The sequence below is a fragment of the Pongo pygmaeus genome, chromosome 2, assembly GCF_028885625.2.
Source record: "Pongo pygmaeus isolate AG05252 chromosome 2, NHGRI_mPonPyg2-v2.0_pri, whole genome shotgun sequence".
NCBI lineage: Eukaryota > Metazoa > Chordata > Mammalia > Primates > Hominidae > Pongo > Pongo pygmaeus.
The window spans coordinates 3,495,837-3,640,015 of record NC_085930.1 but is presented as its reverse complement, the minus strand read 5'-3'; positions in this window follow the sequence as shown (position 1 = coordinate 3,640,015).

Sequence of the window (144,179 nt, the reverse complement as noted above, 5' to 3'; positions counted from 1 at the left end):
TATTTAGGAGATACTACTGATTAGTTCAGGTGGAAAGGATGATTATCTGCTATCTGTTTAAATGCATCTGATATTCCAGGAACAGACATTAAGTCACACTGAACATATACACCAAATAGTACTTTAAATATAACAACCTATATATCCATGTTGGATCAGTTGCTTTTTTTATACCTACTCTTTCTAAATGAACATTGTTTGGTACCCTGCTTTACATATTTACAGAGTGCTTTTGAAATGAGTTGTCACCTATTCTCTTACATTCAGATTTCTTCTTTCACAATATTGTAAATAACTTTTAATTATAAAATGTTTGTTGATGAATACATAGCATGAATCAGTCTAAAAGAATGGTCTTTGTTATTAAGATTTCTCTAAATTGGTATTCAACCATCACAATTTTACTGAGATTAAGAAAGTTAACATTTTTTTATAATCTGTAAAATATGTAAATGACTCTATCTCTGTTTCAGAGTTGGCATAAGGATTAAATGAGTTTCTATTATTTCCAGAACCTTTATTAGTTTGATCACAATCTTCTAGTAACACAAAACTTACAATTGATCAAAATACCTGCAATGTGGGTGATTAATGAAAATCATTAATGTGTATTTGCTTTTGATGTACGTTTCTATTAATGAATTTTAAGATATGTTAGATGTTTAAACAACTCCATACTACTGGCTTGTTCAGCTTAAATTAAATATCAAATCTGAGTGAAATGCACGCTTCAAATGCTGCAGTCACATATATATTTTACTTCCCAACAAACCGGTTATTTGTTAGAATTGCAGTTATACAAATTGCTATGGGGAAAAATTTTGTGCTCTAAATTTAATCAGGTAAAGCTGTAAACATATCAAAGTGCACAAACTGCTGTCATTTTAATGTGATTTGTTTACTACAATTTTTCATGTACATGTAAGTGAAATTGGAGTTATATCTATATTCCCTCTGAAAGTTAATCTGTTATCGAAATAAAATTATATAAAATTGTATGTGTGTATATGTATGTATGTGTGTGTTTATACAGAGTTTTTTACTTGACCAACAGTATTTAAAATCTTATACTACATATAGATGTGGGGTTCATCTATAAAAAAAATCACTGAAACCTTTCAAACATAGTTGTGAATTTCTTAGCTTAAGACCAAAATAGAATGAAAATAAAATGACAGAAATTATAGCAAAGACAAAATATATAAAATTGCATTTTTAATCTTTTAAATTTTTTCATACAATTAAAGATAAAAATATAAAACAACAAGGTAATGTGACCAAGAAAAGATTTTATTCAGATTATTGTAGATGGAATTTTTCCAGGACAGCCTACATATTTTTCTTGTTCACCAGTGTATGCCTGGAGCTCAGCAGACTTTGGTGCTTAATATACTTGGGAAATATTTAAAGAGAAAATAAGTGAACTAAAAGATGAATGATGAATTAATAAATAAACAAAAGTCTACCTATTTTGTTAAAAAACATATTTTAATAAGTATTATTTATTAATAAGGAATTTTATTCTTAAAATAAATATAGCAAATATTTATTGTGTACTTGATAAATGTAACATGTCATGTCAAATGTTAAAGAAATGACTAGACATTGGAGCTGTCTTTATACACTTTATTACCTTAAAAAGAGCACATGGCTACTATTAAAAATAAATCAAAGTCAAATGTAAACACAATAAAGAAAGGCTGGAGAAAATGGGATCAGCTTTACTTTACAATAAAAAATTTTAACATTGAAATATAATTTACATGTGCTAAAATCTGAAGATGTTAAATGCTTATTTGTATGAATTCTGACAATTGTATAACCTGCATATTCACCATACAAAACAAGATATATAATATATCTTTCACCTAAGATTGTTTTTTCTTGACCTTTACATGCCTCACCGACAACCACCCTTATTTCTACCATCATTGTTTACTTTTGGCAGTTCTTGGACTTCATAGAAATAAAACTATGTAGTGAGTACTCCTGAATTCTTTTGCACAACATAATGTTTTTGTGATAAAACAATGTTTAATATCATAAAAATATATATGCTTAAAAATCTGAAATATTGTATAGATAAAACAAAATAGGATGTGTGTGCTTCCCTCTCCTAACATCTTAAGAGACCCTCCCATCTCTTTGCTTATTGGCCTATCTGATGCTTGTTGGAAGAATCTACAGGCAGAAATTCTGGAGATCCTGAAATACTTGTGGTGAGAAACCTGCTTTTCATGATATTAGACTCATGTAAACAAAGTCTGTCTCTGGTTTTTGATACCATTGAGATTTTAGAGTTGTTTGTTACTGCTATTAGCATACCCTGACTAATAAATAAGTAGATGTTTTGCTTATTGCCATTTTGAGAACTAATACAAATTAAAAATTAAAAATAAGACACTTAATTACCTTTGTTGAAGATAAGGGAAGAGATCACCTCCTGCCCCACACTCTTGTCCTTGTCTTTTCTTAGAACATTTACTCCTAGAAAACTTGTAATGGTAAATTATCTGTCTCCTTAAAATATATGCTAATCCTTTTTAAAGCTAAATAAGCCTCTTGCCACGTTTCTGACCCAGGAACATCTTTTTCAAGGACTTGGAAGCATCTCTTTGAAATGTAATTATCAAGGAAGACAGAGTCCCTATCTGCCGGTTTCTGTGGAAGGCCAGGAGCTGAGAGGGTTGGAGCTTAACTTTTGTGGGCACTTAACTCCAAGTTTCAAAACCACCTCTTCCCATAAAAATATGAGAAGTTTATTGTTTCCTTGAGTAAAGCCAGTTAGCAAAGATGACCACCTCAGTTATGAGGTGAATTTTGAATGAACCATGTATGATTAATGGTGATATCGATTTCTCTCTCTTGTGGAGTGGTTACTGTTTATTTTGAGAACTTGTGTGCAGTGGGTTGTACCTGCTTTGTTATATCAAAGGGCGAGCTTTTATTCTGTTTTTGCAATTTCATTAGTGGATTGCCTGTGATGCATATAATATTCTGCTTTAGTGCTTATTCAACAACAAAATTGTCTTTCTTTCTCTTCTACCTTTGGGCAGAGTCTTTATGGGATGAGAGAAGATTTTGTTTTTAATTACGTTTCGCCAACAATTCTGTCATGATATCAGGTAGTCCCTGAATTGAGGAGACTAGCTGAAGGTCTGTCTCTAGCCACACAAGTCAGGTAAGAGACTCTGAATTACCAACAGTTTCTCTTCTCTCTTCTCTGTTGGAATGCTGCCTGAATGACCTACTCTCTGCGAGTTCAAGATTTTACTGAATAAGCATGGGCAATATGGGTTCTACAATCCCAATAGGATCATTATATGGTTAGAAAATAAATAAAATATCTAGAAGTAAACCTAATCAGAAAAGTGAAATGCCTCTAAAATGAAAATTATAAAAAATTTATCAACAAATTGAAGAGGACACAAAAAATGGAAAGATATTCCAGGTTCATGAATTAGAGAAATCAATATGGTTAAAACATCCATACCACCCAAAACAATCTACAAATTAAATGCAATTCAAATAAAAATACCAATGACATTCTTCACAGTAATTTAAAAAAATCCTAAAATTTATATAGAACCACAAAAGACCCAGAATAGCCAAAGCCATCCTTAGCAAAAAGAACAATACTGGAGGAATCACATTACCTAACTTTAAATTATACCGCACCTAACTTTAAATTATAGTAACCAAAACAGAATGGTTCTGGCATAAAAACTGGCCTGTAGACCAATGGAACAGAATAAAGAACCCAAAAACAAATCCATACATCTACAGCAAACTCATTTTCAACAAACGTGCCAAGAACGTATATTGGGGAAAGGACAGTCTCTTCAATAAGTTGTGCTGAGAAAACTAGACATCCATATGCAGAAGAATGAAACCATACCCCTATCTCTTCCCATATACAAAAATCAAGTCAAAATGGATTAAAGACTTAAATCTAAGACTGAAACTATTAACTATTAAAAAAAATAAAAAATGTAGAAGCTACAGCACGTTGAAAATCTAGCTAGGATCATTGATAAAGGTGGCTACACTAAACAGCAGATTTTCAATATAGACAAAACAGTCTTATATTGGAAAAAGTTGCCACGTAGGTTCCTCATAGCTAAAAATGCTTGCTTTCACAGTTGCCAAAGATAGGCTTACTCTCCTGTTAGGAGTGAATGCAACTGGTGACTTTAAGTGGAAGCCAATGTTCATTTATCATTTAACAAATGATTTACGGCCCTTTTAGAATTATGCTAAGTCTACTTAATCTGTGCTCTATAAAGTTAACAACAAAACCTGGATGATAGTAAATCTGTTCGAATATTTTAAGTCTGTTGAGACCTACTGCTCAGAAATACAAAAAAATAATTCCTTTCAAAATATTACTGTTCATTGACAATGCACTTGGTCATCAAAGAACTGTAATGCAGACGTGTAAGGCGATTAATGTTGCTTTCATGCATGCTAACACAACATCTATTCTGCAGTTTATGGATGAAAGAGTAATTTTGCCTTTCAAGTCTTATTATTTAAGAAATGAATTTTGTAAGGCTATAGCTGCCATACAGAGTGATGTTTCTGATGGATCTTGGCAAAGTAAAGGTGACAATCTTTTGGAAAAGATTCACCATTCTAGACATCATTAAGAACATTCATGACACATGGGAGGAGGTCAATATATCAACATTAACAGGAGTTTGGAAGAAGTTGATTCTAGTCTTCACAGATGATTTTGAGGGGTTCAAGGCTACAGTCGCATAAGTGATAGATGAGGTACTGGAAATAGCAAGAGAACCAGAATTAGAAATGGAGCCTAAAGATGGAACTGAATTGTTTCAATCTTCTGATAACCCTTGAATGGATGAGAAGTTGCTTCTTATGAATGAGGAAGTAAAGTGGTTTCTTAGAATGGAATCTGCTCCTGGTGATAATGCTATGAACCTTGCTGAAAGGAGAACAAAGGATTTAGAGTATTACATCAACTTATTAGATAAAGCAGAAGCAAACTTTGGGAAGACTAAACCAAATTTTGAAAAAAAAAGTCATGTCTATCGTAGGTAAAATGTTGTGAGACAGCATTGCATGCTATCTTGTGAAAGGAAGAGTGAACCTATGTGGCTAATTTCACTGTTGCTTATTTTAAGAAATTGCTATAGCAACCCCAACCTTCAGCAAGTGACAACTCTATCAGTAGGCAGCCATCAACATTAGAACAAGACCCTCCACCAGCAAAAAAAATTACAACTTACTAAAGGCTAAAATGATCATTAGTACTTTTTAGCAATAAAGTATCTTAAAATTAAAGCATGCACACTTTTTAGGAATAATGCTATTGCATACTTAATAGGACTACAGTATAGTGTAAATATAACTTTTATATGTACTGGGAAAACAAAAACAAATGTGAGAATTGCTTCATTGCAATATTCACTTCATTGTAGTTGTGTGGAACTGAATTCACATATCTCTGAAGTATGCCTGTATATTTAGATATTCAGGATTTTGTTGTAGTTATTAATAAGGTAGGTTAGAAAAATTGGTCTTAGAATGTTGAACCATCTTTGCATACCTGAGAAAACCCTCTTTGATCTTTATTATCTGTTTATATGGTGTTGGATTTTGTTTTAGTTTTCTATCGTCATGTAAAGAATCACAAATTTAGCAACTTAAAACAACATGGATTCATTTACTGTTTCTTTGGGTCATGGTCTAGATGCAGTCTTAACTATGTTTCTTGATAAAGTGTCTCACAAATTTGGAATCTAGCTGTCAGTCAGACTACATCCCCTTCTATAGCTTAGGCCTCTCTTTCATGTTCATTTTGCTGTTGGCAGAATTCAATTCCTTATGGTTAGGCATATAAGGTTTTCACATTCTTGCTATTTGTCAAAAAGGAGACCCTCAGTTCCTGGCCGTCTCCATAGTTCTTGCAACATGGGTCTCTCATAGGTCTTCTCAGAATACAACAGTTTCAGCAGTTTATTTCTTTTACTAAGCATTTTTACTTGTATACATCCAGTATAGTTTTTTTTTTTTTTTTAACTCAAAGTCAACTGCTTTCAAACCATCACATCTGCAAAATCTCTATGTCATGCAAATTGTTATTCTGTAGTTTACTTCTATTATAATGTCTTTGGTTTTGGTAGCAGTGTAATATTGGCCGTACATAATGAATTATGATTCAATACCCACTGTTCAGTGTTTGGTATATTTTGTAGTGTTTATATTATTTTTTAAATTAAGCATTTGGTAGAAATCACCACTGAAGCCATCAGAGGCGGGACTTTTGGTGCAAGATTTAAGTACAGTTTCAATTAATGTAATTGCTCTAAAGCAGTTAAAGTCTATCAGTGTGCTTTTGAGTAATCTGTCATCATTTTGGCTTTTCAATGAAGTTTTTTCATTTTTCCTAAATTATTTAATTTATTAGCATAAAGTTATTACTATTTCTATAATTTTAATATGTATAGAGTCTAGGAATGGGATATCTTTCATTTCTGATCTTGATAATTTGTTTTCTCTATATTTTTTCTTACTTTGTTTCATTTTAGGTACACTGATTTTACTATTTTGTTTTTTCAACAAACTGGCTTAAGTTTCACTGATTTTCTCTGTTGTGTTGTTTTTCTGTTTTCCATTTCATGCATTTCTACTTTGATTTTTTTCACTTTATTTTTTGTACCCTCATTTTGTATCTAATATGCTCATCTTTCTCTTCTTTCTTACATTACAACTTGAGGTTCCCGATTTGAGAGTTTTTTTTCAAATATCGGGGTTCAGTGTTACAAATTTCCCCACTAAATATTGCTTTAGAGGCATGCCACAGTTTGCTGGCTGTTTTCATTTTAATTCAATTCAAATTACTTTCTATTGTCCCTTGTGATTTTCCTTTGACTCATAAATTCTTTAGAAATATGGTAGTTAATTTTCAAATATTTGGAGATTTGATTTCCAAATATTATTTTCTGTTAATGATTTATGATCTAATTCCTTTGTACTCAGAGAACAGACCTTTTATGACTTGAACATTTAAAATATATTGAGGCTTGCTAATGGCTAGAGTATGGGATATATTACTAAGTATTCCATGCCTACTTTAATAAAATATGTTTTCTCTTGTGGTTTGGTAGAATGTTCTATAAATAGCAATTAGGTCATGATGGTTGATAGACTTGTTTAAATCTTCTCTATTCTTCCTAATTTTCATTCTAATTGTTTTGTCAGCTGTTAAGGAAAGAATTATCTGACAATAGCTGTAGAATTTTTAGTGTCGCTTTCAGTTTTTCTTCATGTATTTTCAATATCTCTAATTGGGTATACAAACATTTAAGATTATGTTGTATTCTTAATGAACTAAACTCTGTCATTATGACATTAATTTCTTTATCTTGCTAATATTCTTTTTTTCTGAAATTGACTTTGTCCGATATTAATAGAGCCACACCATTTTATTCACTTGATTAGTGTTCTATATACTTTAAAAAATTATGTATGCTTTTCCATTATTTTTATTTTTATTTCTTTTCATTTATTTTTCATTGATTATATTTGTATCATTTTTCTTGCTGGCAACATCCAGTTAGTTGGCTGCTGTTTTATATCCAATCATATAACTTCTACTTTTTAACTGTGGTATTTATACCATTTTTCATATGATTACTGTTTGATTAGGTTTAAATTTTTCATCATACTGTTTGTTGCTATGTCTCATATGATCTTGCTTGTTCATGTCCTCTTTATATTCCATCATTTGGATAATTTGATAATTTTTTATCACTTGTTATTACAATATTTCCTTATGTATTAGCTATAACTCTTTGCTATTTTAGTAGTTATATTATTTATAGCATGCATCTTTAATTTATCACAGTCTATTATCGGGCAAAATTCACCCCCGATATTTCAGCCAGTCCCTCTGTTCAGGGTCCCTGACCCCTCAACAGTCTATCTTAAAGTGATATTGAATTTTGGATGTAGATTAAGTTTACATGGATTATTTTTGTGTCCTCTGTGTTTTTTGTGTCATTGTCACGTTTATACGTTTTTGCTAACTATACACTACGTTATTATTATTTTTCTTTAAACAATACATTATATTTTGACAAAATGAACAAATTGAATAAAATATCTATTTGCCTGCCTAGTTTCCATTTCACATTGTTCTGATTCTTTCACAAAAATCTACGTTTTCATCTGTTGTTTTTAATTTTCCTTGTATCTGAAAGATATCTGAGTAACTGCTTTTATAGTGTGCTCTGTTAGTGATGAATCCTAAAAAATATATTTATTTTGCCTAATACTTGAAAGATATCTTCTCTCCATAAAAAATAGATAGATGATAGTTGTATTATATTTTTTCAGTTCATTGAAGGTATTTCAACATGCTCTCTCATGCATTACCTCGAATTAGAAATTTACTGTTATTTATATTTTTATGTCTCTATATGTAACATTTCTTTTTTCTCTGGCTGTATTAAGACATTCTATTTATCACTAATTTTAATGAACTTTATTATTATATACCTTGGTATGGTTTTCTTCACATCTTGTGCCTGTTTGTATTTGATCTTCCTGGAGTGAATTGTAATTTTTATTCTTTTTATAAGATGTGTCCATAGTTATTTCTTTTTTTTTCTGTTTCCCCTTCTCTCTTCTCCTTTTTTACAACATTAACTACACATATATTAAGACACTTGGTGTGGTCCTGCAACTCACTGATGCTGTGTTCAATTTTATTAATTCTTTTTTTCTTTTTCTGTTAATTATGAAAACTTTCTATTACACTGCATTATGTCTTAAAGTCCACTAATCTTGCTTTCTGCAAAGTCTAAAGTGTTCTATTTTCATCGAGTGTTTTTTTTTTTTTTTTACATGCACATCATAGTTTTATATCTCAACAGTCCATTTGGAAATTTTTGTATCTTTTATGTCTTTTTTTAACTGGACATTTGTTTTTCTTCTTGAGATATATACTTCATGTGCAATAAATACACACATCATAAGTGGACAGTTTGGTAGAGAATGAATAGGTAATATCATTTTTTGGAATATCATGTTTTATCCCTTCGTTTTCAGTCTATATGTGTCTTAAATCTAAAGTGAGTCTCTTGTAGACAGTAGAGTTCTGAATCATATTTTTTTAAAAATTCATTCTACCACTCTATCACTTTTCATTGGGGAATTTAAGGTAATTAATGACAGGTGAGGACTTTCTATAGCAATTTTGTTGTTTTCTGTGTGTTTTGCCGTTGTTTTGCTTTTATTCGTTTCTTTTTCATCTTGTATCAGTTATAGGATTTTATTTTTATCTTATTTTATTTCTTGAGCCAGGGTCTTTCTCTCACAGTGGCATGATCTTGATTCACTGCAACTTCTACCTCCTGGCCCTAGCGATCTACCCAGTCTCCCAAGTACCTGGGGCTACAAGTGCATGCCCCAATACCTGGCTAATTTTTGTATTTTTTGTAGAGATGAGGTTTCACTATGTTGCCCAGGCTGGTCTTGAACTCCTGAGTTCAAGTGATCTGCCTGCCTTGGCCTCCCAAAGTGATGATATTACAGACATGAGCCACCATGCCCAGTCTGTTATAGATTTTTCATGCGTGGTTAGCTTGAGGTTTGCATAAGATATACTGTTGTTATAACCATCTACTTTTAGTTGGTAATAACTTTCCTTCAATCAGACACAAATTCTGCATTTTTATTCCCCTCAATTTTGCATTCTTAAATTCAGAGAGTTTACTTCTTTTTATATCATATATGCAGAGTAAGCTTTTGTCTTTTAACTTTTATATTAGAGATAAAGTTATTTATGTACCACCATTGCAGTGCTATATTATTCTGTATGTGTATATATTATTCCTTTTACCAGAGAGATTTATACTTTATGTGGTTTTGTGGTACTGTTTAGCATGTTTTCTTTTCAAGTTGAAATACTTTCTTAAACATTTCTTTTAAGGCAGGTATAGTGGTGATGAAATTTCTTAGTTTTTGTTTGCCTGGGAAATATTTTATTTTCTCATGTTTAAATGATAGTTTTGACAAGTATATTATTTGTTGTTGGTAGGTCTTTCTTTAACTACTTCAAATACATGATTCCACTCTATTGTGGCCTGAAAGGTTTCTGCTGAGAAGTCTACTGATGGTCTTATGAGGGCTTCTTTACATGTGATGAGTGACTTTTTTGTCTTGCTGTATACAAAACTCTTTGGCTTTGAGTTTTGGCAATGTAATTATAATGTGTCTCAGTGTAGACCTCTTTATCATCAAACTGTGTAGGGCTTTGGGCTGCTTGAATCAGGATGTCTATTTTCTTTTATAGAGTTTTAAAGTTTTCATTTTTTTAAATAACCTTTATCTCTCTTTCTTTTTCTCTTCTCCTTCTAGGAGTTCCATAATAGGTATATTGCTTCACTTGATGGAATCTCATAGATCCCAAAGGCTTTCTTCACCTTTTTCTTTTAATTTCTTCTCCACTGTCTGGATAATTTCAAATAGCCTGTTTTTAAGTTTGCTGGTTGAAGCTCTGTATTTTATTTTTTTATTTTATTCATTATATTTTTCAGCTTCAGAATTTCTTATTAGTTCTTATGATTTTTATCTCTTTGTTAAACTTCTTATCTTCTTTATGTATTGTTTTCCCTAATTTCACTGAGGTGTTTGTACACTCTAATAATTTGCCAAGCTTCTTTAAAATAATTTTTTGAGTATAATTCATAGATTTCTATTTCTCTGTGGTTGGTTACTGGAAATTTACTGTGCTCTTTTTGTGGTGTCTTGTTTCCCTGTTTTTCCTTATTGCAGTCATCCATTTGTGCCTTTGCATTTGAAGAAAAAAGTTCCTTCCTCCAGACTTTACAGGCTGGCTTTGGTGGGGAAAAACCTTCACAAATAGTTGGACATGAGAGGACCAGGTTGGTAGGGCTTATGGCAGTGATGGGTCCAATGGGTGCATGGTGGCTCGCGGTCTGAGTGCTGTGTGGCTGCACCAGGGCCGGGAAGTGCAGTGGCTTCAGTTCCTGGGGAGTGCAGTTAGATGATCTCTGTGCAGATCTGCTAGCTAGGGTTTGCAGTGGCCAAAATTATGGGACGCTCTGCTGCAGTAGCTGTGTGGGACTACAGTGGTTGCAAGAGCTGCTGAGGGTTTTCTGCTCTCGTTTTCTCCCAAGGAGGAAGTCATGACTGAGGGGATTCTCTTTGGCATTGAGCTGTGTCAGTCTGGCAGATGGGGTAATATGGGTAAAATCTTTTCTAGACTTTTCTAAGTGGCTGTTCTCAGTTCCTTATTTTCCTGGGTTGCTGCAGCTTTTTAATTGCACTCTGGAGCACTCCCAGAGCTACTTTTGTGCACAAATAGTTGTTAACTCATTGTTTTTATTGGGGATGTGGGGGTGGTTGAGGCCTAGAACCTTGCAGTCTGCCACCTTGCTTATATCACGCTGCTGGTTTCTATTTACTGTGATGAAAGCGCGGGGACTGCAACTGCAGGCTGCCGTGAGCACAGTGCTGGGAAGTTAATGGCTGGTGAGGGGCAGCCCTGGGGCAGATGAAAGCTGCATGATAAGGCACCCTCCTGTGCCCCAGGTCTAGACTCCTGCTTCGGCACTTTTGCTCAATACAGAGGGAAACATTGGAGCCATTGCCATCTCTGCTCCTCTCTTTCTCTTCCATGTCATGTTTTAATTGAACGTATGAAAATCAGTTTTAATAACTCTTTTTTGTATCCTCGTCTGGTAAATCTAACATTTATGCCAAGTCTATGTCAGTTTCAATTGATTAGTTTATTGCCATATTATAAAAGTCACAGTTTTTTGCTTTTTAAAACTTTTGATGGGATGGTAGATATCAGGAATTTTGCTTTGTTGCCTGGTAGACATTTTTTATTTCTCTATTCTTGAGCTTTCAACTGTGATGTAGTAAGGTTACCTCGAGCAAAATTGAAAGCCGAGTCTTGCTTTTAAGGTTTTATGGATACTAATGGAATAGTCCTGACTCTAGGGCTTATTCTTTCTCACCGCTGAGAAAACACCCTATGAATGTAGAGCTTTTCCAGTCTGACTCTTCTTATAGAAAAGGCACTATTTCCAACTCTACATCAGCAATGAACACAGCTACTACTAATCCTTTTGGGTAGTTTAATACCAAATCAGGAGTGGTTTTCCCTCAGGTATGTGCAGATATGCACTCATTTAATGTTCCAAGGACAACATCTGCACGTCTCCAAATGTTTCTCATTGTGCTTCAATGACTTGATCACTCTGGACTTTCAATTTTATTTCCTCAAATCAGGGGAACTGTCAGTCTCCTCTTGGAATTTTCCTTCCTGTGCTGTTTCCTGAAAACAACAACAACAACAGCAACAAAAAAACATTTAAAGGCAGTAAGCCAAGGTAATTGCTGGACTGAATTCAATTGTTTCCCTTCTCTCAGGAATTGCTTTTTTTCACTGTATGATGAAGTTTTTGTAAGTTATTGTTTCATACACTTTGTCCTTTTTGTTTGTTTTATCAAGTCATTTTAATAGTTTACTTGTCTCCACAAATAAACATGTACAGCACCATAATAGAATAAATCAACTAGTTTTCCAATTATAAGTTACAAATATAAATTCATTAGTTTCTTTAAGAAATTAATCTTAAATATTTAATTTTTTGTTAAAATATTGTTTTAAAATGTCTCATTTTATATACCTATTTGTAATGTCACAGAAAATTTCTAATCACAAAAGAAATATCAAATCATGATTACTTTCCTAGAAATATTAGAATATTATTATTAATTCGCTGTTACGTCTATTTTCCAATTACACTCAAAATGGAGTAAAAGAATCTCAATACTTAATTAAGCCTACTCAAGTTCACAAATGTAAATTTCCATTTTTTTCCATAGTTTTGAGTAGGAATACTCAAAAACTATACAATGCAACTAGATGTTCTTTGTACTTTATATGTAATGAGGATTTTGTTTAGTATTTTCTAAACTTAATAGTTTTAAGAAAATATTATTTCATCATTTTGATTGCTTTCAGAAATCATACTAGTAATCTCAATATATCTTCTTTAGAAATAATTTTGAAATTATACATATGAACCCTAAATAATTAAGGATAGAAATCAACACTGAGGAAGTTCTACATTTTTTATTTTGACATTAAAATAATATCTGGGCCACTGGGTATTTTAGTGTGTTCTCAGTAGCAAAATCGTCCCGTGTACTGTATAAATCACTTTTAAGAGAAGCAAATTCAAAAGTTTGATCACACATATCACATTTGACTGAGCAGTGAATATTCCTTTTGTCCACACTAAAAGGTTAATGACTTGAGGAAAATGCTTGCAGTAGTACTGTATAGCTATATACTGTTTCTCCACATCTCCATTCTTGACAAGCTATTGAGATTCGTAATGATACACAAGCCAGCCAGCATCTCAGTACTCAGATGATTTCACCTTTCTTTCATTGCACAAATTTCGTAATGTATTTATCACCTTGATTTATCACAAGCAATCTTACACTGAAACATTCTTTTGTTCTTTTCTGATGTTGCTTTCTCCTGAGCTACAGTGAGGATTTGGTGTCAGCCAAATATTTAAAGGGAGTTTATAGATATATTTTAGGGCTTCCCTCACCATATGACTTTCTCCTTTCTGGGATCTCTCTCTTCAATTTCCAGCTACGCTGACAGCCTTGATTGACATCTTATGATATATCTAGTCAATAAAATAGTAGCTTTCTGCTTGAGTTTAATGGCCTCAGGGAAAAAAACCATATAAATGTAAATCTCACTCAATGAGTCGAGGTTTCTTTTTTCAAAGGTTAAGTCATCTACAAGTTTTAGTCCTCTACCATGATACTAAATTTTTTTTGTATAAATATACAGTATTTTGAGCTTGTCATTGCTGCTGCAGTGTTCGTCCATTATAACTCACTCCACTATCACCTAATCTGGAACTCTTAGAATTATTTATATTTAATTCTTTTACATGGGATATTTTATTTCTTTAGGCCTGAAATAACATATTGTAAGGAATTTTTATGACGTTATTTGTTTGCAGCCTAAAGATGTTTCAACAGTGTCTGAATTGTCTATACAATTTAGAGCTGTTATATAGACTATTTTTTATGCAAAATTGGATGAGCATATAGAATTTTAATGAGCTTCAATCATTTTCAAAATTATCTATTTCTTAAGCAATAAAGTGGTTTAAAACGTTGTGATTGGAGAAGATGAATTCTAAGGGAAAATATAAGGGATTATGATATGTGAAAGCTGCCTGAAAACAAGAATTAATTATCTGCTGAATAAAAAGGCATATGTCCTCCAAAACCCTTTATTTGATTTATGCAAATTAGTTCTATATCACATCTGAGTGAAGGTTTGTAATGATTTACCTTAACAATGAACGGTCCTAATGCTAAAGGTGGACAGCTAAGCAGGAGAAACACCATTATTAATATGTACAATAAAGGCTACGTTGTCAACAGAAGTTGTGAACTAGAAATGAGCCCAGTACCAAACTCCTACCCTGACTACAGAAAAACTCTTGTTGTGGAGAAGTGGGGAAAGAAATTTTTTTCCGAAGGTTTGTGCTATAAGATTCCCCTAAGAATATGCAGAAACATTTGCATCACTGATATGACCAAAAAATCCAAAATGATATCTTTAACTCCAAGTGTATCATATGTGGTCCCCCAAAAGTGAAACAGTTATAATTATCAAAATCAACTTCCAGAATGCAAATATGTCACAAACTGGCCCTGAGCCATATTCTATTTAAAAATGGCATTTATCTGTATCCTCAACTCTATAACCTGAACTCCCAGATGGGTTTGGCAAGCAGTTTCAAGAGTTACATACTAATTCAGTACTAGCAAAGGGAATATAATGAGCTGTGATGAGGAACCATTGATACATTTCTATCATTCTCATTTGTTTATTTAAAGCATGAATCAGTTCAAAAAGCAATTTCACACAAATGAAACTGAACTTCAGTAGAGGTTAATATTTTATTGCCAGTCCATCACTGACATAGGTTAGCAAAGGCAATGTTTGCATGGTTTTTCTTTAGAGCTTGTGGATATAGTTCATACACAAATTCTATTCAATGGGTTACAATACCACAAGTAGTAATAACTAAAAGGGGTTCTATTCTCCCATAAATATTTTATAATTTATGAAGAATAACAAAATAGTCATTTGTTCAGCTTACCTTTTGTGTTTATTCTGTTTATCAATGCTATTTAGGTAATGCAATAACATAAGGCAAGAAAAATAAAACAAAAGGCCTTAAGAAAAGCATTTCAATTTCTTTTAGATGATATGATACGATCTTTTATGTAAGAATTAGTATAAGATCTCCAAAATGCTGCTAGAACCAATAAGTGAATTTAGCAATGTGCAGGATATAAGATCAATACACAAGATCAATTTTATATCCATATATTCACAAAAAAAAATTGCAAAATGATTTTAGTAAACTAATATAACTTATAATAGCATATACATATCTTAAAATGGATCTATAAAAATTGTGCAAATATTTTACACAGTACACTACAATGTAGAGCTAAGGAAACATTAAAAAGATTTAAATAAAAGTAGATATGTAATACATTCAGGAATTATGACTGTATTTTATGATATTCATTCTGCATAAATTAATACATAGTTTCAACACAACTGCATTCAGAATGCATGCAAGTTTTTGAAAAACTGGAAAGGCAGCCCCTAGGCTTTCATGGGAATGCAAAAAATCTGGAAATGCCAAGATTTTTAAGAAAAGATTAACAAAGTGAAATGACCTAAAATTACTGTTGCCTAGTTTTGCTTTAAGGGTTACACAGTCAAGATAGTGTTGCATTCACATAAAAATAACAAATAGATCAGTAGAACATAATAAATAATGCAGAATTAGACCTATATATATGTATTCAGTTGAGTTTTTACGTGTATGTTTTTATTTTGATTGATACCTTTTACCCACTTTTCATGTCAAATAAATGGTAAAAAGAAAATATTTTGAACCATTGGCACTGATGACAGCAAATATTTTCATAGAAAAGTGAGACATGCCATTCACCTCATTCTGTACATTAAAAAATAATTCAAGACAATTATAGAATACAGAAACACAAATATTTTAGCATAAAAAACATAAAAATATCTTAATGACTTTGGGTTAAAGTTTTTTTAGATGGTATATAGTAAGCAGTAATCATTTTTTTAAAAGACAAATTTATCATAATATAAAATGTATTTACTATTAAAAATACATCATTAAGAAATTGATTATGCAAGTCACAGACTTTATGAAAATATTTGCCATAACATATATCTGTTAAAGAACTAACACTCGGATTTTAAGATATTCATACACATCTGCAACAGAAAGAAAAACTAACAAAAATTGGCAAAAATATGAACACACAATTTGCAAAAAAAAATGTAAGAATGTCCAATAAACACAGGAAAATATGTTAAATATTATTACTCATTTTGAAAATGCAAATGAAACCCACATTAAGAGGTTATTTCATACATTCTAAAATAGCTACAACCAAAAGTACTTATGTTTCCACATGTTGGCAAATATTGACATAATTAGAACCCTTAAACATTGCCGGTGGGAGAATAGTTATATAACCACCTTTTAGAAAACTGTTTTAATTAATGCTAAATATACATCTAGCTTATAACATTGCAAATTAATATGCAGGTACTTAACCACATAAATTACCAAAAGGTCACAAAAATATTTGTACATATATATTCATGAGAATCTATAGTTGGACAAAACTCAAATGTTCACAACAAAAAGCATAATCACTTTAAAATTTATTCATGGTATTGAGTAATATTTTGCTATGAAAAAACAAATTATTGATAAAACATCATAGATGAATCTAAAAGACAGTATTTTAAACCAAAGGAACCACAAACACTGATAGTTTATTCACATTAGCAGGCAAATCTAATCAATAATGATAACAACCAGAACGCAGCTGACTCAGAGACAAAAATGAGTGATGAGGAACTTGTGTGAATTTTCTGGAGTGATGGAAATGTTCTATATGTAGTTTTTGGCTGTATACACACGGGTGCATACAATTGTCTAACTTATCACATGAAACATTTCTGTATGGTTTGTTGTATACATTAGTTTCATTTAAAAACGATCAAAGAATTGTTTTAGAAACCTAAGTTTACACCACAATTATTGGAGCATGCAAAAAAAGTGTGCTGAAGTTCTTATTCTTACATAAGTAGATGGTTTAAGTTTGTTGTTATTCATATTCAGTAGAATGTTTGGGGCAGTAAATGAGACCTGGTTGAGACTTATTTTTCTGAAGAAAAATAACAAGCATATGCTAGTACTTCAAAAGTCTGAATATCTGAAACTCTGTGCAGTGTTTTTGTTATCATTCAGGTTTAGATTTTTTCTTCCCCCTAACAAAGGAAAGCTTGAGGTAAAAAAAAAAAAGTTCCTGATACTCAGTGGAGAAGTGGTGTTTCTATTCTCTGTTCAGTTTGCAAAGTCACATATCCATACTTCTTGTTGAATTTCTTTTATTTTTCCATAACTGCTGATCTTTTCTGGAAAAAAAACAGCTGATAGCTTTGAATGAAAGATATATAGACTGGCATTTACATCATGTCCATCATTCGTTAAATGAATTTTTATTCTGGACACTACATTAGGCTCTAAAATAAAAAAGCAATCAGGATAGTTTTTATTATATCACATAGGTAAAAACTAACTAGCCATAATATTTTGCCCCAGCTTTCTATTCTTTTAGCTAAGATGTTCTTTTCTGGCTCATTTACTAACTATATTTTTATTATTTCAAGAGGTTCAAATACAGTCTCTTCTCATTTTAAAACCTGACTATATTGTCTCATCTCCACTTTAAATTCCCATCAAATAATTAAACATAATAGCCTGTGTACCTTCTTGATGGTTTACCTCATTTTTGTTCTCTGGGCATCTTTCCACTATCTTTCTATTTCATTCTCTGTACCTGGGGCATTTCTTTCTCTATCCATCTGTTTAGCTCTCTAAGTCTTCCCTCCAGGATTGATCCTACCACAAAATTAAACTGTACCACCATCTGTTTCTCACAGGTAAACAATAGAATATATAACATTGGATATACCACTAAATGTCTATTAGTTATTCTAATTTTATAAGACTACATAGAGAAAACTCCCTCACAAAAGAAAACTATTAATTCTCATATCATTAATTGCACAAGACTAAATTATCTCTTACAGTTTTAAATATGCACAGTTTTCCCAATCATAGTTTTATTACCAATGTGTTTTGCTCAGGTTATAGAAGGTCTGACTTCATGGTATAAAGGTGTAATCATTTTCTAAGAAATGTCATGATTATCAGTAAAACTGCTTTAAAATTAAATTTTGAGTCATTTAATAAAACACTATTTTGAGTTAGTGTTCTTATTTCCAAGAAGACTATACATGCACACAATTTGTCCTCCTAATTGCCAAAACTGCATCTCATCTAGTAAGGCTTATATTTTATTAAAGTTCACAATATAAGATGAATAAAATTAAATCATTTTAGAATTAGTCATAGAAATATGTAGCTAAATAAGTGTGCAGGACATATAATATCATATATCCCCCAAATAAAAAATAAGCTAATATAAGAAAACTAGACTCAAAATTAGAAGTAAAATTCATTTTGTTTGCTATTTTTCAACGGGTTAATCATTTCCAAATTAAAAAAAAAGTATGACAGCTCTGAGCAATCTTTTAAATCCTCTTTATCAGATGCATAAAAATGTATGTACCACCACCAAGTATCTATGCATATCTACAACAATCAATGTTACAGTTATATACAATCTAAATGTGGAAAGAAAATTACAAATTGTTATGATTCATACTAAATAAGCTGTTTCTTCTTAATGTGATTTTCCCTTTTTTCTGAAATAAGCGCAGTTTTTAAATCTTGTTTCCAATTGACAGATTCGTGTGATTTTGATGATGAAAGAAACTGATTTACTCTTCCAATAATACATTCAATTGATCTCTACTGATATATTTTGGCCACATAATAAGACGTTTGGTATGCAATATTCGACATGTTCCCTGCCCCTTCTGGATCTTACAGTACAGCACTCATTCACCATTGTGAGCACTTATGTTAAGCAAGAAATGTTTTATGCACTAGGGGCATAGTCATAAACAATCAATTTTGTCTTTGTCTTTAGATATTAGAAAAAGTACAACGTGTACTATAAAAGTGAAAGTATTGAAGGTTAGATAAATATATAGCATATCATTGTAGGGATTCGGAAATGCCACATAAAAGAAAATTTAATACTGAGGGATGAATAATGACGATCTTAAAATATTTTAAAAATAGGTGAAGGAGCTAAGTAGAACAAAAACATAGAGAAAGAGAAAAGAAAGAGCCTGGAATATCACAGAATTTAGACTTAATTTCATATGATGTTGATAGTTATTAACTGCTGATTTTTGAACCGACTCTGCTCTGGTATTTTCTTCATAGGTTACATTCTGGTGCTGCAAGCATGGATTATGCAGACTCGAGAGAAAACCAGCCTCTCGTTTATCCTGGTCCTTTTCATTGTTTTCCAATTACAACAATCATGCTCAGCTTGTCATTCGATAGTATAAGAATAATTATTATTAAGCAATATGTAGAAAGAAATATATTACCTTGTATACTGATACAATTCAATTAATATGATTTGCATTAAATTGTTAAAATTTAACAAATAAACCCCAAATATTTTAGGAGATATAAACTTGAACTTTTAAAGTTTTAATATGCAAGCCAAAAAAATCACAACAGTAAAGACAGGCAACATAAAATGAAAATTCTAAAGGAGAACCTGAAATACACTCTGTGAGAAAATTAGTGACAAAGTGAAAATTAGACTATTTAGAAAATATTCATACATAGTTTAATTTCTACCATTCCCCTTTCATAGCAGTTTTTTAACATTATTAAGTGTTGGTGAAAATAATATGTGCTTTTTAATGTGATTTTATTGACTGTTTCTATTACTGTAAAATAGGATGTGAGCTAAAGTTGTAAACAGCCTTTGCATGATTTGCTGTAAAACAGTTTTCCCACTGCTGCATGCACTGTAGTGTAAGCCTTTTTACTGGGGCATTGGCTAAGAAAGCTGAAAACTCACATGAAATACATATTTCAGAATATTGATGGAGACCGAAACAAGTTGTTTTAAAAACTTTTCTTTTAAATTAATGACTGAATGAATTTGAAATGTGTGTTGATCTCCTTAAATGTGATTATTCTTGACAGGTAATGTCATATCAGCAAGAACAGTTCAATGTTATTCAATAGCATACACTTATGGAGTATTTACTCTGTCAGAATATGCAGATATAGCATAGGCTACAGGGAGAAACTGACTTCAAAACCGATAACTTACTGTATCTCATGTGAATATTCTGATCCAAGTTCTGTGAAGTGAGGAATGGGAGTGTTTAATTTAGATCTTTGTATCCAGAAAAAAATAGCACAGAAGGACAGGCAGATGGGCATGCTAAACATAAACATGTTTTCAAGATGCGAAAACACCTGCATAAAACGGAAAATTTGTTTACAAAGCAAGTGAATACCTACATATAACTGAAGGTTTAATTTTTGAAAAGTATTTTATTAATATCTATCATTAGTTCTTAAAAATTATATTTTAAATCCTCTTTTTGAATCTGATCAAAGCTATAGACCTCGCTGAGCTAAACCTGAACTTCTTCATCCTTTCCACATAAAATAATACCTGTTTGGTTCAAACCATGGTGAAAGATGAAAATCAACAGTTCACAGCCTTTTCCTATTCTTGTTCAAATAAGAACCTCAAGAACCCCACCAACGTGACTTACTTGTTCAGAGTATTTGTCAGTAGCTTTTGTCTGTATTATTTGTATAAATATTAATTTTTCATCATAAATGATTTAGTTCGATAATTCATATATTTTTTTCTTTAATATATTATGTAACTTTATTTTCTTTATAAATTCATTTCTGTAGGCCATTGTTCAAGATATTGTAGTTTAATCCCTAAATTATTGTTTAGTTCCTTATGTATGTACCTACCTGTTGGGAGCTCAGCTCAGCTGGAGAGAGAGCTGAGCTGACAGGTGTCAGAGTAGTCACTTACAGCAACAACAAGCCAAAATGATGGTTAACTATTAAGACTTTGATCACTTACCTTGATAGTAAAAGCAAGAAGCTAAAATAAGAGAAAGGGCCTTTTCCATTTTGCCCCATGGTACAGGTGCACTGGTTCAAGGATCAGGAGGGTTGGCGCAGATGTGGTGGTCCTCATTGTTGAGGTAGCCCAGACAAGGGGAGGCTGTAGCTTTATGGACCCTGTGGCCCAGGGAAAGGCAAAAAGAGGGGCAGAAAAATAATGAGTACTGAGATAGTAGGGAAGAGTCTTCAAGGTTTCCTCTTCCTCCTTCCCATAAGGAACCTCAGAAAAGGAGAACTATGAACGAAGGTACCAGAGCTAAGAATGGAAATATGTGTAAGAGCTTATTGGCCCGAGGGAACAGAATCCTTCACTGCAGCTTCCTTCAGAGGATGCACTGCACTGGCTGTGCACCACATCTGGTGTGGAGAGGGCAGTTTTCACTTGTGAGGAACTTCCAGGTAAAGACTTTATAATCCCCTAATGTTAGACCTGAAAATTCAAACATAGATGTGACCAGGAGCCACACTTTTGTGACCAGGAGCCACACTTTTGTAAACAGAAGCCACACTTTTCACCTCCACTCCTTGATTTTTTGGGACTTGAGCAAGAAAATAGGCTAGTTTACCATGGAACCAAATGGGTCATACTTTGGAGGCCTGCAAGTAATTTGTCTGATGCAAGAGAAGATCATGGTTATGATTTAAATTATTTCTAGTAGAATGATCAGGCCCTTCTTGACTATAACCATGAGGCCCAACCATTGCCAAAACAGAAAAAAACAAAATATTCCATAGCCCCTCTGGATCTACTTTAGAGAACCAGGAAGTTTAAAAAAAATCATAAATATTTTTTATCTTTTTTTTTTAATCTGGCCTAAGGCATAAATTTACTACATACAGCACAATTCTGGCCAGTAAGTTGAGGCTAACCTAAGTATCTTTCAGAGCTAAGGCAATTTCCTGAGAGAGTATAATACACAAGAAGTACAATCCCATCAGAGATGTTTGGTGCCCTGGAAACAGAGTTTTTCAATGTAAGGACACTGCAAACATGATATTCACTAATCAGGTAATTAGGGTAACTGATTGTGGCCTTCCAGCATGGGGCCTCCTGCCCTGGGGTCTCCTATCCAGATTGAACAATTCAGTTCAGTCCTTGTTTTCTGAGGCAGTTCAATTTAAATAGTTTTGTGTCCATGACATCAGTTAATATGTCTCACTACTGTGGACAACATCTGGAGGTGTTTTGCCAGGAAAGTGCAGGAGCTGAAACCATTGTCTGCTGTCTTAGTTAGCAGTCAGGTGTGACAATAAATTCAGTATTTAGCCTGAATTAAATGTACTCACAGCAGCTTGGAAAGGCAGCCTGGGGAGTTGTTTTTCAGAAGGAGTAGCAAGTTTTCAGGAGCAGGTCAGAAATAAAAAGATCATTAATATCCAGCCTGCTACCCCTGCTCAGGTGCTGGGTTTTTAGTTTATTTGGTTGTTATTGCTGTCTCATTTAGTCATCACAACTTTACATGTAAAACAATTGCTGCCTACTTTTATCCAGACCTTTTGTCTGAAAGGGTTGTATGCAAGAGTGATGTGTGTAGCATATGACTAAGTCCTAGCCAGCAAAATATAGATTGAAATATTGCACATCACTGTCAGGCCTTGTTCATTAAAAGAAGGAAAGGTGAGGAAGGGAGAGCAGGCGAAAGGCGGAAAGAAAAAGGGGGGGAGAGCATATGTAATGTACTTTCCCCAACTGCTAGTTTAGTGTTAAGGACTCTGACAAAGTCAAATCCTAGAAGAGATAAGCAGAAAAGCACTAAGGTCCTTGAGTCATTGCTACTACGAGAACATTCCAGAAGAGTGCCTACCAAAGAACACCCATGTTGGACTTTTAATAATTACTAAAATTTAGGGGTGATGATGCAACTGTTTGCCTACCTTGAATAATATATCCTTTAGCCCCAGTGATTTATAAATTAGATAGGAATATAGACAAACTAATAACAACTTTCATAGCATGAAAATGTTTATGGTAAAAGTATATAGATATTTTAAAAAGAACAATGTGTACTATAAAAGTGAAAATATTAAAGGTTAGATAAATATATAGCATATCATTGTAGGGATTAGAAAAAGCCACATAAAAGAATATTTATTATTGAGGGATGAATAATGATGGTCTTAAAATATTTTAAAAATAGGCGAAGGAGTGCCCTATAGAAAAACAATGAAAATTTTGCTAAAATATTGAGAAATAACAAAATTCTAGGTGGGTCACAATTGATATAGGTGTAGAAAATCTGAAACAATAATTAATGTTCATTAGACACTTCCCAGGTGCCAGACACTCTAAAAACTTTGTCTTAGATTGGGCTGCTAAAATAAGGTATAATAGATGGGTGGCTTATAAACAAACAAAAATTTATTTCTCATAGTTCCAAAGGATGAAAGTCCAAGATAGGGTCCCAGCATGGTTGCTTCTGTTGAGGGCCCTCTTCTGAGATGCAGGTTGTCTACTTCTCATAGTATGCTCACATGGCAGAAGGAAAGTAGGCTGGCTCGGTGGCCTTTTCTTATAAGGGCACTAATCCCATTCTGTGGGCTTCACCGTCATGACCTGATTACCTCCCAAAAGCCCACCTCAAGATACTATCACATTGGGTTTAGGATTTTAATGTGAATTTTGGGAGGATGCAAGCATTCAGTTTATTATAGACTTCAACATTATTAACTCTTGTTGCACTATTTCACTGAGGGGAAAATTTGAGTGTAGAGAGTCACAGCTAGTAAGTAGCTGGTCTAACTCCAAAGATTAGGTTCCTACTCACCAAATTTTAATCAGACTGATATAGACCAAAAGAAAGAGAAGAGCATGCTAGTTAGAGGAAATTATGTATGCAAATTCTCATAGGTATGCAATAGTTGAGATATTTGAGTACAAGAAATTAGCAATAGTGCTGAAGAGAATAATGAAGGAAATAATGTAACAGCATTACTACTGATGAGATTATAGGGATAGGCAAGTTATAAACGCTTAGTTAACAACTTTGAACTTTATTAAGAAACCATATTTAGCAATCAAAATTTAACTAGTTTAATAATTTAGGCAGTCTTCTGATAAGCAGTTTGGGAATTGGATTCTAAGTTGCAAGATCAAATGAAGAGAGAGCAGTTAGTAAATTTTTGTAATAATCTAAATAAGAAATGATGAAATCTTGACCAAGCCATTATGACTATTAAGCAAAAAGTGAGAGCAGATTCAGGAAACATTAATTAACTAGAATTTATGGAGCTTGATTTCTAACTGGACATAAATATTCTATGGGAGCAAAGAGTTTCAGGGATTCCCAGGTATTTAACTTAAGTAACTGGGTGGATGTTGATGCTAGTCTCATACCTGGAAACAAAAAATCACTTAAACTGGTTTATTTTTTACAGAGAAATTGGATGTTATTGTTAGAGATAGAGTGAAACACTGCAGGGCAAATTCTCTTAATTTTCTTCTTTTTAGTATAATAGTAGTAGTAGTATTACTGCAGAGGACCAAGAACTTATCTCTGATTCTTTCCCTTGGAACTATATTTGGTAATATTTTCAACAATAAACCTCTACAATCAATGAATCTTCTGCTTTAATATTACTTCAAAAATCATTGCTTAGTAATCTGCTCCTATAAATGCAGTTTGACCCTGTGCAACTGCCAATAATTGATACATATTCATATCCTCACTTTGCCTACGATTAATGTTCTTTTCAAGTTTTATTTTTCAAGGTTTTTTTGTTCTTGGACTGTTTGCCAGGTTGTCTCTTACATAATGTATTCTCTTTGCATAACCACATTACCATTAATTACAGTAACAAGCTCTGGCCTGTTTCATTCACTCATTAAGTCATTAATTTAGTCCCTAGGTAATTAATGAACCCTACTATTGTTTGGTACTATGCTAAAGATTGGGCATACAAAAGTGAAAATGAGGTATGTGGCCACTGACATAAAACACGTTCTTCTTAGAGGTAAGTGAAAACAAAACATTTAGTGATAATATGATAATAGACACAAAAAATTGCCTGATTGTGATACTTATTATGGCAAAAATAAGCAAGGGGTTAAGACAGAAAAAAGTAGAATCTGGAAAGCCCGAGACTGTGAAATGTTCTTCATCTAAATAGATTGTTTAGAAAATTCGGTATATTATGCATGGCAACTCAGAGAGATTCAGCCTTCTTAAACCTGCCAGTGATAGCAATACAATGAAAAGGAATGCATTCATTCTAAATTCGAATAGGCACATGAGTGTCCTGATTCTTTACTTTTTTTTTTTTTTTTTTTTTTTTTGAGGCAGAGTCTCACTCTGTCACCCAGGCTGGAGTTTAGTGGTGTGATCTCTGCTCACTGCAACCTCCGCCTCCTGGGTTCAAGCGATTCTCCTGCCTCAGCCTCCCAAGTAGCTGGATCTATAGGCAAGTGCCACCACACCCGGCTAATTTTTCATTTTTAGTAGAGATGGGGTTTCACCATGTTGGCCAGGCTGGTCTTGAACTCCTGATCTCAGGTGATCCACTGGCCTCAGCCTCCCAAAGTGCTGGGATTACAGGCATGAGCCACCGCACCCGGCCAAGTGTCCTGATTCATACATTGAAGTTTTGTTATAGCACAGCTTCCATTACTTTCCAGTTGTTTCTTGGAACATGGAAGGATAATGAAGCAAATCCAAATAACTTTATTTTCCAAAATTTTACTAAAAGTTTTAATAAGTATTATAAAAAGCACCTGAAATTTAGAAGAGGAATTTACATTTTACAAAGCTTTAAGCTATTTTCTAATCCAGTCATTTGGCAAAATGATATAGGCAGCTATATGCTAAGCACATTCACACAACATTGAACATCATGGTATCTTTAATAACAGCTTCTTTTCCCTCTTCTTTCTCAACTTAATTCAATGTCCTGAAATTGAATTACTGAATTTGTGTTAATATATGACCTTCCTGCTAATAAGCATTTAAATCCTTCAAGGCCTGCAACCAACCTGACAGTTGTCTGAGTGTTACACACTCTAAGACTTCATTATCTGATACCATAATTTTCCAATACTTAAATGCTATTATTGGCAATATTTCTGCCAAGGCATCATTCATTGGTAGTCTGAATTTGCAAGATTGCTTCCTTAGGGACAATTCCTCAATTTATAGTTGGCCATATTAATATACAAAATTAATCACCCAAGATAATTTTAAAATCACAATATAATACTGCGCATGTCAGCTTGTCTGAATACAAGAGAAAATTAAAGGGGTTTCTGTATCAAGTTGAGTGGATTTTGGTAAATTGCCATGACTTTGTTAATATCTCAACTTGAGAATCTATTTTATTATTTATTTTTTATTATTAATTTATTTTATTAAATTGTAAATATTTAACGTGTGCAGCAATAGAGGCTAACATAAGAGAAATTTATATACCTGCAACTATGATTAAACTGAGAATAGCACTTTGCCATATTTTATATAGTTCTATTTAAAGTATATACATATTTTAAACAACTAACATCTTGTCTAACAACCCAATACTCTTATCTCCTGAAATGTAAACACTATCCCAGATATTGAAAATCTTATGTCTAGGCATGTTTTGATTAGAAAACAAATTACTAATAATGTCTAAGACCTCATTTTGATTACTGTTTTAATTTACTAGCTCTCTGCAATTGAATATGTGTATGTCTGTGTGAGAGAGAGATGTGTGTTCACACATCTCTGTGTTTGAACTTTGACCCTCAACTGCATTGTATTATAACAGATTAATCACAAACTGTATTAGATAAGATACAAAGAAAGAGTATTATACAATACTTACAATAAAATACAATAGATCTTCTCTTTAGGTTTTTTAACCTGTGCCCAGAAATCAAAATCTCAAAACCCTTGCTTCACTAATATAGGCATGATTTCTAAATGAAAATATCTGTAACTCCAGCTTTGCTCTTCTCTCCTGTTAATACTGTCCCCATCGTTGTACTCACCTTCTCAACACACATACACACACACACACACACACACCACTGAAGGAATATATTTACGGAAACAATCCTCTTCACTATATTTAGAGCTTCACACAGCCGCAAATTGTGCTGGGTCCTTGTCCTTGCTAAGTTGTACAATCTGATAGGGATTCGTAGAAGAGACATAGCAAGTCATAATGGGTTTCTTTCTTGTCCACATTCCTGGAAGTTTGCTCTCAAATTCAAAGTATAAAAGATATCTTGAAGAAATACATAAAAATGCAAAATTTGGAGTCTCATCTTCAGCTTTCCTGTCACAGAGATTTGATTTAGTCTATTTGAAATACAGCTAAAAGAAATACATTGCTTTAAAGAATTTTCTCCACATAAATGTGAATGAGAAAAATATTGACCCTAAGTTGGGGAGGTGTAGATGGCACAAGAAGAGTTGTAGATGACACTGTGTCTGCTTTATGAACTATATCCGTAGAAGATGGCAGAAAATGAAGAGAGCACAATTTTTAAAAAGTAATTTTTAAAGATGAGAAATGAAGAATTTTCCTGAAACCAGTTTTATAAACTACCTCATAGGTAGTTTCTAACATCTTCTGCACACTCAGGATCCCATCACTGATAATATGATGTATCGCAATTTTTAGAATTTATTTTGTTTTATTTCGTTAATGAACGTGGAGCAAGTTTTGAGGGTGGAAGGGGAGGGTTGGAGGAAGACAGGATAGATCTGAGCTTTATTTAAAGATAATTTATGTCGATATTAGCTAGTTCTGCAAAAATGAAATCCAAATGATTTCACATTGCAGAGATTTACATAGAAATATGTTTATATGGAAATTTGGAGTGTTACTCGTCCCAATTTTTTTAATTCCGCAATAATATTTGATAATTTTATATGAATGCTTTCCCATGTAATATGACAAAATTATTCGTTGTATTAATATGTTAGAGTTCTGTTGTTCATATAAATACATCAAAACTTCAAAAGGTAATATGTTTAAATGATACCAAATACTAAGCACTTAAAGAACATTTTCTAAATTCTTAGGTTATCAAACTCATGTATTTATGTTTTGCAATTTATCTTTCTATTAATATATTTTATTTATATAATAACATGATTTTCATGAAAATTTATGTGCACTGTAAAATGTAACTCAAACTATGACATAAGTCAAATTTTGTTAATATTCAGTAGGAATTTAGGTACACTATTTTTGTTAAAGAGATATTTTAATCTTCACCTCTAATTATGCCCATACATGAATTTGAGTATATTCTCTTTTTTGCTTTATAAAATATATCATAACAGAGTATTTCTTCTAAGATCATTCTTCATGAGACCTTGAAAATCTTAAATAATAATAACTTTAAAAATACATTTGCCATGTGTTCCTGAGATGAAAACTACACACATGTGTACAGCCTCACACCAACACACACATAAAATTGAAGGTAATAGCACAATGAATTTGCTTTTTAGAAATCCTGAGAAATATTTATAAACGAGCTGGGAGACCTCATGTGGATCACATATAAACAAAACAAGCCTTGCTAACATTAAGAAACATAGTATCAATGGCAGTTTAGTATTTATTGACCATTAACCTACTTATCTGTTTTTGGTTTAGGTATATTCCATTTTATATTTAAATTCTTGTAACAATATTATGATAACATTATTATTCTCATTTTACAATAAATAAATAAGACTCATAAAGGATATTTATACAACCTTTATGAGATAATATGCATAGATGGGATATATCTGAAAAAACTAAATTTTACTGCTGTGTCTTGTTTGTTTTCCCCTAGGAATGAGTTCCTGTAGTAAATTAATTTTCCCATAGTCATTTAGATATTCTCTAAAATATGATAAATTATTTAAATTACATATTTTTATTGCATTCTTTCCAATAATTCTCCACAACTAATTTCCCCTAAATAAACATTAACATTTATTTCAAAAAAGGAAAGTGGTAATTTATGAAATACATCCTTTCTTCATTCAGACAAGCTTATAGAGATGAAAGATGACATCTGTCTCAGGCAAAAATAAATGTTTTACTTCTTCATTATGTAACTAGTTAATTTACTAAAAAAGAACTCTAAATAAAATATTCCAATCACTTGGGTATAGATATTCTTGTGCTTTTATTTCTTTGGAAGATTATACATATTTTAAACTGATTAAAATGTACTTCGTAGCATATGTACATGAAAAATAAACAATAGCCTGCACTTTATAATTTCCCTAGATTTCAAAAATAAGCCAAGGGACTCAATATAATTTTCCAGCTAAAGAAATACGCAAAATTTAATTATAATTCTTTGTCTCTTATATTCTGTTTTCTGGTTGCTTTGGTTTTGTTCCCAACTTTTATTTAGAATTTCTTAAGAAATACAGAGAAGGTGAAAACATAAAATAAGCTGCCACAAGTACAGTCTCATCCTTGATACATCAGTTTTCAGCGTTGACCACAATAATATAGCTCTCTGTCTTTCTAATATAGTTCTGGATATAGTATAAATGCAGATTTGTTTTGGATGAATCATTTGAAAATTTCAAAAATCATTTGAAATTAAATGGCAAACATCCTGACACGTCACTCGTACTCGCTATAACATGTATCGCTAAAGAAAATGGGTATTCTTCTACTTAAGTAAAATACCATTATCACACTTAATAATTTTAATTCAAATAATAAAACTTACTAATAAACAACTATACATTTTTTTTCCAATTGGCTCAATAATGTCCTTTATACCTGGTTAATATTTGTTTATTTTTAAACCCAGGATCCAACCAAGAACTGTGCATTGTGTTTAGTAGGCATTTTTAAAATTTTCCTCTAAAATAGAAGAGTGCCTTTGCCTTTGTATGTCTTTTCTGTCATGGATATTTTTTAAAATTCAGGTTTTTGTGAGTACAGGTTGTAGATCTCCCAAATTAAATTTGTCTTATTATTTTCTGCCTATTCAGAATAAACGACTTTGTCAAGAATGCTATGCAACTAATATTGTGTCATTTATTGTTCGAGTGAGGCTGTAAAGTCAGTTTGTAATATTATTGTTGATGTTGTTTGGTCATATGAATTATGCAGTGTCCTCCAGATTTCTGCATGTAAAAATTGTAGATTTTTTTTGTAGTTAATTAGTAATCAATGAATATAATGTTTTGATACATCATGGGGTGTTTTTTGTTCCATAGAATACATTTTTCTCCTCAGAGCTTGTGTATTGTGTGCATCAAATGGACTTATTACTTATTTTTTATCCATTATATTTACTACCATAATTATTATTTTTCCCCCCTAATTGTCCCTAATTTGGATAGTAGAATTCCTTCAAGATGGCTTCTATTCCAGTTAGGGTGATCTTCTAAGTTTTCAACAATACTAATAACAAAAACCTCATCATTTAGAATGTTACAGTGTTTAGGAATGAAATTCTGGGCAACTAGATCTACTCAATATATTGTGGTATCATTGTTTTTAGGCTTTTTCAGTGGATAGGATTAATGGAGATTTAAAGTGAAGGAATGAAAAATATATTCCATGCAAATAGTAACCAAAAGAGAGCAAGGGTGGCTGTACTTACATCAAACTAACACTAATATTAGACAAAATATTCCAATGAACTTTAAATTAAAACAGGTTAAAAGATATAAAACTGTGATAGATGCAGGAGACAGATAAGGGGGAGGATCCCCAGAGAATCTCCAACATACCTGTGCACTGGAAGAATGGGGTGGAGCCACGGGAAGTTTGTGCCTTGAACAGGGAGTGAGAAGCCTGGCCTCAGCAGCTCCTGTGTGGTGAAGCTGTAATTCATTCTATGAGATGGAAGCCTGCGGTCAGTATCCCCTCTCACTTTGCTGAGGGTTTTTTTTTTCTTTTTTCCTTTTTTCTTTTCACCCAATATATTCCACTCTTGACTGTATCTGACCCGTACAACTGGCTTGCTTCTGCTATCAGTCTTGTGAGTGTTGGAGAATAAATTGAGCATCAGAGGGTGTCTAAAACAACTTAGATGCAAATCAGACTGAACAGGAGAAGTGGCCCTTGGGGAAGCTGAATGAAGGAGCAAAGTTCTGCATCATTTTGGTGCCCAAACATGGGGCATGAGAAAAGGTGAGTGATATGTGGACCAAAAGATCTTTTTCCCTTTTGCTTCTAAGGCTTTTTTTCCTTGGACTTCTTATGAGAGTAGAGGAAACCACGCATCACCACACTCCAACAGCTGCAGGTGAGCACAGGATGAATGGGCAAATAGTGGCTATGGCCCAAAGGCCCCAGGTGGCAGCCTGGCCTGCATTCCCCACCGTAAATCTCTCCCTCTTGGAGGAATCCATTTGCATAAGAATGCGAGGTTCTTCCCCAGGTGCCTTTTTCTTCTCTCCAACCTGTTGGCACAGCTCTGCATTTAAGCTGTTTTTTTTTTTTTCTTTTTCTCCACCAGGTCAGGAGTTAACTTTTTTAAAAGAAGCTTTTTTTTTTTTCTTTTTAAAAGATGTTATACTATGCCAGGAATGATAAGGATCACTGCTTATATTATCTGTAAAGTTTGAATTATGAAAAAGGATTTGTGAGGTTAGCCTTAAGCTGTAGCCAATCTCGTGTGCTTTGCATGTGTTTCTGTTTGGTCAGTAGCAAACTTTGCTGCAGGCCTCCATCTTGTGTTACGTCCTTGGAAGTGTGACCTGTAACTACGTGGAAATGCTTTGTTGTAGCCTCTGCCATTTCACAATGGCAGCCCTGGTTAAATCCTGACTTAGGGAATGAGTCCTTTCTGGTTTGATATCTGCATGACCTTTTGACATTTGTTGATTCTTTTCCTCTCCACAAGCCACCTTGGATTCTCCCTTCTCTGAGCCTTTAGTAAAGTTTGAAAGCCAGAAATATTGGCCACTTTACTTGACTAAAGCCAGATAACAAGGGATTTAAAAGGATTTTCTTAAAGAGTGCTCTGCTTAATTAAAAGTGGATATCCAAGTTATAGGTATATTTAAAAGGCCTTTATGTTTTTCTCTTCCTAGATTGTATTTTGCTAAGAAAGTTTTTTTTCTCAGTCAACTACGTTCTTTTTCTGCATGTTGTATTGCCACTCTTCATGCATGCATGAGAGGCCCTAAGATAACTCCTGGGGGCATGGGACTCCTTGGGAAAAACAGAGAAGGCACCCTTGACCCTGTTTTGTGGAGAAACCTGTTTTACTCATGGAACCCCAGGAATGAAAAGCAGATAGATCCCTCTCAAAATCTGTTCTTGCCTCCCAGCTATGCCTGTTTTTAGGCCTTAGGAAGTGCATGTTTTCCTAGCCCTGTCTCTTAAAGAGCTCCATCCAGAGGCCTTAAAGGTAAAATGCAGATGTCAAACTGCAAATGTTTGACTAGGTTTAAAGAATTGTTTTGAATTGCATAAAATAAAGCTAAAAGTTCAAACAAGTTGTGAAAGGGTTGTAAAACTTAATCTTGCAAAGGAAATTCTGTGTGAACATGTTGACTAACTTCAAAAAGCTATTATATGGTTTTTCTGTAAATTGAGCATTGAAATACAACCACAACAAGGTACTCTTAAGGCACTAATCTGTTCTTTAGCAAAATTTGTAAAGGGTTCTAAAACGTTTTTGCTTTTTTTAAATTTCTGAGTCCTCACTTCAGCAAAATAAATGACTTATGGTAGTCTGAAATTCTATTTCATAATATTACATGTTTTAAATCTCTAACATTTAATAGGTTTCCCAAAATCAAACGTTGGTTTCAAAATTGTCTTTCCTGACGCCTGGATTTGGATGTTACAGAGGCCCCCTGGAGTATCCAGAAGAGAGGTAAACAAGACTACCTTACAAGTTTTAGGTATATGGGATTGCCAAAATTCTATTCAATCTTGTTTAGGTTATATTTTAGCGAATAATGTTAATACATATTCCAAAATTATATGGGATTTCTAAAATTCTAATGTCTAAGTATATGCTATTAATCACAGTCAAGGTTGTTATGTTAAATTGTTGTAAATCATGGGTATAACCAAATTTCTTTGACAATAATTTTTCTGACTGTACTATCCTGGACATTTTGTTACTCACTGACAACTGTTGTCTTGTTTTTATCCTCTTCAAATGATGGTTTATAATCACCGATAGAACTTTGACAGGTGCTTTAAAACACAGGTTTCTGATAACTTTGGAGATTGTGACATTGGATTAAAAGAAAAATGTACAGGACTCATAAAGAGCTCAAATGTTCATGAGTATGAAGCAAAACAAGAATAAACTGAATGGACTGAACTAATTGGACAACTAAAGTAAACTTTTGAAGCATTGTTGATTCTTGTTTTGTTTATCAGAGTCAAGGAACTTATTTTGAGCTATTTACAGCCTCTAATAATTGAGTAAGGTATACTCTTGTGAACAAAATTTGGAGCATATTTATCTCTCTCTTTCTGCCTAGCTTCTCCAGAATTTGGAAACTAGTTATGAGTATTTTCAACTTACGGCAATATAGTTGTTTGCATCAGTGCAATAAGAATCCATTTTCTTTTGCAAAAGGATGCAATGGAGAAAATGGCTGTTTTACAAAGGCTTTGACTGGAAGGCTATGCTACCCTTTAAGGAGTCAAGCTTGACTTGCAGAGCTGATAAAAGTTCTTTGGGAAAACTGTCCTCATACCTTGTCTACAGAATCCCCGTACGGGGTTCCTGACCTGTGGTAAGTAAAGAATGTCACTTTCTGACAGGCCCAAGGGCTCCAAGTTTATCTTGTGACCTTAAGAGGAAAGGATACCCAACTCACAGGTGTTTGAGGATACAAACCCATGGCTAAGCTCAGCCTTAGAAAGTCCTATCTGAGATTCATTGTGGAACAGAGTTCCATGAAAGCCCATCTAAAGGGCCTATGTAAAGATAATTATTCTTGCTGCACGTCATGCAAATAATCGGGCCAAGTATAAGACGAAAGTCTATTTTGCAAACAACTCAGTCCTATTATTATTAGTTTTTAACAAAAATGAGGATGGGAGAGAGAAAAATTATGTTTGAAAACCTATCGTACATTCATCATTAAATTCTAGACTCAGTTGTTTTAGGTTCTTGCCTACATTTTAGACTAACCCTGCTTGTGCCTGTGAACCATCCAGTAATTTTTAAGGGCATTCAGAAGGAACAGAAGGGGATGGGTAATGTAAAAATCTAGATCAAAATTCTAGTTTTGAGCCATTGTCCTGCAAATGCTGTCAGGTAATGAGAATAAATAGGGTGCCCATCACCTGGAGGTTTTCTTTTTGGGAAAGTAAAACCAAGGGAGCTAACCAAAACCAAGCTCCATGCATCCAGATATTAGCAGGCATAACTATAGCCACCAGTTACCTGGGCATGTCACAGGACATACTTTTCTCTCACTTGTTGGAGGAGAACTCAATTTGACAGGTTCAACTTAGCATTTGGCTTATAATAATGAGTCCATGCAACCTTCCCAAGACATATTTTTGTCCCAGTCTCAATTCCAAGCTTCAGGTTGAAGCCCTAGGACAGAAAACTGGATCTGAAGGGTCCAGAGGCTGATGATAAAGGAATTTAAAAGGCACAGTACAGGTGAGCATGATTAAGCTCCTACCAATTAAGCCAAACTTCCCATTTCATGAATAAAGGTCATGCTAGTATCCATGGCATAAATGAGGTCTAGGGAATTCAAAGGCCACTGACAGCAGGGGAAATAGCCATACATGGGTAAGAGAAGATATCCCACCTTCTAGGCCCCCCTGTTAACATGGGTGAAGGCTGCTTTGACACCCATGGGTAGCACCCTGTTGTAGTCTCTGGGACTCATAGAAACAAGGATGGAAGAAAGAAAGAGTAACACCTCACTTTCTCTCCCTCACGTACGTTGGGTATTTGCTAAGAAGAGAAGGGAATTGGGACACCTTACTCCCCTCTTTCTAGATGAGTAGCCATTCATTTTCAGTCTTGAACCCCTGGGACTCCTTTGAAAAAATGCCTTCTTTTTTCCTTCTTCCTCCTCTGTCCTCTCTTCACTGATAGGTAATTGTGTCTCATACTTTGGGACACTCCCCTCAGATGCATCCTCCAAACTGGGAAAGGTTAATTCCCCAAACCTTAAACTGGTTGGTTTAGGATTGGACTCAAGGGAAAGAAACCCAGAAGCCTGACATGCTGGCAAAAGTGTAGACTTTGTGTGTGTGTGTGTGTGTTTTCTTTTCTCTTTTTTTTTTCTCACTAGTTGGGCTTTTAACCTCCCTCTCACTGTGAAAACTGGTAAAAGGCCTTGAATTTTTGAGCTCTCTTTCCCCTCTTGTTTTGTTTTGATACATGTTTTCTGATAACCTGGTTTGCCTCTTCTCACCTTCAGGCCCTCAAACTCTAAATGGTCATCCAACTGGAGCCTCAGATGATGGCCCTTTTTGCCAGGGATGTTTAACTAGGCCTCCGAGGTACATTGGACTGCTGTTTTCCCTAAACAGCATTGCTTGCCATCAGGAAGCAGTTAAGATCAGTCCTCATACCTATCCTTACTCTTCTTCTACTGGCAGTTAGATGCACTTCTTAGGGTGGGGCCATGATAGATGCAGGAGGTAGACAAGGAGGAGGGTCCCCAGATAATCTCCAACCCACCAGCACACTGGCAGAAGGGGGTGGAGTCATGGGAAGTTTGCGCCTTGTGGAGTGGGGAGAAGCCTGGCTCTTCAGCTTATGTGTGATGGTCTGGAATTCATTCTGTGAGATGGAAGCACACTGTCAGGATCCTCTCTTGCTTTTCTGAAAGGTTGTTTTTTTTTTTTTTTTTTTTTTTTTTTTTTTGCCATTTTGCCCAATAAATTATCCTCTACTTACCCTTCAATATGTCCACATGCCTAATGTTTCCTGGTCATGTGACAAGAACCCAGTTTTAGCTGAACTAAGGAGCAAAGTTCTTCATCAACTGGATATTACTACTAATAAAAGTTTCAATGTAACTGGAAAATACAATAATTATAAACATTCAGACAGCTAAGAATAGATCATTAATGAAGAAAAAGGTAACCAAATTAGAGAGAAATAGACAGTTGTACATTAAGAGTTGAAGACTTCAATACCTCACTCTTAATAACAGATAGAATAAAATAGACGAAAATAAGTGAGGAAACAGAGAGCTTTAACAACATCATGAACCACCTAGATATAACAGACATATACAGAACACTATCCAATAACAACAACATACACATTTTTCTCAAATGCACAAGGAACATTTTCCAAAACAGACTATATGTTTAGGTCACAAATTAAGTCCCAATATATTTAAAATATAGATTTTATACAAAGTTTTTTTTATCACAATGGGATAAACTTATAAATCAATAACAAAAATAAAACTGGAAAATTCACAATTTTTTAGAAGTTAATGTACTCAAACAATAGATCAAAAAATTGCAAACTATATTAGAAAATACTTAGAGAACAATGAATAAAAACAGAACATGGCAAAACATGGGATACAGCAAAAGCAGTGCTAAGGAAGAATTAGTAGCTATAAATATTTACATGACAAAGAACGATTTCAAATAAACAACCTAGATTTACAACTAAAACTTATTTTAAAAAAGAACAAACCAAACACAAAGCTAGCAGAAAATAGGAAGTAATAAAAATTAGAGCAGAGATAAATGACATAGAGAATAGCCAACAATAGAGAAAAATTGATTCAAGCAAAAGTTGCTTCTCTAAAAAATCAACAAATTTAACAAAACTTTAGCTAGCTGGATTAATAAAATAAAGGTAGAAGACTAAATTGCTAAAACCAGAACTGAAAATGGATACATTACTACTGATTCTACAGAAAATTAAAACTATTTTAACAGAGGTCTAAGAATAAATACACACCAACAGATTAGATAACCTAGAAGAAATGGACAGATTTCTACAAAAAAAAAATAAAACAAAAACCTACCAAAAGAGACTTGCTAAGAAATAAAAGAAATCTGAGTAGAACAGTAGTAGAGTGATTGAATCAGTAATTTAAAATCTTCTGGCAAAGAAAAGACCAGGAACTGGTGACTTCACTGGTAAATTTTTCTAAACATTAAAAAAGAAATAAAATTAATTTCTCTCAAACTTTTACCAAAAATTTTCAGATGATGGAAAATTTTGTAATATATTCTGTGAGGCCAAAATTAACCTGATACCAAAGACAGACAAGAACAGTACAGAAAAGAAAAAGAGAAAGAAAAGGAAAGAAAGAAAGAAAGAAAGAAAGAAAGAAAGAAAGAAAGAAAGAAAGAAAGAAAGAAAGAAAGAAAAGAAGAAAGAAAGAAATAAAGAAAGAAAAAGAAAAGAGAGAGAAAGATAGAGAGAGAAGAAAGAAAAAGAAAGAAAAGAAAGGAAGGAAAGAAGAAAGAAAGAAGAAAGAAAGAAAGAAAGAAAGAAAGCAAGAAAGAAAGAAAGAAAGAAAGAAAGAAGGAAAGAAAGGGAGAGGCCGAGTGTTGTGGCTCATGCCTGTAATCCTAGGACTTCAGGAGGCCAAGGCAGGCAGATCACTTGGGGTCAGGAGTTTGAGACCAGTCTGGCCTAAATGGTGAAACCCCATCTCTAAAAGAAAAAAACAAAACAAAACAAAACAAAAAACACAGCCAGGCATCATGGCACATGCCTGTAATCTCAGCTACTTGGGAGGCTGAGGCAAGAGAATTGCTAGAACCCAGGAAGTGGAGGTTGCAGTGAGCCAAGATCTTGACACTGCACTCCAGCCTGAATGAGACTCCTGAGTGAGACAGAGTGAGACTCCGTCTCGAAAGAAAGAAGAGAGAAAGGAAGAAGAAATAGAGAAAGAGAGAAAAAGAGAAAGAAGAAATAAAGAAGGAAGGAAGGAAGGAAGCAAGGAAGAAAGGAAGGAAGGAAAGAAGGAGAAAGAAAGGAAAGAAGAAAGAAAGAGAGAAAGAAAGAAAGAAGGAAAAGGGAAGGTAATTGAATGGAAAGGAAGAGAGGAAAGTATGGAGGGAGGGAAAGAAAGGAAGAGAGAAAAGAAGAAAAAAAAAGAAAAAAGAAGGAGGAAAGAAAACAGAAGGAAGGAGGGAGGGAGGGAAGGAAGGAAGGAGAGAGAAAGAAGAAAGAAAGAAAAGAAAGAAAGGAAGGAAGGAAGGACATGACAATATCTCTTATGAAATATAAACAGAAATCTCAACAATATGCTAGCAAACATAATTTAGAAACATATTAAAATAATTTCACACAATGACCAAGTGGCTTTTATTCTTATAATGCAAATATAATTCAACATATAAAAATGTAAGGCACCACATTAATCAAATAAAGGAAAAACGGCTGGGCACTGTGACTCACTCCTGTATTCCCAGCCCTTTGGGAGGCCGAGGCAGGTGGATCACGAGGTCAGGAGATTGAGACCATCCTGGCTAACACGGTGAAACCCTATCTCTACTAAAAATACAAAAAAAAAAAAAAAAAAAAAAAAATTAGCCAGGTGTGGTGGCGGGTGCCTGTAGTCCCAGCTACTCAGGAGGCTGAGGCAGGAGAATGGTGTGAACCTGGGAGGTTCACCTGGGAGTTGCAGTGAGCTGAGATCATGCCACTGCACTCCAGCCTGGGTGACAGAGCAAGACTCCCTCTCAAAAAATAAATAAATAAATAAATAAATAAAGGAAAATCAACAAAATGATCTCAATGGATGCTGATAAAGAGTTTGACAAAATCAACACACTTTTATGATAAAAATATTCAAAAAATTAGCATTATAAGGAAACTACTACAACATAATAAAAGCTATGTATTAAAAAACTCACAGCAAACATACACAATGATGAAAGACTGAAGGCTTTTTCTCTGAAATGACAAAGCCAAGGATGCCTGCTTTTGTCACATCTGTAAAATTAATACATGAAATGCGAGCTAGAGCAATTACACAAGAGAAAGAAATAAAAGGCATTCAAACTGGAAAGAAGAAAGTAATCTGTGTTTGCAAATGATGTGATCCTGTATATTAAAAACCTTGGGGATTTCACACAAAAAAATCACACAGTAAAAACTGTTAGAACTAACAACATGAGTTTAGCAAAGCAGCAGGGTAGGAACTCAAAACAGAAAACTCAATTCCATCTCTATACACTAATCATGAACAATCTCAAAAGGAAATTGTGCAAACAATTTTATGTAAAATCGTTTCAAAAAGTAGAAAACACTTAGAAATTAATCAAAGAGGTAAAAATTTTACATTGAAAACCACAAAATATTGTTAAAAGAAATTAAAAGCAATGTAAATAACTAGACACATACTTCATGTTGGTGGATTGGTATAATTAATATTGTTAAGTTGTACAAACTTCCTAAAGTGACCTACAGATTCAATGTAATACCTATTAAAATCCCAAAAATATTTTTTGCAGTAATCAAAAACCTGTCTTAAAATTCTTATAGGACGTCAGGAATACCAGTAGTCAAAAGCTTCTTAAGAAAGGAAAACAAAGCTAGAGGACTTTTCAAAAGTCACTACAAAGCTACAGTAATCAAAATAGTGTGGTACTGACAAAAAGACAGGCATATAGACCAGTGGAATAAAATAGTGAAGACATGAACTCTGCCATATAAGGTCAAATGTATTTTAACAAGGATATCAAGTGGGAAAAGGATGATCTCTTAAACAAAGAGTGTTGTGAAAAAAGAATATCCACCTGCAAAAAAAAATAAAAAAAAAATAAAAAATTTGATCCTTACATAACACCATATACAAAAGCCAATTCAAAACGGATCAGCTACCTAAATGTAAGACCCTAACGTTATAAAACTCTTAGAAAGAAACTAGGAACATAAAAAAAATGCTGTACAACATTGTATTTGGCAAAGATTTCTAGAATATGACACCAAAGGCACAGGCAATGAATGAAAAAAATAGACAAATTGAACTTCATAAAAAATTTTTTTAAATTTGTGCAATGAAAAATACTATCAACAGAGTAAAAAGCAACCCACAGAATGGTAGATACTATTTGAAAATTATATATCTAGTAAATAATTAATATGCAGAATATATAAATAAAACTCTTAAAACTCAACAACAGCATCACCACAAACAATCCAATTAAAAAATACACAAAGGACTTGAATAGACATTCCTCCAAAGAAGATTTAAAAATGGCCAGTAGGCACACAAAAAGATTCTCAATGGTCACTAAGTGCTATGGTTTGAATGTGTCTTCAAAGTCCATTTATTCCAAACTTAATCCGCAATGCCAGTGTTGAGAAATGGGATCTTTAATAGGCAAAGACTTCATGAATGGATTAATGCTGTTAATACCATGAGAATTGGTAGGTTATCATGGGAATGAGTTCCTGATGAAAGGATAAATGTTGCCTCCTTACTCACAAACTTATGCCTCTGCCATGTGATGTTGCAGCAGGAGGTAGCTAAGCAGTTGCAACCCCTCAATTCTAGATGGCTCAGCCTCCAAAACTGTGAAACAAATAAACTTCTATTATTTACATATTACCTGGTCTCAGATATTCTGTGACAGCAGCAGAAAATGGACTGGTACATTAATCATTGTGGAAATGCAAATCAAAACTAAAATGAAATAATCTCTCACACCCATTTGGATGGCTACTATCAAGAAACAGAAAATAGTAAGTGTTGACAAAGATGTGAAGAAATTAGAACGCTTGTGCTCTGTTAGTGGAAATATAAAATGGTATAGTTGCTGTGGAAAAGTGTAGAGGATTTTCTCAATTTTCTCAAAAAAAAAAAAAAAGAATTGCCATAGGATCCAGCAATTCTACATCTGATTACATAACAAAAATATTTATAATCAGGGTGTTGAAGAGATATTTGTACATCATGTTCATATCAGCTCTATTCACAATAGCTGAAATATGGAAGCAACTCAAGTGTCCATCTAAGCACAAATAAGAAAATGAATGAATAGAGAAGCAGAATGTGGTATACACATACAACAAAATATTATTCAGCCTTAAAAAAGAACACTCTGCAATATGTGACATTGTGGATGAACCTGAAAGAAATCATGCTAAGTGGAATAAGCCAGTCACAAAAAGACAAATACTACATGATTCCACTTATATGGGGCACTTACACTGGTGCTGGTCAGGGAATTGGCAGATTGGGAATAGAGTCATTGTTTCACAAATACAGAATTTCAGTGTTACAAGGTGAAAATATTTATGGATATGAGCCCTTCAGGGTTTAAGATAGTAGTTTGGTTTAGTCCATTGGCTTTATTTCTATATGCATTCAGGGGGAAAGGCTCAGGTCAGCACTCCTGGGCTGTGTACTCTCTCCCTGGATGGCTGGGATCAGGCTCATGGCTTTGTTCTTTGGCTCTCCATGGTTAAGCACCTGCTGTCCTGGAGGGACTGAGGTGTTCCCAGCCCACTATCAGCAACACTCCAATGGGGGCAGCCAGCAAAGGCATTCCAGTGGAGCTGCAGTGGGTGGGGCCCCACACACATGCACCAGGGGGTAGCAGCAGGTCTCCACGCATGTGTGCACTGGTCGGGCAGCAGGGAAATCTGGATGAGTCTGCGCGGCAGAAGACCATCTACAAACATGCTTCAATAGGAAGGTGCAGTGGGCCAGCGGAAGGGCTATTGTGGTGGGCACTGGCAAGTTGAAGCTGGACTGCGAGTGGGTGTGGGTAGGGAGGGAACCCGGGAGAGGGTGGCAGGCACTAGGGCACTTAGATCTGACTGGCCCCATCCCACAGGCAAGACAGCCCTGATCTGTGTAGTTTAGCGGGAAACAAAGGCTAAAGCTGCCTAGGGGAGTATGGCCAGCCTTAGATGTTCCTGGTTCACGGTTAGCTCTACTGCAGCTGTTCCCAGGCCAAACTCTGGACTCTGTACAGGCTGGAGTTCCGTCTCACCCACTGTCCATGCAATTTTCCTGCCATCTCAGATGCCTGTGGGGTTGTAGAGTCCCCTACAGCTAGGATCCTGAGGGTCTGTGGTGATAGCAGGCCACTACATGCCCATTTCAGTTGCTCTTCCAGGAGCCAGTCAGGGCCAGGAATGATTTGTGGTGCTGGGTGCTCAGCAACCTTGTGTAGGGTCCCCAGCTTCCTCTTCTTTCAGCCCAGGGTCTGTGTCCTCTCTCTGTTAACTCCCATTTCCTTCCTTCTGAAAGTCTGTTCAGAGTGTGCTGGTCTACTTGTTGGTCTAGTTTCTCTCAGTGTGAGAAGCTCTTCCTGGCTGCTTCTAGTCGGCCACCTTGGCTCTTTCCTCTCATAGAATTTCACAAATGGTAAGTTTATAGAACTTTGCTATTTGATAAGTCAGTATCCCCAAACTCAATAATATTTGTATGGACATTTTTATATGTATACATTTTCAGATGATCTTCAGAACTAAATTTTCAAATCCCTAAAAGTACCTTATATTTAATTGAATTATATGTATAATATTGTGAAGAGCATTTTAAATTATATTTTGCCATTATAAAAATTCATGATAAAGTTAACTATTCTTTTTTATGTTACCCATATATTTGGAACATAAGTCTCTAAATATACCTAAAATATTTTATTGTATTCACTGCTGTGTTTTTCTGCCTCCCCTTATTGAACTGTATGTGAACTTATCATGAAGGCTTTATTATGTTTATTTATGTTAGTAATTTCAGAATTAGCTTAGTGCTTGGAATGTCAGTAGGTATTTGAAAACTGTTTGTTACATAAGTGAATGAGAGACTGAGTAAAATATTTTTTATATACTACAATTTCTCAGAGTATAATAAGATCATACCAAACATAATAGTATAAATTTATAAATAATTTTTTTTTGAGACGGAGTTTCGCTCACCACAACCTCCACCTCCTGGGTTAAGGTGATTCTCCTGCCTCAGCCTCCAGAATAACTGGGATTACAGGCATGCGCCACCACGCCCAGCTAATTTTGTTATTTTAGTAGAGATGGGGTTTCTCCATGTTGGTCAGGCTAATCTCCTGACCTCAGGTGATCTGCTTGCCTCGGCCTCCAAAAGAGCTGGGATTACAGGCGTGAGCCAGTACACCTGGCCTATTTATGAATAATTTAATATAGCATGTGGTGAATAGTTTTCTTATCATTTAGCTACATATTTGAAGTTACATGGTTTAATATCAGTAGCATTAAGAAATTTAATTTGGGAGCACATTTCAAGCAGACACATGCTGTCATTAGTTTTAGATATTGTTTGCTGTTTTGCAATTACAACTCACTTTTCACAAGAAGAGATAATTTTTCATATCACAAAATAAAAATTGAGGTTTTTTTGATGTATATATCATAGGAGATTTCTTGATTCTCTGAAGAAAAAGTATTCTTAAATGAAACAAATAATCAAGTCTTTAATTTTATTATGAGTATCAATAAAATAAAAATGAACAAACAGTAATTGAAAATAACAGATGCAATTAATATTTCATAGAAAAAGTGTCATCAAAAATGATAACAAAGTTCTTAGACACATATCAAAATGAATTAAATTATATGGGTTTAGCTTGAACAATTTCCACATAAAAGTAAAAGCTATAATTTTTCTAATATTTTAAAGCTTAATATTAGTTTGGCATATCAAAGGGATCTTTGTATGTTGTGATTATATCCTTCTGTCATTGAAAAACATGAATTCTTGTTGAATTATACAATTTTAGAATTATAAAGATGTTTTGGATACTGTACATCTGTCTCCTTTCATTTTAAAGATAAACTGAGAAGTAAATAACCTATGAAGGTTACACAGCACAATGTGGTGGGGCTCTGACTGGAGTACAGATTTTGTAACAAATCCTTTTCAATTAGCCCAGCTGCCACTATCAATTCAAACATGGGAAGTGTTTGAATTATTCTTATATTCTATATGACTTGAGGCTGTTGAAGTGTCTGGTATTTTGGGTCAGATATAAAATATTTTTAAAGATTTTGTATTACTGCCATGTAAATATCAATGTGTTTCTCCTTCACTTTGAATACTTAAAATTAGTCTAAAAAAGGAAAACATAAATTTATATTTCCCTTTTTGTTTATTTTTGTCCATGTTTTCCTTTGTACTTATGCTTGTAAATATTTAGACTTTGGTAACTTATGCAGTGTATTTACAAGTTAAAAAATGTGGGGTGAGACTGATTTTATCTCTCTGATTATGAGTATATACAAATAATTGTTGCATATAGTTATCAGTATTTTAAATGAAACTGGATTTTGAAGTCCTTGAGGATTATGATGTCTTTCAGTTCAGTGAATTACATTATTCTTATATTTAATATTAATTTAAATTTAACTGTACACTTTTTATCATCATCCAAGATGATGAGAAACTTGTTTGCAAATATGTGCATAAAAGTGATTCACATGCTAAATATGAAAAAATTGGAATTTACTTATAAAATCATCATATATGGCAATTAAATTTCTTTTCAACTGTAGTTGCTTTCAAAGGATCTTTTCTTCCTAGGAATGAAAAAGATATCATAAACTTCCACTGATAAACATATTGAAAGATAGGTTTCTCCCCAGATTATCTCTCCCTTTGTTCTTAGATATTACTGAATATGTATTATCTGAGTAAAAATAAGTTAGACAGAAGGATGATTTTTAAAAAGTCCTTGTAACTCTGCATCATGCTCTAGGCTAATACAATTCTTGAAAATTTTCAAAAGAATCTAAGTTTCTTGAAATATCTTCACAGCAAAAACATTATGCACACACTTATGCACAAGACGAAAGAAAATATTTTTAAATAAACTCATTTTACTTCAAGATTATAACAATAATTAAGAAAATGTCTTTATTCTAACTTTTCACCTGTAAATTTCCAGAGAATACATTACTACACTCCACACTGAATCTTAAAATTTCAATGTTTTTACAGTTTTAATTTAATATTTAATCTGTAGAATAAATAATGAATGTACCCTAACAAAATAAGTTAAAAAGTAATATTCTGGAATTAACCACACAAATATATGTAGGTTTATTCTTATGCTTATACTTATTTTTGCCAATTATGCTCTCAAATTTCTTACTTGTTAAATTTTATATGAAAAATTATAACTGCATAGCTATTATTGACTAAATTTAAAAAATGAAAAGCTGTCCAATTTATCTCATAAAATGATATTTTCACATTTTATAATATATGTAAATATGTTTTTAATTCACTGAAACTTTAGTTTAAATAATATTTAAAATTTTTATTTTTGGAAAAATATGGCTTTTGCCAAAAATGTTTATGTTGGAACATGAATTATAGAATAAGATTGTTAATTTAATTTGATTCACACAGACAATGCGACATTAGTATTAGTATTAGGAGGACTTATAATTTATAAACTAATGTTATGTGTATTACAGTAGCCCCTTTATTTCTACTAAATACTGTGTTGACACTAAATTCTGAATACTGAAGATATCTTCAGACACTATCATGTTTGTTATATCCTACATTATATTGGTGTATTATTTATTTATTTTGATCTGTTTTCTGATATTATTTAAATTATGCTGTATTATTTAACTCTAACATGAATATTACCATTATTTAAGAATATAAGTAAATATACTAACATTAGTGTTCTTTACCCAGACTTTTAAAAAAATAGACATTACTACTGATTACTGCATCCCAGCAAATTAAAATTTTACTATATGACAGTATAAAATATTAGATATTCTTAGACCTAGGCAAAAACAGAATTGAACTTTAAGGTGTTTGAAGAATTTGGAACCTGATTACTTTTATTTTTCAAGAATTTTCTCTACAATTACACTTACTATTTTCAAAGTCAGCAAAAACTTACAATCCAAGAAAATTGTTTCAGTTTTGCATGTGAGAAACTAGAATTTCCTACAAATGATTACTAGTAGCTTACATGAAAACATCTCTTGCAAACATACAGCCAAAAAATATGGTAGCAAATGCACTATATTCTATATACTAATTTGTGCTTGATAAATATTTTGTTAATATCATTAAGTCTTCATTCTCATATAACATAATTGTATCTGTTTATTAATCATTAAAAATACAATGACTTTGCCCTTAGTTTATTTAGAATAAAGAAAACATAATTTAGCTGAAAGATTATCAAACAGAATCACTGAAGTGGTATGCTGAGTATTTTCCATGTATCCTTTGGTACTAGTTTGTTCTCACACTACTATAAAGAAATACCTGAGACTGGGTAATTTAAAAAGAAAAGAGGTTTAATTGGCTCACAGTTTCACAGGCTGTACAGAAAGCATAGCTGTAGAGGCCTCTGGGAGTTTTTACTCATAATGGAAGGCAAAGGCAAAGCAGGCATCTTACATGGCAGGAGCAAGACCAAGAAGAGAGAGAAAGGGGAGGTGCCACATACTTTTAAACAACCAGATCTCATGAGAACTCCTCAATATGCAGTACTAAGGAGGGAATGGTGCCAAATCACTCATGAAGCATCCACTCCCATGATCCAATCACCTCCCAACAGGCCCCACCTCTGACACTGGGGATTACAATTGAACATGAGAGTTGGGTAGAGATACAAATCCAAACTGTATCGCCTTTCAAATCCATGTACCGTTGTTTTCTACAATGTTCTGTACCCTGAGATGCAGACTTTTAGGGACTGGTTTCTTCACCCTGTGGATTCAGATTAGGTTCAGACAATAAGGAACAGAGCAGATTTGAGGGTGAGAGGACAGTGAGGTTGAGGTTTCATTTGCCAGCTCTCTTGTCGGCAGTAGCTATTTTTTTTCTATCATAGTTTGTGTATCCATCACACTGCCCTCTCCTATGCATGTAGCTCTCATTTGGAGATTCCAGTTATTTCTATCACCCCTTGCCTCTTTATGCATAGGCATGGGCATGGTAATGAACTTCCTTCATTGTGAGTTATTTAGCTTTTCTCATACAATTATAAATCTTTTTTTTTTTTGAGACAGAGTTTTGCTTTTGTTGACCAGGCTGGAGTGCAGTGGCGTGATCTTGGCTCACTGCAACCTCCGCCTTATGGTTTCAAGTGATTCTCTTTCCTCAGCCTCCTGAGTAGCTGGGATTATAGGCACTCAACACCGTGTCCTGCCAATTTCTGTATTTTTAGTAGAGACAGGGTTTTAGGGGAGGCTGGTCTCGAACTCCTGACCTGGTGATCCACCTGTCTCATCCTCCCAAAGTGCTGGGATTACAGGTGTGAGTCACTACATCCGGTCTATAAATCATTTTTTTACTAATATCGTCTCATAATCTCCAGGGTTCTGTTTCTGTATCACTTAAAATTTATTACTCTTCTTTGCAAATTGCCAGAATCAGATTAGGATTTTGTTCCAGGACCAATTTAGGAATATTGAACAAATCTCTTTGTTACGTTATTTTTGCCAGAGTTCAGTGCATTAGTCCATTTTGAAAGAAAATTTTGAGGAAGCAAATATTTAGATTTGTTCTGTGCAATAAATTCTGTGTTATTTATGGTGGTGAAACTCTTGATGTAAGCTTTCTCCCAAAGAGGCTTTTTATTAAATAATAATTGATTCTCTTAATATTACGTATTTACTGTAATATTATCCAAATAATGCCTAGACCTATGGGAAAGTGTTCATTGTAGTAATTCTTTATTTTTTAAAATTGGATTCAAATCAGTATGTGATGAATTAGATATCAACATTTCAGCTATTGCTATCCTATCTGTTCTTGGGCAGGTCCTCTCACTGTATCAAAGCCATATTTTCTAGCAGTAAACAGCGACTGTGAACCATATCTAGGTTGTAGTCCTTACGGAGAAAGAAGCCTGAGAGTTGAGCTCCATATTTCCAATAGCATCATTCCCCATGGTCCTCTTCGTGTGTGTACTTTCTAAGCTGGGCCACAGAAAAGTTAACCACCATCAGCAAGTAGTTTTTTCACTGACTGGAGGAACCAAAGATTAGGATTCCAATTTGCAAGTCAAATGAGATTGTGAGGTGGATTACATACAGGAGAGAACCACAGAGGAAGCATCCCCAAATATGTACAAACTTCTCCTTGGCCTTAGATGACTCTAAAGTGTAGACAAAGGGTGAGAATCCAGAAAGTCTAGCTTAGAACATTGATTTTGGACACGTGTTTAAAAAAAGATATACCACACCTTGACACAGAATTTCACTCCTGAGACTGTGTGTATCCTCAGAGTGCAATCGATTACCAAGAGATATTTAGAAGAGTGCTCATAAGTGTTTTATTCATAATAGTGGTAATTGGAAATAAGCCACATGTCTACCTTAGTAGAATGATAAATAAATACTATTATATTAATATAATTGAACATTACAGACTAATACAGCATTAATCTTACAAATGTAGTGATCAGAGAATAAAATGAATAAAAAGTATCAACTGTATTATATCATTTAACTGACGTGCAAGATATCATTTAACTGGTGATAGATATCAGAATACTGTTTACTGTTGGTAAATACCGCCCAGAAAAGAAAAAGAAAAACCTCCAGGGATCAAAAAATATTCATTCTCTTAATTTAGGTGCTGGTTACAGGAATGTATATAATTAAATGTTGTGTGTTTGATTTTATGTGAGTTAAATCTCAATAACATTTAGCAACAAAATATACATTTGTTATTTTAGTTATATACATACAAACACATATATACACATATATATGATTAGGGATATATACATGCAGATGTACATACATGTATGTAAATCCAATATATAGTATCAGATTACTATAAAACTTAGATAATTTATATTTCATTATATATTATAACTTATATGTAAGCTATCATATAAAATCTTATAAATAATTACTCAAATTACTGAAAAACTATCATGAGAATGATTAAGTTCTTATACCTAAATAGTGAAATTCAAAATCTATTTCCATTTCCTAATTTCCTGTATCTATTTTCTCATAATACATTTTAATTCTTGTGTTATCTAAGAAGAAATATACTAGATTTTTCTTAATGTCACTTCATTGTGAATTACATATGATGAAATATGCTTAGATCTCCCTTTCTTTCTGATTCCCGCTTCTACTCCTCTGGTCTCTTTCATGGGGCTATTTTGAACCTTGTTGTGAGTTATCTCCCTGTCTCCATTATTTTCCCTTCCTAACCTTTTCTACATAGAACCATAAAGTTATATATTAATATTCTATTGGTAAGAACACTTCAATAACTCTTATCTCTTTTGACCATGTTCAAATACTGCTGAGTAAATTTTAAACTTCAAATAAACTTGCAATGTGTCACCTTTCTAACTATATAACCTGTTACTTTATAACAGGAATCTGTTCCAGCCAGAGGCTATGACTTTCTTCATGTCAAGTCATCCAGTCTTTAAGTAATCCAGACAAACCTAACCAACTAAAATTGATGTTTTTTCTTCTAATACCCTTCAACCTTTCTTCTCTGTGAAACCTAAATCTGAAACTATCATATTATTACTTAACTGGTTGTATATTTATCTCATCTTCTTAGTAAATTTGTAAAATCTTATGCTCAAAGGAAATGTAACATATTTACTTCCTGCTATTGTAGAAAGTTTGGCATTTAGCTATCTCTTTAATACTTAGAGATACTAGAATTTAGTATTCCATAATACTATTTTTCAAAATGTAGATTGAGAAAAGATTCCAAGCTTATACATGTGTCCCTTAACTTTGTATCTCAAATGCAAAATAGAACCAATGGTTGGAAAGATGATCAGGGATCATGACAATTTATTCAACAGAGCTAGGCTGATATTCTCTTCTTTGAAGATGCAGTGGCAAAGGTTTTTGTAAGACAGAATGAACAGCATGAGAAAGATATTTGCTTAAAATAGAATATGTTTTATGACATTCTAAGACTCTGAAACATTCATTGCTTGAAATACATTTTTAGAGGACATGGTCTCGGAGAATATTTTCTATATCCCTAAGGTAGTTTCATACTTGCAAGACATGTCTTCTCTTCTATTAAAAATACACTGAAATATTCTTTAGATAAGTTGGTATGCTTCTTCATTTTTTAAAATTTTTCTTCTTGTTGCTATTTCAATTCTTTCTCCAAAACAATGATTTTATTTTAAATTTTTCTTCTCATTTATGATATAGTCTTGATAAAGGCATTCCTCATTTAAAGAGATGCGAGAAAACTGAAATCTTCCTGGGATTCTATGTCAAAGATTGCACAATTTAGTAACGTGTGGTATATAACTCAAGTAGTCCATCATTACAACTATAAATTATTTTTGTGACAATTAGAGAAAATGTGTTGCAACGTGTTTTCTGTTTTTAAAATATGGAGAAAAATGTGCTAAAATTTGGCTTCTGCTCTCATAGAAAAACAAGCATTCATAGGCAGCTCTTTCCTTTCTTTATGATTGCTTTTCATATTAGCCACACTCTTGAACATGCACATCAACATCCATATGCCAGTTTTTTAATAATTGATTTAATTTTTATCATCAGTTAATAAATTAAGAGATTACACATTGGTAATGCTACTAATTGTTTCCTTTTCTCATTAATTCTATTTCATAGTCAAAATTTTAAGCTTTGACAACTTTGCATAAGAACAAAAGGATTATCCTATAGAATGTTTTAAGTTTAAAAATGCTTACAAGACCACAAAATTATGTCTTTAAAATAATGAATATGTTATTTCATCCTTTAGAAAAATAATAATAATTTTATATAAAAGTGCTCTAAGAACTAACATATGAAGGGTAACAAATCATCTATCTATCTATTTATCTGTCAATAATCTATCTATCTATCTATCTATCTATCTATCTATCTATCTATATAATTTAGCAAGTGATATGGTTTGGCTTTGTGTCCCCACCCAAATCTCACCATGAACTGTAATGATCCCCTCATGTCAAGGGCAAGACCAGGTAAAAATAATTGAATCATGGAGGCAGTTTGCCCCACACTGTTCTTATGATAGCTAGTGAGTTCTTGTGAGATCTAATGATTTTCTAAGGGGCTACCCCCTTTGCTTGGTTCTCATTCTTCTGCTTCCTGCCACCCTGTGAAGAAAAGATGTGTTTGCGGCTGGGCACAGTGTCTCACACCTGTAATTCCAGCACTTTGGGAGGCCAAGGGGGACAGATCATGAAGTCAGGAGATCGAGACTATCCTGGCTAACACGGTGAAACCCCATCTCTACTAAAAATACAAAAACAAAATTAGCTGGGCGTCGTGGCGGGTGCCTGTAGTTTCAGCTACTCGGGAGGTTGAGGCAGGAGAATGGGGAGAACCCGGGAGGCAGAGCTTGCAGTGAGCCGAGATGGCACCACTGCACTCCAGCCTGGGCAACAGAGCGAGACTCCATCTCAAAAAAAAAAAAAAAAACAACAAAACAAGACGTGTTTACTTCTGCCATCATTGTAAGTTTCCTGAGGCCTCCGCAGCCATGCTGAACTGTGAGTCAAGCCTCTTTCCTTTATAAATTACCCCTTCTCCAGTATGTCCTTATAGTAGCATGACAGGAGAATTGGATAGAATTCCAAAGACAAGTATAAACAGTTCCAACTTATCCAATCCCTGACTTAACTTCTGGTACACTGATCTCAGTCATACATATCACTACGATAGCTTTTCTAAAGTATTTATTGTTATTATTAGTACCTATCAATATTAATATAGATGCAATTTAATATAGTTTAAAAAATAATTATTCAGGATTTAGAACAATCCTGGCAATACATTAACATTGTTTTAACTTGTTTAAATTAGCAGATTAATCTAATCTGACAGAAAGTGATAGAAAGTGGTTGTGTGGGGATTGGGCAAAGGGCAGAGAGGAACAAGAGGGAAAGTTTACAAACGGGCAAGGGAAAACTTTTTTGGAGTGATGGATATGTTCATTATCTTGATTTTGGTGACCATTTCTACAGGTTTATACACATGTCAAACTTATACTATTGCATACTTTAAATATGGAACAACTTTAATAACACTTGAACATTTTAATTAGTCTTTCAATTATTCAAAAGATTCTGGCAATTATATGGCCATAATAGTTAGGAAAGCATGGGGAATACCATGCAATTTAGTATATCAGAAACATTATGTAATCTTTAAACAAATTTTTGGGTTAAAGTAATAGTATAATAGTTTTATTTGAATAACTTTGTGAGATTATTAAATAATCAGCTGAGATATGTTTTCTAAATTACTTCCAAGATAAAAATTAAACCCTATCACATCAACTATCTAATATTTTTTTGGATTATTAAGGTAGTATGATTACTTTTAAATTGACAAATCCATAGCAAAAATAACCCAATGGTTTACTGGTTATATTTTAAATCTTTTTTTTTTTTTAATATTAACGTATCTATTTTATGGTAGACGAGTCAATTAAAAAGGTTGTTGACACTAGGTCAAGATATAGATATCATAGTATTTTACATTTTAACATACTTAGATCAAAGTCTGTTTGATTTAGGTGTAGATAACTTCTTTCAATTTCATTTGAAAAAAATCTAACTTATTTGTGACCCAAAGCATTTTGAGGAGTAGAAACATGACAGACCTAACTGTAGAGAGCTGCATTGTACTCAGTTAAGCTGCGTCCCTCCAAAGATCTTGCTACTGTGGGCAGTTCTGCACTTCCTGGCAGTTAATATTTCATACCTACTACAACACAGCCTGGAAACCTCAGGATGATCTGGGCAATTACATTAAAAGGACAAATAGCTTACCACACTCATTAAATTTCTGTGTCTTTAATACATTGAATTCTCCCAAAGAGCTGGCTGTGACAAGAATTCAATCCTAAGCTGCTATGTTAAGAAGTCTGTTTTGACACTATTATAACCACCCTCCTGACTAAAATTAACATGGCTTTCTAACACAGATTTCTTAGAAATGTGAAAAAACAGCAATCAATGACCAGTGATATATTTATTCTGTTTTACTAAATTGATTTACTTTGCCCTACCAAGGGCATACATTTTAGATATAGTCAGAAACATCAGGAATAGCAATTTAAATATGTGTAAACTACTCCACATTTAAACTATATCATTTGTATAATTAGCCTAAAATTTAGGGATGATTATTTTCAGGAGTAATGTAAAATTTTCAGGTCTAGTCATTCATAAATAAGAATGAAAATTTCTATGGAAGAAAATAAAGTTTTTTATTCCCCCATCCAAAAAAAGTGAAACACTGAAGCACTGCAGAGCTATGAGGTTCTTATCCTTACTGTATGGCCACAGGATGATGGGTTGGAACGTTTAATGGCTGCCAACTAGCAATATCTAGTGCAGATTTCAACATTTTTATTTCCTCACAAGTGATATGGGTTTTTGTGCCTAGACTTCTTCATAGTGGAGTCCCCATGCTCAGCTAATGGTAATTCCTAGAATTCCACCTAACGTTATTTCATCAAGAAAAAGACCTATTATGATTTTTTTTTTTTTTTTTTTTTGGAGATGGAGTCTTGCTGTGTTGCCTAGGCTGAAGTACAGTGGCACAATCTCGGCTCACTCTAACCTCTGCTTCCCGGGCTTGAGCAATACTCCTGCCTCAGCCTCCAGAGTAGCTGGGATTACAGGTGCCCTCCACCACACCTGGCTAATTTTTTGTGTTTTTAGTAGAGACGGGGTTTCGCCATGTTGGCCAGGCTGGTCTTGAACTCCTGACCTCAGGTGATCTGCCCACCTTGGTCTCACCAAGTGCTGGGATTACAGGTATGAGCCACCATCCCCGACCAATTTTTTTTTTCTTTTTTTTTTGAGATGGTGTCTTGCTCTATTGCCAGGCTGGAGTGTAGTGGCGTGATCTTGGCTCACTGCAACTTCTGCCTCCTGGGTTCAAGAGGTTTTTCCTGCCTCAGCCTCCCGAGTAGCTGGGATTACAGGCACCCACCACTACACCCAGCTAATTTTTGTATTTTTAGTAAAGAAAGGGTTTCACCATGTTGGCCAGGCTGGTGTCAAACACCTGACCTCTGGTGATCAGCCCACCTCAGCCTCCTAAAGTGCTGGGATTACAGGCATAAGCCACTGTTCCTGGTGATGAAATAATAAAAAAAAAGTTTTTATGTGCCCATTGATATGACTAAAGATTTATGTTTTTCAACTCAATTTGAATAGGTTCCATAACTCTATACCCTTTAGAGTTGTTTATTGCCCTACTGAAGACCACCATCTTCATATCCAGGCAGATGGATGAGCCTCCTATGGATGAAAAAGAGAACACCATGCACGTGTTGTCATTATCACATTCCATCAGTTCTAATTCTAAAGTTATCCATAATAATACTATGTATAATTGTCAGCTCAGTTACATTGCAGCAAACAATGAGGCATTTCATTTTTTATTCTAGCTAGTCCCATTACCTGTATACTGGATTCTTTCCCTCTTGCCTTTCTTAAATCTGTTTTTGAAATCATTTTCAATTTTACATCTTTTTCCTTTGACTTATCTTAAGATTGCAACATTTTACAGTCTCTTCTAACTAGTAAATAAATAAGTAAACAAATAAATAAGTAGAATCCCACTGCTTCGCCAATCACTCAAGTACATGTTGCTGTATCTTCCTTTTTTCCCTTCCACTGCTACATTTTCTGAAATAATAATGTTCTTTAATTTCCATTCTTCAGTGTGATTCAATCTTATTTCTTCTTTCAAAACCCCATGTTACGTATTCAATGTTGGATTCATTAGACCAAATTATAATTTTCTACCATAATAAGTAAATATTGTTTACTACTTCAATTTTGTCTTCTATTAATTTTTCAGAATCTTGTCTTTTCTATTCTCCATCTTCTGCCATGTCTTTGATTATTCCATGTCATCCTGTACCAGCCTTTAATGTTGACATGTACTCTTTTAGTACAAGACCTTCTTCTAGTAATCCCTGTATAGATGTAGTCAAGACATTTCACTGTAAAGTTTAAGATAGAAAACATTGTCAGTTTTTCTGGTTGTAAGTGAATGAGCATGACTGTTTTAAGTGAATGAGCATGTGAATAAAACTTTATTCACAATTTGGCAGTAGGCCAAATTTGGACCAGGTGTCAGTTTGCTGACTCCTGCTCTATCACATCATCAGATGGTTTCTTTATCCATGCCTGTGGTAGTCACTGCCTATTATAAAATGATGACATCCATATATTTCTTCTATCTAACGTTTTCTGTCAGCTTCACACATATTTTTAGCAACAAATTGAACAATTCCAGATGTTATATTTCATAAACACAAATTTTTTTTAACATGTCACAAAATCAAAAATTCTTTATATGCAACTCATGTTGTCCTTGCTGTCCAGTAAACTCTTAATTACTATTCAGAAGCAACCTAAATTATATCTACTATATACAGCTATTCCTTACCTCTGTTGTTAAAAGTAATTATTTTTGTGTGTTTTCCTTTAATATTATGTTAATGCTAGTATTATAAAACTTTAAATAATGCATTACAACTTAGAGGGCTGTATTTCCCACTGAGGTGCTTTTTCATTAAAGACAAAAAGAAAGCTTTATTTTCTTTTATTTATTAGCAGTTAATATAGTTTCATTATTCCATAGTTAACTCAAAAATATTATGAAATCTATTAATATAAATGTGAAATACAAGTATATTTTTCTAAGAGTATGAATCTGTTTCAACACTAGTATAATCTGAGAATGTCAAGAATGTTGGTATGGTTCACTGACAGTGGATTAACTGCTGTAATAATTTAAAAATTCCACTTCTTTACCACCGGAAAGCTTAGATTTTTCCAATACAACCATCTAATATGCATAGGACAGCTCTACTCCTTCCAGTTATTCAAGAACTCAGGCTCCTGTATCTCATGACTCTGCTCTTGTCTTGGTCCTAGAGATCTCTGCATTCAGCCAGCAGATGGAGAAGCAATATGAGGATCACACTTAGGAGATATATATACGTCAGGCTGAAAGAGGGTACCTGTCATTTCTGCACACTTTCCAATGGACCGTCCTCACTGACATACCCACAATTAAACACAAGGGATTACACAGCAAACAAACAAAAGCCAGCTGTTAACCAGGAGAACAAGTATAACACAAATATTAAAGAGAAATAGTAATTCCTGTCATGGCTGTATTTTTCTTCAGGTTTTCTTTCTTTTTTATTTTCTTTTACTTAGCTTGTTTTCTTCATTTTTTTTTTTCTGTTTTTTTTCTTCACTAAAAACATTTTATGTGAGTTGCGAGGCTACAGGTTTTCTCCAGGACAGGGCGGAAACGATTTTTTTTAAGTGCCTCTAACTTCCACCATGACTTTTATTAACTACCATCATCTCTTATACCGTCCTCTGTGATGTAAAAAAGATGCTAAGAGATTGACAAAGTGTACACACCAAGAATTTTAAAATATAGTTTGCTGGATTCTAGGAATGTTTTTTTACCATTGTATATATCTTGCTTCTTATAGTAAGACTATCAATATTTTCCATATTGAACACTTTTGTGTAGATGATCAGTTCTGTGGATTGTGCATAGCAATGTTTAAAAATTGTATTTGGGGTCTTCAGAGATTACACAGAATGTAATATTTTCACCACGTACTTTCTGTCTTAATCTGTTTGTGCCGCTATAACAAAATACCAGAGACTGTGATTTATAAACAAGAAAAATATTGTTTCCTGCAGTTCTGGAGGCTGGGACTCCTAGGAAAGTGTCAACAGGTTCAGTATGGTTCTGTTTCCAAGATCATGCTTCGTTGCTGCATCCTCCAGAGAAAATGAGTGCTGTGACTTCACATGATGGAAAGGCAAAAGAGTGTTCCCTTCAACCTCTAGCTTTTGTATTAGGGTGCTAATCCCATTCAAGAGGGCTCTACTCTTATGACCTAATCAGCTTCCAAAGGCCACACCTCTTAATATGTTTGCATAGAGAACTAAGTTTCAACATGAATGTGGGAGCAGACACCATCATTCAAATCGTAGCACTCCCTGAATTCACTGCTGGATGCTCAAAGAATGCAATGTTATTTTAGTAATAGCTGAATATTCATGTTTCTGAAGATAAATATGCTAGAACGTATTTTTCTTAGAAAATATAAGGGCCAAATTTCCAAATACAAATCAAAATTATATCACTCCATGGTTCCCATTATAATAGATGGCTGTGAATTGGCACTAGCAGACTTTTAAATTTCATAATTTCAGATTCTACATTTGTTTTACTCTTCATTTATTACTAGGGCCTAATCTAGTGCCTATCATTGAATAAAAATGTTTAATCTATTGAAAGTTAAAGTGAAAGATATGAAATAGAATCAGGTAAGAAGTAAAAGGATATTATTAAAAATATATGTACTGAGGTATAAGGATGACTTTAACATTTCCTTTTAGTTTTTGTGTGATTAAAAATATAAGTAATTTGAGTGGGTGATACATGAATATCTATATCTATATAAACAGATATAAATATGCATACAACTAATACGAATGTTTACATGTAGCACGGAACAAGGCTATTAAAACATAGATAAGCCTACAAATTTATTGTTTATTTTTAATTTGGATCATTTGCAAATATAATAAGCAAAACATTTGATAATATTAAAATCTGGACAATAATTTGCTGTTAGAAAGTTATTAGAAGAATTCCTTTTGAAATACATAGAAACCTAGACTAAGAAGTAAATGATTTAATTTTATTTGTGGACATAACAAGAGTAATCATGAAATGCTGACTGATTTTGGTTAAAAAGAAAATTTAAGCCATTTTAAGCTTATGTGACATAAAGTGAATTTAGTAAATTCAATAAAGTTTATGTCACTTTTTCCATGTATTCTCACTCTAAATGTAAATATCTGCTAGCCTATGTGTTTACAGGAGGGTAGAGCAAACAAGGAACCATATTCAGATCTATCTTTTTAAAAGGACATACCACATTAAAAATATTGTGGACTTAATTTTGCCTGAATTATATAAAGCATAAAAGGGGAAAGCTTATAGAATATGAACACTCAAGAAGCATGTAAATATGATGAAAAAGTTTAGTAAATCAGTTGGTTGATAATTAACTGTTTAAATACATAATTATTGTTTACTGTCTCTAACAAAAATAAGATATAATAATCACAGTAAAATGTGCTGTGGTAGGCAATTTTATTTCTTAACTTGACCTGTAAATAAGTAGCTTTCAACTTTGGCTTTATGTTGAAATCACCCAAAGAGTTTTTTAAAGTACTCATCTTGGTTCCTATTGGATATAATTTGGTCCAGGATATAAGAACTAGATTATAGAACTTTTGATGTAATTGGTCTATAATTGATATAATAAGAACTAGGATATATAAGATACATAGAACTTTTGATATAATTGGTCGAGGGTATGGCGTGGCCATTGGATTTTCAGTTAGCTATATTATTCCAAACTTAATCTAGGGTTAAGGTCATTACTTTAAACAAACATGAAATTTATCTTAATCAACCACTGTTTACAATGAAGACATGTATTTATTTGGCCAAAACATCAGGTTGCTTAGTCAGATTTTTTTCTTATAGCTTCCTTAAAATTAGAGTTCTTCTGAAAATTCTGATTGACACATTACTTGTGTCTTTTTCTCTTTCACATAACTAAAACAGAATGTAAGAAGGTATGTTATCATAATAATATCTCCGAGTTTATTTGATTTTCTGTTTTCATTGACATTTTAAGATATTCTCTTTGTTTGAAATGAGGAATTTACTTATTTTTTATTTTTGCACACCTTTTTAAAGTTTTATTTTATTTTTATTTGATAAATAATGATTGTATGTATTTATGAGATACAATGTGATCCTTTATTTTCCTTAATCTTAATTATTTTAATTTTAATTTTTTATTTTATGTTCGGGGGTACACATGCAGGTTTGTTACCTGGGTAATTTGCATGTTAATGAGGCTTGGTGTATGGGTAATCCCATCACCAAGGTAATAAGAATAGTACCCAGTAGGTAGCCTTCCAACCCACACTCTCCTCCCCACATTCCCCCCTCAAGCTGTCCCCAGAGCCTATTGTTCTCTTCTTTGCATTCATTTGTATTCAGTGTTTAACTCTTACTTATAAATGAGAACACATAATATTTAGTTTTTTGTTCCTATGTCAGTTCAACTTCAATAAGGTTCTTTGCCAAGGCTGATGTCCACAGTGGTATTCCCTAGAGTTTATTCTAGGGTCTTATAGTTTGAGGTCTTGCATTGAAATGTTTTATCCATCTTGGGTTAATTATCACATATGGCAAAAGGAAGGGGCTCAGTGTCAATCTTCTGCATATGGCTATCCAGTTATCCCAGTACCATTTATTGAATAAAAAGTCCTTTTCCCATTGTTTGTTACTGTTGACTTTGTCAAAGATCAGGTAGTTGTCAGTGTGTGGCTTTATTTCTGAGTTTTCTAACCTGTTTCATTGGAATATGTTTCTGCTTTTTTACCAGTACCTTGCTGTTTTGGTTACTGTAGCTCTGTAGTATATAATTTGAAGTCAAGTAGTGTGATGCCTCCAGTCTTACTCTTTTTGCTTAGGATTGCTTTGGTGATTTTGGCTCTTTTTTGCTTTCATATGAATTTTAAAATAGCTTTTCATAATTCTGTGAAAAATGACATGTGAGGTTTGACAGGAATAGCACTGAATCTGTAAATTGCTTTGAGAAGTATGACCATTTTAACAATAGTGAGTCTTTGTATCCATGAGCATGGAATATTTTTTTCATGTGTGTATGTCATCTCTGATGTCTTTCAGCAGTGTTTTGTAATTATATTGTAGACGTCATTCATATTCCTAAGTATTTTATTCTTTTTGCGGCTATTGTGAATAAAATTGCATTACTGATTCATATCTCAGCTTTGATGTTATTGATGTATAAAAATGGTACTGATTTTTGTACATTGATATTGTATCCTGAAACTTTACTAAAGTTGCTTATCAGTTCTAGATGCTTTCTGGTGGAGTCTATAGAGTTTTCTAGCTATAGAATCATATCATCTGTGAAGAGAGATAGGTTGACTCCTTCTCTTCCTATTTGGATACATTTTATTTCTTTCTCCTACCTGATTACTCCAGCTATGACTTCCAGTACTTTGTTGAATAGGACTGGTTGCAGTGGGCATCCTTGTCTTGTTTCACTTCTCAAGGGCAATGCTTCCAGCTTTTGCCTGTTCAGTATGATGTTGGCTGTTGGTTTGCCATAGATAGCTCTTATTATTGTCAGGTATGTTCCTTTGATGCCTTATTTGTTGAAGGTTTTTAACATGAAGAAATGTTGAATTTTATCAGAGGTCTTTTCTGCATCCTAGATGATTATATATTTTTGTGTTTAATTCTGTTTATGTGCTGAATCATATTTATTGATTTGTGTATGTTAAATCAACCTTGAATTCACAATTCAAAAAGTTGTTTTCCATATTGCAAGTTGGAAAATCTGCTTCTTCACCCAAAATAAAGTATAGACTGTAATTTTGAAAACTTTGTAATAGTGTAAAAATTTTGTATCTGTACTCTATATTTTATATGTTTATTAATATATTATATATATAATATAATAAAGTTCTGTATTTGCCTTGATGAAAGGCATACAAATTCCCTTAGACCAATATTTAAGATCACTTAAGAGCTGAACACTTTTAAGTGACTTATCTAATTATTTAACTTCGCAAGCTATAATCCAATTTCTAAGTGTTATTATCATAATTTTTCACAATTCCTCACACTTTTGCTGCCTCTGTGTAATAATCCGGAGTATTTCATCTGCCTGATTTGAGTGCCTTGTCCCATCCATTTATAGCTCATCCATAGTATAAAGACAAACTCAAAAGCCTCCCTTCCAAGAATGTTCCCTGAATTGCCTTTATAGAAATCTTCACTTTGCTTTGGAAACCACAGCATTTAAACTTTTTTCTAACAGCTGTTATCATTTTCAATCTAATATTACAATTTCTATGGCCACATACTATATGTGTTATCTCATAAGCTTTTTAAATAAACCATAATTACTTTAACTATTTTTAAAAAATTTTTGGAGCATTTTTCACTTTCTCGCAGTAGGTCATTTGTTTACAATTTTTGAATCATGAATAATATTAGTTAAGTGTAGAAAAATGACTTCTCAGGCATGTCACAAAAACAAATACCTCTCTCAAAGTGTATTAAATATATACTTAAGGCCCCAAATAGAATGATATCAATGTACCTTATTAAGTCAATAATAAGAGATTCTATTGCCACAAAATAACTCGAAATTTATTATTCCTATTATAAAACGTAAATTTTAAATACGGTAACAAGGATAACGCATAAAGTTCTTTTAATAAGCACATAATTCCAGAAGGCTTAAAATGTGTACAAAGGTCCATTAAATCACAGATGTATAATGATAGACACATTTACTTGATCTATTTAAAAATCTCTAGAACATATTTGTATAGGGTCATTCAGGCTCCTTCAATATTTTTCAGTGCTTACTTTGAGCTCATGACTTTTTTAGATTTTCTTCATTGCCTTGGGTCCTCTTCATTACCATTTCCTTTCCCTCTCTCTCTTTTTTTTTTTTTTTTTTTGCAGTATCAAAGTTCAAATGGGATTTTTAATAATCCAGTTAAAGTTACCCAAATTATTCTTTCTGAGAAAATATTTCAACTTTTCCTTGTTTATAGTCCCACTGTATCTGTCTCCACAGTAACTATAATAGTTTCAGTTTGTCTCTTGTATCCTTTTTCATCTTCCTTTCATTATTTTCTCTGCTTCTGTAAAAAAAGTCTTTAAATAATTTTATAATCTTCTACTTTCCTGTTTCATCCAGTTCCTAGAGTCTTGTTAACGTTATCACTGTATATCTAAGTTGGATTTCTTAAGACCTCTACACAAATATACTAAAAATGTTCTAAAAATATACTAAAAATGTTTCTTGCCATAGCAATTTAATCACATTTTTAAAGTATTTATAGGCTTGTGATATTTTACATGAAATAATTTCTTAATAAAATCAAATTGTTGTATAGCTATAGAAAAGTTATTGTCTTCTATAAAAGTGTCATAGAGCCCAAACTTCTATACAATGGGGGAATACTTCTCCTCTTGTTAATCCTAAAGTTATCACTTTTATTAAAAGTATACTGTAAGAGAAGACAATTGATAGCATTGTGATTTGGAAAGGAATAATACCACAAATATTTTAACATTGCATTCTTAATGTAATAAGTGTAAAAGCAGAAAGCAATAAGCATATATGAAAGCAACACAATACGAGGCCTAGATATTTTTGAATGGAAGAGATTTTGACCAATAATATGAGGGTGTAATTAAAATAATAACATTAATTCTACTACGTGAAAACAATCTTCTTAGTATAAACATGTGGCAGTATTAGGCAGGATCTTGTCAGGGCAAGGAGAAAAATTAATGTGAGACAAGAAGAATGCAAACCATAACTTGATTTTAATAGAGGTTTTAAAAAGCTTGGTAAAAATTATAAGTGACAAAAAATTATAAGCACTATTCTGTGAGAAACTAAACCAGGTAGTACTTTCCTTTGCAGGAAGTATTCCTAATCAGGTTTATTGTACCTTTGTAAGATATGAATTGATGTTTCCTTCAATTACAATATGAGAGCTTCATTTTGACCTAGTTAATAAAAAAGTTGAATTAATTCTCTTAAATAACTGAAACATCTAAGGCAAAATTAAGTTCAGAAACAGAAGGACACCAATTCAAACAATATCATCTGGTCTCCCTTTCTCCATCTCTCAGATAAACTCATTCCATGTAGCAAACATGGGCCATTGGCAGCCTACTTTCATTTTTTTTCTTAAATGGCAACTCCATGACTTTTCTGCCCTTAAATCTGTCAATTTCATAGAGACAACTCTGATTTGATTAGCTTAGACCACACTGAACCAATCACTGTAGTCTGAATGAAAGGATACCTAATTATGTCATCCATGTGTTGGGAGAGATTCTTTACTAGAGAAAGGGTAAAATGTTCCAGGGAAGCATCAAAATGAAACAAACAAACAGATGTCCATTGCAGACCTGACATTCACACTTTTCTGAACATTCATTACCACGTTTGATAGGTTTTTACTGACACTAACTAAAATTTTCTTTTCCTTAATACAAATACCATATAAATGATTGCATTTTATCTTATATTGCATCAATTTCTAGTCACATATCAAGTCAATGCCAATTGTAGCAAACCATAACACAGTAATCCACATGTATTTTCAAAGCACGTTTTAATTTTTTTTATTTCTATTTTACCACATCCTTCTGTACCTAAAGAAAAATGTTTTATTTTTACTTGAGGCTAATTTTTATATCATCGTAGAATTTTTCTAGCATTTTCTCTTCTTGTTTCATCTAAAACATATAGAATATTTCCATTTATTAGTTAATATTAAAATCTTTCTTGTCTAGGGTATGAATTATTATAAACATCTCCCTTGGACTCATGTCCAATGAGTTAATGATTAAAGCTTCAACCGTGTAATCTCTAGGCAGGCATTTGCTAATATCACTTGCTAACAGTTTTTTTCCTTCAATGTTCTGTATTGTCCCACTTTCAATATGTTATCTTCCGAGTTTTACTTCTCTAGAGATATAGTTAGAAAAATTTTCAAAAATTACACCATGAGTTTGGAAAGCTATTTTGTTTATACCATTATCCCAACTTCTATATTTGGTGGAGCAGTTGCAAAAAGAATGTAAAACGTAATTGTTTAGAATTGTTTTGATGGACAACTACTTCACCCAATAATCAAATTATTTTTAAAATATACTTCAAAATTATAATTGTCTTGCTTATTTTCAGTTCATATTTTATTTATTCTCTTGGTACATCCTATTATAGTTCATAAATTGCAACATAAATGAAGTTAAATTATCTGTCCTAATGATTTATAGAAGTCCTTGAACCATAAATTTTATTTATAAACAAATAAGAATATTTTGTCACTGTTTATAATGCTATTTTGATGGTTTTCATACAGTAGTACTATAAAATATGACTAATTTGTTTCAGGCAAGGTTCTGATTTATTAATACATTGTGAGTTTAATTGCTCATATTAGTGCATTGCATGCTTATGTTAAATATATCAGTAAACTCCGTTCCTTTCAAAATATGTGCATTATATACAGATAGATATATATATGTATATACACAGAGAAGTATATGTGTGTATACAAAAATGTATGTCTACATTCAAAAATACTGTTAGTGCTAAGAAAAAATTTTCACATACACTATATTTTAATGAAGACTTTCAAGAAAATCAAGCAAATAGAAATTATTTTTTAACCTCTGACTTAAAGTATATATAAGCAATTTTCAAAACCTTTCATAATATTGTAAATATAAAATGCTTTTAGAGAAAAAAATTTACTTTAAAAAGATAGTCCTGTTTCCAAAAGGAATGCTCTAAATTCTGATTAGGCTTTTTCCTTCAAGAGTTACAAAAAAGTTGACTGTATTTCAGAGTTCTATAAAGTAGTTTTTTGTCAGTGAAACTAATCGTTACACAAGCATATAATTGACATTTCAAATATTATGATTGCCTTCCTTTTTCACAGTGCAGTCTTTCTCTTAGAGTATAATCATTACCAAAAGTGTATGTTTCAAAGCATACAGTAACAGTAACATTTTCTACTGCAGATATATTTATTTATTTATTTTTACTTATACACTATGCTATGAATTAACTGTTGTGTTGAAAGAAATTTGTACCATGTAAAATAAATATTTAAAAAATGTTCATTACTTCTTTATGTGCTTATTTCCTTTATCATTCAGGAACTACAACAATGATGCCTAGAGAACAAAGATTGAACTGGGTAGCAGTAGAGGCTAACTTCTGATTTTGTCTTTTAATATTTCTCCTCACAGAAACACCATAGTAGTAAACTCAAATAAGCGAAATGTCTTTATTAAGTAAAAAATTCCTGATGCAAAGAAGTACATAATAGTGGCCGGTATGTTCTAAATATTTTAGAAAATGTATAAGCAGTGACACAACATTACATGATATTTGACTTAAGGTAATTAAGCATCAATGCCACCACTACTGCTGTGAAAAAGCTATCACATATTATTATATAGGAGATTGCATGGTGTGGAGTAAATGAGAAAAAAGTTTTTAGCTCCACTCAAAGCAGATATCAACTGTTCTGTCTTCAAGGATTTTAAAATGAGTATTCTGTCCCACAGCTCCCTGATTCATTCTGATCTCACAACGACAACATAACATAAACAAGCAAGAAGATCAATCTACATGAAAGGAGTTTGGTGTAGTTATACAAAGCTCAACAGCAGACTGAAATCATTGAACATATTGAAAGAAAGAAATAACTTTCCCAGAAATTGAGCTTCGAACATCAGTTACTTGAAGATTTTAAACAGATGTATAAGCAAATAAGAGATGTTTGGACACAGGCTAAACCAACTAGGATAAGAACTTATTCAACACAATATTACCCAGACTGGTCAAGAAAAGTTCTCAGTGATATAGGTGATATTTACCACCATTTTTTCAGTAAGAAGAAACCAGAAATTGTCAGAACTTAATTTACAGTATTATTTATTTTATGTACAGAATTATTTTTAAATACCTAGTGTCTTCATTATAGAACATGGGCTTGTTAATTTATTATACTGTTCTTACTTTGGTAGAGTGTATTTTGATTGGTTGGGATGTGAATCACATACTGTAATATAAAGTCTAGGTAGACTGTTTAGATTTTGATGTTTGATTGTGTTGATAGGTTCTATTCTACCCACAATCTTTCCTTGAATTTGTGGGATTTCAACACTCACTCGATTAAATCATTATTGAGATATGATATTGTTCTAAGAAGTAGGGGTAGATAGAGGTTAAATGAGCTATATGGAATACACCTTTGTATATTCTAAAGTGATCAGCAACACAAAATTTTGTAGATGACAGTGTTGTCTATAACAATTGTTGTATTTCATGTATACAAATGTTCTTGTTTCTCATATAAAAAACGTGTTCAAAATGATTATTTTTAAAGAGAAAAATTATATCTTATTGGTGAGGTAATATAAGTGAGGAGAGATTTAATAAGTTGTTATAAAATCAACCTTATCTAATACCAGAAATGCACTGTTATCAGTTTTAAGTGAATACATCAATATGACTTTACATGTGGGGAACTACAAATGTTTTCTATTAATTCTAATAAAAATTAGAAAGTTAAGAATTTTTTGTAATGAGAATTATGAAATATCTAGCAGCTTAATGAGTAGGAATGGCTATATGGCAAAATATATATATTTCCAGATAACAACTCACTTTGATTTTAATATGTATTACACATTATATTGGGAAGCATTTTAATAGTAATTTTAATAGATCATTAATTTCAATAGTATTTTACTATCATAATCATCAATTAGCCATGATATGTAGTAACAATTTCTGGTGAAACTGCTTAACCAGTTTTTTAATATTTTATAATAAAAGAAAAAGTTAATAATTGTTATATAATTTTCTATTAAAATATTAAATTCTGATTTAAGCCAAAGGTGCCAATATATTACCATATTCTTCACCCTCTTCAAGTAATGAATAAAAACTAAAAATATAAATTATTTGTATTTAGTCAAGATTTTATATCTTCACATAAATAAAAATTATACCCCATTTCTTCTTAACTATATCCTTCTACAATCAATATTTTAAGTTGAACCAATGTGATAAAGGGCATCAATTCTCATTCTTGATAAATCTTTCTGTCACCAACTCCAAAAACATATTCATCACTCAAAATATTTAAAGTAGTTTCCCAAATTTAATTCACTGTAAAATTTCCTAGGCACATTTAAGTAGGAAGGAGGCCAGCAACACACTTTAGCAACATAGATTATGACGCTATACTCCAGAAATAGTGAGATATATTTTAATAAGAAATTCAGTGGGAAGTGAATAAATGGGGGAGGAAGGATATGTATATGTAAATATGTACATATTGAAGAAAGTAAACCAAAATAAATATGCTTTATATATTTTATAAAAATAAAATAAACTATATACACATAACTCATTTATTGAATTATCTGCCAGGCACATAACTTATATATTTCAATTCTTACTATATTTCTAGTAAATACCCTCATTTACAATTTAATAATGTCAAATTATGGCTTAAAGAAATGTAAAAGCTTGTCCAAGATTAAATTATTAAATGACCGGGCATCATCTTGGACCTTATATTGAGTGATATCTAACCATTATTCTTGACTATCATAACATCTGGCCACATATTAGAAATTTCTAAATATAGGGATACATTTATTTGGGAGTAAGGGTTTTAGATTCATTAGCTATTGATGAAAAGAATAATGTGGGAGATGTAAAGAACTGAAAATTCCATGTAAGAGGAACAGCCCAAGCAAAGGACTGAGGAAGAAAAACAGCATTTTCTGGATTTGAAGACACACTACAGGAAGGAACTTAGCTTTATTTGTAATAATTTGCTACCACCACTAAATGCTTTCAATGAGGGAAATATATTAATGTGAAGCTGAATCTAAAAATCACAACAGAATTCTAAGTTGGAGATAAATATCTGGAAAGGATATTTATCCAGATAAATATCCAGATAAATATCTGGAAAGGAGACCTGTGCAGCAAAACATAACTGCCAAGAAAGGGCCACGAGGCCAATGAATTCTTACTTATCTACTTTGATTTATTTATTACTTGTTTTCATTATCACCTTCTGATAAAGGACCCTCACAATTTAATTCTAGGCCTGCTCCCTGCTCCTGCTGACACACGCTTGCTAATTGTTGAAGTTCTGTAGAATGCAGTATCTTTACTGTTTATAGGCCCAGCATATCCCTGACCACAACATGCTGATATTTTAGTCTAATTACCAACCTGGCAGCCAGGATACAAAATGGATAAATTACCTTAAAGGTCACCTGTTGACTTGTCAAAGAAGCACCTCTGCAGTCTGTTCTCTGCAGCTAAGAGAAAGCCTTAGCTCATACTCCAGAGCACTGAGCCAGCTCGGCAAGCCTTGAGGGCTCACGGGAATCTGCAGAGCCAAAGTTCTTAGGGCATTCATTCAGATGTTCTCATTTATGTTTGAATATCTTAGGTTTCCCCAGCCAGGGTCCTGATCTTGTCATAACAGAACTGGCATGGGTGAGAATTTAAATCTTTCAAGCTTCATAACCCTTAGTATCAGATATCGATTTTGCTCCTCAGCTATGTTTACTATCACAATGCAGGATCAAATAGCCTTGTTGTAAGCTACTAAACTGACCAAGGGGCAGGATGTAGGCATAGGCAGTGACAGCCTTCAGATCAAGATGGAAGTTCTAATCTGTGAGGAAAAAGAGGGGAGGATGAGGTAGGCAGAAAGAGCCTCAAATGCAGCTTAGCCCTGATAAAGTCTTGGTAGGCTACTGGTGAATTTTCAAGCAAATGTTTCCCATTAAAGGGATCCTACATCAAGCAAGATTAGTGTTCTAGTACACTCACTGTGCTCAGTCATTAGTTGGAAGTAAGTCTCTCTAAAGAATTGATGTTTGAGCAGAGTCTAGAATGATGAAAAGAAATCGGTAATTGACTGGTATAAGCTATTTTCTGTCTTCAATATATCAAAGTGGTTATAATTATTATTTATCCTATATATCTCAAATGACAAGATACTGAATCACAGTACATCCCTTTCAGGTGTATTCCCTTACAATTCACCACGTTTGTGGTATGTCATCACCATACTGACACCCTATTAGTACTATTGACTATGCTGTACCAGGAATGCAGCATTCCTGGTACAGCATAGTACTATTGACTGTACCAGGAATGCAGCATCTTTAAAATGTGGCATATGATAGAGCTATCAGATCCCATGGTACTCACCACTTCACCTCTTTTGCCGTAAAGTGGGTTCAGTGGATTAAGGTGGTGTTACAAAGGAGACATTTATTGTTCCATAAAGGGAATGATGTTCAGCTTACCTCCATGATTGAAATGCTTTTACCTGGCTGCTTCTTTCAGAAATTATGTTACTGTCAATGTGAGAGCCCAGTTCTGCAACAGCATCTCCTACTTTTAGTATTAGTCTACAGAGAACATCTGCCACTGAGCTTCTTTTTGATATCAATACCCACTTCAAATAGGCTGTTATTGCTGCCATTGTAAATGGAGTGTCATACCTGTCTTGTGGAGGAACAAAGATTTCTGGTTTCTTGTGTCTTACATTTGGTATTTCTTACTTCTCTGGGACTTTTCTCCTTTCATTTATTCTCAGCCTTTGCTCTTCTGCAAGCATCATTTTGTTTAATACGGGTTGTTTCTATTTTCTTAGTTTCCATGTGCCAACTCAACTCCACATGCATCAGAATTGGCCTGAGCACCATTCCAGAGCATTAAGTCCCAACTCACAGGAGAGTGCTCAGATACTGACAAAATCCATTATCCACTTTTAAAATATGTGTGCATACTCATATCTTATTTAATTCCCTTAAAATATTCACTCCTATGCATAGTCTCATGGTCCTGTGAGTGTATATTTTCTAGGTTCTGCAGCTCCTCCAGTTTAAAATTCCTTTTTTCTTTGAGTAGACAAAACACTTTTCTGTTTTTTTTTTTTTTCACATTAAAACTACGCCTCATTTATTGGTCTGCTGGCAAAGAAATAAGGTATGTCAGATTCTGAGAAGAGAATTGTCCTGCCAATAACCCTCTTCACAATCGTCAAGCAAAGGGCTGCCACTATCCTCTACAAAGGGATGCAAGCATTCAGGATCTTGGTGCATTTACCCTTATATCCCCATGCCTAATCTCATTTCTCCCTTCTTTCCTCTACTTGTATTGACTATGGCATAGAGAATGCTGCTAGGCTAAGAATTCAGTCTTCTCTGAATTTCTATTACTTTCTACAATTATGTTCTATGTCTGATATCCAACTGTCTTCACTGATTAGCTGCAGAAAATGATGGTTTCTTTAACAACTGCCAAAGAGGCATTCTGACTTTCATAAATTGCTTTAAATTGTTGATTAATAGATATGAGCCTATTACTTTTTCAGATAAATTAATCACTGGAGCTTAGCAACACCAATCCAGTTTTACTGTTCTACTGTTCTTGCCAGCTCTCTCATTAATCTTAAACACCTGAGACATTGCATTGCCAGCGCATCCTCTTCTTGCTATATCCCATTCCAGACTGTCATAGATGAAGCCTTAGCAATTCCACTGCTACAGCATTCTGAGGACTGTCCAGACTCAATTTGGAATCAGCACTGAGATCCTTATTGCCATCTAGAATTATGTCCTCCAGGACTCCTTCCTAGGATGACTCCTGGCATACACTGTCTTAAATTTCCTAGAGGAAATCTAAGAGGAGATTTTTTTCCATGTAACTTATTACAGAAAGCTCTGAGAAGGGAAAACAGTGAAACAATGAAGGTTAGGAGAAAAACTTTAAGCAATAATGTCATATCTGCTGGAAATTTGTTTCAGTCTGATACCATGTGGAAGCTGTAGAATACAAATTACAACAATACATCGATGCCTTGCAACAAATTACCTTGGACCCTATATCAGTCAGTCAAGAGCAAAAGTCTGCCCTACACACAGGGAGTGGCATATAACTTCTGTGGTGGTGGATCCTGCTTGGCTGAGAGCAGTTCTCTGGAGAAGAGGTCATTTGCTAAGCACAGGCCTCACAAATAGCTGGGAGATAGATGCACCAACTGGTTCAGGGAATCAGAAAGGGAAATATTCAGCATCTACTACCACATGAAAGTGGATATGTTACCAATTATAAGATCATTTTCTGAGAAAAAATACTCATCCAAGTCCATATTCAATCCCATAACATGATTAAAAATAGTATGCCTAGCTGGGTGCGGTGGCTTACGCCTGTAATCCCAGCACTTTGGGAGGCCAAGGTGGGCAGATCATGAGGTCAGGAGTTTGAGACCAGCCTGACCAACATGGTGAAACCTCATCTCTACTAGAAATACAAAAATTAGCCAGGCATGGTGGCACACACCTGTGTTCCCAGCTACTCAGGAGGCTGAGGCAGGAGAATCGCTTGAACCCAGCAGGCAGAGGTTGCAGTGAGCCCAGATTGGGCCACTGCCCTCCAGCCTGGGTAACAGAGTGAGACTCCATCTCAAAAAAAAAAGTATGCCATATATATGGCAGGTCTATTATATCTAATAACAAAATAGAAGAAAAAAAATAACGATTAGATTTCCTAAACCATGAAAGCATGCAATAAAGCCTAGTTTAATTTATAGAAAGTAGAGTAGGATGACTTTTAGGGATTATGCGTCACAATAGCAGCCCACTGTTATTCTCAATACCTAATTGGCAAATTACAAATTTCCCCACAGAAAGGAAAAGTAATTATGACACATAAGAGGTGCATACACTTAAGCTGAACTCATGTATTTTATTTTAGATGTAATTGAAATGACTCTTTTATGGAAATCAACAAAAATGATTAACATTCAGTTGCTTTCGGGGAATTTACATGATGAAATGGAGGAGCAACAAGAACTATTCTCAGTAAGTCTTGGATCAATTACTTATGTCTAAAATCCAAAGAGTTAGAATTTCATCTACATCTTCGGCACTATATACATGGCCTGCAGCTACACAATACAAATTAACTAATTTCTAAAATGTTGTTGGGGGTAACTTCAAGCACCAATTACATTACCTCAGTGCTGCTATATAAATTTATTGTAGATTTAAAAAAATGGCTTTTTTGAATGCACCTCATTTTAATTAAATTAGTGATCTGTGGAATTATTTAATGAGATGCTCTACTACCATCTATAAAATTACTCAATGAGATATAATATTTTCATCCTATTCATCATATTTTCAGATTATATTCATCATATTTTCAGACTATATTCATCATATTTTCAGACTATATTCATCATATTTTCAGACTATATTTCATCATATTTTCAGACTATATTCAGGAGAAATTCCAGTTCTTGAGATGTTAGATTATTTGTGATCTATTTGAGATTTCATAACAGTTTTATGAATCCTCTTTAATCAATTGGATTTTTTTTTTTCTCAACAATTGGTCTACTGAGTAAGGAAACTAAACTTTGTGTTAGTGATTAATATTTATGAAGGGAAGTCATATCCACATGGAGGAGAAATTGAAAGAAAATGAAATTTCAGTGGTAGCCATATGGGAGTTTTCTTTTTCTTTTTCTTTTTTTAAAAGATTTCCAATGTAACTCTATTATACAGATGATGGAAGACAAAACAGAAATGCTTGATGAGGCCATGTACAATAAATAATAAATTTAAAAACCTGAAGAAAAAAACCAACAACTAATAAACATCAACCTTAAATCTATATCTGGAATAATAAAGAATAAAAATGTCGGCCAGGCACAGTGGCTCATGCCTGTAATCTGAGCACTTTGGGAGGCTGAGGTGGGTGGATCACGAGGTTAGGAGTTCGAGACCAGACTGGCCAAGATGGTGAAACCCCTCTTTACTAAAAATACAAAAATTAGCCGGGTGCAGTGGCGGATGCCTGTAATCCCAGCTACTATGGAGGCTGAGGCAGGAGAATTGCTTGAACCCAGCAGGCAGAAGTTGCAGTGAGCCAAGATCACACCACCACACTCTAGCCTGGGTGACAGAGCAAGACTCCTTCTGAAAAGAAAAAAAAAAAAAAAAAAGAAAAGAAACATCAAAAGAAAAAAGAGTAAAAATACTTATATAAAAAAAAGAGTAAAAATTGTTAAACAGTATGAAAATCCTGAGCTCCCAAAGAGCAACAAATACAATGGTTTTTGTAATATATTACATACTCTGAAAAGAATGGCATTGTGACAAGAATGATAGTAAAAGTAAAATCATATTTGAGCTAGACTATTTAAAATAATCAAGTTATCATTTATAATCTCCTGGCATGGTGCACTGAGAACAGCAGAACAGCACTTTTGTGATATTTGTACCAAAACTGCATAACCTGAATTTAGTCATGAGGGTATATCAGACAAAGCCAAATTGAGGGGCATTTTACAAGATAACTGGCCTATAATTTTCAAAAATATCAAGGCTCTGAAAAACTAAGACTATCTGAGGAACTATTCCAGATTAGAGATAACCAAAGAGACATGACAACTAAATGTACTATGTTATACTGGATTGCATCCTGGAGCAGAAACTAAAACAAACAAATGTTTTGCAAGAAATACCACTATAGGAACACTTGGTGACATCTAAATAATGTCTATTGAACAGATAACAAACAGTTCAATGTTAATTTCCTAATTTTGATAAATATAGCACTAATATAAAAGACACTGTTCTTGATTTTAGTAAATGCAAAATGAATTATTTAGGGGATGAAGAGTGTCAATTTACTCTCCACAGTTGAGAAGATAATAATATATATGTATAGATGTAGAGAAAATTATAAAGCAGATATGATGAAATGTTAACACTTGGGGAATCTTTATGAAAGTTATATTAGAGTTATTTGTATCTTTCTTGCAATACTTCTCTAAGACTGAAGTTATCTCAAAATGAAAGGTTTAAACACAGCAATTCATACCAAAAAAAGAAAAAAATCATAAATAGGGCAAATAGACTTATTTTAAATATAAAAGATTCTTATTTATTTTTGGCTAAAATACTACAATTGTATAATAATGTTAACCTTAATAGCTTTGAGAATTTGTCATTGAATAAAGCACCATTTTTACAGTGCATGCAACAGCATAGAAATTTTTTAAAAAGTGGAGAAATACAAAAGGAAAAACTACTTCAAAACACTAATATAGTCACAAGCCAAATAATGACTTTATTTTATAATTTCTTCCCTAGTGCATGGCATTATTTAAGCTGATGTTTAAAATGCATGTGTTTATATAAACAGAGCTGCAGATGCAGTCATATTTGTTGGAGTTAAGTTTTTCCCGTACTTTTCCTTAATTAACTAGTAGTAATTTAATACGACTGGCAAACTTAAGCCTCAGTTTTAACTAATGCAAATTAAGATAATTATATTGTACAAATAAATTCATTTTTTGGTTATATGATGAATCATCAATTTCCTGTTCATTTCTATTCCTGAAATGTTTGAGTCATGTCACTTTGTTCCATACAATGTTTCTTCTTAGTTTCAGTTCAGTGGTGAATGAAGTGACTTAAGCAGTCCATCAAACATTGTGTTCTTGTCATACAGAGAAATTGCTATACAGAAAATTTATGAATTGCAGTTCTAAATCTCTAAATCTTTAATATTTACAAACCATCAAAACTTCCAAATCAGTCGGCAAATCACGTGTTTTAAAAATATTCCTTTACCTGAGGTTTGGCGAAGCGGAGAAATATAACCCGAACTTTTTTATCTATCCCACTGAATTGTGATTATCATATAAGCTATCAATTTGTGTTTTTATTATTTTACCCTGATATGATTTGGTTCTTTGTCCCCACCCAAATCTCATCTTGAATTGTAATAATCCACACATGTCAAGGGCAGGACCAGATGGAGATAATTGAATAATGGGGGCAATTTCCACCATGCCGTTCTCATGATAGTGAGTGAGTTCTCACCAGATCTGATGGTTTTATCAGAATCTGGCATCTCCCCTACTCATTCTCTCTCCTGGCGCCCTGTGAAGGGGTGCCTTCCACCATGATTGTAAGTTTCCTGGGGCCTGCCCAAACATGCTGAACTGTGAGTCAATTAAACCTCTTTTCTTTATAAATTATCCAGTCTTGGGTAGTTCCTCATAGCAACGTGAGAACAGACTAATACATCTCTAAGCTTAAAAGAGTAAATTCTGTTATCAAAACTTATAACCTTGAACTCCTGCTCTCAAGCGATTCTCCTTCCTCATCCTTCCCAATAGCTAGTACTACAGACAGACACCATTATACACAGATAATTATTTTTTTTAATGTAGAGACAGGTTCACACTATGTTGCCCAGGCTAGTCTTAAACTCCTGGCGTCAAGTAATTCTCTCACCTTGGCCTCTCAAAATGCTGGGTTTATAGACATGAGCCACAGTGTCTGGCTTTCATGTGATAATTAAAAACAAGGTAAGATGATCCCTTCCTTTAATAGTATCCAGTAAGACAAATATATGCACAAAGTATACAGTTAGGTGTAATTCAACAAGCATCTTACAAATATAATTTAAAATAAATGCAATTTTAAGAATCATATATCAGCCAGGCATGGTGGATAATGCTGTACTCCCAGCTCTGAGAGGCTGAGGTGAAAGGATCACTTGAGGCTAGGAATTTGAGACCAGCCTAGGCAACATAAGGAGACCCCATCGTTACAAATAATAATAATAATTTAAAATTTTAAAAAGGAAATAAAATAAAACTAAAAAAATTATATACCAAAGTTATTTTCCATATACAGAAATTTCTGATGGACTATATCTATAAAATCAGAAATTGCTTGAAGAGCTACTTCTGGAAATTGTTTTAAATGCCAAAAGATAAAGCTCACATACTTCATAACAAAATTATGCTGCTGAAAAACCTTTTAAAATGTAGTTTCTATTAAAAAAATCCCACGTATGCTTCATATTGTTTTCATCTCTTAGATGCTTTATTTTCCATATTCTGTGTTCACTATGTGGTTATTTTAGGATATTATACACACTAATCTAATTAAAGGTGAGAACATTTCAATAACAATTAAGAAAACATCAGATTAAAAAAGCTTGAATTTCAAAATCTCAGGTTCTCACTATTCTCAGCTTGTTCTATTGAAAAATATCACAAGGCTAAGATACTAGATCTGCTATGAACTAGCTGTAGAAGAAATGAGCAAGAACTTTTCACCTTCCGATTTCCATATGCTGATCTTTAAAGTAGTTGGACTACATAAAACACAAATTCCCTTTCATACAAAAATATCCTTGATTTTTTCCTTTGTGCAAATGAAGAAACTGCATTTGTTTCTCCTTGCTAAATAGTGAATATCTATTATGTTGTTATGTTGTTAATAGTTATTTTGCTTAAAAATATATTTCTGGATTTGTATATGTTTATGTAATTTTTAGCCTATCATAAGAACCCAAATTATCAATATCCTTAAAAAGTATATTTCCCAGAGGGTTGTATCCAAAGCATGTATATCTGAAAATGTTTATTATAAATAATGTTCAAAGGCTTTGCTGTCACTGTGTGTTTGCCATCGCTTGCTATCACCTGCTTTACAATAATAGATGTTGGCACTTTCTTTAGATGTATTTGATTTTTTTTTCACTTACACCTTCTTCTGATGTCCTATTCTATATTATAAATTATTTAAGAAAGAAAATTATATTTCTTGTGATCATGACAAACCTTTGAATAAAATGAAGTTTTGTGTAATAATTCCCTTTTATTGATTTGTAAAAAATTAGTAAATTTCCATTTTTCTTGTAAAGTTTCATCTGAATTAAGTTGACCGAGTGTTTCAACAAATCAAGCTGTATTTTCAGGGAGAGACGAGCATGAACTATTCTTAGCCATCATTTATTGTACTGATCATAATTTTTTTTTCTGATTTTCTGTTTTCATTCCACATAGGTCGCTACAGTAAAGTTTTTTTGTTCTGTTCCATCAGGTCTCTGTAGGTCTAGTGGCTGTCTGTATTATGTGTGGTTTACTCTTGTATGCACAGGACATATTTTGTAGTTCCTACTCCATGCTGTGATTCATGGAATTCTACAATATTAAGAATAGCACTTCTTATTTGTTATGGATGGTTACAGAAACATCATCCTTTAAAAGAAGATGAACTCAAGAAAATCTGTAAGGCCAGTTCCAGCATCACATAGCCATTTCTTTGTGTAAGCATGTGCTGTACCTTCCTAAAGAAACAGTAGAAAATGAGGCAGAAGTTTCTTTGCTTTTAAATCATTCGAATCTCTCTGGAGATTAGGTCACTGCTTCCTTTTAGGGTTTAACACCTTGGAATATCAGGCACAAGGCCCCTTCTCATGATCTAATTGCCTTTGAACTCTTTTTCTCCTCCCAACACAGGTAGGATCAGTATAGTCTCTGGAGTTCCTACACATTTAAGGGCCTTACAATGTCACATGCTTTAAGTCAGCTTCTCTAGATGCAAAGTCTGTAATAGTGATTTTTTTTCACTGACTCAAACGATGTTTCAAGGCGAAAGGAAGGATAAGGCAGTATTGGGGGAACACTAAGCAAGCATGTGTCTCAGTTGAAGACTAGCTTCAGTCTGATACCACAAAGAGGTTCTAGGCAAAAATTGTACAACAGAGTTTGTCTTACCTTAGGCAGGATCACTCACTGGCTTGGGTCTAGGTTGAAGGAAAGGCAACTCTGACCTGTTGGAAGAAGAGAGTGGCAGTGCTCCAGAGAAAGTACAGCTATGAATTATTAGCAACCAACATACATATCAGTTGGGGGATGGATACACTGTTTAAGGGGGCCTGAGCATCCCCTATACATGGCTAATGATGATAATTCAACTCTTTATCTGTGAGGTGACCCCATGAAGCACTCATGAGGAAATAAAAGTATGAAACAAGAGAAAAGACAATCAGTTCGTTAGTGTGCAGACTCACATTGTAGACAAATAGGTTGGGACTCTCTATCTCCCCTGGCAAGTTACCTCTCCTTCTCTGGGTTAGTAGGCAATTGATGCTGAATGATTGCAGTGCAAGAAAGCTCTCAGGAACAAGAAATAAAAACAGTCTTTTAAGATGGGAAGCTGTAATTTATGTGCTGGGAAAAGGTCTAATATAGTTGCCTATAAACTGAAGTGGACTGTACTGCATGAATTGTGTATGTTATATCTCTTGTACTATCGTATTTTAGTCATGGTCACGTTGAGTCCCCAGTGTGGAGATGCAATATTCAGACTTCCAGGTGGTAGCTAGTATCAACTTCTAAAAGAATATTTGAAACGGGAAGGATGGTGAAAAATTCCACTCCTATGGCTATCGCTAGTCCCAAGACAATTTTGTGTATTCATAACTTTCCTCCTCTACTTTCTATTTCTCAGTCCCATCTCTCTTGGTCAGCATTCCACTGGCCTAGGTACTTGTCCTGGTGAGTTGACTTTAGTCATAATTCCTCAAGGTTCTGATTTCCTAATTACCTGGTTTTTTATTACCCTACAGTTGCTTTAATTACCAATCCACTGTTATCACAAGAAATGGAAGCACAAGTAAGAACTTTCAATAAGTCCTTGAATTCCACACAACGTTTTCATTGCCATTTATACAGCTGCAACTTTAGCACATCAAGTAAATGAGCTTCAATTAGTCTTTTTAGGAGAGGAGACCGTGTCTTTGGATTCTGACTTATTATCCTGTCCCACAATGAAGCTGAAGAAGTTATGGTGTCTCAGGTACTGAAGCATTTGTTGCACCCTCTGGTCAAAGTATTTCATCTCTGGGCACCACAGTCTCTAATCCCACAAACTCCCATATTGGACAGATAAGAACCTAAAATTCCCCAAGTGAGACAATAGAAATGATGAAGAAAGAAGGCATTCCTATTTCTACCCTTTGATTCCCAGACTAGTTATTGAGAAAAAACAGCAGCATCATAAATAGTTGTTGTTTTAACATATATACCAGGGTTCCCAACTCCACATCACGTACAACATGATGCATTTTCCTGAGCCTTTGAAAGGCTATTTAAAATTCTATCACAACGGCATTGCACAGGTGATATGGGCAGAAATTTTTGCTTCTATGACATGTGCCCTTCATTGTTTTTCCTTCACTATAAAATTACCCTGCTCTTGGACTGAGGTCATGTTATGTGTTATGCTAACCCTCAGTGAGTGGTGTTGGCAGAAGCAATGTGATTAGACAAGACAAATTCGTTTCTAGAATTTGTGACAATCCCAGTAAGTATAAATTTTTGCTACTCCTGGCCCTTTCTGGAAAGAGAGAGTCCTGGGAGGCAGAGGTTGCAGTGAGCCAAGATCGCACCATTGTACTCCAGCCTTGGCAACAAGAGCAAAACTCCATCTCAAAAAAAAAAAAAAAAAGAAAAAAGAAAAAAGAAAAAGAAAAAGAATGAGAGGGCCCAAGTCTAGTTGATCTTCTTGAATGATGGTGAGGGTTCAAGGCTCACAAAAATAATTTCAAGATGGGTCTAAGGATCACTGCATTCAACGTAAAAGAAGGTGGGCTATGGCTGGGCACCGTGGCTCACACCTGTAATCCCAGCACTTTGGGAGCCCGAGGCAGGCGGATCATGAGATCAGGAGATTGAGAACATCCTGGCTAACATGGTGAAACCCTGTCTCTACTAAAAACGCACACAAAAAATTAGCGGGGTGTGGTGGCGGGCACCTGTAGTCCCAGGTACTCGGGAGGCTGAGGCAGGAGAATGGCATGAACCTGGGAGGTGGAGCTTGCAGTGAGCCGAGATCGTGCCACTGCACTCCAGCCTAGGCAACAGAGCAAGACTCCGTCTCAAAAAAAAAGAAGAATGTGGGCCAGAATGATCTATATGTCACCTCGTCTTGATATGTCTATACTCAAAGACTATAAGCGTGTTAGCATTTTGGGTCTCAGGTACAAAATCCAAAAATTCTCAAATATCTGCACGTTTCCCTTCCTTTGTGATGAATGTATGATCCTTTCAGGAAAGATTGGAGAAAATATACACACACACACACACACACACACACACAGGTCACATTGCAGGTTCTTTCTTAAGAGAACCAGGTGTCTTCTTCAGTTAATGGGCTCTGAGTTTGAGAACAATCTCAATATTTGAACAGGATGAGGAATTGTGATTTTCCCATGTTCTTATTTCTTATAAACTTTTCACTTACTTATTTTATACTTTTTATGGAGTTAGTTCATCCACAAAACATATTTCTTGTTTATAATTTCTTGATAGCTTATATTTAGGTTTGCTAGAAAATACAGAGAAACATTTATTTCTTCAAAGTTTTAATCTCACAGTTTGTTATTAGTAGAATATTGACACATTACTGTGCTATAGATACTATTGAGTTGTGGCCGTATTAAGACAATCAAAAAGGAATGTTGAGTAGTATGCATTACTTCTTCCTAATTTATCAAGATAATCACATGCTTTTTAGATTTGAATTGAACTGTTCATTTGCACAGTATTTGCTTTCAGGTGTTTTCATTCTAGTAGTGGGAGATTGTTTTGTTTTAGGTCATAAAAGCATTGCCTAACAGAATAAGCACAAAATTAATTACACGTTTTTAAAGAATGGAAAATCCACACAAAATTTGTTAGACTTCCTAGCAGCATTAAAGAAATTAGCCACACTGTGCCCAAAAAGAAATATGACAAAAACATTTTTTAAGAAAAAATACAAAATAGCTGAAAATGTGACGTCAAATTGTTCGAAAGAGTCATATTTGTGAAAACTGTCTGGAAAATTTCTTCTTGTGAACAATTCATTTGTTTACCTCTGGAGCAGGTAGTAAGCTCTCATCTAGCAGGAAGCTACTGGCTGCTGAATACATGAGCACACAGCCAAGTGGGTCCAGTTTCCTCTCCCTTTTCCCTTCATTGGCATTTACAACATATTTAGGGAAACAGCTGGATATGGAGCAGGCCAACCACAGGGAAATATTGATGACTGGAGAAATGGACAAAAGTTTTCCTTGTAACTTGAACTTTCTTTTCTTCACTTTCAGAGATTGCTTTTATTCTTTACATTTTTCCCAAGAAAGATCCAAAGCTTATTAGACATAATTTGATTTTAACTGAGCCAGTTGACAAAAAAAAAGCTTTTCCTATCATCATGAGACATGTCAAATTTGAAAGCAGATTCTTCCATTTTGAATATTATTGTTTGAAAGTAACAAAATTACAAAAGCATGACCAGCATATCTAGTGTTATTTGTGTTAGTTCTCACTCTGCTGTTTGTAGAGACATTGAAAGAAGATAAGAAGATGACATATGACGGGAAGCAGGGCAACATAGCAGTCCAGGTGGAATCTGTTCAGTCTCTGGCTCACAGAAGGCTGGAGACTGGCAACTCTAAAGAGAAACAAGTATGTGTTTCACAAAATGTTGGCAAGGGCAAGCAACCAGGACTGATCCTGGAAATCTTTCCCGTATTTGCAAATGGCATATGTTAATGTCCTTTGACCAGCTGAGCACATGACAGATATCTTTTAACCAGTTCAGAAAAACACAAGATGAAAGCACAATTAGTGCTTCTAGTAGACTCTGGCCTGCACTCTCAAACAGAAATAGAAATAAAGATAGAAACAGGAAATGGCCATTTTCCTACTCTTACTCTAATAATTACTCCTTTTCTTCACTTGTGCATGGTGTTGATAGTTATTGTTCTAAGAATCTTTATGTGATGAAACACTTTCATTTAACTTTTCAGATCACTTATATAAAGTTACAGATTGGTTCTGATTATATATTTTTTTCACTTTTTTATAGAGACAGGGTCTCATTCTGTCACCCAGACAGTGGCATGATTACAGTTCAATGCAGTCTCCTGGGCTCAGGTGATCTTCCTACCTCAGCATCCCAAGAAGCTGGGACTACAGGTGGGAACAACCATGCCTGGCTAATAATTTTTTCTTTATTTTTTGCAGAGATAGGGTGCATTAGTTTATTCTTGCATTGCTATAAAGAAGTGCATGAAGCTGGGTAATTTATAAGGAAAGGAGGCTTAATTGGCTCACTGTTCTGCAGGCTGTACAAGAAGCATGATGCTGATATCGGCTCAGCTTCCAAGGAAGCCTCAGGAAACTCACAGCAGAAGGCAAAGGGAGAGCCAGCACTTCACATGGCTGGAGCAGGAGGGATAGAGAGGGGTGTGGGCTACACACTAAACAACCAGATCTCATGATAACTCACTCACTATCACAAGAACAGCACTAAGGAGATGGTTCTAATCCTTTCATAAGAACTTGGCCCCAGTGATCCAGTCACCTCTCACCAGGCCCCACCTCCAACAATGGGGACACAATTGAACATGAGATTTCGGTGGGAACACAGATCCAAACCATATCATGGGGTCTCACACTTTGTTGCCAAGGCTGGCCTTGAACTCCTGCCTCAAGTGGTTTTCTCACCTAATCGTTTTAAAGTTTGCAATTGTATTTGTCTCCTTCCTTGCATCCTTCCCTTCTTTTATTTTTTCTTTCTAAACATAGTATTTTCTTGAGTGTCTGTTAGTTCGGGGATCACACAGGGAATAATAAAATACCTTTGCAAAGCTTAAAGCCTAGTATATCAGAAAGGAAGGTAACCAGATAAATACAGTGCAAAGCATTCTATAAAGAAAATTTGAAGATACAATGAGGGTATATAAGAGAAACACCCACTATATGAAAAAAGAAATTTTCTTGGAGAAAGTGACATCTTCAATACCTGAACCTTAAATAAAAGTTAGATGGCTATGGGAAAGAAGAGAGAGACCTTAAGAAAGAGAGAATTATAAGCACAAAAGCCTGGGGTCAGGGGAGGGCACCTCTCAATATAGACTTTCAGAAATAAGAAGAAATATAAAAGATTGAGGTCAGAGTGTAAGCAGAGGTGAGATTTACAACTCCTTGTAAGTAATGCCAAAACATTAAACCTTGTAACCTAAGGAATGGCATGATTAGAATATTAGTTTAAGCAGCAGTGTACAGACAGTAAATAGTGATTCCTTAGCAGTGTGGTGTTAGAGTTCATAGTCTAATCACTTTACTATGCTGCCCCTTGAACTCAGTTCATTCAGCTAAAATATTAACGGGAACATTTAGGTATGTATTAATGGTATATATTTAACAGGATTATTTTAGGGATTGTACTACCTAATACATGCTGAGAACTTACAATAATGTTTGGTAAAGAGTAAACACTAAATACATGATTGCCATTGTGGGGACTCAGAAACCAGGGTTTGGTATGAAGATTTTCTTAAGCTGAAGACATATGAGATTCGACAGATCAGGGAAAAGCCTTCTAGGATCTTCCTTTATCTGATGAAAAGCATCAACTGCTGGGAAATGAGGCTGCCATAAATTCTGTCCTTGGGATGGGTCTATCCCACAACAGAGACTAAAAGTAAAACTTGTAAAACTCTTGTCTTCGAGAAAGCGTCATGGCCAAAAAGAAGACAGAAGACCACTTGCTCTGTCATAAACAAATATTATCACAAACTCTATCTTCCTTTCATTTTAAAAACCTAGCTGTTTTTCCTAAAAAAATTGATTTGTTCTTCACATAAAGCCTTTACTCGCCTCCTCTATTTCCCCTAATAAGTTTGGTACTTAAGCCTCTAAATTTAACTATTTAACCAGCTAGCTACTTCTTTTGTTCACTCCCTTGTGCATGTGAGTACATGATTTTTATCCGATTACTCGTCTTGTGATGGTTTGATTAATTGGTCACCAGTTCAGAACCTAAGACAGTGGAGGAAAAGTTTTTTCTTCTAGACGTCATCATCATCGTTATTAATATTATTATTAATTATAGGACCATTACCCTGGTTACATTATGAAAAATACATCAGGGATGTATAAACAGCACAGAAAAAAATGTTAGATGTTATTACAGTGGTCCAGCAATAGATTATGCTCAACTAAATTAACATATGGGCTGAGAAGAAGGATGGAAACATAGTTTTGAAAGGAGTCAACTGATGAGTGGATGGGAATCACTAATTTGGAAAGCAGAGCTTTATTTCACATAAATAATTGCAGCCTGCTGGGTGGCATTCTGTCAGGGAGGAAAGCATAACCTCCAGTCAGAAGCCATAAGCAGACACTTCAAGAGAGACGCAAAGGGAAAAGGAATTTATGCTGAGCTGGGTGTACGAATATATATATATATATAGAGAGAGAGAGAATATATATATATAGAATATATATATATATTTAAAAAGCTATAGGTGGAGTTATGAATATTTATTAAAGGAGAAACATGCACATGTGTAATTGAGCTTCATGCCCCTTCATGGGTACTATGTACAAAAAATGGCCAAGTTAGCAGGATCTGAGGGTGGAGATTTAGGCCCTGTGATGTCAAAAGTTGAAGCAGAAGATGTGAAAAACCTTACTGCTCATCCGCCATAGATACCAGAACTGCTCCATGGTCCATGGTCTCTTATCAGGAAGAAATGCCAGTTGCTTGTTTTGTTGAAACCGCAAAAGGGAGGGGCAGCAGAAAGGTCGGTAGATTCTATTCTCCGCAGTAGAGTCTTTTAAAGAAACTGGTTTCTGCGTAGCCATCAGGGAAGAAAACCTAAGTACACTTAGCGAGGGACGGGGTAGAACAAGGCATGTCTGATCTCCCATCATGACCAAGAACTCAGGTTACTCTGGGGTCCCCTTGGCCAAGAGGAGTCCATTTAGTTAGTCATGGGGCTTAGGATTTCATTTTTATTTCTCAGAGGCAAAGTGCAATAGAATGAACAATGCTTAGTGGCTGATTGAATGAGCGTGATGTAAAAGATACAGGTATGGATGAAATTTAACAAATGACAATGGAAAAATATAAATTTAGTGTCCAAAAGTGACAATATTGAACATAATATAAAAGAACTTCTGCTAACTAGCTTAGAAATGATAAGGATACTAGTAGCAAAACTAACATCGATAAAACAAACAATTTAAAAGTGTAACACTTCACTTTGTACTGTTAAATTATCAAACTTCAAATAGAAAATTCCAACCGAAATGTGAGGAAGAAGAAACTTTATGTGCTGCATGTAGGTTTTGAAATGAGATTATGTGATCAAAATCAGACTATTAATTTCTATGCTGGATATAGAACCCAGTAAAATTTTGAAGCATTCCCAAGAAGGGCATATATTGGATATTCATTACACCATTCTGTTGGGACATCAGAAATAAGTGGCATAAAACAATAGCTAGGTGTTTACACTGGTAGGTTGTATTGTATTCTGAAACTGTCCTAAAGTGTTTGCTGTGTCCCCCTGCCTGAGTTCCTTGTAAGAGGAAATTTATACACACACACACACACACACACACACACACACACACACAAACAGGAACACATTTTCCCGGTTGTTGCTATATGACTTTTACTTCTCTTTTGATGGAGGAGTATACTGCTTTCCTACATTTACATCAATTTGGTCTGTGACTTGTTTTGGCCAAGAAAATGAAAGCAGGAATGACTGTCTGCCAATTCTCAGCAAAAACTTTAAACAGCAATTTTGCAGTTTCATCAGGTCTCGGGTGGATCTATTTTACTTTATTCCAGAAGGTGGAAGCTACATAGAGCAGACTGTGAAAAGCCCTGCAGATTGTGCATAACTACAGCAGCAATGTAAGCAAGAAATACATATTTGTTCTTGCAAGCCCTGGGTATCATTGTGCTTATCCTTTGGTTACTAACAGTCTTTATCACTTGTAAATTCCTGAAGGTCAGAGGGCATTTTACTCATCTTTGTGTTTCTAGAAAACACTATTTCCTGGTACCTAGTAGTGATGCAGGATTTTTCTTGGTTACTTTGCTAGTGGGGGACTTCCAGCTGGTGATGCCCCTGTCAGGGCCTCACTTGGCTACGCTACTTGCTGCAGGAGGTGGCCCTACCATGCCCAGCCCGCCTGTGTTATAGCACATACCCACGTTTAGTGGTTCTCAAGTTCTTGTACTGCATCCAAGAAGAATCAGAGTATGCCAACAATTGAATGGTGAGGAGGACGAAGAAGAATTGTATTGTGCAACAGAACAGCTCTCAGTGGAGAGGGCACATGGGGGCACCCTCCCCCTAGAGTGGCTGGGTCTGTGGCTTTTATAGGTTCAGAATGGAAAGTGCATGCTGGTTGGTTTGTGAATATGCACAAAAGGCTAAAACAAAGGCACCACTCAAAGGTGGGCATGACACTGTAGAAAAACAGTTAAGAAAGTGTAGGTATATTTAAAATAGGTGAAGGTTGGGAATCAATCAGAAAAAAGCACGCAAAATGGGAAGAGACATTCTCAATCTGGTCTGAGGATTTACCTGGGGCTGTCTCTGGCTTGAAGGTCAGGTTTCACTGGGGACCAACCCCTGTCTGCCTAGAGATTTGTCTGTCTCCTGCTACTATCAGTAGATATTAAATATATTTTTTTAAAATTTATATTATCCCAGCATCAGTTTAGCTTTTCAGTCATCATCACCCTATGAAGGGGCAAACAGATCTTCACTAGTGTCACTCTTCAGCAACTTCTGCATTGTAAATTTGGTGATTTAATCATCTTTCCTCTTTCTTCCCTAGAATTTTCTGCTAGACTTTTAAAAATAGACTTTTCTTATTTAATTGTTTCAGTACTTTTAGGCTCACAGTAAATTCAGAGGAAGGCACAGAGATTTTTCAAATATCTCTGGCCTCCACACATGCATCACCTTCCACATTATTAACATCCCCTATCAGAGCGATGTTTGTGACAATTGATGGACCTATACTGAAACATCCTTAAACATATGACACTACATTTATCTAGAACACAGTTTACATTAGTGTCAATTCTTACTGTTGTACATTGTATGGGTTTGGACAAAGGTATAAATTAAGTGAATCCACCATTGCGTTATCATATAGAAAAGTTTTACTTCCCCAAATATCTTCTGTACTCTGCCTGTTTATCTCAACCTTCACTTTGATGCTTGGTGGTCAATAATTGTTTTACTGTCTCCATAGTTTTGCCTTTTCTAGAATGTCATATAATTAGAATCATATAGTATGTAGCCTCTTCAGATGGTCTTCTTTCATTTAGTAATATGCATTTAAGTTCCCTTTCATACATTTCAAGGCTTGATACCTCTTTTTTTTGTAGTATTGAATAATATTCTATTGCCTGGATGTACAGCAGTTTGTTGATTTATTCTCCTACTAAAGGACATCTTGGTTGCTGCCAAGTTTTGACCATTATGAATAAAGTTGCTGTAAACATCCATGTGCAAGTATTTGTGTGGACAAAACTTTTTAACTACTTTGGGTAAATACCAAGGACATGATTGAAGGATCCTATGGTAATTGGTGGATTGTATGTTGAGTATAATCAGTTTTTTTTTAATCTGCCAAACTGTATTCCAAAATGGCTGTATCTTTTAATTGGTACATTTAGACAATTCAAATTAAAAGTGAATATTGGTATGGCTGGAATCATATCTGCCATATGTTTTTCTGTTTTCTATTTATTATCCTTTTTCTCTTTTATTTCTTTTCTGTCTTTTGTGGCTTTACCTGAGTGAACACTTTATGATTCCATTATCTCACTTCTCTTAACATATTACTTGTGCTTTTTTTCACTCTTTAAAGTTTTTGTACTAGAGTTTGCAATATATGTTTTCAACTAATCCAAGTCCACTTTTAAATAAGACAGCATTGCTTTGGGGTAGTGCAAGTACCTAACGAAAACAAAACAATCCTAATTTCTCCCCACCATCCCTTGAATCATTGCTGTTATCCATTTTGCTTATACGTAGGTATACATGAAAACACACACACACACAAGCATACATATTCAAATGCATTGTTTCTATTATTTTGAAGACTGTTATCTCTCAGATCAGTTAAAAATGATATAAATAAATTTTTAAATTTCACCTTTACCTATTTCTTTTCTGATACTCTCTTTTCTTAAATGTAGTTTTGAAGTTCTTACTGATATTATTTTCTTCTCTTTAAGAACTTGTTATATCGTGTAAGATGGGTCTCTTGACAACAAATTCATTCAATTTCTCTTTGAGAAAGTCTTCATTTTTTCTTTGTTTTGAAGGACAGTTATTTAGAGTATCAAATTCTAGTTTGGTGTGCATTTTTTTCCCTCACAGCATTTAAAAGAATATATTCAATTATCTTCTTTCTTGCATGAATTCTGAGGAAAACTTGGATGTAATTCTTATCTATCCAGGTCTACAGGCAATGTTTGTTTCCCTTTGGCTTCTTTCAGGATCTTTTTCTTTATCTTTGACTTCATGTAGTTCGAAAGTGATATGCCTTGTTGTAGGTTCTTATTTTTATTTTTTGGCATTTATTCTGATTGAACTTCTTGGATCTATGGCTTGATATTGACATTAATTTGTAGAAATTTTCCATCATTTATGCTTTGCATATTGATTCTGTTCTTCTCTTCCTTCACATTTTGATATTCCCATAATGTACATTTATATCTTTAAAATTATCCCACAGGATAACATAGATATTCTGTTCCTTTTTCTCCAGTCTTTTTTCTCTTTGCTTTTTCAATTTTTGTGGTTTCTATCGAGATAGTCTCAAGTTCAGAAATTCTTTCCTCAACTGTGTACAGCTTACTAATGAGACACACAAAGGCATTCTTCATTTCTGTTACAGTGTTTTTTATCTCTAGCATATTAGCTCTTTCTTAGAATGTTTATCTCTGTTAACATTGTCCTTCTGTTTTGCATTTTGCCTATTTTATCCAGAAGAGCTTTTAACATATTAATCATAATTGTTTGAATTCCAAGTCTGATCATTTCCTCATCCCTGCCACATTCGAGACTTCTTATGCTTTATTTGTCTTTTTTGTGGGTTTTTTTCTTTGCCTTTTAGTATGCCTTGTAATTTTTCTCGATATCCAGGCTCCACAATCAAAGGAATGCTGTAAATAGGCTGTTAGTAATGTTGTGGTAAGGTGTGAAGGAGGAGAAGTGTTCTGCAGTCCTACGATTAAATGTCAACCTTTTAGTGAGCCTATGCCTCTAGAATGAGAACTTTCTAAGTGTTTTTCTGTTTTGACTCCAATCTCCATGAGATTGGACAAAATGACTAAAGTGGGCTGAAGGCTGGAGTTGAGTATTTCTTTTCTCCTACTTGGAAGGCTTCAGGAGGCTGGAGTTGGGTATCTTACTTCCTCCAGGTCAGTTAGGCTCTGATGCAACCCTAGAATGTTAGACTTTAGTTCATTAGTTTCTTCTCACAGCCGACCTTGTTAATGAGAACAGAATACTCTGATATATTTTAAAATGATTCCTCTGGTCTTTCCCATCCAGAGGGTATTTTTCTCTGATATTCACTGTGAAAAAAAGGTGAAGCTCCTCCAGATAAAATTTATAAAAATTACCCCCTCCCCACTGCCATGACAGGTTCCTCTGTAGTTTTGACTCAAAGTTGCCCATACTGAGCCTCCAGCAATTCGTCAATTGCAGTTTAGATTTTCCTACCCTGGCATTTTCATGCCCTGGCCACAGACGTTTCAACTTTTGGGTTTCTGTGCTGATAAGAATTCATTTCTCCTGTGGATCTAAACTAACCGGTTACTGATTTTTCAATTTGTTTAGCATTTTATTTACTGTTGGAATGAAGTGGAGAAATTTCCAACCTTCTCATGTGACAGACTGCAAACTGTAAGTTCTCTGTTGTACTTTTGTTTGGAGGAATAGAGCCTTTGTGAGGATATACACATAACAAAGTGTGCTAATCACAGTACAAAGTGCACAAATCTCTTCCAATCCTGGAGGATGGAATGCTTTTAATTCAGCATGTTAACCTAAATAACAAACAGGGACAGGCTATGTAAAAGAAACATATTTATTTAGGTATAGAACATCACTTTGGGAATTCAGGTACTGTAGCATACTATGTGCATATTTAGAGAGGTAAAAACATTTAAGGAAAAAACAGGGGGGATACATAATTGTTTTAAAATAATCATCTTTGGTTACGAAGATCAATAACAAGGGTGTCACCAGTTTGAGACTGCACACGTAGTTGCTGGGCAGATATCCTTGCAGAAGTATTTGTGTGTGTTCGAGGTTGTGTGTGTGTGCTAAGTTGTAGTTTTTGTAGTCATTTTGCTGTCAGACATACAAGTATGATAATTATCTCTTTTTGAACTTCCTTGGCTCCATTATTTATTTTTTCTTTTTTTTTTTTTAACATTAGTAACCCCATTTTGGTTCTGATAACCTTCACATTTATCCCTTTTGATCAAAGTCCTTCTCCAAAAGTATCACTAATAAGTCATCCCTTTGTTAGGATTCGATGTCCCTCAGTGTGTGGATGGGCCTATTCTAGTTGTTTGACTTATCTCACATAGGGAGGAGTGACTGGAAACTAGGAGCCAGTGGCCACATTTGAATGACAGTGGCGATTAGAAAGACTTGTTCTCAGGCTAAGTCTGCCTGGAGCCCATCGTTAAGTTCAGTTTTGTTTGTTCTATAGTCTGTTGTTCTCACCTCAAAATGCTTGGCCAGCATTATTTTGTTAGGATTTGTCCCTCTGCAAAAATTTAATGAATAAGAGATGCAAATTTAAAAAAGGAAAATACAAAGTAAAACTAATAGTAATAAGACAATTCCAGTTTGTATAATGATTTTGAGCCACAAACCTAGGCTTAAAGGCAACTAATTTAATAAATTTAATAAATATAAGGAATTAGTTGAGACCTACTGCAACAATGTGTTCTGTTTTCTATTTTCCCAGATGTATTTACCGAAGTACAGCTTTTAGTATTAGCAATAGCATAGACATTTTCTTATTTAATCAATAGTTAAAAGGACTTTTTAGGTTAGTTTCTGTTAAATTCCAGCAGAAGCTATTGATTGTGACTTTCCATTACACCATTATCCTGTCAAGAAAAAAGTAGCATTAATGCTCACCATCACTGGCTATCAGAGAAATGCAAATCAAAACCACAATGAGATACCATCTCACACCAGTTAGAATGGCAATCATTGAAAAGTCAGGAAACAACAGGTGCTGGAGAGGATGTGGAGAAATAGGAACACTTTTACACTGTTGGTGGGACTGTAAACTAGTTCAACCATTGTGGAAGTCAGTGTGGCGATTCCTCAGGGATCTAGAACTAGAAATTCCATTTGACCCAGCCATCCCATTACTGGGTATATACGCAAAGGACTATAAATCATGCTGCTATAAAGACACATGCACACGTATGTTTATTGCCCACACTATTCGCAATAGCAAAGACTTGGAACCAACCCAAATGTCCAACAATGATAGACTGGATTAAGAAAATGTGGCACATATACACCATGGAATACTATGCAGCCATAAAAAATGATGAGTTCATGTCCTTTGTGGGGACATGGATGAAATTGGAAATCATCATTCTCAGTAAACTATCGCAAGAACAAAAAACCAAACACCGCATATTCTCACTCGTAGGTGGGAATTGAACAATGAGAACACATGGACACAGGAAGGGGAACATCACACTCTGGGGACCATTGTGGGGTTGGGGGGAGGGGGGAGGGATAGCTTTAGGAGATATACCTAATGTTAAATGACGAGTTAATGGGTGCAGCACACCAGCATAGCACATGTATACATATGTAACTAACCTGCACATTGTGCACATGTACCCTAAAACTTAAAGTATAATAATAATAAAATAAAAAAAAGAGTGAAAGTTTCATTATGATATGAAGCCTCGTCCCAACGTCTTGAAAAGCTGTCTACGGTATGAAAACATCAACTTTTTCTCCTAGTTTGTAGTCTGAATGACTCTGGTCATGGCATTGGCAGTTTGGTGAACTTTTTGTGTTGTCTATACATCAGACATGAGAATGATCCTTAAAATTTACCTAGTTTCAGCCTGCAAGGTGTTAGGAAGAGAATAGCTTTCAGTTTTAGTTGTAAAGTTGTACTCAAATATTGGAGGGAATTGAGAGAATTCAGGACCTAGTCCAGTCTAGAGGTAGATAACAAGAACTTGAAAACAATGTATAGAACCACAATCTAATAACAGTTATATAATAGATTTTTTTATGATAACTTTTTCTCTATATATTGATCCTATAGCAATCTGTTATTTAAAAACATCTTGAGTCTAGGCAGAATTTAGAATTTACTTACAGTTTTAAGGTTCTTGAGTCTGGCAGGTAGCTACAATTTTTACTCACTCGTTGTAAGGCTGGGAACTCTTGAAACCAGGCATTCTGTACACATTATTAAATATGACATTTCAGTTAACGTCTTGGAAATAGAACTAATGTTCGTAATTGTACCCTGCTTATTTATAAAGAGAGAGAAAATTTTCATTGAACTTATATAAATAAAAATACAAATACACCTGAATAATTTCTGAAATTGGGAGGAATCAAGTGGGAGAAAAAGCAAATGCTTGCATCTTTTTCACAAATGTATACTTTTCCAAGTTGTTAAAAACTATAGATAGCTTATGAGAGAAAAATTTTTGTAAATCTGTAAAACAAAACATTTAAGTAAAGAATCAAAAATATTTTAAATAAAAGTCGTAAAAACTTTATCTTCGTCAGTTTCTTAATTTTATGCAATTATTAACTTTGATTTTAATTAGCAGTTTTTATGAACCCATGAGTTTCTTCACTAGAATTCTAGAAATATTTATTTAGTCCATTGATCTTAAAATTATCAGAAATCTGTGTTCAAGAGTACTTGTTAGAGCCTTTTCCATGAAAAGCATTTTTGGACTATTGCTGATTGCAAATATTTTTACAGAAGAATTCAAAACAATAACTGTGGGTGACAGAATAACCATTTTGAAAATATGATGAAAGCTCTCAATTGGCAAGGAAATTTAATTACTTGCATTACATGTGGCATTTTAAGATGAGATCCAGAATCATGACAGCATCACATCAGAACCATCAGACTTTTATAAATTTCATATAATTTTTAGAATCCTCACATTAATAACATGTTTATAGGAACATAACTTTAGAAAAGATTTAATATAACAATCAAAAGTATGAAAAAATATTCAATTTTTATAAGTTTATGTAATTTCTGGGACATTTATATCAGTAACTTATTCAGAAATGTAATGTAAGGAAAATCTAATATCACTTATCGTTTAACTATGGCTCTCATACAATTTACCAAGTAAGTCCTACAATTTAACATATCTGCATGATGAGAGGTACATCCTTTAAAGCGATCCAGGGACCCAACTAAAATACCCTAAAATGAAGTTTATGCCAAAAAGACTTAATTTAGGATTTTGATTCTGAAGGTACCTATCAAAAATGTCAAAAGGCCCAAAACACTTGATCAAAAAAGAATCACAGGTCATGTTAAAAAAATAGCTATTCATTTAATCAGAATAATAATCAAAACACTTCTAAAGCAATACAGAAAGTTATATGGATGTAAAAACATAATCCCCATTATAATTTGGATTTCTTAAGTAATTAAAACTTAATAAAGACAATACAGGAATTATCTTGATAAAACATAAAATTGTTGTTTTTAGTTTGTTTGTTTGTTTTTCTTTTTAGGCCAACCTCCATAAAAGTAAAGAAAAACATACTACAATGTGATTGTTTTTCTTTAAGGAAGTCCATTTTGATAACCTGGGAGTCAAACCTGATAAAAAGGGTACTTGAATTTAATCAGACACAGGAAGAGTGTATCCAGCATTATGAGTGCAAACTATATTATAAAGGAATGTTAAAACAAACAAATTAGTAACTTGAGCAGGAAAATACATGGATTTCAGTAACAGTATGGGAATTTTCCAGGTTACATTAAATAATTCAGGCATATTTTAAAAATCCAAGTGTATGGAATCAAGTTAAATTGGAGAAAAACATTGGTTTTCTAGACCTTCAAGATAAACATTTCAGCATCAGGCCATAAAAGGAGAGTTAGAGCCAGAGAGAAAAATGTTATAGGAGTTGAGGAAAAGATTGAAGGAGAGAGGAATTACCCCAGCCAACCAAAGAGATATGCCTTTTTAAAGGGAGAAAAGGAAAACAGAAGGCAGTGATTTATGACCTGCAAATCACAAGCAGTGAGATACAACAAAATTTGAACTTCTGAAATATAAAGCTCAAAAGTTTCAAAAAGATAAATTTTACCTCAAGAAATACAATTATCGGTCTGAATGAAGACAGTATTTCCAGTATGAAACTAAGGAAATGGCTTAAATCTCAGAAAAAAATAGAAACTGCATGTAATTTAAAGATGATTGTTATAAAGAAACAGATTTCAGAATCAAAAATCAATACCTTTTGCAACTTTACTAAGAGCAAATTAATATCTTAAGAAAACCTTGTTCTAACACAAGGACCTTCTTTAAAAGTTTTTGTGTTAGTTCATTTTTAATGTCAAAGCTCAATTTTACAAAGACATAAATTTTTTTTATTATAGCCAACTTAATGACACAAAAAATTCCTTTAATAAATTCTATTTTCATGAACCTTATCATAACTTACTCAGACTGTTGGCAACACACTTAAAATTTCTACTTTATCCTATACTTCCTCTTTCCAAAAAAATAAAATAGTCATTTTGCTTTAGAACAAAATTTACCATACCAGTTTCTTTCTCATACAAAATTATTCTCTCTTCTAATCAACTTTCCTTGCCAAAAATACATCTTAATCTTCATAACTTTCTTCACATCTCTTTCTCCTACTTCCTGGTTTATTTTTATCTTGTTGCTATTTTCTTCATAAACCCACAGTCTGAAGCAACATTAAATTTCCTTTAAATTAGATAAAAATGCTTTTCTATCAAGAAAGAAAGCATTTTTATGTCTTTCCTAATTTTTTTATTAAAAGCAACTTAGGTGTATGTGCACTTATATATAGAACTGTTTATTTAAGTTAGGATTTTAAACTCTTAATGACCTTAAATTTTAATGAAAACTTAGGAATCAAGCAATCTTGAATTGTCTGCCCATACATGACTATTTTATAGATGAGGACCATTTTATATTTTTTAGAAACATGTTTCTTCATAACATAATTTTATATATATTAACTGACTCAAATATATTTAGTCTTTCTACAAACATTAAGAAGGCAAAAACAAAGTTATATTTATGGTCAGTAATTTTTTTAATCTTATTTAGATACGACCCAGACATTTAATTAGTATCTATTATTAAATATAACTTAAATATTTCAAATTATATGAAAAGTTCATTTATAGATATTTGCCACATTTACATTCATCTAATTTATTTATTTTTAACAGTAACCTCTATTACTTATAAAAACCAAGACATTAGACAATGATAGTCCTCATTTCTAGTTATTTCCTTGTTAACCATTTTTATAGCCCATGACTATCTGGTGTTTACCTAAGTAAAAAAATCTTAAGTTAAATATGTGGTTATTTTGCTGACAAATCTGAACACACAGCTGGCTTCATCAAACCAACAATATTAAATTAATTTCATCGAAAAAAATCACAAATATCATTCTGTTTTATACGGGTTTTAAAGTTTTTATAACCTTTGTATAAAACTCTGACATTAGAAAATACCTAGCAGAAACAAACATAAAACTACCAGTAAATCCAGGCAAAACTGTATGCTGGCAAATTTGAAGACATATCTATTTTTATGTTATGAATAATTTAAAAACCAGCTAATTTATTAAATATGTGCTTAATTAACATGACAAAAAGACATTTGGGTTAATTATATATTTTATATGAGCACTCGTTTGTCTTTAGTGTAGTCAGAATATATAACATGATACATGTACATATGCATAAACAAGTCTAAACACACACACACACAAATAAAGTTCTTATAGCTTCATTTTAAAATTTTAGACACGAGCTAGTAATACAACAAATACACTAGTTATAAAAGACAGTTGAATCCAAATTGTATTTCAGACAAAATTGGAACAAGATCACATAACTAAACATTTTTAGCCCCAGTATGCAATCTAACAAAGGCTGTGGACCAAAACTTTGGGTAAAGCATTTCCCATGGCAGTTTGATTTTACAAACAAACAAACAAACAAAAACCTCTTCTTTTATTTTCTTGCACCATTTTTAGTTTCAAATGTGTTTAAGGTCTTGGTGCAGTGACTCATGCCTGTAATCCCAATACTTTAGGAGGCTGAGGCCAGTGGATTGCTCGAGCCCAAGAGTTAGAGACCAGTCTGGGCAACATGGCAAAACCCCATCTACACAAAAAAATACAAAATAGCTGGGTGTGTTGGCACACGCTGTGGTCCCAGTTACTCAGGAGGCTGAGGTGGGAAGAACCCTTGAGACCCAGGGGTGGAGTTTGCAGTGAGCTGAGATTGCACCACTGCACTCCAGGCTGGGTGAGTTAGCAAGACTCTGTCTCAAAAAAACAAAAAAAAAGTGTTTAGGGTTAAAATTTTAGTGTTTACATTTTTGCTAGGATTAGCTGAATTTTATAAGATAAACAAAATATCCAAGTAGTCTTGAATTAGAGACAAATGTGTCTGTTATTTGCTTTCTGATTTGCTTGACTAGCAAATTCAAGTAGAAAAGAATTTAGCGGTTTCTTTTTCTTTTCTTTCTTTTTTTTTTTTTTTGGACTTTTTACTTTTGGCCTCTCTGTGGTAGAAAAAAGAAAAATATTTTTATGCATGACTGAGACAACTTATGTGATTGATTTCAACTGAAGATTTTGATCTGTTTAATTGGAGATCCAACTTTTTAAAACATTTACCTAGTTCTTTTTTTTAGATCATTAATTATTCAATTATGTTCTATCATCATATGCAATTGTTAGTCAAGCAAATCTAAAATTACATTTCTAATGGGTGTTCAATTTGTTGGTTATTATGGAGCTGTCAGAATTTGTAAAAAACCGTTAATTTTAAAGCCCTTTAAGATTCCCTTTGAAGTATATATAATATATATTTAATTATATTTATTTATCAATTTATAGATTTATAAATATATTTACATATTTATAAATAAATTTTAAAATAAAATATTTTATTATTATTGTATATATATGTGTGTGTATATATATGTGTGTATATATATATATATGTATATATATCTCCAACCCTGGGACTCAAGGGACCACCTCAGCCTCCTGAGTAGCTGGGACCACAGCATATGCCAACATACTCAACTAATTTTTGTATTTTTTTGTGTAGATAGGGTTTTGCCATGTTGCCATAGATATATATATATATATACACACATATTATATATACGCACACGCATACACACACACATTATATATATATATGTATATATATAGGCTGAAATGCCATAAACACTGAATTTTATTTCAATGCCATTAGAAAAGTCAGCAGATTCAAAGTAGACAGAAAAAATATGGAGACCTAGATAGAGAACTTAGAAGACTCTGAATGTTAACTCTATAGCTGCTAATTTTTCTAGTAATTATTATTTGAGCTCTGAATTTTCCTTGATGTAATCTGCCCACCAGTTTAAATGTATTCCCACAAACAAACCATAAAATGTAGTCAGCTGGAGCCTCAGAAAACCTGGTATTTCTTAATGTTTGAGAATCCCATTCAATTTCTTATTAATCTCACAAATACTAAAAAAAAAAATTATACAAATTTTGTCAGGGAATGTCAAGAGTTTAGACTGGTGTTTTAGATTGTAACAATTGCCCTAGTAGCTTTAAATTAGCTATCCTGCATTTACTATTTTGAACGTTTATTTTTGCTCTCATAAGATTTTCAGAAACAAGCAAGGGAAAAGAGTCAAACAGAATTCAATGAAACCAAAATAAGGATAAGCACAAAAATTTTAACCTAGGTGTGCAGATCAACAAAATATTAAACCAGATGCACAGTCTAGACTGAAATTACTCACCAGAAGACATATCTTAAAGACAGAACGTAAGACCTATAGAAATAAGACTACTCAGTTAGAAAGATCCTTATCTTTATACCAGAAAGGAATGAGCAGAAAAGATAAAACATCTTTTATCATCCCTGGAGGAATATATCATTCCTTATTAAGGTAGCCTTATCCAAATAAGATTCCCCAACTTATATCAAAAAGCCTCTACCAAAAGGATGAAGGCTGAACCTAGAAGATTTGCAAGGCCAGATACGGTGAAGCATGGAAGCAGAGGCTCAAGTTACTCCTTCAAACTAATTCCAAGAATTGCCAATTTCTTCTCATAGTGATCTTATTCAGGTCCCATTTCAGATACCATATATATGACAAAACAACGAACAAAAAGAGGGTCTCTGAAAGGAAACATATTTATTTGGCAACAGAGCATTGCAATAAGAATATGCATGCCATGGTAAACTATGTTCATATATAGAAAGGTAAGAAAGACCAAGGTTTTTAAAGGACAAAATAAGAAAGATTACATAATTATTTTTGAAATAATTATCTTTGCCTACAGAGATAAATAAAAAGGATGACAGCAGTCTGAGGTTGAGCAGGCAATTTCTCGGCAGATGTCATTGAAGAAGTTTCGCTTTTTGTAGTCTTTTTCACTGTCAGGCATACAAGTGTGAGGACTCTCTTCATGATCTTCCTTGGCTCTATTTCTGAGGTTTTTCTTAACATTAGTGACTCCATTTTTATTTTGACTGCTTTTATGGCATAACTGAGAGAAAACACCGATAGATTAGAGTTGTATTTGATTTAAAATCTATTTGTTATCTCTCTTCTAGGCAGGAAAATAATTGCTTTGGATTTGAAATTCAAACGAAGGCTCTTACCTGCCTCACTTAAACTTGAATTTTGCAAAATTAGTTTGAAAAATACTTGAATTTCAATTCATTGTAACATAGTTTAAAATGCACTTTCAAATTAGCTTTATTAGTAAGTTTTAAATGATATTCTTAGTCCAACTTTCACTATAATTTTGAAGCCTCATTTCTTTTAATGCTTATACACGTAAGCTGTAATGTAACACTATTCATAATGGTTTGAAAGCAAATTCAAATTACACTAGACAAATAAATTTCTTTAAATAGTTTGTTTTTGTTATGTTTATTCTAACGACATATTTTAGCTTTTTGTCTTAATTGATTTAAAATAAGAATTTTAAAAATAGAAAAGAAAGCACACATACACAGAGATCTTGAATCTCACGGTTAAACATTGTGATCTTGATTAGAACTTGGCATCTTCTACTATATTGGAAAGCAGAAGGATGCTACAGCATTTCATTTTCAAGATAATGATTAGAAATGTATTTGAGCACTCAGCTAGAACTTTAATATTGTTTCAATTTTGGTCAATGAGGAAGTTCATTCTCCTTTGCTGACTTAATGAATGGAAACCAAGGGGCATCAGAAGGATAATACAAAGTGAATCTTGCACTCAAAATATCATGCTGTACATGACAAATACATGTAATTTTATCTGTCTATTTAAAAATACTTTAAAAGCTTTTTTCTAAGAAAACATATTTTGATTAAAAGAAAACTGTAAGGAAGCCATAAATTTTCAACTATATATTTGTATACTCTGTGGCTTCCTTAGATATGTAGTTATAAATATATATAATACATAGAATATCTACTACATAAACATATTTATTATATATGTATAATGTATATGTATATAACATAGACTAGGTAAACATAATATGCATAATATGTAAGCATATTATATGAATCACTTTTTTTGTATTTTATAATGTTTTGACATCTTGCTAATCCTAAAAACACTGCCACTCCCATAACTAGCTAATTCCTAGAAAGAGCAAATGACTTTAATGGGAGCATAACCTTCATATGCAAATCAACCAGTTCAGAGCTCATATTGGCCAACTACCCTCTTTCTTCAGCTCTCGGAGGTTGAGCCACTATCTTCCTTGCCTAATATCACCTCAGGGCCAGGTAACAGACAATTCAAGACAACTCCTACCACCTAGAGCCCACTAACGCTATTAGAAACTGGCTCATTCTAAATCTTGTTATCATGCCTTGCCATCCCCACAGAAAGCACAAGAAAGTCTCCTGTCCACACCTTTCCCTCATTCCTTCTTCCTCCTGACTGACCCTGGCGTGTCTCTGTGTGGCCTTGTGTGGCATAGTGTGCCCCCTGCTCCTGGGAACGGTGAAACTATCTTTTCAGCAACAATCATCTCCTCGTCTGTTGGCCTCAGCAAACTTGAGTAATAAGTTCTACATGTTAAAACACATATATGTATATGTATTTGTGTGTGTCTGTATTGTGTACATATATCTACCGTTAGGAGAGTTTTTATGTTATAATTTAACCATTGTGTCACTATTTTTTCCATTAATCAATAAGATTTTATCTATACTTAAGAAACAACCTAGTCTTACAAAATGGATTAATTTAATTGTTTCATGAGTTTTGGCCTTCTAAAATATCAGTAAATGCTAATGAAAATGATTTCAAGTATTTATAGGCTTAAATAGTATATATATAGAGTATATATAGTATATATAGTGTGTATATATACAGCATATATAGTGTGTATATATACAGCATATATAGTGTGTATATATAGTATATATAGTGTATATATAGTTTACATAGTGTGTATATATATAGTATATATATACTATAAGGCTTCTATATATATATTTACTATAAAATGTATATAGAAGTTACAAATAAAAAGAAATAAAATAATTTTAAACTCATTTTTTTGATAGATTGCACTGTTCCACTAAAGATTAAGATGAGAATTTAGGTCAATAATCAAGATTCCATTATATAATCCAGCATTTCCTAAGAGGTAAATAACTTTAGAAGCTTTTGTAATTCTTTCAATATCTATTTATATGAATTGTCTCTCCACTTGAATCTCAAGGAGGCATATGGATCATAACAGGTCTTTCTTTCACGCTCACGCTCCACCAGCTGGCACCACCATTCTTTCATAGCCTAGGGCAAAAAAAAAAAAAAAAATGGAGCAATATTGCTTACTTTCTTTCCACGACAATATACCTACAATTATAAAATACATCTTTTTTACCAAAATAAATGTTAGAAAGATTGCCACAATTTCTTAGGAACTATATTATTTTCACATTTGTCCAAACCACTATTTTTTAAAATATTTTCTCCAAACTAAATTATTGCAATAACTTTTGTCCAACCCCTACAACATTTTTCTAACAAAGGCAGCAAGAATAAATTGGAACATTTTACTCACCTGCTAAAATTTCTATAAAATTTAAACTCCTCACCAAGAAATGCAAGGCATTGTACAAACATCCTCAGCTTGCGATTCGGCTACACCCTCCTTTACTTCATCTGCCTTGGCAGGTCTGGAGTAGTCTCGGTAGTCAAGTGAGAAAAACTTTTAATAAAATTAGCAACCATAATATGGATTCAGCAATGATGCTAGAATATGAGATTGAAATTTAAATTTTACTGTCAACTTCTTGTGAAGGTTCAAGCATTTCCTTAGAAATGTTGTATCTAGTTATACCGGAACAGAAATAATATTTTGTCATGTTAAAAAAAATTTTTTATCCTTTTAAATTTATCATCACTAGGTTTTCCTTGGCTTTCATATCAAGATCAGGCTTGATCAACTCAGACTCTAGCATTACTTCAGTAGTGTAGAATTATATACTATGTCATATATATAAGATATAACATGTATTATAAATAATTGACATTTGGTAAAGATTCAATTATTTAGCTATATTTAAATTGTGGATAGAATTTAAAACATTGCACATTTAAAATGACTAGTGAGTTATATAATTATTTATAATTTATGTGATTTATAGATTATGTATAATTAATTATATATTACCTATTTTTCCAGTGGCCATAAAAGATGAGAAAAGAGAAAGGCTGAAGATGTGTGGGGAAAGTACAGAATTCCGTAAGTAATAATAAAATGTGTATTAATTCTTCTGCTTGCTTAGCCAAACTCCCGAAGGGACAAGGAGAAAAGGTGGATAGAACAAGGATAAAATCTCAAGTTGAGAGATTTTATTTCCTACCCCCTTTCTGGGGACATCTGGCACTATGAATTTCCAAGATGCAGACTTGAGCACCATGTTCCGGAAACATGGTTGGTGATAGGTAAACAAGAAATTTTCAGACTCAAGGTCCCAGAAGACAATACATTCTTCTGATGCAACCAACGTAATCCTCTGTCACTTCTGAAGTCACAGATTATATAAACTGTATTCCTCTCTATCCCTGTCCTTGCTGATGCCACACAAACAAAGCAATAATTTTTTGTGTGCATATATTTATAGTAGACTATCTTTTAGACTTTCTCACACTCGTTTGATATGAACAACTCATATGACGTAAGTTTGCTGCACTAGTAATTTCACTCAACCTGAGGTAGAGAAAGAGATTTATCCACAGTTTAAAAATAGCTAAATAATTGAGAGAATCTACACCATATGCGAAATTGGTATAGGCTTGTACTTGTCAAGGGGTAGTGAGATCCATCTACTCTAATTTTTAATCAACCGATGATACTTTACAGTTGTTTAATAGTAGAAACAATATAAAGAATGGGGGACATAAAATATGATATGAAATCATAGTAAGAAAAAAACAATGGTAATATTGAAAAAATTGGATGCTTTGAGATTTAATGGAGGTCAAATTGGAAATGATCTTCTTTGGAAACACAATGTAATGCAATCATATGCAAGAAATAAGTTGGTAAAATTTCTATAGAGTTACATAAATCTAATTTTCTTTGATTTTTCCAGTGGAAATTAAAAACTAGACCTTTAACCTCTTAGCCCATTTTCCTATTTTGTTATTTTCTAGTTTTGTTCTGTGCTATTTTTAAACTTTTTGCTTCAATGGATTTTATATATTCTAGGAAATGATTTCCAATGTTTGTAAAATTTGAAATGTTAATAGAAATTTTCTGAAACTAAAAATGTGAATATATTTATCAGTTAGCCACAAATCTAATATTTGACTATTTTAAATTTGATTTTAATTGGCTTGCATTTTCTTAATATCCCAGAGTTTAGGTCAGTCATCATTTTCATGTTAAAAATAAAATGTTAAAATAAAAAGATTAATGAAATATTACTTTAATTCAAACAACATACCATTTCACCAAAATAATTGTCTCAACAATGCTTGGTTAATTTAAACTAGTTTTGCTCATTCACTAAGAAACATAGCAGAAATACATGTGAAATATCAGATATTAAGTATTATCATTGGAGATTACAGTCATCCCTCCATATCCGAAGAGGATTGGTTCCCAAACTCTCCCAATACCACAATCCACAGATGCTCTGGTTCCTTCTATAAAATGGCAAAGTATTTGTATATAATCTGTGCTCTTATATACTTTAGATCATCTCTAGATTACTTATAATACCTCATACATTGCCTACACATCACCTCATTTATGTGAATTTAACGTAGTAGTGGGTGGGAAATTTCAGTTCTGCTCTTTGAAACTTTATGGAATATATTTTTCAAATATTTTCAATCCAGGTTTGGTTGAATCCATGAATGTAAAACTCATAGATGTAAAAGACAGACTGTATATCCTTATTTTATTAAAAGTTTGAGGTTGTCCATATTTTTCATAACATTTTATAGAAATATAAAAGCCCATAATGGCATAATAAAAGGGGAACTATTCATTCTTTAGATTTAGTAAATAATAAAGCTTAGAAGTGATTTGGTGCTTCGCTATTGAAAGTATAAGAAACATCTGCACCAATCCTGGGACTTGTTTGAAATCCAGAAAATCAGGCCCCACCATGTATCTTCTAAAAATAATCTGCATTTTTTTTAATTATTATTATTTTTTCTTTTATTATTATTATTATTATTATTATACTTTAGGTTTTATGGTACATGTGTGCAATGTGCATTTTAACAAGATCTTGAGGTAATTTTCATGTGGTTACATGTGTAAAAGTATTATAAGGAAAAAAGTGATGGAAAGATGAAAAGAGGAGTAGGTATAAATTGGATGTTCTGAGAGGGCCTGCATGGAACTCTTAGTTCACTGTTTTCTAAGTAGTTCAGGCTAACCGAGAGAGGAGCAGGTACCCACTCTGTGTGTTAGTATCAGAACTTTATGTCTCTGGCTAACAGTGGAAATTAATTCCCCATGGCTAAGCAGGCGCAAAAAGTTAAAACAGAACCAGGGAGCCATGTTTTGGTGAGCAAACAGTCACATACTCTGGGATCTCAGAAAGATGTTGTAAATGTATCACAGGGCCTTCCTCTCTAAAATGAAGCTAAACCAGTTCCTGATGGCTGTGCCAACATAAACTCTGGCCAGAAATTCCCTGCCTATAAACCATCTGAAATAAACATCTGATAGATGTATTTGAGTTTGGGCTTGGAAACCAACCAATCAGAGCTCACCTACCTGGGCCAATTGAAGCTCAGCTGTGTCAACCAATCCGGATTCAGCTACATTGACCAATAACAATTTAGCTGTACCAACCAATCAGAACTTAGATAGTTTCAATCCTTCATTTGCATAAACAGACCTGTTTGGGAGCCTGGGAAGGAATTTTTGCTATAAAACCCATACTCTTTCTTTGTTCTCTGGACTATACCTTTGTTTTGCATTGAAGGCTGTCTACCCAGTAGGCAAACTGTTCACTAGAATTAATTGTCTTTCCTCCAATTTTTTTTCAGACAGAATTTGGTCTCAGAACCTACAGAATGGCCTTACATTTCCGGGTTATCCTTTAGTTTTACCCAGTTTTGAGAATGCCTAGTTTAGAGGTAATTTAACATTTGAAAGCTCTTCTAATTCAAAGGTCAAGAGCAACAACTGATAATATTAAACATGCCATAGGAGGATATAACACTTGTTTACCCTGAAGGGCAGTATAAATCTGCATACTACAGAATATGGCAAGTCAATAAATTAGAGTGTTATCTTTTTATTAACTTTAAACAAATTAACATTCACATTTATCCAAAATTTGTTCCTGAAATTAATAGTAAAGATACAAATTAAAAGATACAGACCCTAATAAAACAGTTAGCATATGCAGCTTTTTCTTCATGAGAAGTGAGATGAGAGACACTTTCTACTTAATGAAAGTGAAGAATTTAAATACAAAAATAATGGTCTAATCTATGTGATACAATGATATATGAACATATTTTTCTTATATATTTAGAATTTATTTTTATTATTTTCCAAAATGTGTGAATAGAGAGAAATATGTTGATCTATTTACCAAACAGTGGAAACCTTCCATCAGTTATTTTTTTTTAAAAAGACAGCACATCAAACCTAATGGATACTAAGAGAATAATAATTTTGAGCTTGGGAATCAAGATTTAAAAACGAGCAATGAAGTTTCATAAAATTGCTTTAGCACATGATGGTATCTCACTCATCTACTGATTTTATGTGGCCCTCTTTAGTAATTTGTTACATTACTGTGTGGCAAATTTATTTTTTTAAATCTAATTAGAAGTTTATAACATTATTTTTGATTTTTTAAAAAGTACCACATGTGGAATTTACTTCTAGGCTTCTGCAGAAAATAACAGTCACTGATGATCAAAGCTGGGAATTCTCACCAGTGCACTGAGGTACTTGAACACTTGAACCCCAGATTAGAGGTGTGCTCCAAGATGGGTGTAAAATATGTATAGTAAGATGATATTTAAAATGTATTATTGACTTTTACACAGTTGAAAGTCTACTAAAAGAGTCCTTAGATGACTCCTCTCTATGATTGTTATGAATCGAGTAATTAATTTTGTTATCTGCAGGACTTGTGTCCAGGCCTATAAGAAGAGTTTCTCTGACTCTCTGCTGAGTAAAACCACTTAATCTGATTTCATTATTGTCAAGATTTTTATATCACCAGAGAAATTCTTTATCATTAGAATGCATTTAAGTATTTAGAATTGTTATTAAAACTTTTTTAAAAGATTTTTCTAAGCTAGTATCTATGATTGTTATTTTTATTACCTGGAATTAGATATTTCTATGTAAAGAACAAAATTGATTTTATCAAATAGTTAATTTCAAGCATTTATTAATCATTGGCTATTGATGTCAACATTTATAAAATTTTTAATACATTAATATTTGTTTTCAAAAGTAAACAATATTTCTTAAATGGAAAACATAATTTATTGCAGTGCACTATGCACTAGTGATTTATTAAGGTACTATGAGTACCAAGAGTTTCAAAAATATGTTTTGCATTATGTTTTCATCCTATAAGGTAATACTATTGAAATCTGTATTTTTGCCAAATTTTAATATTAAAATAAGTGAGAAGTAATATTTAGCTCTTCCCATTTTGCTTATCACATAGTATTTTCAAAATGTGTGATTAAATAAAATTGGTTATTTTATATAAATAAAAATTATTATAAATACAGATTATTATATATTTGTAAAAATAAGAATTTTCTGGTCATGAAGGTTGGCAGTTATTATATATTTTAAGTTTATTTAAATACAATATTTTGATATTCCCTTCCACATCATAATCAACAATTTTAAAATAAAATCAACAATTATCAATTCACAGAAGAACATGTCAAAATACATAATTTAAATCAATAAACAAGCAGCATGAAGATCATCACAATTATGCATTACTGTATTCTGAAAATTCATCTCTTCTTCTGCCAAAATGTCTTATTTCTATAGAAAGAAATAATAAAAATAAATCACATAGCTAGCTACAAATATGCTATGCAGTTGCAACTAAAGTATCAGATTCAGCTCTAGTAAACAGCCAAAGTTGAACAATTAATAGCCCCAACAAAATAGTTTAATTTTTGTTTCCTTATATTGGAAATTGTCATTGTTATGTTTGAGATCAACAAATCAAAGGAAATAGAAAAGGTGCCATTTTCATATGACAATATTAGTGAACATACTGGTTATGCATTCATGAGGGTGTCAACATTATCTTGAAGTTTATTAAATTTATAATGTTTTCCTTGCAGATTGATAAATCTACAGTTATTTATATATTTTTCTCAATAAATATTAATAGATTTATTGAAGAAAGGGGCTGAGAATATTGTGCATTCTCTATATAATTTCTTAAAGAGGTTACTATGAATGAATTATGTATAATGATAATATCAACAATTTGAATGTGAATGAAATATTAAAAAATTAGATAAACATATATGTGTGTGTGTGTTGTAAAAGTAAGCTTCAATGACAAGATAACATAAAAAGGGAAAAGAGTTCTCTTATATACAAGCTTGCTTCTAGGTTTGATTTCTATATTAAATGCTTCCAAAGTGACATAATCAACCATGTATGTGTCAACATCATCAAAACAAGGGTGCTCCTTAACAAATTGCTTTTATAAAACATGATAATGGGTTGATGACCAAAAGTAGAATTTTATCAAAAAGTTATGAGTCAAAAACCTGAAAAAAATTGAATTTTTTTCTATTTGCAATTTATTTGAATGATACTAATCACTAAAATATACTGTTTTGACTGAAATTTAATTGTATTGACTGAAATTTAATTGTAATGAAATGTTCAATAACTGCTTAAAATATATGCTAATATTTACTGACAAAAGTCAAACCTTATTTCAGAAATCAGGTTAACAATAATTTTTGTTGCTGTTTTATCACTTATATTTTGACTTTTCTTCCATTTGCTGCTTAAAATTTACATTTGAAAAAGTTTATTATTGAACTGCATAATCAAGATTTTGAAGACAGCATTTCAAGCATAAAATATGAAATAAAACATTTTTGATCTGTGAAGGTATACAAACATACTTCCTTATAAAATAAAATATTATTTTGAAAATTGTATACTGACTTAGTATTTAACATCTTCTCTAAAAATGTGTGCTTCACTTTTCTCTACCTCTTTATATAATTGCAAGAAAAAAATGTTTCTTTCATTAAGAAACATATTTTTACATATAGATGCTTCAAAATCTTCACTAGTTTGCCCCATGTACATACACATGCTGACATTTTCTACTTTTGCTATTCCATGTATAAGTTTAGAAAGCATTGTTCTAGATGAAGAAAAATGAATCAATAGATGAATGGACATCTGGATGGGATTAAAAATATTACTTGGAGGACAAAAGGTTAAATATTTCTATGTTTAATTCAATAATTTCAGTTTACTATTGTAACTTTTTTTCTTGAGGTAAAATTACTAGTCACAATGGTAAATATGGGTAAGTTCCTTCAATCTTTATTGGTTAAACAAATTAGTATGCCTAAGTATATCTTTCACATGTGTGACTAAGAAACAGAGTACTGATTACTGATGATCCTGCTGAATTTTTATTTGGGAAGTAAGTTTAATTTTTAAAATAAATTTATTTGAATGTTTATATACTATATCTCTCAAGTTTTCCTCCAAGATTCAACTAATCTAATAAAATTGCTGTTGGTTTTGGTTTGTTTGCTTTCTTTTATTCAATATTTTAGTTAGATAGTAGGGAGGGAGGAATTGAAGGGAGAAATTTTTAATCTAAACTTAGTCCCTTCTAATTAGCTACATCATCGATAGATTGGAAGGAGAGTGTGGTTTAAGGAATAGGGCATTATTTCTGAAGATAGACTCCTTGGCGTCTTTAAATCCTTGGCTCTACCATTTACTTAGCTACCTGAGTTAATTCACTTATCTGAAATGATAGTAATTTCAATTCTCACTTAAAAAAATCAATTAAATGATGAATTGACATCTGAAAATTCTTAGACCATAAGTGGGCACATGTAAAGCACTATGAAACTGCTAGATCTTTTTATTATGTACACACCAGATAAAATTGTTTTTGCTCAACACACAGGTTCGGCCTAGACTAGATCCTCGATATTTCATTGAATTTCTCCATCATCAGTGTTATATTCTCTTTCTTTTGTTGTGTTCAAGACTTTTACTATACCTGGACTGAACTCTATATAAAAAAAAATGATAAAGAATGTACATATAATAATTGATCCAGGACTATGACATTAGAAAAGTGTATAAAGAAAGAAGAATAAATGTGTCCTCCCTTGACATAATTATTTTATGACAGCACAAAATCATACAGTATTACATATAATGTTTGCACCTTGAAAAGTTTATCATCTGCACAACCCCATTTCTAGTAATCTCGGGTATCCTTTACATCAGAAATTATGCTCCCATTTGCCAGTTTTAATTTTTCTTTGAGTTTGACTTTTGAACTTGATGGAATAACTGAGCTAGCTAGTCTTCTACCATGAGTTTGCTTTGGAAATGATTAGCAGAAAAAATTGAGATGGTTAATTTCACTGGTGGCTGGCAGTGAACTCTACAACTTATATGTCATGAAACCTAAGGAAATCTTTCATTCTGACCATGAAAATGCCAATTAATTGCTTAATTAAATTTAGTAACTTTAAAACTTGAATGTTATTCATAGATCTGTGGAAGGGAGCTTTCACATAATATTAATATGTTGTCCCTGAATAGTTTGTATTTTAAGGGTTTTATCTCCAAATAGTCAAAGCATTAACAATCAGTTTTAAAAATTTTTGTTTTCATAAGGGATTGATATTAAATTAATAGATAACAAGACACATTTCCTTGGTAAGAGATTAGCTGGCAAATGAGAAATTCAAAATTTCATTAGGAATAGAAAAACAGATTTCAGATAAACTTAATTAAAATTTGAAGTGATAGAGAAAAATCATATACAGTCATTGAGAAAATAGAAACTCTGTTCTTTAACAATGAAAAATAATTCATTTTATTAGATAATAATTTAAACCTTAAAATTTGTGGTTGCTTCCATTTTCCTTTAACAAGACTTGGATAAAGAATTCAAATACATTCCAGAGAAGAAGTGTAAGATGACTAAGTTTTAGGAATACTTATGTACAAAGATGAAACATGTCTAAGCTATTCCAAGTGGGAAGATAACTCCTCAGAGTGATTTAATTATGCTTTTCAAGTTCGATCAAAGTTTTTTTCTGTCTTCATAAGGAAGACCAAAGTCGAGCTTGGCCTAAGGTGAAGTTCCTGTGATTAACTTTGGAAATATACTGTGTTTATAAAATCAATTGTCACTGAGCTACTGATACTATGCTCTCCTTTGCTGATACTATTAAAAGATGTATAATATTTCATGATTATGTTGTGGTTCATTGAATTATACAGTAATGTTTTAGCATACATGTTATAAGACACCAGGCACTGAACCTATGAAGATAAAGAAGATATAGCTTTTGTTTAAGGAGCTAACAGCCTGGAAGAGAGACATTTATGTGAAAAATTGTAACATAATGTGATAACAAGAATTGAAATAGATATATGCCTACAATGTTAAGAATGCACAGAGAAGCCATCTAATTAGGTTGAGGGGAAAGTCAAAGAATTCACTGTATAGTGTTAGATTGACTTTATAGTTGTATCATAAAGCTTGAGAAAACTCAAGCCAGGCAAAGAGTAAGTGAAAAATACTGCAGTGAAAGGTAAAAAGAGGCATATTGATTTCAAGTATTATAACCTCTATCTTCCACTGTGACTAATACAGGGTAGAGGGATGAGACTGATTAGAGTTTAAGCTAAAGTAATAAATAATAATAATAAAGGCCTTCTAGTGATGTGTTAATAAATGTGGTTATTGCCCTGGGGGTTATAAGCAGGCAATAAAGGATTCTAAACTGTTAAGAGGGAATTTCAACTTTGTGTTTTAGGAAAGAAAAATCAAATTATTTTGCGAATGGATCAATACTCCAAAATTGGTACATATATCTATTCTCTCTCCAATCTCTAATTCTTTGGGGAAAAAAAAGTATTTCAAAATAAATTTATTGCATTGCTAGAAAATAACAAAATGTCACCAAAAATATAGTTTTGAACAGTTACTGAAAGAAGGCTGATTGGAATGAACAGCTCTATGTGCAAATAAAACTGTAAGAAACTACACAGAAAGGTGACTGTAGGTAACCATGATGATGTTCCAAGCTTAGAGTCAACTTATGGGAAGAGCTGAAGAGAGTCTTGGATCACATTTAATAATTATTAATTGAGAAGACCATCAAGATTAGATGATGTTCTCTCTTTTCTCCCTGGTCATTAAATATAGCAGGCAATATTAGTATTTTAATCCAGTTGTTGTGAGCTGTGAGATGAATACAAATTATGGAGAGGCAGGTTGTTTCTGCCACCCAAAAACTTAATTTCAGGAAACGAATAGCATTTTCCAACATTCAATACACTCTTTTTTTTTTTTTTTTGCACAGTGAGGAAAGGCTATTTAAAGTAATTACAACAAAGAAAAACTAAAAGAAAACTCTCCAATACAAATGAACGCAGGATAATTAATCCTCTAATATTCAGATGGAAAGCAAAACAGTAAAAGAGAGTCACAAAACAGCCTGCAAGGATAAAAGACAGTTGGAAACACTGCCCAATGTGTCTTTTATTCATACTCTTTGTTGTTGTTAATTATTACTGTTTTGCCCTGTACTTCTCAACCTATTAAGCCATTAAAGATAAGGCATATATTACTTAAACTGAGAAAATAAAACAAGACAAAAACCCAGGATGATTTCAAAAATTAAGTCTTAAGTTTCAGTGGGGAAGAAAAAAACCGATGTATTCCAATGCAAGAATTATCATGCAAGTAATAAGCATAGTACCCAAGAGGTAGTTTTTTAATCTTCTTCCTCCTTCCACCTCCACCATCAAGTAGGCCCCAGTGGCTATTGTTTTCTCATTTGTATCCATGTAATAAAAGTTGAAAACAAAAGATGAATGCACAAACTAGAGAATTCTGAAAGCATGTTTACTCACGGAGTAGTCATGTTGGATATATCATGAAGGAAATTCCTGTCATTTATGAAGGAAAAAACGTTGTTATTTTGCTTGGATGGGAATGAGAGAACCTGGACAAATACAGAAGTTTTGGAGATGCAATGCACTAATATATATACATAGATAGATGCCAGATAGAGAGATAGATAGAGATAGATAAATGATAGAGTTAGGTAGGTAGGTAGATAGATAGACAGATAGACGACAGAGATCAATTGATACATAGAAGATAGATAGATAGGTAGATAGATAGATGATAGAGATAGGTAGATAGGTAGATTGATAGAGATGGATAGGTAGGTAGGTAGATGATAGATAGATAGATAGATAGATGATAGAGATAGGTAGATAGGTAGGTAGATAGATTGATAGAGATGGATAGGTAGGTAGATGATAGATAGATAGATAGATAGTTGATATAGATAGATGAGATAGAGAGAGAGAGATAGATAGATAGTTGATATAGATAGATGAGATAGAGAGAGAGCGAGAGAGAGAGAGAGAGAGATAGATAGATAGATAGATAGATAGATAGATAGATAGATAATTCAGAAAAGGGATGTAGGCATCTGACCCTCTAGGATCTTGTTCACAGGAAAAGGAAATTTAAGTTGTAAGGATATAGAAACCTGAGCTATTTTGATGAAGAACTTAAAACTTGAAGGAGACTCTGCTTAGTGGCCCACTTTGACTGTGGGAACCAAATGCTTACCAGGTACTCCTACAGAAACAGGAGGCAGACCAAGAAGAGCAGACAGAGCGGCATGCTTGGTTCGGAAGAGAGAGGCCAAGATAGCACTTCCTGTCCTCCAAGGCATGCATGAAATCTGGGAAGCTGCATTTCTACATACCTAAATCACAGTATATAAATATTATATCTGCTCCTCAGACTTAAATTTATTATATCCAATAAGTTCTTTGACAAATAAGTGTGATAGTATATTTTAAGAGTAGTTCTATGGTTTCAAACTGCCAAACTGAGGAATTTCACCCCAACGCTTAACAATTTCTTAAGAAAATAATTGACTAAACTCTCTTATTGTCAGTATTTCCTTAACAATAATTATAGTACTTGCCTAATTAGGTTGTTAAATATGAATAGAAATTTATATATATGTGTGTGTGTGTGTGTGTGTACGTGCCTGTGTGTGTGTGTGTGTGTGTATGGTGCTTTAAATGGTCCTTGGAACACTCTAAATGCACTCAAGAAAAATAGCTATCATTGCTTAGAATGTGCCAGAAACTATGTGTAGGGCAAAAGATGAAATTGGCATATAAAACCACAGTCTCTGCATTTCATCTCTACTGCAAACTTCTTTTTCCAAGACATCAACTTCTTCCCTTTTTTTTTTTTTTTAACTAAAACAGCTTGCTAAATGGTATCCTTGATTCTAGCAAGCTACACTTACTGCTTTAAAATCCATTCCTTATGCAAAAAGGTGACATATTTAAAATGTATGTTAGATCATGTTACCCACATGTGCCAAGCACTCCAATGACCTCCCATTGCATTTATAAGATGTATCCAAACTGCTTGCCTTCTGCATAGGGCAGTACTTGAGCTGGGACTCCCCACTCATCTGACCTCGTTTCCTGCTCTACTCACTCTTACCTACTATATACTAGCTTTATTTGTTTCCTTGCTATTCCTCACACACTCCAAGCCTGCTCATGATTCAGTACCTCTGAACTCACATCATTGATTAGCTGTTTCTTTCCATTACAGAGTTCTCAGCTCACATCCCTACTCACATAATCTAAAACTACTCCCTTGTTTTACTAATCTTTTTGTCTTTGACACATTTTTTTAATGAAGGTATTTGTTTTCTGGTTTCATCATGTGTACTATATCTCAAATTTATGTCCAGGAGAGCAAGGAAATTTTCTCTCTTGTCCACTGCTACACTTTTAGCATAGAGCATGACACATAGTAGTTGCTAACTACATAATGGCAGAATGAATGGAGTTGAAATTAGCACGGCATGAATTGTTCGTCAGGAATTAAGGCAAATGGAGACTACTGTCTGAAGAAAACATAGAATGAAGACATTACATAGAGAAAGAAGAAGGATTCAGATAGCAAAAACATATTTTTAACTAGAAAAACAGAATGATTTGTAAGACTTCTACAAGATCTCTTTATTATCTGTAAGTGAAATATGCACTGTTTTATTTCTTAATAAAATGAATCTGGCAAACATTTCTTGAGTATCTACTACTTGCCAAGGATGTTCATGTGATGTTTGTCAAATGGTAATTTGGAATATACTATGAAAAATTATAATATAATAATTATTGATATACCTATTGGAACACAGTAAAGTAAATCTTATATTAGTCTGAGAAAGTACATGTCAATGATGGAGAATATTGTATCTGAGAAAGGATGTGTGGATGATGGAGAAGATAGGATGGTCTAACCCAGCACTGCCAATAGAATTCAGAAGAGTCACATGTGGAATTTTAAATTTTCTAGTAAACATATTAAAAAGAGTAAAAAGTAAATGATGAGAATAATTTTTTTATTTTGTACTAAGTCTTAGAAGTCCAGTGTGTATTTTACAATCATAGTACATCTCAATTTTGGGAGACATGTTTTGAGTGCTCATTAGATACATGAGGCTAGCAGTTATCATATTGCATAAGCATGAACAGAAGTGATAGTATGTATTCCTTCTATCACCTGACTGGCTTACTTTCCCAAGCATGGAACTCCGTTCAATTTCTATTGAATAGCAGTTCCTCAAAGCTATGTTTTGTATGTATAGATGAACAAGAAAACAAATAAAGTGAACAAAGTGAATCAACAATGAAATATAAGATCATAGGATGTCAAGAAATAGCAAATCAACTGGTGTGTTTCCATTAACTATGTATGGTGAGACAAGAGGCATGAAGGATAGATATATTAGGAAAAAAATAGAGATAAATGCATTACAAACAAAATATATAAATATATGTATATACATATATATGCACCGATATGAAAGAGAGAGAGATTTAGGGAACTGTATCACACAAGTGAAAGCTGGCAAGTCAAAAATCTTCAGGGTAGACTAGCAGGCTGGAGAGTGATACTACTTGTGACATGGAGAATATTTGGTGGAAAGAGAGTTGAGTCCTCCTCAGTAACTCGTTTACCAAAACCAAGCATAAAAATTGAAGGTATTATATAAATTTACATTGCAGGTTATTGATATTATATAGTCTGTATAGTTTGGTGTTTTTAAATTACAAATGGAGCAATTGTGATGCACAGAAAACTCTATAATCAAAATAATTGAGGCAGCATCTGTATACTACCAAGTACACAAAAGGATTATTAAATATTAGGATTGTATTAATTTGGATTCTGTAATTATATTCACTCCTTTCAATGTTAGGGATATATTTTAAAATTATATTATACATGATTTTCTTTATTTTATTCTGACAAGGCTTTGTCTTTTTGCCTAATACAAATCAAACCACTTGGAACATCCATATTTCCACCAATTCATTTGCAGTTTCCAGAGAGAAGTTGTGGCAGAATTCACATTCCATTAGCCTATTTTAAAAATAGGTTTATTGGCCAGGGGCAGTGACTCACGTCTGTAATCTCAACACTTTGGGAGACTAAGGCAGGTGGATCCCTTGAGTCCAGTTGTTCAAGACCAGCCTGGCAACATGGCAAAAAAAAAGCTATACATGGTGGAACACACCTGTGGTCCCAGCTACTCACAAGTCTGAAGTGGAAGGATTGCTGGAGCATGGGAGCAAGAGGCTGCAGTGAGCTGAGATCGCTCTATTGCACTCCAACCTGGACTATAGAAAAAATGGTTAAAAAAAAAAAAGGTTTATTCATTGAACTGTAGGGATTCCGTCTAGCTTGTAAGATAATATAAGGAGCACGAGGTTGGTAATGTAATGATTTATTTCTTCCTCACAATTTAAATAGTATTAACAAATTTTTAGTTTGAAAAATGTGCCAATAAATAAAGTTCTAATAAAACATTAACAATTAGTGTTTAAAAATTAAATTCAAACACAGGTAAAACAAATATTTTTTCCACTTGAATTAATAACAAAAATTAAATCCCTCCAGAATTTATAGAAACATTGAAATAATGGCTCACAGTATGTTAACTATACCCTGGGATTAATTTAGGCACTTTTAAAAAACATATTAATTTTTTAAGCCTCTAGCATACCATTTGGTAAATTACTGCTTTAGTGTATTAAATGGTACCTAAATCATTATAGCACTAACTTGTCTCTTATGTTAACCCTGAACTTTTCAACTATTAAAGATAAATGTAGCCTAGGGTATTTTATGTTGGAATATCAAAGGAGAGGCTAATGATGGGCAGAGGTTGATGGATCCCTGAGAGTCAGGCAGGCCTTCTTTTTCATGATAACTCAGTCAGGGTATATTGCCAAACCTCTACAGATGAGATGAGACATTTGCTTCACTGTCACATAAAAAAGATTTTCCTCCTACCCTATTCTGTGCCTGAAGCATTCTATAAATGTGCAATCTACTACCAGCACATTTTCTACAAAGTAATAATCTCTATATGTTTTCATCATTTTTATCCAATATGTTTTGTTTCTTTATTTTCTGTAATTATATTAATTATAGCATTTATATATAAATATGTTCTGTACAATAAATATTTTTAAAATTATAGATCAAATAAGGACAACATTGAACAACTCTGCATACCAGTTCCCACCACCCTTTCTAAACATAATCACGGTTGTCCATTTAGTGCATATTCATCCAAAGAATGCCCTGTACCATTCAATGCACATGCCTGCGTGCATAGCAAATGCATATCATACGCATATATATCTTAGAAGACATTGTATTATTGATACATGTGATGTGAGTTTATAAAAATCTCTGTATTTCCCCTTCACACAACAAAATGACCTATTTAGGTATTCTATTCAATCTTTTTTACCTAAGCGAAAGGTTGCATAATGATAAACTATAATTTGTTTTTTCCTTACCTTATAGATGAACATTTGGATCAACTGAAATCTGTGATGAAGCTTAAACAATAAAAAAGGTATTATCTCACATGGCAAGATATGTGACAGGTATGTGTTTTCCAGCATAAGTAAACCAGGAGCACTGTTATATCATCAAATTCCCAAGTTACCATTTATATCTGTGTTTAGCCAACTTAGCCAACTTCCTTTTTTTTTTTTTTTTTTTAACTAAGTCTTGCTCTGTCACCCGGGCTAGAGTGCAGTGATGCGATCTTGGCTCAGTGCAACCTCCACCTCCTGGGTTCAACTGATTCTCCTGCCTCAGCCTCCTGAGTAGCTAGAATTACAGGTGCACACTACCACACCCAGCTAATTTTTCTTTTTTTCAGTAGAGATGGTTTTTTACCATGTTGGCCAGGCTGGTCTCGAACTCCTAACCTCAAGTGATCCTGACCTGCATCCCAAAGTGCTGGGATAACAGGTGTGAGCCACCTTGCCCGGCCCCACCTTCACTGTTCTTAAGGTTTATTTCATCATTATAAGTTAATGCAATTATGCCTGTCATTACCTCATCACCTATCCATATTCATAGGTAGAAAATGACCAGTCATTTCTGTATGATCAGCATTCACATGAAGTGCTATTTTCCTAGAATACTTTCAGCAAACTTACCTCAGGTCTCACTAGCTATACTGGCATTACCTTCTTATACTTACAGTAATCGCCATCAAGGTGAATGAAACTAACATCATTAACATACTAATCAACATTTATGCCACCCACGCTCCTCTCCTGCTTTGGCTCAGAAGGTGTGGCTCAGAAGGTGCTCATGAACACATGTTCAATATCTGGGGAAAAAAAATAGTTTTTTTTAAAAAATTTTATTTATTAATTTATTTATTTATATAGCAAGGGAAATGAGGAAATGGTTATTTGGTAAGAAACTGAAAGTATCTGTCACAATTTTTATTTTCTCTGACTTTCTTTTTCAAATGTTATAAATGATGTTTACAAAACTATCATCTTAGAGGTCTTCTAGGCACATATGTAAAAATTTCTATGGAATAAATGCAAAGAAGTAAAAAGTTGGCACATTGATTTTAATAAATACATCCAAATTTCCTATGAGTTTACCTACCTTTTTGCATATGGCAACCATATAATTTATTATTTAAACTAGAATGTTGTTGACAGTGGAAGAAAGGATTATTTGTAATTATGATTGGGTAGAATTTTGTTATATGAATATATCTGTTTAAGAAATCAATATGACCAAATTCGTCTTTTTTTCTTTTTAATGTCTTTTTTTTTGTATATTTGTTCAAGAAGTCCTTAAATATTCCAGTATCTTAAACATATTTTTATGTGTTTATTTCTAACATTGTTATAAATTTTTCTTTATTTTTCGGGGCCATTTGAAATTAACAATAAATGATTTAATTACAGAAGGCAAGGAGATAACTACTTTTATCAAATGGATAGCCAATTGCCACAACATCAGTTATTGAATCACTGTTTCTATTTTAAAGGAAGTTTAAGCACGATTTTTTTTGTTTTATAATTTCAACTTTTATTTTGGATTCAGCAGGTACATATGCAGCTTTGTTTCATAGGTATATTATGTCATGCTGAGGTTTGGGGTATAAATGATCCCATCATACCGGTAGTGAGCCTAGTGTTAAATAGATAGTTTTTCAGCCCTTACCTCTCTCCCTTTTTCCCTGCTCTAGTAATTCCCAGTGTCTACTGTTCCCATGTTTGTGTCCATGTATACCCAATTAACATTATTTTTATTTAAAAATATCAACCTCTGAAATTTGAGAAGGGATTCTACACTCATGAATGATTGTTACAGAAATTGACATGCCTTTATAAACAACTAGAAAACTGTACAAAATAAAAAAAAAAAACAAAAGTTTCAAGGTGGTGAACAGCACGCAGAGCAGGAATATGGTGTCTAAGAGAAGGGGAAAGAAAGACAGGTGATCTGTTAGGTTACTCCGATTTTCTGCCTTGAGGCAGATTACAAGATTGTAATAGTGCAGTAAAGAGGAACTAAAACAGGTTAAGGAAATAAAATGGGGGGAGAAAATCTCTATAAAACATGCATCTGTTAAAGGATGTATGTCCAGAATAATAAAGATACTTTCCAATTAAGTGGCAAAGAGACAAACAACTCATTAAAAAAAAAAAAAAGATAAAGGACTGAAAAAGACATTAACAAAAGCGATACAGGAATGGAAATTACAACAAAAGAAAAAACTCAATAATATTACTTAATAAAATAAATTTAAAATTAAACCAAAATGAAATAGTACTATTGTATACATTACAATTGCCAAAATGGAAAAGACTGGCAATTTCAAGTATTTATGAGGAAACTGAATTCTCAAATTTTGCTGGTGGAGTTGAGGAATGGTACAACCCCTTTGGAAGTTATGTTAGCAACTTCTTACAAAAAATAAATATACACTTGGTAAATGATTCATCAATTCCATTCCTAGGTCCTTACTCAAGATAAATGAAAACATATGTGGACACAAATAAATGAACTCAAATATTAAGCAGCGTTATTCATAGTAGCAAATTTAAAACAAAAAATAGATCAAACTTAAACATCCATCAATAGGCTATGAACAGATATATTCATATAACAAAATTCTACTCAGCTTTACAAAAGAGTTTTTACTATATAAAAGAAGTCAGACAAAAGACTGACTTCTTTTGTTCTAGGATTCAACATACCACATATGAAATTAGAGAAAAAGCAAAACTATAGTGATAGAGAGTAAATTAGTAACTGAGTATGCAGATGAAAATAATTAACTTATGAAGAAACATGCTGAAAGGAGAAAAATGTTTTTACCTTAATTGTAGTGCTAAGTTACACGATTGTATCAAAACCTAGGCCGGGAGCGGTGGCTCACGCCTGTAATCCCAGCACTTTCGGAGGCCAAGGCGGGCGGATCACGAGATCAGGAGATCGAGACCAACCTGGCTAACACAGTGAAACCCCGTCTCCACTAAAAAATACAAAAAAATTAGCCGGGCGTGGTGGCGGGTGCCTGTAGGCCCAGCTACTTTGGAGGCTGAGGCAGGAGAATGGCATGAACCCAAGAGGCAGAGCTTGCAGTGAGCCAAGATTGTTCCACTGCATTCCAGCCTGGGCGACAGAGTGAGACTCTGTCTCAAAAAAAAAAAATTAAATTACATTAAAAATAATAATAATAAAACCTATTGTGTCAAAACCTATTTAACTATAAATTTAAACCAGTGAAAAATTACATTTTGATAAAGCCACCATTTTAAACAGTCAAACATAGAGAAAGATAATATCTACTATGTTGCTTTTTCTTAAATAAAAATAAAAGGTACCAAAGCTAGATAAAGATATTATACAAAAGGAAAAAGGGAAATTGCATGCCAATACACAACATAAACAGGCATGAAAATAATCTATACAATATTAGCAAATTTAATCTAACAATACATAAAATAGTTATACACCATTACCAACTGAATTTTAATAAAATGCAAGACTGGCTCAGCATTTTATAATTAATTTATATGATCCATAACATCAATAGCCTCAAAAAGAAAAATCATATGATCATAATAGGTGCAGAAAAATATTTGACAAAACCCAACACCAGGCTAAGCATGGTGGCACAATCTTTTAATCCCAGCACTCTGGGAGGTCAAGGCAGGTGGATCACTTGAGGTCAGGAGTTCGAGAACAACCTGGCCAACATGGTGAAACCCCGTATTTACAAAAATAGAAAAATTAGCTAGGCTTGGTGTTGTGCACCTGTAATCCCAGCTACTCCGGAGGCTGAGGTGGGATAATCACTTGAACACATGAAGCAGAGTTTGCAGTGAGCTGAGATCATGCCACTAAACTCCAGCCTGAGCAACAGAGCCGGACTCCATCTCAAAACAAAACAACAACAGCAACAACAACAACAACAAAATCCCCAACACCCATTGGTAATAAAAACTCTCAGAAAACTAGGTATAGAGGGAAACTTCTATGAACTTTAACTTCATAAACAATACCTACAAAACACCTATAGTTAACATCATACTTAATAGAGAGAAACTAGGTACTTTCCCATTAAGATCAGGAACAAGGCAAAAATGTCCTCCACCATCACTGCTCCTATTCAACATTGTAATGAAGTCCTAGATGTAGCAAAAAGTGCAGCATTTGAAGCAAAAGTGTAATTATTGAGAAGTGAACCAAAAGTGTAATTATGTCATTCGAAGATGAGATGATCACCTGAAGAAAACCCAAAATAATTAACAAAAACAAATCCTGGAAGTCATAAGCTGTTATACAAGTTTGGAGAATAAAAGAAAATTGACAAAATTTAATTGCTTTTTTTTTTTTTTTTTTTGAGACGGAGTCTCGCTCTGTCGCCCAGGCTGGAGTGCAGTGGGGTGATCTTGGCTCACTGCAAGCTCCGCCTCCTGGTTTCACGCCATTCTCCTGCCTCAGCCTCAAGAGTAACTGGAACTACAGGCACCCACCACCACGCCTGGCTAATTTTTTTTTTTGTAATTTTAGTGGAGACGGGGTTTCACCGTGTTAGCCAGGATGGTCTCGATCTCCTGACCTCGTGATCCACCCGTCTTGGCCTCCCACAGTGCTGGGATTACAGGCGTGAGCCACCGTGCCCAGTCTGAACTGCATTTTTATATGCCAGCAATAAAAGAGTAAAATTTGAAGTAAAACATGCAATACCACTTACATTAGCACAAAAAAAGTAGTTAAGGCCGGGCTCGGTGGCTCACGCCTGTAATCCCAGCACTTTGGGAGGCCGAGGAGGGTGGATCACGAGGTCAAGAGATCAAGACCATCCTGGCTAACAGGGTGAAACCCCGTCTATACTAAAAATACAAAAAATTAGCCAAGTACGGTGGCGGGCGCCTGTAGTACCAGCTACTTGGGAGGCTGAGGAGGGAGAATGGCGTGAACCCAGGAGGCGGAGCTTGCAGTGAGCCGAGAGAGTGCCACTGCAGTCAGGCCTGGGTGAAAGAGTGAGACTCCGTCTCAAAAAAAAAAAAAAAAAAAAAAAGGAAGTATGAATCTTAAAAAAAAAAAAAAAATTACAAACAAACAAACAAAAACTTCAAAATCCATATGAAGGAAACTTCAAAACTCTGATGAAAGAAAACTAGCAATCAAATAACTGGAGATATTTTTCATACCCGTGGATAGAATAACTCAATATCATGAAGATGTCAGTTCTTCCAAACTTTATAGATTCAATGGAGTTCCTCCCAAATCTCAGTAGTTTCTTTGGAGATACTGACAAACTGATTCAAAGTGTATAAAGAAAGGTAACAGATGCAGAATAACCAACTCAATATTGGAGGGGAACAAACTTTCATGACTGACTTTGACTTATTATAAAACTACAATAATCAACACAGTGTGGTATTTGCAAAAGCATGGGCAAATAGATCCATGGAACAGAATATATAGCTCAAAATAGACACAAAAATATAGTCAACTGATCTGACAAAGAATCAAAGGCAATGACAATGGAGAAAGTATAGTCTTTTCACTAATTGATACTGGAACAAGTGAATATTCACATAAAAAAATGAATATAGAAACAAACTATACATTTTACATAGACTTAAATGTGAAACACAAAAGTATAAAACTTTCAGGATATAGCATAAGAGAAAATCTTGATCACGTTGAGTTCAGTGATGGCATTTTAGATACAAGGCCAAAGCTATCATTCGCACAATAAAAATTTTATAAAGTGAACTTGATGATAATTTAAAAACTTTTTTCTGCCAAGGACACTGCTCAGACTGAAAGTACAAGGCAAAGACAAAAAGAAAATATTTGTAAAACACATATCTGATAATAGACTGTTATCTAAAATATACAAAAAATTCTTAAAACTCAACAATAAGAAATTAAACTCGATGAAATATTGGCAAATGATCTGAACAGATATCTCACCAATGAAGACTGTCAAATGACAAATCAACATACGAAAAGGTAGAAAACACCATGTGCCAGCAGAGAATTAAAAATTAAAACCACTACTACATTCCCATTAAAATGGCTGAAATCTAGAAAACTGAAAATTCCAAATTTTAGTCAGGATGTGGGGCAATGGGAACTTTGATGCATTTCTGATTGAAATAAAAAATGAGCCGGGTATAGTGGCTCACGCCTGTAATCTCAGCAACTTGGGAGGCTGAGGTGGGCGGATCACTTGAGATCAGGAGTTCCAGACAAGCCTGGTCGACATAGCTAAACCCCATCTCTTCTAAAAATACAAAAATTAGCCGGGCCCAGTGACAGATGCCTGTAATCCGAGGTACTTGAGAGGCTGAGGGAGGAGAATTGCTGGAACCCAGGAGGCAGAGGTTGCAGTGAGCCAAGAAGGCACCACTGCACTCCAGCCTGGGCAATAGAGTGAGACTCCATCTCAAAATAAATAAAATAAAATAGAAATAAAAAATGGATAGAAACACATGGATATAGATTCCAATAAGATATATATATACATCTATATATATATATAGACATAAAAATTACAGATAGAGGGCCGGGCGTGGTGGCTCATGCCTGTGATCACAACACTTTGAGAAGCTGAGGCGGGCAGATCACCTGAAGTCAGGAGTTAAAGACCAGCCTGACCAACATGAAGAAACCCGGTCTCTACTAAAAATACAAAATTATCTGGGCGTGGTGGGCATGCCTGTAATCCCAGCTACTCGGGAGGCTAAGGCAGGAGAATCGCTTGAACACAGGAGGCGGAGGTTGCGGTGAGCCGAGATCGTGCCATTGCACTTCAGCCTGGGTGACAAGAGAAAACTCCGTGTCCAAAAAAAAAAAAAAAAAAAAAATTACAGATAGATTACCATAACATGGAGCATTGCAAGTAAATTAAAATAAGACATGAATAACATTGCAGTTATCTAGGCAAATATAAAAAACTGGAATTTTTTATTTCTCTAAAGAGAAATTGTACTAACCTCAGTTAATATCCTCATGTGATAAATAAAGAGATCAGATAGACAAAGGGAAAGAACAGTGACAATCTGTACAGATATTTTTAAGAATATTTTTATTCCATGCCATATGAAATTATTTTTCACAAGCTAGCTAAGCACAATTATTGACCATTTCTAATGACTGAATGAAGGATTAACTTTTGCCTCAATCTTAATGGTTATCAGTGATTCTGCCTCGGCTTTAAGGATCTAGTTTTTGAGGAAAAATTCAGAATAGGATTATCTTATAAAAGAGATAAAAAGAGATTTTAAATGAGCTTAAACATTTAAGGGAGATTATGACCCTTTTAATAACTGGATAAATGTCTACAGGAAGAAGTGAATAATTATGAAAATTATCTATATCGGAGAAAAAATATGTGACTACAGGTGAGCTGTTTTTGGAAAAATAAAATATATATTAACATTCGAAATGGTTTGATTTATTTAGAAAAATAGGTGCAATAAAAATATAATATTACTCTAAGCTTTAATACATGTTTATGAAACTGTTAATTACTTCACATATTGAACCGACTTGACTCAGATGATTCCTAATCAGAAATTATAAAATCCATTTAAAATTTTCTGAACAATATAAATTAGAATAGCATCTGTTCAAGATTTTATTCAAAGTAATGATTTAGCCCACTTATATTCACAAAAATATATTTCTAATGGTATAATCCTATATTGACACAGAGTAATAAAATAATTTAAAAATATATAATAACAAAGGGGCCATCTATAATTTCTTGAGCTATGATTTACTTTTCTGCTTTGTACTTAGGTTCAGTGATTTAGGTTAGGATATAATGTACGTGTGTCTCCGTTTTTCTTGCTTACTTCTGGACAAGCCAATTGCACATATTTAATCGCAGTGGATAGTGGATCCTCTGTAATAAATCTTCATTGGACAAGTAGATCACCCAAAATAAATCATCAGTGGGTGAATGAAACAACTTTGCTCAAACATCCATGGAAAAAGAGCTCATCCATCATAAACCAAAGATAAATAAGTGGATCAGCCTTGATTTACTGCCTCTAACCATGACTATGGTTTTGCCTTAACTATGATGCACCATAATTTTACAAACAGTATATAGTTTAGAAAAATATGGAAGAGTTACCTCCCTAATACTGCCTCTGAAAGCCTATTTTCATATGATGCAGTAGCATAATGAATAAAACAAAAAGAAAAGTTGTAAAATATTATTCAGTTAGATTAATTTATGCTATTCAGCCATCTTGGAACTCCCCAGTTAGATTAATTTATCAATGTTATATAAAATAAAGACAACTAGGAAATTATCAAAAAATTAAGTCCAAATCCCAGGAATTCCAGTTACTGATGTGACCTTGAATAAATATTTTCTCCATCTATAAAATGACAGCGATAATCAACAACCTTACAGACATTGCAAGGAGTAAAGGTGGTGCTTAATAAATATATATTTTTGTTGTTCACATATTTTGGAGTACATATCTCTTCTGTTCCTTTCCCTGAGATACAAAGTGAGATATACATAACACTGTTCCTGTTTTGTTGAAGGGTGGGATCAAACTAAATTAATCACAAAATGATATAATAACACCTAGACAGAGATATGAATAGGGAATTATTTTAAAAAATAGGGCAGTTAAGCTGTAGTCAATGGCAAAAATTTTTTTAAAATGACATTAAAGAAGAGTCTTAAAGCTTAAAAGAGACATTTGATAAACAATGCAGGGATGGGAAGGATATATATAAAGATTAGCAATTGTGAGAATATGCTCTTGGGACTGTAAATATAGGGATCTGTATATTTATGGACATGCATGTTTCCATAAATATAGTAATAAATTAGCTCATCAGATTTTGGCAGGGGTCACATATAAAATGTCTTCTATGGCTGGTTAAATAGATAAAGTTTATTCTAAGCCAATAGAGCATCTCTTGATGGCATATATATATGTGTGTGTATATATATAAAAAATATATATGTGTGTATATATATATTTAAAATATAAGTTTGTGTGTGTGTGTGTGTGTGTAGTCTATATGACTTCTACAGTGACAACTTCTACTCATTATTTCATCTGAAATAAAGCCACTTTTTTCATTTGTATTTCACATAAATTACTGTCCTGCAAACTACATCATCAAATACATCTTGCCAAAGCATTTTCTGCTAGTTAACACAGCACATAAATTGAACAGTTCATTATATAAATGAAAAAAAGAAAACAATGCTAAGATAATCATTTACATCTATGGTAATATTTTTGTTTTGTTTTGCATAGATAAAATATCAAAATATCTTTTTAAAGGTCAAATATATTTGCATACTATATACCATTCACAGGAAGATAGATAGATAGATATGTAATTTTACTATTGAATTGATAATCCATTACTATTATAAAATCAACTTTTCAAAGTTTTTGACAATATTAACTTATTTATCACATTTCACCTTTCCTTTTTTTACACTTTCAAAAATATATTTTATACTCACTTTAGAAGTTCTATATTTGCTGATTGTTTATATATTATTATATTTCTAAAATAATGTTGAATTGATAGACTGATTTTACTTTACTCACTTTTTTCCAGAGAAACACAAAGTATCTGATTTTACCATCAAGGCTTGGGATTATATGCCTTGTGGAATAAAAGAAAAAGTATTTTACGTTCTCCTGATGGGCTTAAATAAAATAGAAAGTACACTTCAAGGTTTTACTTTTGGTTGTGTGTTTTGTGAGTGTTCATGTGTTTTTTAAAGGATTATTGTTCTGTAATCAAAAATGAACTTGAACTTAATCCCTCTTCAAATATAGTCAAGAAAAGTAATTCTTACTTTTTTGTAAAACATGACCAAAAATATTTTAGAATACAAGGTTTACTGAAAAGCATTAATTATATAATAAATGTAAATATCGCTCAGTGTGTGTTTTATAGATATTTTTCACAATATCCTCATAATAGGTATGGTGAAGTACTACAAAAATTATAAAAAATAAATAAAACATTCCTTCTTTAACAATTATATTCCTAGTCTAATGAAGTGAGTTAAATGAAGTGCTAAGTGCCTGAATTTTAAAATCTAAATTTTCATGTAAGTACATAAGGAGTATCCTGGCTTATCTTTCTTCCAAACATAAAATATTCTTTATTTAATGATTTACATAATTTATTCAAATTTTTTACTTTAGGGAATGAGTTTAAGATACATTTGAAATACCTGGGGGCAGATTGAGATAATCAAAACATAACAGTAATTGTTGAATGGCCTTAAGAACAAATCCTTACCTTTTGTGTCTAACCATCCATATTGTTTTATATTTTGATTTGATTATAAGTAAGCTATATATCAGAATTATTTTCTGTTCCTATGAAGACCAGGATACTGCAATTCTGATCATTGGAAGATTAGGTAAAATCTTCATTATGGTTCTCAATTGGTTTTTTCAAAAGAGTGCAATTGTTTTAAGCGGGTGTCCAACAAGTAAATTTTTCAGAATTGTTCTTTCTCATAATCCTTAGTAATTATGTATTAAATAGAATTGTCTTTTGATGATGCATATAATATATGCTTGTAATGCAACAACTTCAATTCTTTTATTATGTAAAATGGATTCTTATCATGGTCAGTTGCATACACTCACCAGTTTCAAACATCTTCATGGACAGTAAGGCAGAGTAGACACAGGTTTGAAAATTTCTCTACATTACTAATCTTTTAAAATGAAGTCAACCATTAATTTCATATATGTCATGTCCATTTTGTAAAGCAGTCTAGTTACTGCTCACAGGTACAATGATATGAACTGTGACATTATTATATTATATTATATTATATATATTATTGTGTATCACACACACAACAAGTTGCATAATGACCAAAAGCACACAAAAAGATAATCAATTTCTACATCTGTGAAGCTCTATTTCTTCTGCAAGGACTGCAGCTGAGCAGTTTGTATGTCTAGTAGTCCAGCTTTGATAGTGTTATAATCTGAATTGTATTGGAAAATGAAAAAATATTTTCAAATATTTATGGATGGGTTAAAGCAGGAACTAGGTAGAAATGCATTCAAGTTCTAGAATTTAGCTCTGGCAACTCTGTCATTTCCCTACTCACTGTTCTTTAAAATATAGCCTTCTTACTTGTATAGGATTAATTGCTTGTCCCCTAAATGCCAAGGCATTTCCCTATCAAAGTAATTTATTGCAAACCAGTCATGTCTCTATAACTCATCTGACTGGGTAGCAAGCCCTCAGCACAGTTTTCACCTGTACAAAATGACTATTCTGTGTAATGTGCATTTTGTTAGTTGCTGAAGCAAAATATCATTATATCATTTATTATATTTTTGACATTTAGGCCACATTTTCAATGGCCTAATTTGCTATGATATTTCCTATAGTGATATAACTTTTACAACATTCCACACCCAACATTACAGTGAATTATTTTCCAGTTCTCTCTACTTCCTTCCTAAATGAATAACAATTTGATGATGCATGAGCTGCGTTCCCCCTAAATTCTTGTATATAAGAAGCTTTCTCAGCAATTCTTTTCCTCTTTCTGGATCTTCTGTTGTTAATTTTTTTACTTGCAGTATGTTTATTTCAACATTTCTTGTTCATACTCATGAACTTCGATAATGGCTTATTTTCTTTTTTTCATTTTCCTTGAGAAGTTTTAGGGCACACTCTGACCAACACTTTTCTATTTCTTCTTCTTTTCTTTTCCTATTGTCAACACCCCAATCCACCTGCAAACTGCAATCAGATTAGTTTTCATTGTGCCTTGTTCTTGTTCATAGTTTATACAAAGTCAGCTCACTAGCCCTTCACATAAACTGCTTTTCAAGCCTCGTCTTTTGTATGTTCTAATGTTGACCTTTGCCTAATAATTGAATGTCGTGATTGATTAGCATAGTCTCATTTTACAGAGAATATGGTCTTCCTAGGTTTATACTTACTACTTATTACATTATAAAAAATTCAGGAGGAAAAACAAATAAAAAATAAGAGGAGCCTACTTTTATATCAGAGATTCTCAAGTCTTCGTCTGCATAAAAATCACATACAAATCTCAGCTCATTAAAAAGTGCATATTCAATTTTTTACTCATAGGAGTCAATCATCAGGAGGGGTTGTACACCAGAAACATGCATTTTAACGAATACCCCAGTGTATTTTGCTGAAGATGGCCTGACACAATTTAGCAATTGTTCAACAGCTATAGCTTCTAACAACCGTCCTAATGTGGATATTTCATTTTCTCTCCAGAAATTGTACTCATTAAATATTTTTATTTAAATTATTGCTATGAAATTTAATCTACTAGAAGCCAGGGAAAGACATTTTGTTTCAGTGTCCAGAGAATAAACATACTGTTATCTATGTAAAGGTAAACTTAATTATCACTCATTCATAACCTAATTCCTTCAAAGACATTTTTATTCTGTTAATTATTATAAAAAGTATAAGTATTTGACTTGCTGTTTGAAAAGTAAACCCTAGGTATTCTCTATAACATTATCATCTTCCCTTTTTGAGCTGGCAATGAACAGGACTACCTGTGCAAGTATGTTTTATGTTGCTTTGAGGGCCAGGCAGAAAGATGTCACTTAGTGACTGATGAAAAACAACAAATAAAATGGCCTTAAAATACCTTCAGCATGATAACAGGTAGAAATTGTTCTGTAAGTACTATTAATAAATTCTAGTTTATTTCCTCAAATTAAGAAGTTGTTGAATAATTATCAAATGTAATATGTATTCCTAAACCATTGTTATTTAAAGTTGGGCAAATCTCTTTGTTTCCTTTGCAGAACTGTCTATATTTGACATTAGAAGGCTAACTAGGCTGGGAGCAGTGGCTCACACCTGTAATCCCAGCACTTTGGGAGGCCAAGGTGGGCAGATCATGAGGTCAAGAGTTCGAAACCAGCCTGACCAACAGGGTGAAACCCTGTCTCTACTAAGAATACAAAAATTAGCTGGGCGTGGTGGTGCACGCCTATAATCCCAGCTACTCAGGAGGCTGAGGCAGGGCGGGAGAATTGCTGGAACCCGGGAAGTGGAGGTTGCAGTGAGCTGAGACTGTGCCAGTGCGCTCCAGCCTGGCTGACAGAGCGAGACTCCATCTCAAAAAATAAAAAGAGAAGGCTAACTAATGTCTGTCCGAAACTATGACAATTTGTGAAATCTATAACCATGTGGAAACACAATGTCATTATTTTCTGTTACCATTTGTATTATGAAAATCTCTAGTTAATTTTATAGTAACAACACTGTCACTTTTATTTTATGGATAGTATTTCAGGAAAAGTTCCAGATTTCTGGGCACAGTGGTTCATGCATATAATCCTAGAAATTTGGGAGTCCAAGATGGGTGCATCACTTGATGTCAGGAGTTTGAGACCAGCCTGAACAACATGGGAAACCCTGTCTCTATTAAAAATACAAAAATTCACTGGGAATGGCTTGAAACTGGGAGGCAGAGGTTGCAGTGAGCCAAGATCACACGACTGCACTGCGGCCTGCGTGACAGAGCCAGACTCCATCTCAAAATAAAAATAAATAAATAAATAAAATAAAAGTTCCAGATGAACTCTTAACTTATGATAAAGAAAAATTCTCTAGCTTGATAGCTGATATGGTTTGTCTCTCTGTCCCCATTCAAATCTTGTGTTGAATTGTAATACCCAGTGTTGGAGGAGTGGCCTGGTGGGAGGTGATTGAATTATGGGGCAGACTTTCCCTTGCCATTCTAGTGGTAGAGTTCCCAAGAGATATTTGTTTGACAGTGTGTAGCACCTCACCCTTTGCTCTCTTTCTCTATTGCTCTGACCATGTGAAGGCTATGCCTGCTTCTTCTTTGCCTTCTGTCACGATTGTTAAGTTTCCTGAATTCTCTTCAGAAGCAGAAGCCTGTACATCCTGCAAAATCGTGAGCCAGCTAAACCTCTTTTCTTTATACATTACCCCATCTCAGGTAAGCCTTTATAGCAGTGTGAAAATAGACTAATACAAAAAAATTGGTACCTGAGAAGTGAGACATTGCTGTAAAGATATCTGAAAATGTGAAAGCAGCTTTGGAACTGGGTAATGGGCAGTGGTTGATACAGTTTGGAGGGCTCAGATGAAGACAGGAAGATAAGGGAAAGTTTGGAACTTAACTGGAGACTTGTTGAATGGTTGTGACCAAAATTCTGATGGTGATATGGACAGTGAAGTCCAGGCTGAGGGGATTTCAGATAGAGATGAGGAACTTATTGGGAACTGGAATAAAGGTCACTCTTGCTATACTTTAGCAAAGACATTGGTGGGAGTGTGTCCCTGCTCTAGGGATCTATTAAACTTTGAATGTGAAAGAGATGATTTAAGGTATCTAGCAGAATAAATTTCTAAGCACAAAGCATTCAAGATGTAGCCTCGCTGCTTCTAAATGTCTGTACTCATTTGCATAAACAAATAAATGACCTGAAGCTGGAAATTATATTTAAAAGGACAGCATAAACATTTGAGAAATTTGCTGCCAGGCCATGGGTAGAAAATAAAAACCCATTTTCTGGGAAAGAATTCAAGCAGCTGTATAAATTTGCATAACTAAGGAGGAGCCAAATGTTAATAGCCAAGAAAATGAGGAAAATGTCTCCAGGGCATAACAGAGAACTTCATGGCAGCCCCTCCCATCACAGACCTGGAGGCCTAGGAGGGAAAAATGGTATCTTGGTCCAGGCCCAGGGCCCCACTCCTCTGTACAGCCTTGAGACATGGTGCCCTGCATCATAGCTGGTCCTGGTCCAGCTCCAGGTGTGGCTAATAGGAGCCACAATAAAGCTTGGGCCACTGCTCCAGAGAGTTCAAGCTGGAAGCTGCCAAGGCTTCCACATGGTGTTAAGCCTGCAGCTGTGCAGAGGGCAAGAGTTGAGGCTTAGGAGCCTCCACCTAAATTTCAGAGGATGTATGGAAATACCTGAATGTCCAGGCAGAAGTCTGCTGCAGGGGCAGAGCCCTCATGGAGAACCTCTACTAGGGTAGTGTGAAGGGAAAATTTGGGGTTGGACCCCCCACACAGAGTTTCCACTGGGGCACTGACTAGTGGAACTGTGAGAAGAGGATCACTGTCCTCCAGACCCCAGGATTGCAGATCCACCGACAGCTTGCACCATGCACCTAGAAAAGCCATAAGCACTCAAGACCAGCTTGTGAAAGCAGCACAGAAGTTGTACTCTGCAGAGCCACAGGGGCAGAGCTTCTCAAGGCCTTGCAAGCCACCCCTTGTGTCAGTGTGATCTGAGTGTGAGATGTGGAGTCAAAGAAGGTTATCTTGGAGCTTTAAGATTTAATAACTTCCCTGTTGGGTTTCAGGCTTGCATAAGGCTGGTAGCCCCTTTCTGTTGGCTTATTTCTCCCTTTTGGAAAGGGAATATTTACTGAAAGCCTATACCCCCATTGTACCTTGGAAGTAAGTAACTTGCTTTTGACTTTATAGGCTCATGGGAAGAGGTACTTGCCTTGTCTCAGATTAGACTTTGGACTTGGACTTTTGAGTTAATGCTGGAATACATTAAGACTTTGGGGACCGTTGGTGCTATGGTTTGGCTGTGTCGCCACCCAAATCTCATCTTGAATTCCCATGTGTTGTGGGAGGGACAGGTGGGAGGTAATTGAATCATGGAGGCAGGTTTTTCCCATGTTGGTCTCATGATAGTTAATAAGTCTCATGAAATCTGATAGTTATAAGAAAGGGAGTTTCCCTGAACAAGCATTCTCTCTTTGCCTACTCCCACCCATGTAACATGTGACTTGCTCCTCGCTGCTTTCTGCTATGATTGTGAGGCCTTTCCTGCAGTGTTCATTAAACCTCTTTTTTTCTTCCAAGTCTCTGGTATGTCTTTATCAGCAGCATGAAAACATACTAATACAGTTGGGAAGGCATAATTGTGTTTAAAACGTGAAAAGGACATGAAATTTGTGAGGGGCCAGGTGCAGAATGATGTGATTGAGCTCTGTGTCCCCACCCAAATCTCAGGTCAAATTGTAATTCCCAGAGCTGGAAGAGGGGCTTAGTGAGAGGTGTTTGAACATGGGGAAGACTTCCCCCTTGCTGTTGTGATAGTGTTCTCAAGAGATCTGGTTGTTTGAACATGTATAGCACCTCACCCTTTGCTCTCTCTCTCTCTCTCACTCTGGGCAAGTGAAGACCATGCCTGCTTCCTCTTCACCTTGTTCAGTGATTGTAAGTTTCCCGAGGCTGCCACAGAAGCAGAAGCCTATACAGCCTGCAGAACTGTGAGCCAATTAAATTTTTTTTTATAAATTACCAATCTCAGGTATGTCTTTACAGCAATGTGAGAATGGACTAATACAGTAGCTAGTGTTAACATTATATGATATGGGAGTAACCTGAAATTAAAGTAAAGGAAATAAAACGCTCTCCCATGCACCGTAATACTGCAAAGAGCAATGATATAACTGCCACCTCTCACAGCAGGAAATTCAGTTTTTCTTTTAGGGTACCTCCTCTGTTCTACCAGGCATTTACTGGAACTGATGTGCTGCTCTATCACTGTACTTAGATAATTCTCTCCAGAGGTTTAGAAACAACACAAGCATGGTGATTTATTGGTTATTGAAAATGAACTGTCCTCCTAACACAGCTGTAATATGGGCAATGCAGAGAGGAAATATATGCACAGATACTACGGCCAAAGAAATGTCTGTGCTTGCAGCAAGTGATTTTGGTGTTGTGCTCAGCTGAGTGCTCTATATCCATGAAAGCCTGGAGTTTCAGACAGTATTGGAGCTCCTGAGACATTTACATTAGGTAAAGTCTTTTTATTCCAGTGAGATTATTATGTTTACCACCAGTAGACTCAGAAATACTAATTGATCACCTTGTTCAGCTTAGGACTGAACTTTGGTCTCATTTGTTTTCACTAGATAATGATTTTTATTAAAGCTTCTATTTCCTGTCCCTCCCTGTGTATCTGCCTGACTCTGGTCGCTTGAATCTCAGAAAGGAGCATCCAGCAAGTCTCTGAAGGCTTTATCAGCATCCTTCCCACTCTTCATTATCCATCTTTCAACTCAACATTCATATTTTTTGCAGAAATAAAGGGAAATTTTAAACCACAATTCACTAGCTAGATTGTTGGAGGTGTACTGTCAGTATATATTTTTCTCAACTTACATGGTATTTTCTATACCATGATGGCTTTGGAAGTCATATCTTAAAACCTGCCTTCTACCCTGAGCAACACATATTCATGTCTGATTGTCCCCTATACTTCTCTACTTACGTTTGTATTGATTCCTCAAACCAATCTCTAAATGTTTCTCATAACTCACCTTCCAAATATGTTTATCTACTTTCATTTCCCATTTGAGGCCCAACATGATCTCTATCCACAAAGAGACACTTGAGTTTTTTTCACCTCACTCTTCCCTCTCAATTCAAACATTATAGTTATCCCAATCTTGTTTCTTACCTATATAAAGCATTTTTTTTAAATTTCATCTTCACTTGTCCCAACACTTATATTAACTATCTGAGTATTTTAGTCATGGACATTCAAATATTTACTCAAGCTTGCTTCTTATATCCTATTATGTGCTTTCTTATTCTACACCTAGAAATAAATTAATTCACCCTTCAGGGTCTAAGTCAAATATCACATTCCATGAAAAATTTTCCTGCTTTGTACACCAGACCAGAATCAAATATGATGCCCTACATTTTTGTCCCTATGGAACAAGATTTCATTATTTATATGAGTGCCTCCTATGTTAGACTATGAACTTCTTGATGGCGGATAAACTGTCCTCCATCTTTATAACTATCCTCCTGAACACCATAATTATGAGGATGTAAAAAATTCAAAGAGTCCCGGGTTTCTTTTTGTGCTATTATAATGGCATGAAGGCCAGGGGTCTAAGGATAGCTAAATTTAGCCTACCATTTATATCACTTTCCTGGAGGGCTTTCAAGGGAAATCTACACATAAGGGAGAATCTCTGAATGAAAATCAAAGTACCATAATAGCTATAAGATTACCTTAACTTTGACAAATCAGACTACATACTCCATCTCCCAAAGGTAAGAGGAGCTAAGGAGTTGTTGTATGTAGGCCTGGGCAGCAGCGGAGAGTCAAAAAGTCCTTCTTCTTCTGGTGGTAATAAATGTTTTTATGCTACTGAATTATTCATTTCATCTATATTTAGTGAAGACTAAATATAGGTACGTAATAAATTGGCAATATCTATTTTATAAACAATCGAGTATTATAAATTAAGTAACTTAAAATCATTCACATTTAAATTTTTTCTAGTTTATTCCTCCATAATTCTTAAATTATTTCCATTAATGCACTAAGTTTTTGAGCTCTCTATTTCTTTGAAAGACCGTTAAGATAACTTAATTATATGTTATCTAATTGAAATATTAAAGCATGGAACAGAGCTATCAAAGTGACATTAGTAAGTTTCTTAGTGAAGGCTACTTCTAAACTGAAATAAAATTCTTCAGAAATATCATACATCAAACTGAGGATCGAGGGAAAAAAGTTGCTGTTTTTGTACCATACTGTATATTATATATTATATATTTTATAACTCAGTACTCTCTGAGATCGTATTAATATTTGAACAGGCTCTTATAATTTAAATAGTACTTATGGATCTTTACAGATCCAAAATTCATAGAGACAATAGGACATAGAAGTAGAGTATTATGAGGAAAAGCTACTATGCTATGACTTAAAGCTTTAAATATGACAATTGAATCTATTTTTAATGGCTTATTAAATTTCATTAATTTATATTTAATGAGATGAATAACACTCAAAAAATAATTACGATGTCTCAAATAAATAAAAATTATGGAAGCAATAATTAACATGGGAACAAAATAGAAAAGATAAGAATTAAAGTTGTATCAGGCATGGTCCAGTCACCAGAATTCCTTGACTCTCACTTTCTACACTTTAATTTTGAATAATAAGAAATACCTGACTATCTCATAGAATAATTATGTTAATACAAGAAAATAAATAGTGAGAAAAGTTATTGAAAATCTCAACATGTGGACAAATGCAAGTCACTGATATTCATTATCTTGATACAGTGTATAATTTGTCCATAGCAATTGGAAAAGTCCTAACTTTTAATCTTGAATGTAAAATGCAACTTTTCCCTCCTCATCAAAATCTGAAGACTTCCACAGCAGTGCTTCAAAGTCAAAATGTTACTGAGATGAAGGGCTTCTATGTTAACTTGCTGTCTCTCTCAATGCCAAGTACAGACATCCTCATACTTTTCTGAAGTCTCTGCCTAAAACTGTTCCTCTAGAGGCAAATGTTCAGTTCTAATACACTATGGCCTGTAACACTAAAATTCTGATGTAGTATCATACACAACTGGGCTTTACATAGTGTACCCTATCTCTCTGACCTCATCTTTTACATCTAACCTCGCTCATTTCCCAGTTGTCACATTGGGCTTATTTCTGCTCCTCAGGCACACCAAGCATGTTCTTACCTCAGGGCAGTTTTGAGCATACTGCTCACAATACTTTGTAAGGTTTTTCCTTGATATAATATATGTTTCAGTTCAAACGCCCCTTTCTTAAAAAGAGATTTACTGACACAACTGTCTGAATTCCCCTGACCATCAAATCCCCCAAGTCACTCTCCAACATATCTTTGTATTATTTTTTTCCCTGCTTAGTGTTTTGGAAATCATTGGGCTTATTAATTCATTTACTAATTCAATGTTTGTATCTCTCCCTAAATTATGCATACCACAAAAAACAGACATTTTATATTCTTGTCTGTTTTCTTCCCATTATCTGAAACAAATCCTTGCATATCAAGACAGACAGACAGACAGACACACACACACACACACACACACACACAAAATGTGCTGGAGCTGGATTTTAATAGTTTACACAACTCAATTTTGCACATCTTTTTTGAACTCCTAGTTCGGCAACATCACGCTGGTAGTTAGAAATTGGCCAGATGGGAGCATTTTTGCCACAGAAATCAGCAAACACTACAAATCAGGGCCTTTTTTCCTTGGAATGTCAGTTAAACATTTACTAATCTCTGTCTTTATACAGGAAAGAGAAAATAAAACAGAAACAAAATTGATTTCCAATAACTAAGATCTGAAGTGAGGAAAGTATATATGAGAAGAAGTTTTGGTCTTTGTTACACAATGTAAGTGAGATAAAAACAGAAACACACAAAACAATTGCTCTTATAGGATGCTGAGCAAAAAGGTCAATGGAGGAAGCCATTAGGAAATAATTCATCTCACACTTGATTTTCACATCTTGGAAATAAAAAGAAACGTGACTATTTTACTATCTTAAAAATTGCATTATAAAATTTAGGATGATATTTAATATAATCTATTAAAGAGATTTTTAGACAAACGCCATTTTTGACAAATAGACAAAGCAAGATTTGATGCCAAATAATCCTTAATAATAACTGGTACTCCTGGCTGTGATTAATTTATCTTTGCATCCTAATAGTATTTCTTTTTTATTTTTATTTATTTATTTTTTTTGAGAATGAGTCTCACTTTATCGCCCAGGCTGGAGTGCAGTGGCGTGATCTCAGCTCACTGCAACCTCCGCCTCCCAGGTTCAAGCGATTCCTGTGACTCAGCCTCCTGAGTAGCTGGGATTACAGGTGCCCGCCAACATGCGCAGCTAATTTTTGTATTTTTAGTAAAGGCGGCGTTTCACTATGTTGGCCAGGCTGGTCTCGAACTCCTGACCTCAGGTGATCCACCTGCCTCGGTATCCCAAAGTGCTGGGATTACAAGTGTGACCCACCACGCCCAACCAGTATTTCATTTTTTAAATAACGACCACATAAATTGTTTGTCATTTATGTACTTACAACTTTTTTTAGTCACAAATAATAATCTAATATGTTCATTGCAGTAACCTTCCATTACTATCACTTCATTCTGATGTAAGAATGTGACAGAAACTTTTTTACTTCTCTGGTTTCAGAATGTAGACACCAACATTATGCATCCCTACTATCTGGCAATGATATGGCTTTGATATGGTAAAATAATACTCTAGATCAAGTATTCCAAAACCTCAGTACTACCTAAGAATGTACCTATCATCGTAAATACAGATTTTCAATAGAAATGAGTCTCTTGACTATTTTGTTGAAGAGGCAGTCTACTAGTAGACAATAATATTGAGTACCTACCATTTCTTATATGTTTATTATGCTCAACAATGCATTAAGTTCCTTGTATTCAGAAAATCAATGCAATGACACTATGAATAAGTTATTTGTATTTCAGCTTTAAATATGAGAAAATTGATAATTTGAGAAAATTTCCTCTGGTTTTGCTGATAGTAAATAGACGAGATAGAATTCAAATCTAGGTGGTCTAACTTTAGGTTTCATAGGATTGCATATAGGTTTTCAAACATAATATACTGTCATCCCACAAAAACTCAATTCACTAATGACAGCTGAAAGGGCTTGGGCTATTCAAAAGGCAAAAGAATCAATACATTCACACAGAGAAATTGCCTTCTAACCTCAGAAGTATAGCATACGTAAAAAAATATATACATTTGCATGTATGTATGTCTGTGTCTTTTTCTTCTTTTTTTGTCCTCCTTATGCTGCAAAATTACTTGCAAATCTATGTAGAATGCATTTTGCTTTGGGTTGCCTAGAAATGATGGCTCTATTATACTATTTTCTTATTTTAACATAAAGTTTTTATTTTCCCACTTTGAAATGTGTTGAATCAATCTCAACTATGTACCACTGTTATACAGACTCATAAAACTTCAGTACAGTGGCATAAATATGATCCTCTTAGATGTTCTGGCATAACAGGCAAGGAAACAAATGCCCCCAAATTGACTCTGATGCACCACCTACTGCTACACTTTTTTTAAAGGATTCCTCATTCCTCAAGTAGATAATGGGATCTGGTAGAAAAGACAGAGCTTACAGAAAAAAATGAGAAAAGCCCTACTTATAAATTGCCTTGTATGAGCAAAGTCTTGAAAGAGTAGTTCTAGATGACAGGATAAACATACACATAATAAAACAATTTACTTCTATTTACCATTCGTGCCATGTATCATTGAAGGTCAGTTCCAAAAGATAAGTTAAAAGAGAATTATGTTTAAGGATTCTGCATGCGGGTTTCTATGTGTGTGTGTGTGTGTGTGAGAGAGAGAGAGAGTGCATTTGTGTGTGTGTGTGTGTTTAGGCACTCATCTTTAGTATTAATCATTCTGAAGAATAATTTGCTTGATTGAGCTATTCATTCATTTTGCTTGAGGAAAATACGAATGAAGCATAAAACTTGAGTCACACATAGAAAAATACTTGGATTAGGTAGTACAATTACATATAAATATTTTTAAAGGGTTGGTATAGATTTTTATATTTCTCTAAGGAGTAAATAAGTTATATACCTTAATTACAGTTTTCTAAAACAAGATATAATGGAAATTTTCCATAAAAGCTATATATTAGCAGATTTTATGAAAAAATATTTCAGCTAGCAGAAAAAAGGATGTGCAACCATGGTATTAATATCTATATCATATATAGATATTATAGACATGAAAAATGATTAAATAATTAACTTAGACTTATCGCATCCCATGTTGCCAAAAAATTTACCCCATGTTAATTGAAAAGTAAGAAATAATTATCTGTTATTTCACCATTGTTCATTATACCATATTCTTTGGTACTGTTGCTAAATAAATGGTTCCCAGAAAATTCTCTAATGTTAAGGACCGTTAATCATTATGGGATTAGAACTCAAAGAAGCAGTAAGGTATAGAAAAAAGCCACCAAAAATATATTTTAAAAATCTTCAGGTTTTTGTTAAACAATTTGCACATTAATTTTATTACCCTCAACCTGGGGTTCATTTAGGGAGTATCATAGCTTATTCCTTTCGGAGTTACACATTTTTGTTTTTTAAATAAACTTTTCATTTTAGAACAGTTTTAGATTTACAGAAAATCATAACAGAAAGTTCCCATATATTGTACACCCAGTATCTTCTACTATGAAATCTTTCAATATATGATATATTTACCACCTTTTATGAATGATTGAAGATATAGTATTATTAATTAAAATCCATGTTTTATTCAGATTTTCTTGTTTTTACACAGTGTCTTTTTTGTTGTTCCTACATCCCATGCATCATATAAAATAAAATTAAAACCAGTCTTAATGTCTTCCAATGCTCTTTTTGGTTGTGACAGTTTTTCAAACTTACCTTGTTTTGATGACCTTGAAGGTTTTGATAAATGCTAAGACATTTTATAGAATGTTCCTGAATAGAGAAATTTCATTATTATACTAGGGTATAATAATGGACTTTTGGAACAAGACCACACAAAGTGCCATTCTAATTGCATCATATCAGGAAACACACTATCATCATTACTTAATCATTCTTCATGTTTACTCAATCCCATTCCTGGAATACAGTTTGTTAATTTTCTTCATTGTACATAACTTATTTCACCCCATTTCCATTTTGTATTGTAAAAAGGAAGTCAGTATATGTAGCACATACTCAACAGTGGGGAGTTGTAAATGTCATATAAATGAAATTATATGCACTATTTTCAGACCGGCAGCTTTTACATAATATTATGCATTTAAGATTTATTTGTTTTTCGGCCAGGCTCGGTGGCTCACATCTGTAATCCCAGTACTTTGGGAGGCCGAGGCGGGTGGATCATCTGAGGTCGGGAGTTTGAGACCAGCCTGACCAACATGGAGAAACCCTGTCTGTACTAAAAATACAAAATTAGCCAGGTGTGGTGGTGCATGCCTGTAATCCCAGCTACTCGGGAGGCTGAAGCAGGAGAATAGCTTGAACCCAGGAGGTGGAGGTTGCGGTGAGCTAAGATTGCACCATTGCACTCCAGCCTGGGCAACAAGAGGAAAACTCTATATCAAAAAAAAAAAAAAAAATTGTGTTTCTGTGTGTCTTGATGGAACAGTCTTTTATTTATCATTGAACAGCATTTCACTGTATGCATATTCATTCACTTATTGAATGACATTTTCATTTAAGTATTTTTATTTTTTTAGAGATGGGGTCTCATAGTGTTGCCCAGGCTGGCCTGCAATGGTGCAATTATAGCCTACTGCAGCCTTCAATTCCTGAGCTCCAGCAGTTCTCCCACCTCAGCCTCCCAAATAGCTGGAACTACAAGCTACAGGTGCAAAACACCACGCCTGAATTGAAAGACATGTTGATGGCTGCTAGTTTGGGGCAATTATGTATAAATGTGCTATAAACATTTTCTCACAGTTATTTGTGCAGGCAAAACTTTTCAAGTAAATTAGGTAAAGACGTTAGAGCAGGATTACTTGATTATATGCTAAGACTATGTTTAGCTTTATGAGAAACTGCCAAACTGTCTTCCAAAGAACTTGTGTCATTTGCATTCCCACCAGCAGGGAATGGGTGGTTTCTGTTCTTTGCACCTTCACCAGCAATCGAAATTTATGTTGTTGGGATTTTAGGTATTATAATGTGTGTATAATGGTATCACTTTGATGTTTTAATTTGCAATTTCCTAATGAGAAATGACATTGGGTATTTTTTCATATGCTAACATACCATCTGAATATCTTCTGAGAGATGTCTGTTGAGATTTTGGCCCCCTTTTCAATTAGTTTTCTTACTGTTGATTTTCTTTCAGTTCCAGTTCTATGTTGGATTTCTTTCCTAATCTTTAGAACCTGTGACTATTTTGGATATAAGTCCTTTATCAGATGTGCTTTGCAATATTACCTTCCAATTTTAACTTGTCTTTCATATAGTATTTTCCCAGAGCAGAAGATTTCAGTTTTTAAAAAGTCCATCCTAGTTTTTCACACATTGCGCTTTTGTTATTTTACTGTATTCAGGAGCAAATCCAAGGTCAACACGGTTTTCTCCTCTGTTGTTTTCTAGAAGCTTATAATTTTTCATCGTACAATTTCTTCTATGATGCATTTTAAGTTTTGTCAAAGTAAGTTCTATGTCTGGGCAGTCTGTCTCTGTTTTGCTTATTTTTCCAGGAACGTTTGTTAAAAACTACCCTTTGCTCCACTGAATTGCCTTTGTGCTTTTGTCAGAAATTAACTATGTTTGTCTTAGTCTATTTCGGTGCTCTCTGATCTGTTGCATTAATTTATATGCCTAATCTGTCACCAATACTATGCTGCCTACATTACTGTACTTCAGAACAATAAGTCTTGAAATCTGAAAATGTGACATCTTCAATTTTATTTTTCTTTAATATTCCCTTGGCTATTCTAGATCTTTTGATTGATATATATGTTTATATGCATTTTTAGAAGAGTTTCACAATATCTATATAATAATTTGCTGGAATTTTGATTTCTTTGGATTCAAATTGGGAAGAATTACAAAAATATTAAATATTTTAAGCCATGAACACAGAATAACTTATTTATTTCAATCTTTGATTAATTTTATGAGTTATGAAGTTTTTCATTATAAACTATAGACATTTTGATAGATTTTTACTTTTTTTTGGTGCTATTGCAAATAGTATTGCATTTTTAATTTTAAATTTAAATTTTTCATTGCTGGCAGGTAGACAACAAATTGACTTTTGCATATTGACCTTGTATCTCATATAACCTTGCTCTAGTTACCTATTCATTGCAGGAGTTTCCTAAATTTGTTTGTGTATAAATTATTCGGTCTTTTCTACACAATGAATCAAAAGTAGTTTTATTTTGTTCCTTCCAATTTGCATATATTTTATTTATTTTTCTTATCTTATTGCACTAGCTAGGGGTTTCAATGTGATGTTGGCTTGGAGTGATGAGAGGGGACATCTTTGACTCTTTCTCGATAATAAGGTAAAAATTCTCATCTCTTACCATTAAACATAATATTAGCTGTCAGTTTTTTTGTAAATATTCCTCATAAACTTCAGAAAATCTCCTCCTATTCATATTTAATGAGAGTTTATATCCTGAATGGATGTTAGATTTTGTCATATGATTGCTTTACTTCAATTGATACAATATAGTAAATTGCATTGATTGATTTTTAAACAATGAATCTACTGTATTTGGAATAAATTATCAAATAAGTAAAGCTTATTTTTAAATAGACAATAAAACTAGTACTTTTCCACTAGTTCACGTGAATGCTTAAAAACTCTCTTGCTTTTTGTTTTAACAGAGTTTAATTCTCTCTTTTATTGTGATAATCTTAAATAAAGCCTGTCTTTGAGATTATCTCTTTTATTGTGATAATCTTAAATAAACCCTGTCTTTCCTGTACCAGATGAAATTATGAAATTTTATCTGTTGCAATCTTTCTTTGACAACACCAGGTGCTGCTCTATAATTTTTATTTTTGTCTCCTATGTTTATTGTTTTATTATGTACTTCGCAGAGAGTCTTCAGCTATAATCCACTCCGATTATATATGTCTATATATCTATTATATTAATTAATATGACATATTATGTTAATATATTATAGTACATATTAGAATATATAATATACAATAGTATAGTGTATATGCTACGGTGTATATTATATAACATATTAATATTGATATGTTGCATATTATAGTATATGCCATGCTATTATATATTACTTGTAATATATAATACTTTTTAATTTTGTAAGCCTGTGAGTGTTGTGTTGCTCTTTGAAGGGGAGGGGAAGCATTCTCTAAAATTCCGATTAACTCAGTCCTTTAGTGCACCTGTGTCTGAGAGCTCTGTTCTTTACAAGTGTTTCTCCACAGCTTTTTCTCACTGCCCCCTACTTTTTTCCCTGGCTGCTACATTCCCAATCTATTTCTCTGAAGCCATGTGAAGCTGTGCCTATGCTCCAAATAATTTGATCTTTGTTTCTACATCTCTCTGGATGAGTCTGTTGTAGGAATTTAGAGTAGCAGGTTTTCCAGTGACCTCATTTCTCTGATGGCCCCCAAAAAAGATGTTGCTTATCGGTTCAACCAGTGTTTTCTTTTCTTTTCTTTTTTTTTTTTTTTTTTTTTTGAGATGGAGTCTCACTCCTGTCATGCAGGCTGGAGTGCAGTGGCGTGATCTTGGCTCACTGCAAACTCCACCTCTCGGGTTCAAGCGATTCTCCTTCCTCAGCCACCAGAGTAGCTGGGATTATAGGTGTGCACTACCACACCTGGCTAATTTTTGTATTTTTAGTAGAGATGGGGTTTCACCATGTTGGCCAGGCTGGTCTTGAACTTCTGACCTCAGGTGATTCACCTGCTTTGGCCTCCCAGAGTGCTAGGGTTACAGGCATGAGCCACCACACCTGGCCTCAACCAGTGTTTTCTTACTGTTAGGATGAAGTAAAGTTTTCTAATCTACTTAGATTAGATATTCTAATTGTTTCAGTATTATAAAATAATTAAATGTATTTTTATTTTTATTAAATATAAATCGATATTCTAATTATTTAAGTATTATAACCATTTCTTACTTTTCTCTTCCCACCATCTGACTCATATATCTGATTCTCATGTCAGGTCATTTAGGACCAGACCTTCACGTCAAAGAGCTTGGTAGTCTGAATTATAAAAATGAAATTCCTCTTGAAACACCAGAGATTA